Genomic DNA, 144,179 nt, shown 5'->3' on the forward strand with positions numbered 1-144,179 from the left:
TTTCTTGCCCATTGCATCATGAAACATGTGGAGGAGCCTCCACGTGGCTAGCAGTTGCCTTGGTCTGCCTCCTTATGTATGCGCTCGCTCCCTCACACGTCCTGCGCCCTTAAGTTCTTGTGCCAACAATTGGAAAAGTGAAGAACCTGGGGACATATTCTACAGTTGCTTATCAATTTGAAGTGGATTAATTCATTTTTTGTTACCACCAGGTTTTTGAAATAAACCTGATTTACTGCTTTTACTAATGAGTTTCAGGTTCTGGTGACTCATTCGAGATTTTGGGATTAAAACATATCAGTCTGAAGCAAAATATATAGAAAAACATCATTAGCACATATAGTATAGTTTAAATACTGATCCTGCAATATACAATCTATATTCTTTAATCTGTATGCTATTTTCTTTAAAAAGTTATATTATTTTTAAGGGAAGAATCATGTCAGGTATACTTATTTTACCTATGTGTTTTAGAGGATTCTCTAAAATAAAATTGATAAAGCACTTATATTTTAAAAATACTGAAGCTTCATTGCCTCTTTATAAGGGTGTTGAGAAGAAAATCTTAAATGTATCTCTGGCACTGAGGCTAATAATTGCCTTTAATATGTTCAGCAAACACTTAAGTTTGCTTTTTGTTTGATACCGGGAGAACAGTTGTAATAGTAGGGTTGATAACTTAAGAAGTAAAAACCTTAAACATGCATAAGTAAAATATAAATTAGGAGGTCGTAATGGGAACAGATTAGCACCTGCAAATTAATTACTAAAGACTAGCTTATAGTGGTTTTCGCTTCAGTAAACCAGTCTGGGTGTTACTGACCTTTCAGGGGGAAACAGAGACTTGTCCTTAGGCATTAGCAGTTGGAAGCTTTGGAAGTTTAAGGTTCTTTTAAGGAGACAAATATCCTCCTTAACATGCTTAAATCTTTCTTACTCACTTTATAACCGTTTTCTAGGTTGATATTTAAGTGAGCACTGGGTCACTGGAAAAGAGTAGACTGCATTCATCTGCACTGGGAATGATCCTCAACTTAGTAAGCTTTCAGGGTGACATTTAGATGGAACTTTGAGAAATATATCACTTCCTCCGGCAAGGGCTGCACAGTAGCACAGATTTATGGAGCTAGAAGCCTATTATGCAGAGCCGTAGATCAATACTGTCAACCAATGAGACCAGCTTTTTTTCTTCAAATATTCACCAAATGTCCTTTGTCTTGTCTTTTCTTGTTGAAATAACAATTCAATTTGATTTTCTGCCTGCAAATTCTGATTGTTCTTCATTATAAATCACTTCTCTTGGTTTTTGTTCCCAATCTCATACCTTAAACAAATGATTTTGTTTAGCTGTATTTGTCTGGAATGATAGATTTAACAGCAAAGCATAAATGTAGACAGGTAGTTAAAAATCCAGTATAATAAATCATTGCATTTACCATGTGTTTGTGAAAGGATGTGATTAAAAAGGAAACATGTGTGAGGTAGAAAAATAAATCTCATAAGGTTATTTTATGAGGGCAGTATTAAAAAGTGCAGAATTGTATGGGACAGTTTTTTAAAAAGAAAAACAGACCCTGTAGTTATTGTTACTCAACACATTTAAAGTTTCTAATAGTTTATACTATAAATGTAACTGCTTTTTTGCATAAAGCACCTAGTGATAATTATAAAATTTGTTACAACCTACTTGTTGAAATTTTCACTTGTTGGAGAGCATTATTATAAAATATCACAGATGAAAAAGCAGCAACACTTTACTATTATATTACATATAATTAAACCATTACCATAGTAAAGTACTTTGGTGTGTTTTCCAAAAGGATAAGCTAAAAAACATACTTTTTTTCTTGCAAGACCCTGTAATTTGAATAGTTTAATGTTATCACTTACTGTGACTGTGAATCTTCTCTATGATCTTACATTCTGAAACAATCTTTGGGATGGTTATGAGTAATCATATCCATGCTGGATATTGATTTGAATGTAAATAAAATAGCTTTTGTTTTTTATGGAGTCAAATACATTTTTGTGTCCATGATAAACAGAGAAAAAAGCAATATGGATAGTATGTTAACATAAACACCCAGTGAAGGAACAAATAAGCATATTTATAGTCATAGTATTAACCGATACCTTACTTTTCAGTATATGATAAAACTTTTCTTCTATTGCAGCTCTCTAAGTTTTATAAAATTACACAAGAGTGAGTTATTTTGATTAGCACTGGGCATTTTGGCCTGATTCTTTTGTTTTCTGGAAAAAATTGGCTTTGCAGGAGGCGATCATTTTGAGGGCTGGCTTCTATTTCTGGCTGCTGACTGCTACTACGGATTTTCATCCCTGTTAACGAGAAGTGTAAATAGAATTTGACTTCTACTGGATAATTTGGGTTTCCTTACTGCTTTAAAAAACAACTCCAAGAATTTTGCTTAAAATGTCACACTTACGGTATGACTAGTTCAAATTTTTTCAAGTCAGGAATGGACATCTCTCTCTTACGGTTGTTATATGAAAAATAATGAAAAGATGTGCCCTGTGATTCCTAGCTTAGAAAACTGATGTGTTATGAACAGAGAATAAGAATTCTTGCACTTGGCCGTCTCATGAGCATTCTTGTCCCCACCACGGGGTTTGATTTAATGTGTTCCCGTCTTGGCCGTAATCTAATGTTTTAATACCAGAAGTTCTAGAAGCATGCTGTTTCTACAGTTTTACTCCAAGGACAAGATTATTGCAAAGCTTCATTATTTTCAAGGATTTTATTTTCCCTAGTATGATTTGCAGCCACCTAGAAAGGGCCATGGTTATGTGAGAATGTTATTCTCTTTTACAAAGGTATAAAACCTTAACATGAAGGTGAATACACATGCACAAATCCTCATCAACAAGTTATATTTAATGTCAAACTTTAAAAATTTTCCCCTTACTTATTGCTGCTAAGACTAGTTTTATGAACTTGAGTTGTTTTACTGAATAAATTCAGATAAACTGTACATTTCCTTTTAACACCTGCATCCTGCCTCTTAAGGTCATCAGCCAAGTTAATAACTAAGGAATATATTACATTTCAATCTGCATTTTTTGTATTTCTTTAAGTGTAGTCTCATTGTTCACATTCAGACTTTTTTGTAAAGCTTATTACTTACCTTTAAAGATATCTGTCATCATTTTGCCAGTATGACTAATTATGAATGCAGAAATGAAATAAGTTATTGCTTACCTGTATTTTTTTATATTTAACTATGAATTGTTGTTTTATAGAATCATTTAATACTAAAGGTGTGTTCTGGTAAAATTTGTAAAAACTCATATTAATTTAAATCCTCCGTAAACCCCCAAATTTTCAGTATACACTCTGAAGTACCATAAACTTTTTCCCTAGACAAAATAAAATCACACTGAAGAACTGCATTAGTTCACTGTAGCTGATGTAACAAATTATCACTAGTGGCTTGGTGACTAAAAAAAAAAAAAAATCCTAAAGATTAATGATCTTATAGTTCTATAGGTTAGAAGTCCAATACGGGTCTTATTGGGCTAGAATAAAGGTATCAGCAGGGCTGCATTTCGTTTATTTTTTCGTTATTAGATACCACCCACATTCTTTGGTCCATGGCCGTCTGTCATCTTCAAAGCCAGCAATATTGCATCTCTATGTGCCTTTCATCTATGGTCACCTCTCTCTTTGACTCTCTTATTCAGCTTCCCTTCCATTTTTAAGTACCCTTGTGATTACATTGGAGCCACTAGGATAATCTGACATAATTTTCCCATTTTGAGATCAACCAGTTAGCAACAGTATTTCTCCTTTGCTATGCAACCGAACATAGTCACAGGTTTTGGGATCAAGTTTAGGATTAAGGACATGATGGGAGCATGGAGAGGGGGATAATTATGGTCTTAGTCTGACTATGACAGGAATGGAACCAACTCTTAAAATAAAATTTAAAAGTCTTGTTTATTGATGTAATAATAAAATGAAAATATTAATAAAATAATCAAATCCAACTGTGGCTTTGGCCATATGCCTCATCTGGTTAGAGCATCATCCTGATATGCCAGGTTACAGGGGTTCAATCCCTGGCAGAGCCCATACAAGAATCAGGCAATGAATGAATAAATGGATGGAACCACAAATCTTTCTTTCACTCTTTCTCTCTCTTTTTCCATCTGTCTCTCTCTCCCTCCTTTCCTCTCTCTCTAAGTATCAATAAATTTAAAAACACAGCTCTTAAATAATTTGTAAAATAAAATTTAACTTAATAACAAATATTTAAGTTGACACAGAACCTTCCATCAGAAACTCTTAACAGAATTTATTGTGTTGCACTACTCCGCTAATGTTAACACAAAAGAATGATGGGTATAAGACTGTCTTTATGGTTAAGAGTAACCGTAAAGTTTCAGAACATTAGTGAAATGTGGTTACAGGCTTTGTCAATTATTAAATGATCATCTTTAAGCCCAAACTTCCATCTTTTTCTACCAGGGAAGTGGTGTTCACGTGAAGGAGGTTTCAGGGATCACTGTTACACAATGCCCAACATTAGCAGGCATCCTCTCTTGAAACTGTGGTTAGAAGCATCTGCTTACACTGCTGTCTTTGGCACCTGAAGTTACATAGAATTTTGAACCTGGAATGTACCTTAGGTAATTTTTAAGTCATGCTTTATGTTCTAGACTTGAACAAAATGAAATAGAGGCGAGGAGACTTACCCAGGCTCATATTGGTACTATACTGGGACTAGAGTTCATTTTTAAGTTCTTTAACTCTTCCCCACCTATCAGTTCACACACAGATTTGGCCACAAAGAGTGTTTTGCTGTTTGCTATGTTGAGCATCTTTTTAGTTTAACTGATTGGATCATCTCTTTGGGTCCTATATTATTTGGAGTTGTCAGCTACCCTACGTAAATTCAGTTAGTTAACTCTAGCTAGGATAGTAAAAAAAAAATAGTTAAAAGATATTAAGTCCCACAAAATATATTGCTTGGCTAAAAAGTTCACTTGATTTTTTCCATAAGCTGGCTCTAGTAGCACTTAGCTGTCTTTAATATTATTTGAAACAATTTTGTTAGACTGTATTGTGACAGTTGTCATATCAACGTGCATTAAAAAAAACTTAACAAAATTGGTGAATTTTTCTGTAGCCATTTTAATACTGAAGATGGAAGAAAACATTTGCAGCATAGTATGCTTTATTATTTCAAGAAAAATAAAAATGCAACTGAAACGCAAATAAGATTTGTGCAGTGAACAGGGAAGGTGCCATGACTGATTGAATGTGTCAAAAGTGGTTTGTGAAGTTTTATGCTGAAGATTACTCCCTGGACAATATTCCATGGTTGGAGAGACCTGTTGCAGTTGATATCGATCAAATTGAGACATTAATTGAGAACAATCGATGTTATACCACGCAGGAGATAGCAGACACACTCAAAATATCCAAATCAATAAAGTTATTGATAAAAATGAAAAATGTGTCTTTTATTTTATGAAAAAAATAAAGAGTTTTTTTTGCCAATCCAATATTTTGGTACAAATAAGCAAGTATGGAGATTGTGCACCTAGAAACAATGTCAAACCTCAGCACCAGACTGTTCTAGCAGAGAAGTTTGTTAAAAACAAAATTTAACTGAGTAAATTGGAAGATCGAGTTGGCTTTATTAAACAACTTATAAATCTGGCAACATCTCATCTGGCAAGCAGACAGAAACTCCAAGGTATTATATGAGATGGAAGGCTTTAAGTGAAAGGAGGGAGGGAAAAGAAAGTCATCAGAAAGAAAAAATGTAGGTTCATTGGGGGGAAGTAATTGTTCAAGTGAGGGTTTTTCATGGGTTGAGCTGTAGTATTTCCATTGGCTGGGCTTGTTGCTAAGCAAGAAGAAAATTTTCCCTCCTCCTGCTGAAGCATTGATAGTAAATTAGTTGCACTTTCTGTTAGGGAGTACGACGTAGTCTTTTCCTGTTCGCATCTGTGATTGAATTAACTGCCACTCTAAGTGACATCTTCCTGTAGTGGGGTAATTGAAGAGTTGTAGAGCAGGAGAGCTCCCTCTACAGGTTTCCTGACTCTAAAATTCCTAAGGCGAAATTTTTGCAAAGTGTCCAAGAAGTGCAGTTCAAAAAGCATGAACCATGTTAGCTATAAGGCTGTCAGATATTTATTATTTTTGACCTTGCAAATTAAAATTTTGTTCTTTTCCCTGGAAAATAGCTTCTAGTACACAAGTTAATGTAAGAGCAGGGAGAGCAATAGTGGAGGAAGCAAAATTATGGTAGAATTTGGTATAAGGTGATGCCACACACTAATGCTGATTTGTATCTGTGACCTTTCTAAAAAATAATAATCACAGTTCAATTAAGCACTATCAAATTAGGAATCAGATGCTGTCATTTTTTGGTTAGCATTTGATTCGATCATTCTAGATGCCTAGCTATGTTTTTGTCACATATCGACTCATTTACACGCGGAGAATCTAATACCTAACTAGGTTTATACAAGGTAATTTTAACTGTATTCTTCAAAAAGGAAATTAGTGATCTAATTTGGTAACTGTAAAACTTTTCAACTGTCAGTCATGAGCATGAAGTAATCCTGCAGGGGACATTGGGCCTTTGAATCACCTGGCCAAAAGTCTAAAAATAGCTTCCATTCACAGAGCCTTTAGCATAGGTATTGTTCTAAGAGCTCTATGTATGCTAAATTTTCTTCCTACTAAACTTTTCAGATAGGCACCATGATTATCCAGATGAGGAAACTGAGATATAACTGGACAAAAATCACTTGGCATACTTGTGGCAGAGTGATAAAGAATTTTACACAATCTTTACCCCGGTGTCCACGTTCCATGTAATAGCCTACCCTTGGGTGGGGTGGGGTATGTGGGAATATGATTAAGTCCAGTTATAAGGCAAGAGTAATGGCACAGTCACTCCTATGATAACTGTATATTATAGAAGACTCTTTTCTGCTGCTGGCTTCAGAGAAGGAAGCTGCCGTATTTTGAGGGGACCGTGGAGCTAGGACCCAAAGAAGATCTGTAAGAATTGAGGGCAGCCTCTGCTGACAGGTCACAAAAAAATGGAGATTTGCATTCCTCCAGCTTCAAGGAGCTGAATCCTGCCATGAACCTGAAGGAGCCTGGAAAAGGACCTCACACCCCAGCAGAGAATTGCAGCTTGGCTGACACCTTGATTTCAGGTTTGAAAGCCCCTGGAACAGGGGACCCAGTGTTGCAGTGCCTACCTTCCTGGCCCATGGAAACTGACATACTACACTTGGTTTGTTTGAAACCTCCGAGATGTGGACTCTGTTACATAGAATGAGGAAAGTAATGCACATGATGAAAGTCACATAGCTGACAAGTGGCCGAGGAAATAATTTACTAATGAAATCTGACAGCAAAGCCTCTGATCCTTTTGAATTTGAATCATTGCTCCTAAGTTAGAGGAGCCAGTAATAAACAAGCCCAAGGGAACTGCCACAGGACCCTCCCACACTGACTGGGTAGGGCTCTTGGGTGATAACACTATAGTTAGGGATTGTAGTTTAGTCCTCTGATGACCAAATTTAAAGGTAAATTACTGATAATTAAAAATTTTAAATAAATACTGAGATATGACTAGATCTCTAACCTTTTACAAAACAGTAGGAAAAAATTAACCATTACTTCTAACCATTACCATTTGCAAATAGAGGCACATCTGAATTAGGTCCTTTAATTTTAAGCAGATTTTCTTTTTATATAATGAATAATTTTCTGGCCTGAAAAACCAAAGTAGAGCTATGATACTTTACAGGAAAATGTATATCTTAATACCTGTTTTTTTTACATATTAAATATATTATGCCATTTTCAGGTAAATAGGCGCTTTTTGTTTGTGCTTGTATCATGTCCTTATCACAAGTGTATTAACTATATAAATGCATATGTATGTATATACATATATACAAACACCTATATGTTATACTCATTAATAAATTTTAATTCCAAATTCAGTTACTAATCAAAATTACATAGATAAATTAAAACAACTTTGAGAAAGAAATAAATGGAAAAGGTGGTTATTAAAATTAATATCATGGTAAATTTATAAAGGAAACCAAAAAATATATATGACACAAAGAGGATTTTACTATTATGCTGACAGCCATGTATCTCTCCACTGTCAAAGTTAAAATAAGTTTCCCAAAAAAGTGCTTTAAATACAGTATTGTGTTTGCTCCTCTTAGAACTATACATATATTTATTTTTGTTTAATTGTAAAATAGTGAAAGTTTATTCTGAGATATTATAAATAATTTGAAATTAATTAACAAGTAAAGAAAAGATGACGACAGATGTGGCTTTTAAAAAACTGTATCGTAATATATTTTTATTTTTAAAAGTATACATATTTTATTTAGTAAACATTTTTACTTCTTATCTGTGTAACAATCATTAGACACTAGTTTTGCCATATTCTCAGCTATAAAAAATATCTTTAGCAATTTTATGTACAAAAGCATTAGTAGCCTAATAAGCATCTATTTATGGGATGAAAGTTTTCTAAATAATAAGCTTCCTTCACAGTGATGTACTTTCAATAGTATGAAGACATGAATGGAAATTATTTAACAAATATTTTGAATTACATACAAATATGACATGATGCTACTTTTCATATATATACTATTTTTTTATTTAAATGTTTGTCTACATATATGATACATATTTGAGATTTTACTTAGACATATTGATTCATTTAAGGAGTTACTCCAATGTTGTTTATAAATAGTCTGACTAAGTCTTCAAGAAATGGTGTTTATAATGAAAAACTCTTCATGATGTGAGAGCTCAGATATGAACATTCTGTATTTATGTATTACTTAGTCTGTGCTCTCAACAAGTGTTCCTAATCAGTGCTATTAATTGAACTCTACATTAGATTTGATTGTTTTTCTTGCTTTGTGCTCCTTCAGAGCCTAAGATTGTAACAGCCTTTATGAAAGACACAATTTATCATCTAGCTTTTATACAGATGTGACAGGATCTTATTATATTTCTGCCACTGGATTTTATCACCTTAATAATCCATTGCAATATTTATAGAATGGCATGATGAATCATATTATATTTATCATATCATATAACAAATAGCATGACATACCAACAAATCACTTCATTTTAGAGTGTTGAAATTTTTCTTTTTCAACTTGAATCAAAATGATGACTCAGCCTATCATCTCTTAATCAAGTCTATAGTCTTGCACAAATTTATACCTTAGAATGATTAATGCAGGTGGAAACTTAAAATTATTTAATTATGTTATAATATTTTATCAAAGTAAATATATTTAATTGTAAAAAATATTAAATTTCAAAATCAAATAATTATTTCTTATAAATAACTATTGTATTAAGAATAGTTACACAATTAATGCTAGACTAGTAAAACTTTGTGCAAACTGAAATATCTGGTGAACATTTTCCCTGTTATCAAGAATGTATTGAAAGAAAAATCTATTTTAATAATTAGCATCCACAAAACATACAGAAATATGGTTTAACTATTTTTATATAGACAAGAAATTATATAAACAAGAAAACTGGTTCACATATGTTAAGCAGTGTAATAAGACTGACTAAGAAGTGATATCACATATTGGATTTTCAGGCACGTATTTCAGAATTACTTTATAATAAATTCTTTTTTGCTAATTTAATATATTATGTAAATATCAAAAGATAATTAGGCTGATACATATGATCAATCAAGTTAGCCTAGTTGTTAGCAGGATCTTTTGGCGTCCTACTCCTATTATTTTGGCTATATATTTGAGGGTAACAATTTCTTTTCAACTCTCTTTTTGTTTTAAAATATATTCTTCAAAAGCTCTCCTTAATCAGAGATACTTCCTAGATGGATTGCATGTTTTTGTCCCCCTGAAATTTATATGTTGAAATTCTATCCACCAATGAATAATATTGGGAAGTGGGGCTTTTGGAAGGTAATTAAGTCATAAGAACAGTCCTCATGACTACCGATAGTGCCCTTGTGAAAGAGGCCACTGAGGGCTCTCTCGCACTCTTTCTGCTGTGTCAATATACAACGCGAGTCAGCAACCTGTGGGCAGAAGAGGGCTCTCAGCCAGCAACTGATCACACTGGTGCCCTCAACTTCCATTCTCAAGGATTGTGAGAAACAAACTTATGTTGTTCACAAGCCACTAAGTCTACATTATTTTGTTATAGCATCCCAAACTAATACCATTTCTATGGCTAACTCCAAGTTACAATATCAGCACAACTGCAGGATAACCAAGGCGTGTGGCTGAGTCAGGAAGCCCAAAGCTGTAGGTGAGCGTAGTGGCTAAGGGCATGGATCCTATAATGGGCCTTCTTAGTTTTAATCCCAGACATGCCACAAATAAGAAATGTGATCAAACGCAAGTTATCTGTTATATAGTCTCATAATCTGTTTATTTCTATTAAAAATGAAGATAATGAATAGTGTAACATAGCTCATAAATGTGTTGTGTGATTAAATTGATGTTAGGACCAGAGGACAATGCCTTCATGATAAACATCAATTAATAGTAGTTATTATTCAAAATAATAATAATAATAATAATAGAAAGTAAGAGTGATCTGTTTTACAGAATGTTTGGAAAACATGGCAGGGTTTGACAACCAAATTTAAAGAAACAACTTAACATGCCTTAATTCTTTGCTTTTCCTAGAAATAGAGCAAACCAGAGCCTTGGAATTATTGAAAAGGACAGTGGTTTACTTTGAAGACCCATAAATACTTCAGGTTACATACAATTTACAAAACAAGAATTTTTTTTGTTTATGTTCTTTCTTATCCTGTGGTTTAATTGTACTTGGGTGTTAGTGGTTTAATTGTACTTGGGTGTTAGAACAAAAGCATCTTATAGAGGACTTGATTTCTCTCATTTACAAAGTAGGGCAAGTATCTTTCCTTTGTAGAGCTTCACAAATGTTCTGGTTACAAAGATCTCTTTTGTCCTTCTATTTTTGTCATGTGAGGAAAAAACCCCCTAAAATGTACCCAATTTTATACTATTTAGCATATAGTGTTTTAGGATTTTTATGCTTAGGTAAGTTCAGAATTTTCAAAAAAGTGAAAAGTCAGTATTTGGGGTTAAACCCTAAACTCTCATTTCCTTTAGTTATTTGACAAACTTAACAATCATCTATTATGTGACAGATACTGATTTAGTTGCTGGAGGTACAACACTGAACAATAGACAAAAATCTTTGTCTTCTTAGAACCTACATTCTAGTGTGGTAAGATGGTCACAAAGTAAATAAAGCACATAATCTGTCATATGCAGATAATGCTAAGGGACAAAATATATATGGAGGGTACAGGGATACAGATTGCAGTTTTATTTATTTTTTTAATAAACTCTCATGTTGGTTAATGTATCTTTTTTTTAAAGATTTTTATTTATTTATTTTTAGAGAGGGGAAAAAAGGGAGAAAGAGAGGGAGAGAAAGATCAATGTGTGGTTGCATTTCGTGTACTCCCTGCTGGGGACCTGGCCTACAACCCAGGCATGTGGTCTACACTAAGAATCAAACCGGCGATCCTTTGGTTCTCAGGCCAGCACGCAGTCCACTGAGCCACATCAGCTAGGGCCAGATTGCAGCTTTAAGTAATTACAGTTTTAAGTAGCATGGGCAGGGAAGCCCTCACTAACCATGATATTCAAGGAAAAACCCAAAATGAAAGGAAGGACAGGTCATGTAACATACCATAGTGTTTAAGAGCACACACTTTGCAGGTGGAAAACCTGCAGGTGTCTGGTGTGTCTGAGAAAGAGCAAGGAGTTCTGTGTAACTGGGCTGTAGTGAGCTGGCTTATAGGCCTTTGTAATGTCTCAGTCTTTTACTTTGAATGAGACAGCAGACCCCTGGAGAGTTTTTAACGAGTCATGCATCATGGCTTTTATCATAAAGGATCACTCTGACTGCTACGGGTAAGAGGCTGTGAGAGTCTAAGGTTTGTTTGTAGGAAATCCGAGCTTTCTACTTATGGGCTACATCCTTTCTTCTCTCATCTAACTAGAAGACACTATTCCACCGACTTTCCTCTTTCTTATGCATTATCAATCCTCTTCTTTACAATTAATCATTTTCTTCATATAAAATATGCTACAATCTTTCTTCTCTTAAAACAGAACACCTTTTCAAATCACACAGCCCTTTCCCAGTTTTGCCTCTTATCCCCAGAGCAAAACTGCAATAATAGTCTGTACTTGTTGTTTCCAAATCCCCTAACTGCTGCTTCTTTGGCTCCTTTGCTGATCCCTCATCTTTCTGATTTCAAAAATTGCAGCACAACAGATCTGAATTCTGGCACTATTTTCTCTATCCAGACTCGTTCCCTTGTTGATCTCATCCTTTAACTCTCAACATGCATATGAGTAAGTTCTAAGTTTTTATCTCCAGCCTTCATTGCTCTTCTGAATTCCAGAATTTTATATTCAAGTGTCTGGTTGATATTTCTACTTGATATCTAAGTAACTGAACTTTATTATTTGCAAAATTGATCTTCTGATCTTCCCCACAAACCTGGTACTTCAACATTCTTACCCTTTCATTAAATTAATTTCATTCTTCATTTATTTAAACCAAAACTCATGGAGTCATCCTTAACAGTTATTTTTATTTTGTTCCGTACTCAATCCATCAGGAAACCCTGAAGATCTTCTCTTAAACTAATTATAGAATCGAGGTGTTGTACATTGATACTACTCTGGGGCAGGCTAACATCAGCTTTCAATGGAATATTGCCATAGTCTCCTATCACTTGAATCTCTTAATCAAGAGCAGAACCTAGGTAGCAGATTTATTACTAGTTGTTGTTGTTTTTTCCTTTCTGAAATGATTCTTAGCATCTGGTGGGCCTGATATAATTAACTTATAAATTATGCCATCTCATTAAAAGTACCTGTACTATATCCTTTATGATCATTAGAAACATCCTAAAATCTTGAGCAAAATATCTTAATATGGATGAATTTCAATGGTGAGTTCTTACTTGAAAACAAAGGACAAATTCAGAGGTATTAATGCTACGGGAATGTCTAAGCTGAGTCCACAGACCACAGAGAAGAGAGTTAATGCTTTATTTGGATTTAGAATTCTTGGAGAGTCTTAATGTCACAAAATCAAGTGGATTCTGTATAAAGAAAACCTTTAACTGTTTCAGTCATCAGCTTTTATAATCGATCTAATTAAGTGTTGCATTTCCTGGGTCAAAGGTAACATAATAGTTTATAATTTCTATGCTGCTAAAATGTTTAATTGGTCATAATATTTCATTGGTTTTCATACATAATTGCATTTTAAGGACATGCAATTTACCTGAGTTGATAATAATTTAATCCATTCAAAATCTTCAGACAAATGACAACTGATCCTAATAATACAGCATTATTATTTATTTCAAGTTGTTTTATAGTAAATGCTTCCTTAGGTTCTCAAATTTGTCAAAATTTATTCTTTAGGTTCTTATAAGACATTTTTTAATTGAAATTCCCCATCATTTTTAAAACTAAATGGAAGAACTTTAAAATTAATTTGACCTCTTTGCTACTTTGGCAACCAAGTTTCCTATAAAAGCCATTATGTCATTAGTAACTATCTCATTTATAATATATTAAATATAAAATATTATGAACTAGTTAGGTTATCTGGCTTCATGCTATGTAATTGGCTAAAAAATGTTTTTTTTTTTAATTTATTTTTAGACACAGGAGAAGGGAGGGAGAAAGAGAGTGACAGAAACATCAATGTGTGGTTGCCTCTTGCATGTCCCCCACACTGGGGACCTGGCCTGCAACCCAGACATGGGGCCTGACTGGGAATAGAACCAGTGGCTTTTTTGTTCACAGGCCAGCCCTCCATCCACTGAGCCACATCACACAGGGCATAATTGCCTTTTTTAATTTATACTTCAGTTGGGTTTATGTGCTTTGTGATAATTAGGATATATTCTATTTTTAAGTTGTTTTTTTCTTTTTTTACTTTAGTCAAGTTTTGATGTTCTCCAAATACAAGTTCTTGTTTTGATTTATGTGAGTCTTGTGAGCAATTTGCTAACTTTCTAATGGAATTTAAAATCATAGATAAGTTAAGGAATTATGTTGCCATTTAAATTCACTAAGAGAGTTGGGAGACACTCACAGTTACACTACTAATGATTTACAAGACTGGGGGAAAAAAACCAAAATGCTTTAATAAAAATGGAATGCAATGCATTTTTAGTGATTATAATTTTTTATTATTAATGAAAAGCTAATTTTTAAGTGGAAATAAATATAGATTTTTAGGTTTTTAATGTCAAACTGCTACCTCATTGTAGATAGTTTACCTTTGCCCATTTTCTTCATGCAGAAAAAAAAAAACTATTTTATGGAACATACTTTAAAGTCAAAGAAAACCCATTAATAGTCATATCTACAATATATATTCTCAAATCCATGTTATACCACATTCTTTCACACTTCATAAGCCAGTGGTTTAGGAGATTAAAAAAAATGTTTCTCAAATCACTTGAGATTTGTTCATGCACATTGTGCTTTAGCTTTTAGGGCTGCTTTGATGGACATAAACATTGGTTGGCTCTGTAACACTACAATCAAAGAAAGCTTTTTCATTTTTTCTTTTTTGGCTCTTAAATCTAGTCTCTGAAGCTGGATAATAATCTTTCTTTCCAAGAAAAATCTTCCTTGGAATTTTTTCCCCCTTGAGGTATATCAATATAAAGGGAAAAAATATGTAAAACATTGTATAAAAACTTTTTCATTTTTCTTCTATTTGTAGAGAAATATTTCAAAGAATAGCTAATACTGCATTTCTCAGTTGATTTCTTTCTTTGTTAGGATTTATAGGAAACAAAACTTAGAGATAATTTACTCAGTTCAGTCAATAAAATGATTTCTTCATTAATACTTCAAGATCATTTTAATTAATAAAGACAGAAAGATAGTTAAGAAATTTGTATCAGAACATAAGCATTCTATAAATTCCTATAAAATATGTACCTATAATCTAGACTAAATGACCTTTTCTTTTTTTCCAGACGCTGGTATCAGAAAACTTCAAATTATGGTTTAAGTTGTTATTCAGAAAAAACAGTGCTATAATATATCCTATTCTTAAAATAAAAACAGTATATTTCAGCTAAATATTTATTAAGACTCTCCCTGGTAAAGATCTAAGGAAACAGAAAAGATGACTGACACATGGCAGTGGTCGCCAGGTTGGGTGACATTGACGTAGCGATGTAGGCAGGACTTGAGGCAACTAGAATTAAGAAGCAGAGAATTGACAGTTGTCTCTCTGTATTCAGACCTTAGTTTCCTCATTTCTCATGCAAAATCAGCAAAAGAATCCGTATCTCAGGGCTAGTGATATGATGTGTAGAAAACATTCTTACACTTTGATATAACAATTTCTCAGTGTTCAACAGTAAACCAAAATTTTTGTAATTCGTTTTGCTTTGTTTTCATTCTTTCCCCAGTCATTTGTTTTAACTATTGGGACCAGGGTTCAATTACACCAGAGCGTAGTCAAAGACATCTGGGACCTTAGTTGTTATAGGTGAGCCTTAAATTAATATTGAGTCCTGGTTGTTAGAAAATTAAGAGTCTCTGTATGTTATTATATTATGAAAATTAATTATATGTTTAACTAGAAAGATAAACAGTGTCCTGACAAATGTGAATATAATTTTCCTTTAGAAAACATTCTTAACTGGTATATTGCCTTGAACTGGCACTTCAGTATGGGCTTCCTACTGAAGCCTGGTGAACACATGAAGTTGAGGCTCAAGCCCATGAAGAGGACATTTCTTACTTTTCTAAGTTATTAGATAATGTGGTAGGGATATGGGGAGGGGGGAAGCCAGGCCTTGGCTCAACATCTTCACTCTAATGCGTTGAGAAAGAAGAGCTCCTTAATCCACAGTGGCAGGAATCTGGAGAGACGGGGAGCCTGTGGCTGCCCACGATTTTTAATATGCAGTGAGTCTGTCACTAGTTAACGAAGCCTACATATTGGTAATGTATTAATCAATTAGATTAGTGTGTCCTCCCTGCTTAAGGGGAAGGACAAAAGAAAGTAGAAGGCAGATGGACAGGACTCAGGAGACAGTCTTCTCCTTTATTTTATAATTAGGAAAAATAGCTGATTATGAGCAAAAATAAAATAATACAGTCAAGCTACTAATTGAAATGTATTAATGTATTAAATACTTGTTATTAAACTAGAGGAATTTATATAAAGTAAAATATGAGACTGTTCCTAGTAAAAGTCAATAAAAATAATACACAAAGGTAAAGAATCCAAGTTAGCTAGGTTTTTGGGGGTTTTTTTAATGGGGAAAGTGTTCTATTTTAGGCATGCTCTTTAAGGTGCATATAAAGAAGATATAAAAGTAAGTTGAAGATTTAAAAGAATAGTAAAAAAGCATCTGTAAGATTCCTAAAAAAATATATTCTTTTATACAAAGGTTAATGAAATGATGGAAGTTCTATATAGCTAAAAATAGTATGTGACAATAAGTGTTTTTCATATTCATTAAAAATATATTTGGGAAGAGGGATCTAAACCTAAGAGAATGAATATGAACAAAAATATAAGAGTTTCAGACACATGTGCTAATTTGTGAGTTTGGTCATATTTATCCTACTGAAGTCTTCCTGGAAAGGGCAAATCGTCCATCTACATTATGTTGTCCCCGACCTGATGGAGTCATGCTTTGCTGTGTGGAGCTGTGTCATGTATGCTTTCTGAACCAGTGCCACCTTGTGGTGGCTCATCAGATACCAAAAATGAGTAACTTCATGCCTGAGAGTAGCCAGCGTAGCCCTGTTTCCAGGATATCTGGGAAAGGCGGCAGACAGGGTTGGGCAAAAGCAGGTTCACAGTTGTGAGTATGTGAAACTGTTTATTCTTGTATTATTAGTTATTAATTATTGTATTATTTTCCGTGCAAACAACTGCACACCTATGGCTGTCCCACCCTGAATATGTACACTGGATGTGGACAAGCCCAGGGTAGAGAGTATCTGAGTATTATTTACACAACTAAGAATTTCTAAATCTGTCCCTCTGCTTCTGTGTCCATCCAGGGTTAAGGGAGGGGTGTAAAAACAGATTGTTCGAGGACAATTTCTGTTTTCTTGCTAGGGCTGCTACCTTTGATATAAGCATTGAAGAGCCTAAATGTGATACATGCAAAACAAATTGGTAATTTCTTACTAAAAGTGAATTAAATGTAACATTTTTTAATAACGTAATGACATTTTAAAATCAGATACCACTTCCCTTCTCTCAGTGATTCTCTAAATTAGCCCAATTACACTGATAAACAAAAGAGCATATAAAATCAGATCACCGCTCTACTCTCAATGGCTCTTCATGAGTTCATGAAAAGGGAATAAAATGAGAAGAAACATTAACATTTATTTCATACTTATAAAAGGCAGACTTAGTGCCAGAAACTTTGTATCATTATTATATTTAAACATGATAATAATACTATGAGGCAAATGCTGTTATCTTTATATAAAGAGCAGGATAAAAAGAGTTCAATATCTTACTCTGGATATTACATAACCAGCTGGTAGAAGAGCTGGAGATTCAAAGTCAAAGCTTTTTAATTTTAAATCCTTAAACTTTTATCATTAAGAAATTATTTTAAAGAAATACCTCATAATAAAAACCTTTCACAAAGCAAAGAGGTTATTGAATTAATGGTTACATGTATATTTTAAAATAATTAATTATCTTTTTATGTTAATACAATTTTCCTACTATGATTTTTCCAATATTGGTGTAAGAGTGGTTTTTGTGCCCTTTACACTCATTCAGCTTCCATTTGATATCATGATTACCTGGAGTATGTAGGTCAATACCTATGTATCAGATTTTTTTCTGTATTTTTTATTGTTGGCACTATTGCAGAGGCTCCCATTCCCCGCTTGACTCCTTCTCCCAGCTCCTGCTCTTCCTTCCTTCTGGCCATCACCACACTATTGTCTGTGTCTATGGGTTACACATACACGTGCTTTGGCTCATCCCTTCATCTTCTTTCGCTCAGTCTCCCCCCTCCCCTTCCCTCTGACAGGTGTCCGTCTGTTCCATGTGTCCATGCTTCTGTTTCTGTTTTGTTTGTTACTTTATTTTGTTAATTAGATTCCACATATAAGTGAGATGATATAGTATTTGTCTTTCACTGACTGACTTATTTCACCTAGCATAATAACCTCCGGGTCCATCCACACTGTCACAAAAGATAAGATTTCTTTTTTTTTAATAGCCATGTAGTATTCCACTATGTAAAAGTACCTCAACTTTTTTAATCCATCCTCTACTGATGGGCACTTGGATTATTTCCAGATCTTGGCCATTGTAAGTAGCACTGCTATGAACATAGGGGTGCGTATATTCTTTTGAATTGGTGTTTGGAATTCTTAGGACATATTTCCAGGAGTGCGATCACTGGGTCAAAAGGCAGTTCTGATTTTAATTTTTTGAATTGCTTTCCCAAAACAGCTGACCTATAGGGAACAGCTCAGCACTTTTACTAGCACTGCTGTTTTTAGTCTTGACAGGCCAGCAAGTAAATCCGTTATCCCTGTGACCATACAAGGCCATATTAGCCCGCAATTAACTATGGCTGGCATTTCAGCAAAACACAAAGTATTGAAATTCAAAAGAATTCTGTGATATTTTATAGCATATGCATTCTTTTTATGGAGGATTGAGGTGCTTCATTTATGCATTCTAAGGAACAAAATTTAGCTTGTAAATAAAAGTATTTACCCCACATAAAGTATTTTATGCAGGCTATAAAATTAATTTTATCACACTTAACAGCTGATGACCTTATATTACTGCAATAGTGTATTTTTCATTAAAATGAAACATTGTGTTTCAGAAGCAAGAGCCAAGAATCACGCCTTGAACTGGAAAGGTCCACATGTATTAGGTACAATTGCTGTCTTCCCAAAGAGCATTTAACCCGGTGTTTCTCATTTTATCACTGCATCTAGATGAACAAATTTAAACTCTAATTAATCAGATGCCATACATTGTCTTTTTACAGCTTGGGTGACTTTAACCATTGTACCGTCATACTAGCCTTGGTAAATTATCACTATTGTTTTGCTCTTTTATGTGAGCTCTGAGTTGAATTGACCATGAAGTTGTGTATTGACTGTATTTTCACTACCCAATAATTTCTCTGTTCTCATTCTGGACATACCTAAGTACTACAAGATTTTATTTTCTGGCAGTGCAGAATAAACTTGGTTTTTATTTTAGTTATTCCTGAGTAGTCAAAAGACATAATTTTTTGTAGTACGTGACAAACACAGGCTGAATGTCAGTTCAAATAATAAGTCCATAAATGGAGTGGCTGTATTTTAAGTATTTTCCATCATGATAGAAAAGCAAATAATACTGTAAGAATTAGGGTATTTTTAAATCTTATGTAAGTTTAACAAACTATTTAAAACCTTAATAAGGTTTCAAAATGAGAATCTTTTTTTAAAGCCTAAATTAATTATTTTATATGATTTGGCTAATATATTTCCAGAGTTATTATTTTAAAAATAAGAGATTTATATAAATGACTGCCTAGGAAAATCATATGGTTATAAAGCATAAAAATGTAAAGAGAGTTCTAGATGTAAGGACAAAAAAATTGGTAAATATTAAAATAACTTTAGATTTTGAACTGTAATAAATAAAAGGTAGGATAGAATAAGGAATAATTAAGAGAGTAGAATTAGCAGGAGAGAGAACAGATTTAAAAAGAGATTCTTTTTGAAATCAAAGAAAAATACTAGTTACCCATTTTCATTGATAATCATGCTCACTTCCCCCCAAAATAAGACAGATCACCATTTCTGCTTTTCTTAGAATGGAACAGCCAGAGCATGCTTACTGCTAGTAACTCCTTTTCTTAATCTGCACTCTCCTTTCCTGGAGCACTGCTTTATTTTTCAAAATTGAACTGTAAAGTATTTTTTCTCTAAGCAGAGATTAGAAAAAAATTATGATAGAGTTTAATAGAGATAGTGTTATAACAACCCTATATTTTCATTATGTGCTCTGAGTTGGGTCATTTTCTTTTGTTTATTACCCTAGTTGATATTTTAAAGTTGCTCCATTGCTTACACCATAACATTATTTCATAAAAATAGAACACTGATGTATTTGGAGGATTTGAGGTCTCTTTTGCATGGTGGAATCCTAGTGATTGAATCAGTAGTAAAATTATTGGTTTATTAAATACCTTAACTGGTATAATATAGCATTAAAGGGTTAGAAAAGCAAAGATCTTGGAACATGTAATTGGAATAAAGAAATATGTTCTGAAATAACTTGTATTTTAGAGATGAGTAAACTTTTATCTTCATATTTTATGTTAAAATTAGAGCTTTATTTATTCTATTTAAAGAATTTTATCCTATAAGTGATTTTCCCTTAAAATCATTATTTAATGATGTTCTACTATGATTAGAAATTTAGTTTTGAGAATTATGTTCCATAAAATGAAACCATGAAGAGTTTAAAGTAGAATATTAGTTGACCTAAATTCAGTTTTATAATAAGGTCTGACCAACACTGCTCAAATTATAAACAAGGAACTAACCATAAAATAAACTTTGTGCAAAAAGTCCCCCAAATTGGCTTCACCAAAAACACTGTCATCAGGAAAATGAGAGCAGGGCAATGGGACCAATATATGCCTGAATGTTGCCCTCAGATATTTAGCATCAGGAATGCAGTAGAATAAGGTCACATAACTTGATCTTCATTTAGATATGATGTTAAAGTGGTTTCTCTTTGGTACAGAAATAAGACCCAGCTTGGCTTCTCATGTTAAGGGTAAGATAAAATCTAACCAGAAGAAAGCAAGTGACTCAGCCATCAGCTCACAAGCAATTTAATAAGGCCCAGCCATTCTTCTGGGGGCTGACAGGCCGTGGCCCTTCCTAGCCATCAGCCTGATGCCCACTGAGGAGCAACCCTCAGAAAATGGGGGTCTGTGTTTGGTATTAACACTATTCCTGGTTGCTATCAAATATCCTAACAAAGCAAGACCATAAAGACTTTTATCACTCAGCCTTGATCGAAAATTTGAGTGTGGTTGTTTCTAATGCTCCCTAAAACCAGGCCTTCTGGTGAAAAGGAAAACCGGAGGCTGGAATGTATCACACACAAAAGAAGTGTCTCAGCTTTTATGGTGCAACTTACTTTCCTTAAGAATATATCATGTTCTTTTTTTTTATTTCTGCAAAAAATGCTAATTTCTGCCATTGTTGAGTATCGTATCTACCTTATCTGCTAATCAAATTACCGTAAAATTGCTCTGAGAGATTTGACCATATATATCTACTCACTGTCTGTTCAGATGTCACGTTTACAAGTAAAAGTGTTTTAAGAAGGAATGTCAGTTTGTGTTTTCATCACTTTCACCTATTTGGGAGAAGTTATCTGTTAAATTTCAGTTTTAACCATCTTGATAGATCTAAATATGCCAAGGCTATGTAGGTAAGATATACTCCTATAACTCTGTATGTAAGCAAAGCAGAGAAAACAGGTCATTTGTTTTCTTTGGAGCACTGGAGTTACATTAAAGCATCCTTAGAGGATATTTCTAATCCCTTGCTTTTGTCAATATTACATATACTCATACTATAGTTCCTCTATTAATATTCATTTTAAAAAATATTCTCTAGTGCTGGAGAGATTGGTTGATTTATGGAAAAGGAGTGATTCATTGAGATTAATAGCTTCTCTTTAAAAAGGAAATTCTTTTCAGGACTCTGTGGCAGAAGAGCAAAGTGCATTAACAGTCTCTTTCAAAACACTTAAATTGCAAATTCATAAGAATTATTAAAGTATTATTTTATACTTATCATAGAGTGAAATATATACATATTTGTCCACTCTATAATATATACAGTTATGTTCTGTCTTAAGCAGATATTACTCAGATTCTTACTCAATGGAAATTAACAATCTATGTTTCTAAAACTTAATGTAGATACTTAAATTTTATTCCAAAAAGTAAATATATAAATGTATATATGGTGATGTAACTGAACCTTTAAATTAATATATAAATGATAATGTAATTGAACCTCTTGAACCTGTTTTTTCTTTAAATGAGAAAAAACTATATGTCAATAAATAAATATTGGAAAAAGTAATATTTGATGCTATGAGCTTAGTTCTACCTCCTAAAGTGATCAATAAATTGTGGTAGTAATAATAAAAATAATAATAACTATTATTGGTAACTAATTATTATAGTATTTCACTGTGCCTAAATATTTACCAGAGAATTGAATGAAAATAAAAAATTCATCTCCATTGCAGAAGCAGAAATGAATTAAACATTTTAGGTATGCTTCTTTCTCCATTCACCCCATGCACAGAAATGTGCCATCAGGAAAACACCTAAATCTGAGACTGCCTGACCTTTAGGTTCCTCTTTTCACAGGTCTTATTCTCATATACTCCAACTTTTCTACCACAGAATAGAAAATGGTGCCCACACATACACACATAAAAATGTGTGTACATACACATGTATATACAACCCACACCCACAAACACACTGGAAAACTGAAAGAAAAAGAAAACCTCAACGACAACAACAAAAACAACAATAAAACTCAAATGGAAAGAAATACAAATGCATATAGGATGCACTTTCTTTTCCTAATAAAAATAGAATCAAGCCACTGATTTTTGTGATTGGCAAAGATAACTGAGTCCATAGCCCTTAGTTCATTTATCCCAAGCTAATTAATTTAGTCAACAGACATATCCACTGTGTTAATCTATCAAACCTTGTGCCATTGGCTTGAATAAGTTAAAGCCAGCCTCTACTCTGAAAGTAGACTGATGTAAAAGTTCTAATCCATTGTGTTACATACTATGACAAAGTAGGTGTAACAGTGTGATCATTGTTACTATTAGAAATTAGGGAAAGCTGGCCAGAGAAGGTGAGTGAGATGTTTCCCTTTATGTTAAGCAGAAGTTTAATAGGCAGAAAAGTGGAAAGCTCCATTTAGATAAAAACAAACAAACAAACAAAACAAAGCAGCTGTGGAACAATAGGAAGTTTAGATGATGAGAATATAGGATGCATAGGGGGAGCAAGGAGCAGGGACAAGAGTATAAACAGCTACAATAAAGAAGGATGTGTTCTACACTATAGGTGTCAAAGCTTCTTAAATAGAAGAGCTGCCTAATAGAATCTCATCCTTTAAAAAAATAACCCTTGTGTTAATTGTGGAAGAAGTTGTTCAGGAGGAAGTGGCAAGTTAATAGATAACAATTAGAGTGGGAAGGAGTGACCAGACTTTTGTCCTTACCTTTTTCAGCTTTTTGTTGAAATATCGCTCTTTACTAGATAGACGCTGATTACTTTATTTACATAACAGTCCCTGCTACTTTTTATTCTGACTTTTTATTTTTATTTTAAAAAATATAATTACATGAACAGTTGAATTATGATTTTCCCAATAAAATGTAGGTTTTATATTTATTGGGTTTATTAACATAGCTTCTGTGACCCGAATGTTGACTGGGACATAGTAGCTACTCAGTAGATACTTTTCTGAATAAATTAATGATTTTTCAAAATGTGAGTTTATGAGGACCTGAACTCAGGCAATCACTGTGAGCATGAAGCACGCACAAGGGACTCAAGTAGTTTTTCTAAAGTAAAAATCTACAAAACACATTCGAAGATACGGTAGATGTAATTAGAAAAAAGGGATGAAGAAGGGGGCTGCTTCATTCCAAGTGTGAGAGACAGGCTGAGTCATGGTAACCAAGACAGAATGCAACAGGAGGGACCCACTCGGGATGGGGGTAATGAGTTCAGTGTCAGACATGATGAACAACAGCTGCCTGACATGAGAGGGAGATCTGAGATTAAGGAAGAGATTTATAAATGATCAAATATGGATAGTAGTAGAAGACATAGTGGGAAAGTCATATAGAGAGCATAGAAAAATAATATAAATTCTGCAACTTTTAGAGGGTTGGGAAAATTAAGATCAGGAAAAAACTGATGATACTTTTTCAATGGTTATTAAGGATAACAAAAATTCCATCATTTCATGGCAAGATTTTTGTAGATTTGAAATTTAAGTAATCATTGAAAGTCTTTGAAATTTACCTCCATTCGTCATGGGGACTTAACCCCTTCCTCTTTTTTAAAGCAACAGCATAGGAAAAGAAAAGTCTCTTTTTTTTTTTTTTTTGCTGGCATATTTTGTGGGGTTTTTTTGTTGTTCTTCTTCTTACAATGTGGGAAATTGTTAACTTTTTACATCTCAAAAACGTGTAGGCTAACACCCGAGCTCGGTCTTCTTGGTGACCAGAATGAAATGGTGATATTTGTATAGTGTGTGTCTGTCTCTCACCAATGGCCTGGTAAAGCCAGCATCTGAAGGGGGTCCATCTAGTTTCTCAAGCCTATCCTTCCCATTGTTTGCTCTCTATATACTTATTTTCTGTTTAAAGACTGTCTTTGATTCTATATGTTACAAAATAGAAATAATTGAACCATTAATCTCTCTTTAACTCATGTTAGCATGTAGCCTTTCTCAGGTGCATAACCTCTCCTTCCCTCTCTAAATGTGCCATGAAAACTCCATTAACAGCAATCTCAATAATAATAGCAATATAATGGCTACTACTAATGAATGCTTATCAAAGGAGTATTTGGAAGCCATCTATCTATTGGTAAGCTTATTCCAACTTATACCTTGAAACTATCCTTTCCCTACTCTCAATCTGGTTGCTATAGTGATGGGAAAAAAAGTCGACAGGGAGCCAATGATAAGCAGGATTTTGTTGGAGTTTCTCAGAAAAAGACAGACACTTTTTTAAATTCTGTCTGAGAAAATATGAGAAACAGCTGCTGTCATCTCGTAATCATAAAGGTAAGAGGCTGAGTATGAAGTTAAGAAAACTATGAATCTGAGAAACAAAAAGAGATGAGTTTCTAATGCGCCCTTCACGAAGCTCCATAAAAACTTTTCAGTTATATCAACTAAAAAGCTGTCATATTATTTAAGCCAGCTTGTTTGGTCCTTCTTTTCTCTACAGACAAAAGAGTCTCAATTAATATACATATCATACACTGTTAATTGTGATACACATTTTATATATATTATAGCATTTAATCCTCACCACAATTCTATGAGGCAATTTTGTTTTATCGCTATTTTAGCAATAAGGAAGCTGAGGAACAGAGACACTAAGAAATTTATCTTAAATCAAATAATTAATTGTGATGCACAAGCAGAGTTTGAACCCCGCCTATTATAAATAATATATTTAATTACAAACAATAATATTCTGCCTATGTTCTGAATTTGGTTACACATTAGAATTTCTACTATAATTTCAGGCTTAACTATCTCAACAAGGTCCATCTTATACTAGTGCTCCACCTATGTTCCCTTTTTATGTCCACAAAATAGTTCCAAAATATGAGGTTTATTTCTCCGTGCATACCTATGTACCACAGTACATAGGATTTTCTGTGGTACATAGGTATACACAGACTGAAGGAATTTCATTTTACAGAAAGAAATCTTACTCTTAATAGTCCTTGATGCTCAAGAGGCAATTAGGATAGTCTCTATGGATTCATCTGATCCCCAGTCACATCTTATTCTGTGAAACAAATAGAAACCTAGCTTAATTAGGTTAATACAACAAAAAATGAATTACTTAAGTATTCAGAATGTGTCCAAGTTAGTATTAGCTACATTTCTTAGGTAATAATAGATAGTTTTCTGTTATGAAACCTCCTGTAATGGCCGTGTGCTTAGAAATGCTAAGAGTTGGTGTGCTTAAAACTTACCCAAATCTGCTTAAGTGGTTGTATAACATAAAGCTCTCAGTTGAGATATCTATACCTATATCTATATCTATATATATGTATGTGTATAATTTATACATATTGCCCTACAAATATAAGGCCATCTCTATATGACTTACAAATTTAAGTAGGTAAACATAGACCTACCTATACTGAGTCATTTAGAGGGTAATTTTAACTTGGCTTTGTGTGATTTGGCTGATAATCTAATGAGTTGCAACAAAAGAGGTACAAACAAATGTGAAATAAACATGCAATAGTGTCAACTATATATATGTATATAAATGTATAAGTAAATAAATATATAAACACATAAACACATATGTAAATATGTATGAAATACATATGGAAATATATATGTGTATATGTGTTTATATATTTCATTATATAATTTACATATTTTATATGCAGTTTATTCTCAGAAACATCCTGCAAAATGATATGATTCCAATCCTATATCAGTTAAGCATTACAGAAATTTTACAGAACTTTGAGTTCTTATATAGATATGATTTATAAAAACTAAAATTTTTTGTCAGCACAGAATCCCAAAATTTGTTACCAGTTTTATAAAGGTGAATAAAAGTTGACAAATATTGCATATATCCATTATATTTTTAATAGAAGTAAATTGGACAGGGAATTTTTGAAATAAAAATATACTTTAGAATTCCAATTTCTCATCTGACTTCTAATAAGCTTGTAAGTTGCCACTCCAGAAAGGTGGGCAGATATAGAGAATCACAACTTAATGAAGCGGAAACCAGCAGCAATGTCCACAGGAACAAGTGTCAAGGTAGGAAAGCCCCAACTGTTAGTGATTCGTTGCTAGAGGTTCAGTGTGGACGAGGCTGAGAGGTAAACACTCAGGGTACCCAGTCATGTGGGCGACCTTCGTGGTTTAGTTAGTCAGTATCTCTTTCAGGTCGTCAAAGAAGAAATTGGAGAAAAATCCCCTTAAACATCTACCAGAAGGAGGAAAAAGAAGCCATTTTGATAGATGACTGGAGGAAAATCTTGCTAACCTAGAATTTTGCACTCTGTAAAATTATGCTTCAAAGTAAAAGAAAAACACACATTTTTCAAATTAAAAGAGAAATAAATTTTTTACAAGACTCATCTTGTAAGAAATGTTGAAAGAAGTTATTTAGAGGAAAGGACTGTAACATAGGTCAGAAACTTGGATCTACATAAAGAGCATCTGAAAAAGAATAAGTAAAGTTAAAATTTAAAAAATATATATCTTTTCTATTCTTAATTGATGTAACATATAATAAGTTGTTCAAAACACAGGCATCAATGTATTATATATTTTTGCTTCTATATGTTTATGTATCCATGAAATGAATGTAGGCAATGATACATAAAACAAGATGAAAGGATTAGGAATATTTTTTATTATAAAGTACTCATGTGAAATACTATAGTGTTATTTGAAAGTGAACCTGGATTATTTGTAAATGTGTATGGCAAATCTTAGGGCAACCACAAGGAAGTACAAAAACGTATAATTAGTATGCTACAAAAGAGAAAATGGAATCGTATAGTTCATGTTCAAATAAAACTTCAAAGGGCAGAAAAAAGTGTGAGAGACAAAAATAGACATAAAGAAAAAGGGTGGTAGAAGATTGTGACAAATATGATAAATATTAATCCAACTATATCAATAATCACCTTAATCATGAATGATCTAAATATACCCATTAAAAGACAAAGTGTCGAAAGGAATCAAAAAACAGGACCAAAATATGTTACCTCGAAGAAACTCAGTTTTTAATTTTTTTTATTTATAGATAATAATAACTACTGGAAAAGCATAATAGGATTGCTCATTAAAATACAATCAAGTAGGCCTGGCTGGGTGGCTCAGTTCATTGGGACATTCTCCTGTATACCAAAAGGGTTGAGGGTTCAGTTTCTGGTCAGGGCACATACCTAGGTTGTGGTTTGGTCCCAGGCTGGGGCACAAATGGAAGGCAACTGATCAATGTTTCTCACATTGATGTTTTTATCTCTTTCTTTCTCTCTTTTCCTTTCTAAAGTCAACAAAAACATATTCTCGGTGAGGATTAAAAAGCATGAATGAATGAATGAATGGATAAATAAATAAATATCAATTAGCCTTTATTTTTAAGAAACATTTTTGTTGCTTTGATTTGATTCACAGAAATAATCTGGGTTTTTTAATTCAATATTTTCATTAGTTTCATGTGTGCAGCATAGTGATTAGACAGCCAAATAGTTTACAAAATTGTCCTCCCAATATTTTAAGTACCCACCCGGCACCATACAATGTTTTTACGATATTGACTGTATTCCTTATGCTATACTTGTATGCCCCTGACTGTTTTTTGATTATCAATCTGCACTTCTTAATCCCTTCTCCTTTTTCACCCATTCCCCCAAACTCCCTTCCCTCTGGCAATCGTCAGCCTGATCTCTGTATCTATGAGTCTGTTTTGTTTGTTCATTTATTTTGCTCTTTAGATTCCACATATAAGTGAAATCATATGATGTCTGTCTTTGTCTTATTTCACTTAGTATAATATCTTCTGGGTCTGTCCATGCTGTCTCATATGGTAAGAGTTCATATTTTTTATGGCTGATTAATAGGTTATTGTATATATGAACTGTAGTTTTATTTTTTAAATCCATTCATTTATTGATGGTCACCTAGGTTGTTTCCATGTATTGGCTATTGTGAAGAACACTGTGATACACATAGGGATTCATGTATTCTTTTGAACTAGTATTTTTGGTTTCAAAGAAACTAATTTTAAATATAAAGACATATATGGATTAAAGGTAAAAGGATGGAGAAATATATACCATTGTAATACTGATCAAAAGGAAACATAGTTTTATTAATTTCAAATAGAGCAGACTTCAAAACAGAGAAATTACCAGGTTGTGTTGCAGCCTGTGTAGGCCGGCTAGGTCCACTCGAGACTCAGGTAGACAGAAGAAAATGTGCAGAGCTGTAGGGATGCTAGACATGCCTTTATTCAAGGGAGCCACGCAGGCAACAAGCCTGGCTAAGTCTATGCACCCACTAAGAAGCCCCTACCTTCTTAAGCACTAGAAGGAATAAAGTTGGCCTCAGGCCAAAAAGTTAAGTAACATAGCATGAGCTGCACATGCGAGCCAACTTCATGTTACAGGAACCGTTTATGGGACCCAGACTCAAGGCTGTGAGAACACTACTTTATTAGACCCTTTCAAGATTGTGAGAAACTGCTTCCCTTAGTTACCCGGACACCTGGGTGAGGGAGCAGATCTCCTCCACTCACCCTACACAGACATAAAAAAAACAATTACATAAATGAAAGGGGTCAATACTCCAAGGAAACATAACAAATTTTAATGTGTATGTGCCTAAGAAAAAGGGTCAAAATACATGAGAAAAAAACTGATAGAAGGGCAAGGAGAACTACATGAATATACTATTGTAATTGAAGTGTTTAAAACCCCTCTTACCAGAAATGGACATGTACAATAGCCAAAAAATCAGTAAAAACATAGTTAACTCAAGAGCACCATCTTTTTTATTAATCCTTTCAAAGAACCAGTTTTGAAAAGATTAATAAAAATCTCTAGCTGGTTATCAAAAAACAAAACAAAGAGGGCACAAGTTATATTCAGAAATGAAAGAAAGAGCATAGTGATCCTATTGAGGGTAAAGTGATAATAGAAGAATATATGAAAAACTCTATGCACACAGATTTGATAAAATGGATCAATTTCTTGAAAGACCTAAGTTGCTAAAATTTACAGTAGAATAACCAATCTAAATAGGCTTATATCTATTAAAGAAATTGAATCAATAATTAGTAACCTTTGGAAATATAAAGCACCAGGCCAATATGGATTCTTAGTGAATTTTGACAAACCTTCAATTACACCAGTTATCTAACTTTCTTTAGAAAGATAGGAACAGAGGTAATAGTTTTTTCTTACACATTCTAGGGTGCCAGTATTACCCTAACACCGAAATCAGACAAAGATATTATAAGAAAACTAAAGATCAATACACTTCATGAACATGGATGCAAAAACCCTCAACAAAATTTAACAAATGAATCCAACAATGTATATACAAAAAATGGATGTCATGAACAAGTGAGATTTCTCTCAGGTTTGCAAGGTTGATTAAACATTTGAAAATCAATTAGCGTAATTCATTGTATCAACAGGCTAAAAAGGAAAAGTATGTAATTGTGTCAATAGATGCAGGAAAAGCGTTTGGTAAAATCCAAAACACATTCATGGTAAAAACTCCCAATAAACCAGGAAAAGAGGGGAACCTACCTCAACTTTATAAAGAATTTCTACAAAAACCCAGAGTTTATATTATACATAATGGTAAAAAGCTCAAAGTTTTACAAATCAGGAACAAGATAAGGATGATGCCCTTTACCACTGCTTTTCAACATTATGCTGGAAGTCCTAGTTAAGACAATAAGACAAGAAAGGAAAATAAGATGTATACAGATTGGCAGGAAGAGACAAATCTGTCTCTTTTAAAGGATAACATGACCATCTATGTAGAAAAAGTAAAAAATCAACCACAAAATTACTTCTGGAACTAGTAAATAGTTATAGCAAAGTTTCGGGATACAGGGTTCAGACACAAAAGTAAATTGCTTCTCTATATACTACAAATTAACAAGTGGAATTTGAAATTAAAAATACGTTACCATTTACATTGGTACTCCAAATAATACTCAAGTATATGTTTAAGAAAACAAAATTGGAGAACTGACTTCAAGATTTAATACAAATCTTCAGTAATCAAGAAAATGTGGTACTCACGAAAGAACAGATGAATAGATCGATGAAACAGTCAAGAGCACATAAATAGATCCCTACAAATATAGTTAACTGATATTTGTCAAAGGAGCCAAGGCAATACAATGGAGCCAAAATAGTCTTTTCAAGAAACAATGCTGGAACAACTGGATATCCACATGCAAAAATAAGAACCAAGACTCAGATTATACATCCTTCCCCAAAATTGACACATATGAATAACAGACCTGAATGTGAAATGGTAAACTACCTGAAGGAGGAGAAAACCTACGTGACTTTGGGTATGGTGATGACTTTTTAAATATACCACCAAAGCCTTGATACATGGAGGAAAAAAAACGAATTGATAAGCTGGACTTTTTTAAACTTAACAATTTATGAGAAAGAGCGCCAAGACAATGAATGAACAAGCCACAGACTGGGAGAAAATACTTGCAAAATTCAGATAAAATACTGTTGTCCAAAATATATGAAGAACCTCTAATAGTAATAAACTCAATAGTAAGTAAATGAACAACTCAGTTAGAATGGTCATAAGGCCTGAGCAGACACCCCACAAAGAAGATATACTGATGACAAATAAGTATATGAAAAGATGTCAGTTGTGATATTAGGAAATTCAGATAGCAGTGAAAAAACACTCCATATCTCTTGGAATGATCTAGAATAGTCAAAATCTATAGTGAAGAATGTGGAGGAACAAGGACTATACTTCTCTGCTGGTGGAAATGTGAAATGATATAGCCACTTTGGAAAACAGTCTGACAGTTTCTTACAAAACTGTATGAACTCATACCATACAACCTAGCAGTTGTGCTCCTTGTACTTACACAAAAGAGTTGAAAACTAATGTTCATTCAAAAGCCTTCACAAAAATGATTATAGTAGCCTTACTTCATAATTACCCAAACTTGGAAGCAACCAAGATGTCTTTCAGTAGGTGAATGCATAAACGAAGTGTTTTATATCTAGACGATATTATTCAGCATTAAAGGCAAATGATCTATCAAACCATGAAACACATAAGGGAAACCTTAATTTGACCCTTAAAATATTCAATTTAACTTTTTGATAGTTCAAATTGAACCTTGAAGAAGTTAAACTCCTTCCTGTCATTGATTTTAAACATCTCTCTAATCATTATGGAGTCTAATAAATCTCTCTCTTTAATAGCTATGTGATTTGATATTTTCGATTAAAAGTAAGGGCTAGCAGCATAGATTCTCTACCCTGATTTAAAGAATCAGAAAATCTGATTTCTACCCTTTTATTGTATCCATACTTTCTCTATTAAGTCTATCTGGGTACCCCAAGACAGTTGCCAGATACACTACCCAGAGGTATACCCTTTGAATTTGTTTCTGTTGGGACCATTTATTTTGTTCTTTGTAGATATAATCTCTTCAGCTGCCCACTTTTTACAATTTCATCCTAGTGATCATTTGTTGTTTAAAAATGGTTATCATGTCATATTTAATCTGTGAAACTATTTTCAAAAGAACTGATATTAACTGTTTTTTGCTCATTTTGAGAATGAGTTGAAAAATGCAAACATATTCAGTGACTCAGACAACCCTGACAAAAGAGCAATTTAAGGTATTTTCTTGATAGAAATCACTGAAGACTTTCATTTTTGCATTCATAAAGACTTCTGTTTCAAATCACATTTTATTTAGTATGCTGCTTATGAAGGTATTTTGCATTACAGCCCAATGTAGAAAACTAATCCCCCATTTTCTGTTGAGTAAAACATGGTTGATTATGTCTGTTTTGGGCTACTTTTGAGATGTAAATTTGATTTGAACAAAGAGAGCTGATTTGAGTTTTCTAGTCTTTATATTTGTCTCCTTGTGTAATCATCATTGTGTTTCTTTTGCCTTTATGTAAACGATACAGATTCTGTACATCTCAAAATTTAGTACATGGTAAGTCCCTGATGTCATCAGATGGCATTCTCATTTGGTCTTATTGTGATCAATATGGGATTTACATGCTCTGTGTTTATGTGCCCTTTCTTTTCTACAAATGGATGTTAAAATAATATTTTAAAATAAATTATCTTTGTCCCAAAAGAAGAAATTTTGGCTTTAATTATTCATAAGATTTTCTTTCTGTCAGACATTTATATGATGAGTATTTGTTGAACACACACAGATCAGCTTGAAAAATAATATTTGTAATGTATTATGTGCAATACATTATTGTATATCATATATTATATATTATATATTATTGGTAGATACTTTATATATTAATACACAGTGGTTATGTATGAAGGAAGTAATTATCTAGTCTTAGCTGTACAGGGTCTCAGATCATGGGTCCAATGAATATCAAAATTTATGGTATAAAAACAGAACTTCACCCGGAATATAATACATACTATCTATGATATAGTTTATGTTTTAGTATGACACATATACTATGAATGATATACAAGGAATAAAGGAGGCTTGTCTTACATACACATACATAGATGCAATCACATACACAGAGAGACAGGGTAATTAATTATCTGTTAAACTTAATAAGGAAAAACAAAAAAGCAAAATTAGGAATGAAAACTGCATAAACAAAAATGCAGAAAATAGAAAAAAGTTCCCTACACAATACTAAGACAACAATTTTGAAGATATTAATGACATTAATTAATTTATAAACAATAACTTATTAAACATTGAGCTGAGCAAATATCAAATAATAATACTGAACTGAAATTTTAAAAAATGTTAAGAATGCACTCATTTGATATATTATAAAAAATGATTTTTATCTCCAAGAAGCTAAAAAGAACTCTTGCCGACTGGCCTTCACCAGTAATTATTTGCCCATGTTTGCAATGCAATGGCTGAAATATTCACAGGCAGTCCTAAGCTTCTAAGAATCTTAGGATTTTGAGCTATCTTCCATCACAGACCTCAGGTTTACTTTGCTCACCTGATGATCAATTACATTTTAAGAAGATTCTCCTGACTCATATATTCAGGCTGGATGACTCATGAATATCTTTAGGATCATAAACTGGCCAATATAATTTGGGTGAGAATAATATCTAGCAAAAAAGCACATTAAAAATAAAACACAAGGCTAATCTTTTAAAAATCTACCCAAAAGAGATGTATTTTATGGGGAAATTAACTTATTATTCTAGAAAGAAATCATACCATCTTATTTAACTGTTACAAAAATGACTTAGTATAGAGTCATTTTAATAATTGTAAAAATAATAACATTAACACTTACTGAACATTGGCAATATGCTAGACTCTGTGCTAAATGTCTCATAAATACTGTCTCATTTAATCCTTAACAACATCCCTGCTAGATAGGTACTGTTACTATCCTCGTTTTATAAGAAAAGAAAACTGAGACATTCACTTATATAACAATTCAGCTGTATCTCAGGTTTACTGCAGAGACCAGTTAGTCAGTATTCACTATGAACAAAACAGATGGACATCTGTGCATTTGTGATACTTACAGTCTAGTGAGAAACTCATTGGAATAAAATAGTTGTGGGCAGAAAATAAAACTCTTTTTCTGCTACAAAGGAATCTTGATCTTCAGTTAACACACTAGTTCTGTTCTCCTGGGAACCTCAAAAGCATAGATTGTCATCTATGTAATTCAGCAGCTTTACTTATGATAAAAAATAACATCCAATGGACAATTGTATCTGGGCTGGTAGGATATAAATATATACATTTAACTATAAACTTATGGAGTGCCATATTTTGGACTTTCCAGAGTATAATGATGATTGTTAAAAGAAATACTGGTTTCTATGGTATAGAAGGCTATCAGTCTAGGAAGACTCTGTATGTCATTTCCTCTCACCTGAAAGGCCCCTGAACAGCTGTGTGAGCTGTTGTAGTAACTGCTGCAAGGACTCTTTTGAGAAGAGCTCCTGATGCTGTCTTGCTGGCCAGCTTTGTTTCTTCAGTATCTTTCCGCACAGATGGGTTCCTGGTGTGTCATGTGGTAGTCTGCATTTTTAGTTAAACCCAAGGAGGCTCCCTAGTGCCTATTAAACTAGGTAAGGTGTGCATGGCAGATAATGGTAAGTATTCTGATTAGAAAAGAAAGATAGGAAATATCAAAGAAGAGAGGTATAATGGTGAAAGTTAAAACAAAAAATAGTTTATTACAGTGTCACTGAGGATCTCGTGAGAAGATGACCTTTTCTGAAATACCTGAAAAGAGTAGGAGGGGAATCAAATGCAGAACACAAGGAACAGTGAATACAAAATCCATGGACTGTGAGCATTAGAGCGCTGGAACTCTGTTCTTAAATTAATAATGCAATTGCTTTGCATTAGTTTTAAGTAAAAGCCTATATTCTAGTAACCACTAATGTAATATTAAATAAAGACATTTTGCAAGCCTGTGTGTGTGTGTGTGTGTATTTAAAGATCTGTGCTGGACCCAAGCAGATGTCCTTTGAAGATGAGTAAGATCATTAGTCTTTTTAGTAAAATAGAAGTCACACAAACAATGAACAATTCCTGTTATGATTAATTCAAAATTTTACACTGATTGATATGTGTGTACAAGAAGTTATCATTTAAGACATAAAATGTATGAAACAAGGTCATACCTTTAATTTGAGAAATACTGGGTTTTAACAAAATAAACATTATGATCTAAGAGGTAATGACTACAAATGACTGTTTTAAATGCCACAGCAGCGGGTTCATTATTTTTTGTGCATTAAATAATGATTTTAATAAAAGCCTAGAGTTCGTGTTCTGAAAGCTATTACCTTTCAGCTACTGCATATACCTCTTTGTCTAGAGGGCAAAGTGAACACCAGCTCATATTTTTCTTAGGCATGATATGAAAGCATTAATTTCCTCCTGCCGCTTTGATGGAACACGATGCTCTGGGGCAAGTCAATGCAAAATGATCACATTTTCACTCGTAATCAATATAGCTGGCTGACAGTGGGCATCTATTTTTCATTCCAACATCCAGTAAAGTAAAATGATATGTGGATTTTCATCAAAAGAGGTGCTTTTCAGAAACGCAGATGAAAATAGCAATTTTAGCAAGCCACTGAGAAAGTTGGTTGTTACTGCAACTCCTTGACTGCAGAGACAGATGCGAGTGTGACCTTTTTTTTTTTTCTCCTATCTCTCTCAATGGAATAATGTGAAAATCTGTAACTTTACTTAAGGACCTGGCTATGAATCATAAATGACAGAATTAGTTTTCAAAGATAATATATTTAGTACTTGTTGTGTCTCTGTGGACTCCTTGACTTCTAAATACCCATTTTATGTTTTAAGTCAAGACCATAGACTTAACTTGATCTTAACCACAGATCTGCATTTTTTGCTGAAAAAAATGAATTACCAAATCATTGCAGTTCCATTTTTTTAAGTCACATATTTCCTATTTGTGAGATTTTAAAAAATATGAATAAGCTAAATTATAGAAAATGTCTCAAATTGCAGTTAGCTGAAAAGCAGTAGATATTTGATATTGAAGTTCAAATGTTAAAGTGCTTGGAGGAAATGACTAACAACACAAAAGTTTAACTTTTATAAACTCTGTATTATAGGATTCTGTGCATTTCATACTCATACCAAAAAGTTATATTTTACTTGTGCAAATTCTATAATATTTGATTGTTTTTCTATAAATAGATTTTTGCATTTACTCAAATGATTAGGAAAATGACTCCCCGGAAACAGAAAGGAAGGAAAACTGGAAGAAAGGAAGGAAAAGGAAGGAAGGGAGGGAGGGCGGGAGGGAGGGAGAGAGGAAAAGAAGGAGGGAGGGAAGAAAGGAAGGAGCTCATAGGGCTGGATGATTTCAAGTGTATAAATTGCTTAGCTTCTGTGGTTTTTGGTCATGTTGCCATGGATTCTCTCACTGATATATTGGTCAAATTTTCAGCAATCTTGTGTGTGTAGTTTTTATTTATAGGTGAGAGACAGGATTAAAGATGATTATTCTTATTTTGTTTTCTAAGTGTCCATATTATGTAGGCTCACGAGTAGCACTGGGAACATGGGGTCATGGGTGTCTTTCAACCACCTGAAAGAGTATTGTGAGGATGAACTGGGCCAGATCTCTGTAACTGTTTATCATTCAGTTACTTGGAACCTATGACTCCCTGGGCAATTCGTTCAGCTTGATTTGCTTCAGTGTCTGGGTTCTGACTGGTGAAATTGTATGCCTTGATTGATTTTAGAATACATTTTTGAGAGAGGAACTTCATGGTTGATCTCCAGTTTAACAGAATCACATTTTAAAGGATTATCTTTTATATTTTATAAATAATATATAACGCATTATTCTGATAAGAGTCAACAAGTAAATGTCTATATGGAATTAAATGTGAAAATGACTTGTTTATTCACTTCCTGAAACCTCCAGACACTCTGGAGTTAAATATTTTTCAATTTTTTGTTTACCTTGTCAGTTCTAATTCTGTGCACTTATAAATTTTAATTACACCAAAAATAAGATCATACTGCATGTTATATTGATATTCTATTGCTGCTTAATAAATTGCCACATACATAGTGGCTTATAATAACACATTTCTTAGCTCACAGTTACCTAGGTATGACATCTGGCATGGCTCCACTGGGCTCTGGCATTTGAGTCTCACAAAGGTGGAATCAAGGTGTTGGTGAGGTGAGGCTCTTAAATGGAGGCTTGAAGGGTGAATATGCTCTAAGCTCTCTTGTGTTGTCAGCAGAGTCCAGTTCCTTACAGCTGCAGATCTGTACTCCTAGGGACCAAGGGCTGCCCTCAACAACTGAAGGCCACCCACACCTTTTGACATGAACCCCACTAACTTCAAAGCAGCAACGATCTGCCAAGTTCTCATGTTTCAAATATCTTTGACTTCCTTTCTTCCCTCGGTCAAGGAGAAAGCTCTACTTTTAGGGGTTTATGTGATTATATTGGACCCACACAACTGGATAATATAGAATAATCATTATGTTTCACTATGTTAGGAGAACATCTTTATGGTAGTAACACCTATGGCAGACAATCATGGACGTCAAAATTGTGTCTCCACTCTCCAGTTATTGTGCAACTGCTTTTTTTTAAATTATGCCTTTGAAATCTTTCTGTAAAAGTAATATTTCTGTATTCTTTTCAGATTTTTTTCTTTTTTTATGATATTACCATACTTTTTTCATGGCATGCATATGGTATACAATATTTAGCCATTTCTCTATTGTGGAAATTTCATTTGGGAAATATTCAGCTATTATATAAAATATGAGGCAATGTAGATTAATGGTTAAAAATAGATTTCTGGCTTCTAGTTCTAGGCATTTAGGGAGCTGGGGTTTAGATGCACACATGGCCAAGTCCAAGAACCGCACCACATATAACCTGCCCAAAACCAACACAGACATGGCATCAAAAAACCCTGATCACAAAAATATGAATCATTTAAGGGAGTAGACCCCAAGTTCCTGAGGAACACACCCTTTGCCAAGAAGCACAACAAAAGGGGCCTAAAGAAGATGCAGTCCAACAACACCAAGGCCATGAATGCATGTACCAAGGCTATTAAGGCCCTCATAAAGCCCAAGGAGGCCAAGCCTAAGATCCCAAAAGGAGGCAGTCATAAGCTCAGTTGACTTACCTACATCACTCACTCCAAGATTAGGGAACAAACTGCCAGCCAAAGTCCAAGGCCAAGGTGAAAAATCAAGGCCCAAGCTGTGGTTGTAGCTCAGTCTCAGGCTCTAGCCCAGGCTAGGCTCCCAAAAGTGTCCAGGCCCCCATGAAAGCTCCAAAGTAAATGCTTCTGTTTGCTGCTGTGAGGTTGGATGGACCAGTATGACCCTGGGCTGCTGTCTGCATGGAGCTGGTTTGTACAAATAGTCTGAAGCCAGGAGCTGTCAAAAAAGATAGATTTCTGAAATCTAACAGCCTCAGTCAATTAGTGGTTTCACTACTCAGTATGTAAATTGAGGCAGCTACTTAAATCTTAAAACATTATTTTTGTTTATTTATAAATGGTGAAAGAATATGTATTTCATAAGCTAATCAGGGTGATTAAGTAAAATAATAGAGGTAAAATGATTTTCCTGGCACAAAATATGTCCTGAAACAATGTGAGTCAGTACTATTCCTAGAAGTGGAAGTTGGATTAAAGACAAATGCATTTTTAACTCAGAAAGATAAGACCTAACTGCTTTCTGAAAAATCCATACCAGTAAAGAAGACATCACTTTCTGATTTTTCTTGATCCTCTAATATCAGGTTGGGTGCTCCTCATTTAACAAGCATTTATTAAGTACCTGAGATAAACCAGGTACCTGCTAAACATTGTGAGCCAAATGTGATATGAACATGAGCCCAAACAGTTTGGTATTGACATAAGAATAGGCATATACTTGTAGAATGATAGAACAGAACAGAGAGCCCAGAAATCAACACATGTCTTTATGGTCATTTGATATTTGACAAGGGAGGCAAGAACATACAATAAAGTAAAAGCAGCCTCTTCAATAAATGGTGCTGGGAAAATTGGAAAGGCACATGCAAAAAATGACACTAGACCACAAATTTACATCCTATACAAGGATAAACTCAAAATATATAAAAGACTTAAATGTAAACCATAAAAATCCTAGAAGAAAATATAGGTAGTAAAATGTCAATCATCTCTCATAGGAATATCTTTGCTGTTACGTCTTCTAGGGTAAGGGAAATAGAGGAAAAAATGAACAAATAGGACTGCATCAAATCAAAAAACTTCTGCACAACAACATAAACCATCAACAAACTGAAAAAGACAACCCACGGAACGGGAAAACATATTTGCCAGGGATACATCTGATAAGAGGTTAATCTCCAAAATATATAAATAACTTATACAAGTCAACACCAGGAAAACAAATAATCCAATTAAAAAATGGCCAAAGGACCTGATTAGACACTTCTCCAAAGAGGGCCTATAGATCACCAATCATAGACTTATGAAAAAATGCCCAACATTACTAATCATTGGAGAGATGCAAATTAAAACCACAATGAGATATCACCTCATACCTGCCAGAATGGCTAGCAACAATAAATCAACAAGCAACAAGTGCTGATGCGGAGGAAGAGAAAAGGTAACGCTTGTTTACTGTTGGTGGGAATGCTGATTGGTGCAGCACTGTGGAAAACAGTATGACGTTTCCTCAAAAAATTAAAAATGGAACTGCTTTTCCACCCAGCAATCCAGCTTTTGGCAATATATCCAAGAATATGTATACACTAATCTGAAGGAATATATGCATCCCTACCTTCATAGCAGTATTATTTACGATAGCCAATGTCTGGAAACAGCCCAAGTGCCCATCAGTAGATGAGTGGATAAAAATACCTGTGGTAGATTTACACAGTGGAATACGATATGGCTGTAAACAAGAAGGAACTCTTATGCTTTGCAACAGCATGGATGGACCTGGACAACATTATGCTAAGCAAAATAAACCAGTCAGAGCAAGACAAGTACCGCATGATCTCCCTCATATATAGACTCTAATGAACAAAATAAACTGACAAACAAAATAAAACCAGGACCATGGAGACATGCAACAGATTGACAGATCTCAGAGGGAAGGCTGGGGAAATGGAAGAGGTTAGTTAAAGAACTCACACGCATATATGCATAGCCCATGGGCACAGACAATATGGTGAAAGTCAGTTTGGGAAGAGGGTGGGGTTTTGTGGAGGGTGAAAGGGGAGAAATAGGGACATCTGTAATAGCGTCAACAATAAAACATTTAGAAAAGTATTTACAATTTAGTAATTTGTCAGTAATTTAACACATTTTAATAATAAATTTTAATTAGTGCTATTTATATAGGAACAGAGAATCAAGAAAAATATACAGGGAACCAGTCATCATTTTGCTCTCAAGAGAAAAATTAACTTGGACTAGGGGTGGAGGAAAGATATGATAAGATTACTTCTCAAAGAAAGTAAAATTGTCAAGGTCTACTATTAAACTGGATATAGATATGAGTAAAAACATCATAATCATAGATTTGAAAGGGATTTATCAAGGCAACAACTAGATTTTCACTATGAAAAACTATATAGATAGAAAGTGACAATTATTAAGGTAAGGGAAAATGGAATAACTTAAAATTAAGAGTTGAAAGTCATGCTTTTGGACATAGGTACATTGAATTTGAGATACCTAAGGGAACATATCAAACATACAGAACTCAAAAGCGGTCTGGGCTGAAGACAGCTATTTTGGAATCTTGGTTCTGAAGTAGTAATTAAAGCCAAGACTAGAGCTGTACCAATTAATATAGGAACCATTAGCGGCATGGTGCTACTGAACATTTGAAACATGGCTAGCCCAAAGCTGAAATTATACCAGATTTATTAGTAGGAAACAAACATGCTGAAATGATAACATTTTGGATGTACTGAGTTATTAAAATTAATCTCAAATGTTTCTTTTTACATTTTTGATGAAGCTACTAAAACATTTAAAACCATACTTGTACCATTTGTAACTCACATTATACTCCTATTGGATAGTGGTGGTATAGTGAGAATAAAATAGAGTGACTATGCTTGACCTTTGAGAAAATAAAATACTTAATGTCTTGGTGGAAAATATTTAGCTGCAATTGGTATTATAAAAGAGTGATTGGAATAGTAAGAGAAAAATAATGCTTAAAACAAAAAGTATGATTTAAGACAAAGTTGTTCTCTATTAAGTGTTGTTCAGAGATTAAAAATAGAGATACAGATACAGATTTAAAGTTTTTTTAAGTATATTTTATTGATTATGTTCCTACAGTCATCACAATTTTCCCTTTTGTCCCCCTCTACCTGGTACCCCTACTCCTTCCAGCAATCTCCCCCTTAGTTCATGCTCACGGGTCATGCACCTAAGTTCTTTGACTACTTCATTACCCATACTGTTCTTAACATCCCCTTGTCTACTTTGTACTTGCCAATTTGTGCTTCTTAATTCCTGCATATTCTCTTCCCTTCCCCCTCCTAATATTCCTCCATATGATCTCCATATCCATGATTCTGTTTCTGTTCTGCTAGTTTGCTTAGTTTGTTATTTGCTTCAATTATTGATAGTTGTGAATTTATTGCCATTTTAATGGTCATTGTTTTGATCTTTTTTTCCTATATAACTTCTTTTAGTATTTCATATAATAATGGCTTGGTGATGGTGAACTCCTCCAGTTTTACTTTGGGAAGCACTTTATCTGCCCTTCAATTCTAAAAGATAGCTTGGCTGGATAGAAAAATCTAGGTTGTAGGTCGTTGCTTTTCATCACTTTGGATACTTCTTGCCAGTCCCTTCTAGCCTGCAAAGTTTCTTCTAAGAAATCAGCTGACAGTCTTATGGGATCTCTTTTGTAGGTATTGTCTGCTTTACTTTTCCTGTTTTTAAGATTCTTTCTTTATCTGTAAACGTTGGTGTTTTAATTATGATGTGCCTTGGTGTGGTCTTCTTTGGGTCCATCTTATTTAGAACTCTCTGTGCTTCCTGGACTTGTGTCTATTTCCAAATCAATTCAAAAGCGTGCATTAGGTTTAATGACTAGGGATTTTTATGAAGGCAGTGACATTTATTTTGGTGAGGGGGGTAATAAATTGAAACCCGCTTTCTGAATGTTGATGAATGAACTAAATGTAAAAATTTGGAAATATTAGAGACAGACAAATCTTAAAAGTTTAGTTATAAAGGGAACATAGAGTGAAGGGATATATTTTAATACAAAGGGACTTGAACACACTTAAAATTCAATAGAGATATTCAGGAAAGAAAGAAAAATTCAGATTCAGGAGAATATAAAAACAATGGATAATATATAGATTTTGTAGAGTAAGAAAAACCTCCTACCTAAGCGCTCATCACATTTTACATAACTGTGTGTTTGTCTATATTTATCAGACTCTAGATCCAAGAAGAATTAAACCATCTTTTCTTTCTTGTTTAATTTTCAATTCCTACTATGAAATATTCCATACCTAATATAGCTTCAACATATTTAGTACCTAAATAAAACACAAATGTTGAATATATGGAAGTTTGTTATAATAGAATATGATTGCAATGAAAAAGTTCTTTAATGTGAGATGTGTGTTAATGAGAAGGGAATTTTTGGAGTAACTACTGCACAATGGGAAGAAAGAAGAGAGAGACATTAGTACCATTATGTTTCTACACTGATTGTGTTTTTATATGTGCACACAATATTGTAGACCTTGTGGATGCCCAGAAACACTGGAAGCTGAAAAGCTTAGTGGAAATATATTAATACTAGGTCAGAAACTGTCATAGGGTTAATGGAAAAGGAATGATCAAAGCCCTAGTCACCTACCTTCTGCATTTCTTCAAGTCTAAGCAGTTGTTATTATTGGGTTTCTTGATATCCACTATAACTTTATTATAGGCCCTAAGTAGTTAATCATTTTGTAACTTTCCTTTTTAATAACATGACCCAGTCACATTGTTGTTTTTGAAACTGTGCAAATGCCAATGTTGTCTGCCTGGACCAAGCTCTCTATAAGCCTGAAGGAATATAAGGGAAGACTAATGTTTGGAAATAACTTATCGGTTGAATTTTTTCGTTTCCCCTTTCCCTCACTTAGTGCATGTTCTGTATTTTTCTGGTATCACATCTTCTCTGTTGGTCTCAGATATACATGGTAGAATCACACAAAGTTCAGGCACTGTGGTGTCTGAAGAGTGTTCTCATTCCATTATGGGTAAGTGTACTAATTGTCTCCTAGGAAATGAATTTGGAGGAAATAGGAGAAAATTTGAGAGATGACATATTATGAGTAGATAACAGTCAATGAGCTCCTCAGTTTTCCACAGACTAACGTAATCATTTTAGGGCATCCAGGCACCAATTTTGGGGGCAGATACTGTCATTCTCTCATCAGAAGCAACATCATTATCATCTTCATTTCAGGAATGAGGGAGGAAAGGCACACAGACTTTAAGAAACCGATTTGAATTCTTACACTTAATAAGTGCTGAGACTGGGATTTGAGACCAGGTATTCTGACTCTAGATTGCTAGCTTGTACATTCTAAGTTATTCTGATTTGCTAAAGCAGGATGGAATATGGAAATAAGCTGTTAGTAGTTATTCTCACATAATAACAGGAATAGGTAACTCAGTGATCTTATGAAGTAGCTCAAAGGCATTAAAATGTTCTTTTAAAGCTATATAGGAAAGGAGGGTGGATAGATAGACCATTGCCTTGAGACCTGGTCTTAAATACTCACCCTTCCTTGCACTATGCAACTGTGGTTTTTTAAACAAGCTAAACCTCCAATAGTTTTAGCGTCCTTGTCTATAAAGTTAATTGGTTGGACTAATTGTCAATATGGGCATTTAGGTACATAAAATGATGGCATTCTTGAATACTATTGGAATATTCCAATTAATAGGCTTCATATATAAAACATCATCTTACCAAGTAGGCTACCAGATAGCAAACAATGAATGGTTAAGTGTAGATGGACATTATCACACATTTTCAGTGAAATATTTATGAGAGAAATCTACGTAATTTTCCTTTTAAAAAACTTTTAGCAGGGATGATTGATGACTAATTAGATGTTAATTGTTCATGTCTACTTATTAAGAAACTTATTAGGAAAGGTTTTTAGAGCATTGATTTAATAAAAAATGACACTTGAATCTAACCTATAATTATCTTATTACATTTGGCTGCTGTTTGAATCTGTGCTATGGGAATGATTTAAACAGATTAATCTTTTTCAAGGACCCTATAAGTGCACACATATTATCCTAGAACACCTTTCAAACTTACTGAAACAATGATGGTCCTAATTCTATGTGATATATTGATATGTTTGTTAGGTTAAAGGGAAACGCAAGAGATCTAGCTTTTAGATAGATGACAAGCTCTCAATATCAGTTGTTAAAAGATTACACAGTTAACAGCCTTGTGCCTCTTTAAATGGGAAACTTTCATGGTGTTGAAAAAAGGAAAATCTATTTTTCAGTGTGTATATGTCAAAAAAAAGCTATTTTTTTGGCCAGCATTTTTTGGATATAAACCCTCCTTTAACACCAGATTGAGAGAGAACTGCCAGCAGCAGAGAAAACAGAATCAAACTCTAGTGTTCAGCTTAGATAAAGAAACTGCAGAAATGTATTTAAGAATAATTTAACAAATCATTGTGTATTTAATATCCAGCTTAAGAAATGGAACATTATAAACAGAATTAAGATTGTTATAATGCCCAAGATTAGAGTACATTATCAAGCATATCTTTATATTTCGGGTCCATAATTATGAATCTCTAAACAATATATTTGTGTTTTTTCTCACTGTTGGAAATTGATGGAGCTTAACAAATAGCAGCTTTTGGGGCTTTTGCGGGGGTTGGGCTTAAATTCAGAACCAACTGAGAAGTAGATTAAGTCAGGTAGATAGAGATTGATTGCTGTCTTAAAGAGAGATGCTTAGCTTTGTACCAACGATGAACCCCTGAATTTTGAACTCCAGAATTAAGTAACTCATTCATTAGAAGGACAGAACATTTGCAGCCTTCTTCTGTGGAGGTAAGTGGTACTGCCCACAGGAACAGACCAAAATGCACATATCTCTGTGAGTTCAACTAGCTCCCAAGAGAAAGAGTGTAAAGCAGAGTCTGAGGAAGTCAAGGGAAGAATATGGGATTCAATGGAGAATTTTTTTTTCCATGATTAAAAAAGATTATCACCACCTACTTCCAATAATGAGAAACAAAAAGTTGATTTCACAGCCCCACTGTATAATCATTTTAGTTATTGCATATGCTTATGTATAAAGCATTTCTAGTAGACATAATTTTACTTCAGGTTATAGGCTTAATTATTATTATTTTTTCACCTTCAGAAAATCTTAAATTAAAGTATTTCTTGAGGTAGTCTTCTGTTACTGGATTAGTGAACTGAGTGGACCATGTTTGACTGGTGGGGACAAGCTTCATTAATCTGGAGTTGGACAAGGCAAATGTGTAGGCTGCTTACAAAATTTTGTCCTACAAGTTTTATTTTTGTCTTACCATGCTATATATTCCAGTTGGATAACTCACAGTGATATGTGTGTATACATATATGTGTGTATATATATGCATTCCTTGCAACAAAAGCAATTCCACAACCCTAAAAACAAAATAATCTTAATCAGTTTGAAATTATATATTTATATATTAATTCAGAATAAGAATATATGTATTTATATAGATAGTGCATTAATTCAAAATTTAAAATATATACATATATAAATGTGTCCTAAAGTACATACATAGCTTTTGAATATTTGCTTAGACACAAACAAAAGTCTCTATCCTATGGTTTCTACGCCATCCATAGTTAATTAAATTGGGCTGCTGAAGGGTTTTGGGCTACAGCTTATTTACCATCATGTAGGTCAAATAAACTGATTGTTCCATTGCCTCAAATAATACCTTAAACTTGAAAAGCCATTTCAAATCATAATTTCAATGGGAAAGAACAAGATAATTGAAACAAATCTATAAGCATTTGAGAAAAACATAATAGCATTCACATTTTGGAAACAAGACACTAGGATAATAACAGAATTGTGAACTGTTTATGGTGATATCCAACTCAGTTGTGGTGGAAGGATAAAGGGGATATCAGTTATCATCTGAGGAACGTGGAAAATGCCAAAGGATGTGCTGTGTTCCAGGTATGGCAAGTCCCTTGTTTCCTGCCACAGGGAAATTTTTGATGTTCTCTGAAGGCAATTCTTGAATGTGGGACCTGAGAATTGTCCAATTAGATATTGCCTCTGTTTGGGTGCAAATATGCCTCGCTATGTATGTATCATTATAGAAAAAAAATAGGTAATGGATTTAATTAAAATCATATTGAAAGATCAATGGAAAAGGCACCATATTGTAACTGTATAGGCTTTGTACACATTCTCTCATTGGAAGTCCACAATAAAATGAGATGTTGCCTTTATTTTACAAAGGAGGAAATGACAGGGATTTTTTCAAGTTAAGGTAGTTGTTTTTATTACCCTTTTCATAGAGGTGAACCAGGTGAGGCACAGAGATTTAAGCAACTTACTCAAGGTTGCACAGCTAGAAAGTGAATCTTGAACCCAGGGGGACTGACGTTGGAGTCAGTGTGCGTAACCCCCACACTGTACAACAGAAGCAACAGGAAGGCAGTTCTTCATCCAGGTCAAAATATATTTGCCATTTTACTCAAGATATCCTCTCAAACAACTCTAAAAGCACTAGTTGTAGTGTCTTTTCTCCTAGGCTTCATTTTATTTAATTCCACTGAAATATTTGATGCTTTTGGACAAATATTTTTCTTAAAATTCCCTGTCTTTGACATCTATGTTGAGGAAAATAATCCTCAACATATTGCTTATAGTTACTTTTATATATTCTATTTTATATACTCTTTTATGTATATAGAGCTTGAGCTGAATGAATTAGGGATCTCAAAGTTAATATTTATTTTACTTATATTGAACTATCTTGTTAATTATGATTGGATTTTACTGCGTTTGAGTTTAGAGTAATTGTTGCCATATAAAATAAGAAATCTATTATGTGTTTGTAATGTTCAGGAATGCATGAATTACTACCTCAAAACCAGCATATAATATAATGCACTTAGGACTGTCATACTTGTATGGTATTAGAATGGATAGCATAATTTATTCATTAAATTCTCTATGTACATATGTAACAATGGCATTGTATAATATGTTTCTTATTTTTCCTGATAACTTTATAATAGCCTACTGCCATCTGCTGGGTTCTGCTCAGAACTACCATGCTAGTCACCAAATTAGAACCATAAAGTTATGGGTTTAGAAACTGGTAACTTGATAGTGAGACTTTAGTGACTTTTAACTGCTTTCTTCATATTATAGATCCTGAAATGATTTCATGGAAAACTGGTCTAGTTGTTCTAATTTGGTATGATTTACCATTTCATCTCACAGAAAATTTGGGATTCAGATTTCAACAATGGATTGCATTGAATATCATCATTGTGTTTCTCGTGTTCATATCAACAATTTTTTTTGCTTTATTTAGACTTTTGATTCTATTCTATAAAGTTTTTGTCAAAATGTTCTTTGCATTCTGTATTTTGAATCATATATACCATGGTTACTTCTTTTATTTAAAGTGGAAGGTAAAGTCTTAAAATAGCCCAAATTTCTAACAATTCTTCAAGGCCAATGAAGTAATGATAATAACAACTAATATTACCTTATTCATGAATAAATACAATTATAAACAGAATTTTGAATTTAGAGTATAAAAATATGTTATTCATTGGAAACAAATTGCTATGTTGATAGAATTTAACTGATTTTAAGGTTGGAATTTTGTGTTTATATTTTATGTTATTTCGTGTTTAAAATAGAAGTCTGATCAGTTACATCTATCTACCTATCCATCTAGCTATCTATAGATATGTTTCGTTGATTTTATTTATATTATATAATATAGTAAAAATTGTTACTGCTTGTATGTGTTATGATTTTCAAAGCACTTTTTAGTACTTTCTTTCATAAGTAATAACTGGCATGGAGGAAGTGTTCTCCAAAATCATTAATAATGCCGACATCAATTTTCAAAAATCTGGCAATATTGGAATTATTGCCAGAGGGTTTCTCTTACTACTCATAGTCAAACTCATAAGCATAACAGAGTCCACAGCGTAATAAAATTCAATACAGGCAAGTCCTTCCTAAATGGGTTTATAATATCTTTCCTGATGAAAATGCTTTTTTATAGCTATCTTTGAATGCTTCTCTCAAGTTTCAGAGAAAACCGTGACTGCTTGGTAGGAACAATATTAGGAATAATAATGAAATAAAAAGAAAAATAAAATTATAGAAGTATGAAGTTTGAGGATTTAGGAAGGTTAGAAAATGCAATATTTCAGGTACTAGTAATAACCCCATATGTGACCTGTGCGATAAAATATGCACAGCAAAGTGGCATCGCCCTAAAGAACCTCTCTTGCAGAGGCCTTTGCGTCATCACTCGTGCCACCATTTCGTCACTCACCAAGGATGTGTTGACTGTGTCCTGCTTTCCATGCTTCCCATTTCTCCTTGCTATTGACTCTTTATCTGACTCTTCTCATGTCGCTATTGATATTGCAACAGAGTTTTAATTGCTCTTTAGTTGGCTAACTTTCTACTTTTTTTCCTGATCATTTTCCTCATCACCCAAAGCTGAACTTGAAAAAAAAAGTAAGGGGGAAGGAGTTCGTATTGAAAGCTTGTAATTTGCCAAATACTGCTGTGAGCTCCTTATCCAATGTTTTCAGTCCTCGTGAGACTAGTCCTCATTTGCAGGCCATGAAATCGAGTACGGCTTGTAGAATGTTCATAGCCAGTCTAAGTTCACATAGATAGTGTCAGAAACAGGGTCATTACCAGGTCCCCATCCCATCTACCCTAAACGAAGTAGATGAGGATGCTTCCTAAGAGTCATATTTCAGTGTCAGTTTGTATATTGATCATTTTAACCTTACACAACACTTTTATCTTGCCAAACATTCTTTTTAATGTTTTAATTTTAGCCCATTTAATTTATAAAGATAACTCTACCAGTTAGGCATTATTATTATCACATTTTTACTGATGAGAAAATGAGGCTTAGAAAGTTAAATAGTATGAACAGTATTACAAAGCAAGTATGCAGTAGAGCAAGAATTTGAATCCATGCATTCTGGCTTCAGATCGTGTTCTTGTAACCATCGTGCAAGGCTTGGTTTCCGCTTAGCACATATTTGTTTTTAAGTTTGAATAGTGTAATGACTGTGTTTGATGTAATAGATTTTATAAGTTAAACGTGAAGTAAAAATAAAAATAATATTGATACTTAGAATTAGAGGACAAACAGGAAAATAAATTTTACCATTTAAAGATTTATGGACTATGGAAATTTAAGAGAATGAAGCCACTTTTTAAACCTGCCTACAGTGTGGAATTAGTATAAAGAGATATTTTGAAAATACAGAGAGAAAAGGAAGTTATGGAACTAATTTAGATACTCAAAGGTAAGATTTGTTTTATTCATATTGAACCATTGCTAAATTTGTTAATTATGACTGGATTTTACTGAAACTGAGTTTATTGATATTGAGTTGTTAATTTATTTAGGCTTATTAAATATATTAAATACTATGGGAAACATTTCTAAATAAAAAGTAATGTTTAATTTTCTTAGACCGTATTTGTATGTGATGTATATCATTGCAATAAGCAATTCTGAAATTATATGAAATTCTTAAATATTTGCTATGTTCTGGTTTAATGTTTTCAGTCATAAATATAGCTGTTAACTTACAATATTGTGTATCACAGTATAACCAATTTTACTTGAAAAATGTGTCATGATTTAGAAAACTGAAAAAATTATGAAATATAAATTAATGAAAGTATATGAACTGATCATTTTTCTTTGTTTGACAATAGTGTTAATCATAAAAGTATTATGTTTCAACCTTGCCCGCTTTGTTAAATGTTAAAAATATCACATTGTTTTTTGGCTTTTCAACCTTCACTGAAGAAAAATATTACTTTTAATCTAGTCTGCTATGGATTGAATGTTTGTCGCCCCAAATTCTTATGTTGAAACCTTAATTCTCATTGTGATGGTATTTGGCATGGGGGGCCCTTGGAGGTGATTATGCCATGAATGTAGAGACTTCACAATGCCCTTAGAAAGAGAGACACAAGAGAGCTGCTTCCTTTCTTTCTCTCTCGCACATGAGACATACCAGGAACACTACTCGGCCATAAAATATTGAAATTTTGCCATTTATGACAACATGGATTGACTAGAGGGTATTATGTGAAGGGAAATGTCAGACTGAAAAAAACAAATACTGTATGATTTTACTTGTATGTGAAATATAAAAAAAAACCCACCGGTGAATAAACAAAGCAAAACAAAAACATACTCATCTAGACAGGCAACAGATTGAGATGAGCAAAAGCGGGGATGGAGGGAGGGTAAAATAAGTAAAGGGGATAATTGTGTGGTGACACTAGACTTCTGGTGGTGCACAGGGTTAGTATACACAGAAGTAAAATTATAATATTGTCCACCTGCCAGTTACATAATGTTGTAAACCACAGCTACCTCAACAATTTTTTAAAATTTAATAAAAATAAAAAAATAAATTTCCACTGGACTACAATTGATTGGCTTAGGAAATTTCCTGTGTAATAAATACACATAGAGCATGATTCTGTCAGTACAATTAACTTGTGTATAACCTAGTAGAATAATGTTCACAAACAATAATAATGTCATCTGCTTGCTGAGTTGTTATATTCATAGGCTTAAAAATGAATGAGAGATAAAAAGATGAGAAATAAATTTATTTACTCTTGATGAAAAAACAGCATTAGTTATTAAGGATTTATAAAATTATTCTTCATTACAGCTAATAAATGGATACAAGGGAACGCTTTTTTAATTTTATTTTTCAATGGCAGCTTATATTCAATATTATTTTGTATTAGTTTCAGGTGTACAGCATATAGGTTAGACGATGATATACTTTACAGCGTTCCCCCCAATATTTCCAGTGCCCACCTGATACCATATGTAGAATCCCATTTGAAAGAAAAGATTTCTCAGCAGTAGCAGTAAACAAGATCTTTAATAGAAGTTCTTATTGTTAGAAACCTCAACTTTGAATAAATCACTACTGGATATAAAGAATAAGAACACTACTTTAGAATTAAGTTGTTTTCCAGAAATGTCATTAGTGGGTCAGTTATGATCTGTTTTACTCCAAGCCTCTCCCATTGGCATTTTTATGCTAAGGAGTCCCCTTCTCTTGAACAATTAGAGATACCAATCGTAAGGAAAAAATAAAAGTGTGACAAGAAAAGATGAGAACAATTCAAATCCACTTTGTGCAATGCAACAATTAGTCCTGCTTTTTTATTTCTTATGTTTTAATTGTGTGAAAAATTTTCAACCATATCATCCTGAGAAGAGTCTCAGACATTTTGTCTTCAAATCCAGGCTCTAATGTTTATTAGCTTTGTGAGTTGGAAAATACATATTTTTATCCCCAGCTGTTTGGTAGTATGTAAAAGTGGTATAAAAATAGATCCGTTAATATGACTGTTATGAGATATAAATGTATTCACATGATAAAGTGTTTCACAAAGTAAATATGCTTATTAGTATCATTAATATTAGTATATCTAGCATTGCTTGTTTCCCTAATGGCTCTTTGTAACATTAGCCATGCGAAGGAGCTCTGATCCAATGCCACACTTCCGTTCTTGTCTTTTAATTCAGCCACATGCACAACAGCTCAGTATCAGCAGCTATAGATGGTGATAGCCAGCCTCTCTCTGAGGCGCCCTCAGAGACCACAACATTGGACTTCAAGTATGCTATGCCACATAGATTTCAAATTATGCCATCCCAATGACTCCAAATTTGTTGGAAAGTCAGATGCAAGTTTAATGTAGACTTTTAAAAGATCATCTATGTCTATCCCGCTTAACTAAAAATACTGTTAACAGCTTTTAACCAAATTCACAAATAAAGAATGTCAGAACCAGTCAAGATTTTAGAGAAGTGGAATAGCATGGGCTCTGGGGCTGGCAGCTTTTGCTCCAATCTGGCCCTGCCTCTCACTTACGATGTGACCTCGGGCGAGTTACTTAACTTCTCTGTGCCTATATTCCCTCATAATAATTACTCAAAAAACTGTCACTAGGACTACATGAGATTTTACACTGAACCCTAAAACAAGAGTGCCAGGTAAAAATGCAAGCATTTTGCGTGTGTTTACTGTCACCGTATTTCTGATCGTCAGTTAGGTGTTCCTCCTAGTTTTTGTTGTTGTTGTCATCGTCATTGTTTTCTTATAGATGGTCTTAATGGCATCCTCAAACACTCAGAGGGATAGAATGAATGAACACGTATACCTCTGTGCAGTCACTCTGCCACACCCTTTCTACATATTATTCCACACAATAGAAGCAAACCACTTCAGAGATCTTCATGTCTACATTTTTCTGATGTGGACTCAGAGGGTTAGAGCTAGGAGGTAAACCTAGATTTTTTTTTTCAGTTCCTAAGTTCATTCTATTTCCATGACTTTATCTAAAGCTTGCCACGCAGAAGATTTTGGAGACCACTGTTTTTTAGGACTGTTTCAGTTTCTCAGATCTTAATCTGTCTCTTACCAGATTTGAGCACTTACAAATAATATGCTAGCATTGATTTGACCTTCAGTTTCTTTGATGCTACAGACATTTGAGCAACATCTGTGAACTCTTTAAAATAGTTTGCAAATGTCATGCTGTTCCCAGCCAGAAGTTTCTTCTAAGTTTGTGTGTGTGTGTGAGCACAGCCACTTTTCTCATCCTTAATTTGGCTTCCACTTTGTTTTACTTTGATTTTAGTATCATGTGAGTTTAGTGAAAATTTAAAGAGCAACATTTTTCTTCTGTAGATACCAAAATTTTTCCCTCACAGAATCATCCTAACTAATAGCTTCCTTCTCCAAGCCTCTAAGGCTTATGCCAGTACTCAAAAATTTTAAAGAAGTATGTTATGAAATATTATAAGCTAATGAACTATTCAGTTCTGTTTTTAGATGCTACTTATCTGCAATGCTTAATAATAATTGGCAGTAAATGAAAACTTTAAAAATCTTGCATAGAATGGAAATAGAAGTAGATGTTTGACACTGAGATGAATTTCTAAAGTGAATGGTGATCTAATGTCACAGCACATTTTGTATGTAGTGAAATTTATTCTGGAAAACATCTGTTTATTAATAGTTTTATTTGTCATGAGGATAATGCCATACAATTTTCTAGTCCATAACGGAGTTGAAGGATCTGCCTAAATGAACTGACCTCTTTCAAGTCTGAACTTATTTGAGAATATATAAAATATAACTTGACTAAGTTAAAACCTATGCTGTGATTATAGATTGCTTACAGTTATTGATTCTAAGCAGAAATTAGGGGACATCAAGTTTTATAAGAATATTTCAATGGGTGTGACACTGAAAATCAATCAGTAAGCATTTTGTACCAATAATATGACTAATCTCATTTCATATGGAAAATTTTGTGTTCTATAGTTAAGGTATTTTGTTTCCCCCTTCTAGTAGATTGAAAATAGTCATCATTTAGCAAATACCAGTTGTACTGGGTTTTGCAGTTCAATGCAGTAGTAAGCAAATTCTTTGTCCCTTGCTGCCCATGATGTTACATTGTCACAAAGAAGATGGATGTCAACAGGTAAGGGCTCTGATAAATTTTAAATGAAAACTATGACATAAGTACTTTATACATTTCTTGAATATATGATAAACATATTTTATTCTAAAAGAATTTACATGGTCTCAGTAACCAGGGAAAGTTTACCTGAGACCTAGAAGAAGAGCAATGAAGAAGCAATTTTTTTTTATTTTCATAAAAAAAATAAATAGTAGAGCAGATGACATTATTCTTCACATTCTACTGACTATGACTATGCTATGATAGAGGGCCAGGGAAAGGAAGGAAGGGAAGATGGGGGCGGGGCAGGGGTGGTGGGGAGAAAGAGAGAAAGAGATTTCAACTACAGGTACAATGGAATTCTGCTTGCTGCAGAGTATTGCAGGAAACTTTGTCAGTTATTTGGAGAAATGGTTCCCAAGTGTTTATCTGTTATACCTCCTAAGATAATGATGGAAAGGGGGGTTTTAAGAAAATGTGTATCAAAATTCTGGTTTATTTGTTAGTGTTAGGGGCAAATTCTGTAGCTTGAAAGAACCCCTTCAAGTATTTACTGTGAAAAGATTATGTATGGTTTCCCTAGATGAGAAAGATCGATTAAAATCTAATGGAAATGAGTTTTTTAAGGTTTTCTCAATAAAAAAAGTTTTAGATGAGGAAGTGTGGTATAACTTGAAAGCACCAAGTATTGTGGCAGAACCTCTCTCATTATTGGATCACATATGGCACCAGGAGTTGTGGGGTGTACAGTAAGATTGTAGCAAAGAAGGAAACATTCCATGTATTCATCTTTAGCAGTTTATCAGCCTATTTCTTTTAACTTCCCCCACATATAAACTATATGTGTTTCTGAAAAATATAACTAGTCTACAGCCATACCACCCTGAACATGCCTGATTTCGTCTGAAAAATATAACTATATTCTAATCATTGCTAAAAGAACTTATGATTAATGTAAAGAAATGTAAGTACAAATACTCCTGCTGCTCTTATCATGAATACTTCTAGTACCACTATCAGTAAAAAAAAAAAAAGCTGTGTTGTAAATACTGATTAAGTACTGTTCATATAGCTGAATAGTATGTGCCAGTTTCTGTATGGTATATAGAATGCCTGGGTTCGTTGATCTTTCAAAATATAGGGCAAAAGCTATTTGTGTTAACATCTTTTTTTGCTTGGAAAATCATCTGGCTAGAGGGAAAATGAAGAAGAATATCCTTAAGACTTTTTTTTAAGCAACTGCTTTTGGGAAATGAATGCAATATGAGAATATAGCATCTAGAGAGAGAAATATAATGTATATAAATTGTTTCTCACCATGTACACCTTAACAAAATGAACTGTATTAAATTGCTTATGTAAAGTAGAAGTGTTTTCATTCATGAATAAATAGCGTTTATAACATTGCTTTTCTAAAGTAATAAATTCACTGTTAGTTCATGCACCAAATCAATTTTCGATGGATCAAATTAACTAAGTATTGCCCTATTATAATGGCTTGGCACTCTTCAATTCAAACAGAAGCAATAGATAAAACATTATTTTGCTCTATGAATAATTTTCATAAAATAATTTTACTATAGTTTACTAAGTTAATGTATTTTTTAATCTTTAGGGCCAGAATACCAATAATATTATAAATATTTCAAAATTTTTTACCAGCTCATCCAAATTACTAGAAATTAAGATTATATTGTCAGAATTATAGGTTAACATATATAACTGTTTTGCAACCCAATAGAATATTTAAAATTTTATATAATTATTGAGTCAAGGTCATTTATAGGAATTCAGAGGCAAACTTAGGGTTAACTTTCTAACAAGTGGTTGTACTTTTAACATTTAGAAAATGTCATATTATCATGGGAAGAAAATGACATTCAAAATAAGAGCCAATTTTATTTTATACTAGTATACACTGAGAATGTTGAGTAGATATTATCAGCCACAGTCTCAGAACAGAAGGGGATTTTTAAAGACTATTTATGTCCCACCTTTTTTTTTCTTTCTTTCTTTTGTTCCTTTAATGTTTATGTTTACTGTCTTTAACATATTGACATAGGTTTACCTTTTCTAGTTTAATTTTTTTCAGGAAGGAGGAAAACAATTGTTTAACTGTAAATAGTAAAGCAAATGTGCAATTCACTTTCAAATTCCTCATAATCAGGGAAATAATTACAATACTCTTCTAAAAATGGTACAAGAATAATTATTAAGCAGATGCACGGTTATTTGTTATTGAGGTTAGACAATTTCATTTATAATCTAATGGGTTTATGTAACAGCTCTGGATCAAACCTACACCATCTGCACTGGTTTAAAAAAAAAGCCTATTTGGGACACATGCTTGCCTACAATACTGAAATAATTTCTTTGTTTGGAGAACAATTGAGAATGTTTCTCTGTGTGATCCGATCCTGGCATCTTACTCTTTATTTACCTTGCAAAAAAAACCTCATCTGAATAGTTATCCTTGTTATCCCCATGTAATTCACTGAGAACTGTACCATGTTCTGGGATAAATTATTTAAAGCTTCATGTCATCAATACTAAAGTGTGAGTCTTACAGAACTCTAGAAATAGAAGGTATCTTAGAGGGAGACTACCTCTAAAATGTCGCCAAGTCTGCACCAACAGCACTCTCTAGTTCAGGTACTGACTTACTACTTAGTAGCTATGTAAGTTGGAGAAGTTATTTATTTCTTTGTGCCTCTACATATTGACCTTTATATGAGGGTAGGGGGAGTAGGTTTATAGTTGTAGGTACACAAAATACAGAGTTTATTCCTGTATTATTTATTATTATATTATTTTCCATATGAACAACTGTAGACCTACTTTTTTTCACTTTGTATTAGGCATAGTGATCTTTAACTCATAGAATTGACAGAAGAATTAAACACTACTGCATGGCCCAGGCCAGTGGCTCAGTTGGTTAGAGCATTGCCCTGTACACAGATTCAGTCATGGATCCAATTCCTGATCAGGGCACATACCCAGGTTGCAAGTTCGATCTTCATTTGGGGAGCTTACAAGAGGCAACCAATGGATATCTCTCTGTCTGTCTGTCTGTCTCCTTCTCCCTGCACCCCTTCCTCTCTTTCTATAAGCAATGAAAATATGTCCTGGATGAGGATTTTAAAAAATAACATTAATGCATGGATAATACCTATAACATTGTAAGCTCTATTGTAAACAATACATATCTAACTATTGTTTCGTAATTCAACTCTTTGATATTCAGATGAAAGAAGAAAGACTGGTGCTTCAAAAGTCATTGATGACTAATATAAAAGAACACATTTGGAATCATGAAGAGTTTAAATTTTAGCTGTGTGGCTATACAGACTTTATACCTCAAGTGTTCAAATGTTATCAAATGTAAAATAAAGGAAACAATGCCATGTTCTAGGATATAACTTATGGATTATGTCTGAGAATATATTTTGTATTTTTTTAGCTATTTTTCAGTCTTACATGGGATATAAGCTATGGCACAAGAAGAGAAATTTCTGTTTTTTTATTTTCACATGGTTTTGTTACTGTTGTGATTCTTCTTACTATAGTTACTTGCAGAATGATGGAAGTTCACCCTGTCTTTTTCTACTGTTTGAAATTTATTAAATATGTTTTGCAGCTTAAAATATTTTCACTCCTTGAACATAATCAATGGGTACTTAAAAGCTGATTGTGTGCTCTTTTATTCTTTTCTTTCTTTTTCTTATTGTTCAAATGCTTTTTCCACCACTTTCCCCTGACCCACCCCCCCCCATCTCCCACCCTCAATCCTTCCCCACTTTGGCTTTGCCCAAGGGTCCTTTATACATGTTCCTTGATTTGACCCTTTATCTTCTTTTCCCCATTACCCCTGCCTTCCCTCTCATTACTGTCAGCTTGTTTTTTTTTCTTTCAATGCTGCTGGTTATATTTTTCTTGCTTGTTTGTTCTGTTGATTAGGATCCACTTATAGGTGAGATCATATGGTATTTGTCTTTCACTGCTGAGCTTATTTCACTTAGTATAATGTTCTCCGGTTCCATCCATGCTGTCTTGGTATATATTATTGGCTGTTTATTAGTTATGTAATTTAGATACTTACATATTTTTGATTCTTTAATGTTCATGCATGGAAAGACAAGACTAATGCATTTATCTTCTTTTCCCTGTATGTTCTCTCTAGTTTGCTTTATGCCTATTGATGCTGTAACATTACGGACATAGATAGTCACTGAATTGCAACTTATAACAATAAAAAAAGTACTCCTCTAATTTGTCTAATATTTTGTGGCCTGACTTAATGTTTTCCTGATAAAATATTTCAATCCTAGGTTTTTTTGTATGAATTTTTTGTATAATTTGACATCTTGGTTTTCAATTTTCTAAGTTACATTGTCTATGGTGTATTTCTGGTGGAATCTTACTTTGGGAAGAAAAGTAAGGTTTGGATTTATTGTGTGACCATTATGTATGATCTTAGTTCCAACACATTATTATATGTTTTATAGTATTTTTATCTAGGTATTTGTTTTTCTACTTATAGTTATAATTTTGTTCTAATGTTTATCATTATAATTTTATAGAAATATATGTAAATTGTTAATTTTCTATTTTTTAGATAATGTCTCTTCTTACCTGAGCATTGATAAATATTAGTGTATCCTTTCTTTTCCCCTTTTCTCCCTTTCTATACCTTATTTTAGTCAATTTTATTAGCTGTCTTAGTGTGCACATATGTAATATTAACTATCCTTCTCTGTCTATTACTGGCTTTTGACTTTTTATGGTGTATTTTTACTTCAGCTACTAAGGATTAGGGGACAGTGAACATACTTTTCTTTTGCCTTGCTTCCTGATCCTCTCTCATTTTTTGTTTTGCCATTTTAATGCCAGCAGATAAAACATCTATAGTCTGTTTTGAAACCCTAGATTTAATGTACTCTGAAGTTTGGGTTGTCAACTTTAGAAAATAAAAATAGAAGATATGCACTTAAATCTGAAATTTCAAATAAATATGGAATTTTCTTTTACTATAACAATTTTCCATAAAATATAGGACTATTACACACCTTGCATTTTATGTGTTAACTCTAAGCACAGTTCTTTGGTCTAAAATTTCTAGTTATTCCTGAATTGTCTGAAGTTTGGCCTTACTATATCCATAAAGAATGATTCATAACAATAGTGTACATATTCAAACTGTATACCTGGTAACTTTGCATTTGGAATGCAGATCAACTTTGTAAAAACACTTTGTGTTTCTGAGCTGTTATGTGATCCAGCAATCCCACTCATAGGCATATACATCCAAAAGAATTAAAATCAATATCTAGAAGAGATATCTGTGCACCCATGTACACTGCAGCATTATTTATAATAACCAAGATATGGAAACAACTTAGTGTCATTCAACATATGAATAGATTTTTTAAAAAGTGTGAGAAAGAAGTATGAAAAAAAGCCATGAAAAAAGGAAATCCTGCCATTTATGACAACTATGATAAAGCTTGTGGTCACTATGCTAAGTGAAATAAGTCAGAAAGAAAGTAGTGTATGATATCACTTATATGTGGAAACTTAAAAAGCTGAACTTACAAAGACAGAGAAGAATGGTGGTTCCCAAGGCCTAGAGGATGGGGAAATTGGGGAGATGTTGTTTAAGCATACAAATCTACAAATAGATAATAAGTTCTGAAGCCCTAAAGCACAACATACTGATTATAATCAACAAGGCTATATTATAAACTTTAATTCATTGAGAAACTAGATCTTAATTTTCTCAAAACAAAAAAAAAATGATAATATGTATGTGATGAAGCGTTAGGTAATGCTTCTTTAGTTTTAATTTTTAAATATATAAATGTATCAAACCAACATATTGTACTCTTCAAACTATGTCAATTATATCTCAATAAAAATAATAAACATGTAAAGATAGGAGAAAAGAATTTTGAAGATGTTTTCCCATATTCTCCTGACATCTGAAGGATGCCAGATAACCAGAGGCTAATCCAATCTTCTTAGTAGATTTGCCTCTCTACACAAGGATCTTTCATGTGAATATATCCACCTCTGTCAGGATATGTCTCAGATTTCTGTGTCAATTGTACCAAGAAAAAAAAAACACACTCTTATACTTTTAGAAATTATATCTTCTTTTGTTTCTGAAGTTTTCTTGCATTGTATTTTTGTATTTTTCTTCTATTTCATTATTTTGGTTTCTTTCTTTACAGAGGTCAGCTGAGCTTATCATAGATTCCATTTGATTATTTTCAATGCCATTTTTATTGATTTTTCCCTCCTGCTTTAAAAAACTATTCATTGTAATTATATCTATTCATCTGTTATTTTTCAATTCTTGTATTCTTTGTCCTTTAATGTTAATTTAGCCATTATATTTTTTCCTGTACTTCATTTGGTTTACCTTATTTCTATAAGGTTTTAATATTTTCTTCTTTTTTTTTTACTGAATTCCCATGAATGTTTTTAAATCTCTCCCAATTGCTTTGTCATTTATTTCCTGTACTCTTGGCCTTTTGCCTGTGTTTTTGATTCTTTGAAGCAATTATATTTTTTATGTCATGGGGAACACATATGATCCAGTTTTTATCTATGCCCTAGTAACATTTTCTTCTGTTGGAAATTTTAATTTTTTTCATGTTCTTTTTCTTCTTTTTAAAAACTATCTCTGTATTCTCTTATTCAAGGTATATATATTATATATATAATATGTATATATATTATTAATCACCATTGAGGGAAGAATATTTTCATGGATCAGTTATTGTTCAGGAAGGGGTCAAAGTTCGGTTCAAGACTTCGGATTTTCATTGGATTTTTAAACTATAACACTGACTTTCTTCTGTGTAAGTTCAACTTTTCTTCTCCAAAACCAAAGAGTTAGGCAACTTTATGGGAATTTTTCGTGCTATTTTTGTTTATCTCATTGCTTCTTTATTTTTGTTTTTTAATGGTAAGGTTTCTCTTTCTTCTGCAATCACTATGACAAAAGGGTTAACTGATTTCTGCAAAGATGACTTATCTATTAATTTCTTATTTATCCTTACTTCTTGTGTTTCTCAGACCTAAACTAAATTCAGTCCTATCCTGCTACCAGCCAGTATAGTACTGTTTCCACTGTTAAAAAGGAGAATGCCGAATTTGATCTTCCTGGAGTGGCCCAGATCCGGAAGTTTGTTTTTGCTTCCTCTTTCTGAGATGTTCATGCCTACTTTATACTCCCTGATACAGTAGCTTCTTTCTACACTTTTTCTAGTTGTTCTCTCTAGCTTTGGTAACATTTCTACTTATGAGGGGTGATTGTTATATATTTATATTATAGTTTTTTTCAAAATATTAAATGACCTTTTTTATTTGCTTATTGGAAGGCTTCCTAAGAACTCTTATTTTATAGTGAAATGTTTAACTTTATTGTACCTGTTAGCAAAAACGTGTTCGGTGAATAAAAGTAATACTAAATTTGTCTTAAAGATAATATTTTCCCTTGTTTAAAAAACAGCCTGGATTAATGTCAAGAAAATCAGCATTTTTAAAGCTGAATTAGCTTTCTTTAGTTAAAAAAATAATCACCTAACTCAAAAATGTGGAAACTCTCCATGGAAACCAAGTTGCACTGTTCACATGCAAATTATACCTGAATTTTGATCGACTATTGGATATTCATTATTATTAAGCATTATTACTTGCCTTCTATTTATAGATATAATATAAAAAACATTCAAGCTTAACGCCTGAAATGGTTGAAGCATATTAATCTCTATCTATCTAACTTCGTTAATTTGGGAAAACAGAAGATTTGTTTGTGACTAAGCATCTATTTAATATATTGTGAAATGGCCAACTACATGCCCTTTCTGTACGTGCCTCCAGACAATGATTGACACATGATTAAGAGTGAATGGAAGAGGGACTCTGTGGTGGTCAAGTTCTATCATCAAAGATTCTGAGTCATAATGAGGAAGCATAGGCACTCAGGGCTTTTTAAAGCAAAGTTTTTCCTTAAATAGAATCTGTTACTATGAATTTATATTTACCTCTGGGAGAGGCCACTAACTTTTGGGACAATTTGGATTGACCCACTTACATCAACCATGATACCAGATACAACTCTGCTGCGGTAACTCTGTAGTCACTTCTAGAACGTGGAAAGTTTGCTTGCTGATCTTTTTACAAAGTTATGTCTTATTTCATTCCTGGAGAGACATAAAAATCAATAATCAGGGCTCATTTTCTAGGAAAACTGTTTCTTGATTTATATTTTTGTTTTTAATTTAACAGTACCTTGATTTTTATGACAATGAAAAGATCTGGGTAAATTTTCCTCAAATTGTATCACTCAAAAATATAGACTCAAAAAATAGACTCTAAAGTAGGACATAAGCTATATAATTTTATAAAATATAAATATTTGAACAATTTGACTTATCTGGTGCAGTTGGACAAGTTCTTATGGAAAACAAATGAATATCTCTTACCCTACACTAAATAGCTATAGGCTTTCTTGGATATGATTTGAGGCAAAAACAACAAAACATACAAAAAATAATACCAAGAAAGTCAAATGAAGAAAACTAATCAGTCAACATGGCTGTTAAGAAAAGAATGAATTCTCCACAGTTTATAGGATTATGAGTCCATAGGGCACAAAACTTTTTCCTTTTTCTCTTCTAGGTTCTTTGACTAGTCTAAAAATTAAATTGACAAAAGACAGATTAACAAGAGCAAAACAAATCTTATACACTGTGGGAGTCCCGAAGGCATGATCATCAAAGACAGTCAATTGAGGCCTAATTACCATCTGGAGTTAAAGAGAAGGGGGTAGGGGACTGGGGCTTCACAGAGGATGAGAAGAACAAATGTTATTGACATAAACATTTGTTAAGCCACGCAGATAAGTCTTTCTAATGAAAAGTTATCTTTGGCATTACCTCTCTCCTGGTACAAGTCTTCTAAGCTCTTTTAGGCAGTTAAGAGGAGGTTAAGTACCTTTCCCTGAGTCTGTTGGGCGTTGATTGCCTTGAGGTTGAAATAAACCACATGCCAAAGTGGCAAATTTTGGGGTCATATATCCTTATTTTCCTCAACTTTAACTTCTAATAGATTATAATGCACATTGTCATGTTACATTAATAGAAAATTCATAAAACAAAATATCTGTATAATTTCAAAAGCGCAACCATAAAATGATTATTTAAATAACTTCATGTTCTTGAAGTATTCTTATACTAGAGAAACAATAAAGTGGCAATACTGAAGTGAATGCCATTGATACACAGCTATGAACATGCAGTTGATTGGCTGTGCTTAATAGAAACAGAGACCTTCATAGCAAAGAGCTCTTGAGATTTCTTTTTATAAAAAAAGGAGATATGAAGTGCATGATCTTGAACAAAGAGCTGCTTAGTTTCTAGCTTTTAGAGGGTAACACATAAATCTTTCTTCTCAGACCAATGGCATTATATTAATTTATACTAACTTTTCTGATTAAAAAACGTACTCTAGGGAAACTCGTAGAAAAATATCTAGCCTAGCTGAAGAGAAGAGATCTTTAGTAACTGGTCGTTATATCTAAAGGAAGTTGATTTACACGCTTGTTCTTTCCCTGAAAGGAAGGCTATCCCCAAGGATGTGTGTGTGTGTGTGTGTGTGTGTGTGTGCGCGCGCGTGTGTGAATGTGAATGTGTTAATATGGATTCCTTGGAAGAGGGTTGAGATTTCCAACTCATGTTGGAAATTTACATAGTCCTTTTGGTGGGTTGATCCCAGCTAAAATTTCCTCACTCTCTCACATTTAATCAAGAAATGTATATTACTCCTTTTTTTTAATAGTTACTATTGCATTGTACTTTAAAAAAATAAAAGAACGTAAAAATGCTCATTCAGTGCTTCAAATGTAGGTGTGTGTTGCTCTTTGGAAATCATTTGCATTCTTTTCTCCACAATAAAGAGGGGTGACAATTGCAATTGTGATTTAAGAGTTTGTGAGTATAGCAATAACTGGTAAACAGGCATAGTGTGAAGCTGCTGTTCTTTTCAAATTCAGGGAATTCAGAGATACCAACAAATTCATTGTGGTGAGGTTGTACTCTATGACAAGAAAGAAGAGAAGAAATCAAAAGACCTGTCATTTCAAAAGGAATAATCTGAAGATCTGGGGACTTTTTTCTCTCTGAAATCTGAAAGTGGATTCCCATGGCTGCGTTTTCTGTGCCTTTGGCAAGAATGATAGAGTTCATACTTCCATCTATTGATGACCAAAGACTTTGTTTAAATGTGAAAAATATTTTCTGACATTTATAACATCAAAATAGAAATACAAACAATTTGCTACTTCACACTAGGGAATGAGAGTACATACACTTTACAGAATTTAAAATTTCATTTCACAAGGGGGAATTCCAGAACTGATTTTTCTTCAGTATTCATATTTGTAAAGTAATGTGTTCACTTGTGGTCAGATGTGGCTTTGTAATTGGAGGCCAATAAAAACACTGCTATGTTTCCTACAATTTAACCCCCTGAACATTAGGTCATAAGGATAATGCACATTAGAATACACATGGTGCTTTCACATTTATAACTTTATATTTAGAACTGATCAAAGCTTAGGAAAGAGAGCTCTTGTTATGCGCATTTGATAAGTGATTAAAGATGCTTAGTGGGGCACTGTGACTGCTAATCCCAGTAGCTGAAGAAGTCTATGTATAAAAAAACATGGTTCTTTCATGAAAATGGAAAACAGCCTAAAATATTAGTTGTGCCTCTAGAGACAGTAGTCTTGAAGACTGACATCACTTCTCAAATGCTTGTAAATTTTTCTAGAATGTCAGTTTAATTCTGCTTGATATCAGTTAACAGACAATTATTTCTTGACCCAGGTCCTAACATGAGAATATTTTCACATTTTGTCTCTATACCTCTAGATCATTTTTATATATTTTAATTACAAGGTTCACTTACGCTAAACAACCTGATGCATCTGAAGTGTAAAAATAACTTAAACTAAAATAAACAAACAAACACATGAAAATGTTTTCAGCTGCTAGTCATTGGGGAACATATAAAAGTGACAGAAAAGTATCTTCATTCTCTAGATTGAAAATAAAGTCTGATGGTATAAAATTTGGAAAAAATGTGGAGAAATAAGCACATTCAAATATGTTTGGTGAAAGTGGAGAGTAGGAGTATAAATTGTCAGTGGCTAGGAAAAAAAAAATGAACACATACTTAGGTTGTACCCAGAAATCCCACACTAGAAACTCTTGTCCCTAAGAATGACTTGGATATTATTGCCTTGCTGTTTGTAATAGTAAAACCATTGAAAGGATGTTTATATTTATATTGCTATCATATTATTTAATGTCATTTTTCTCTATTGAAAGGAAGGAAAAATATCTACATAAAAATTGAGAGATCTCAAAATGTTTATGAATGAAAAATGGAAGATGTAATATGTTGCACAGAATATATATATAATTTATATATATTTAAAGAACTTATTATATATCAATATACATATATGTATATATGCATGCATACAGGTATATATGTTCACACATGTATGTGTGTGTACACGTATATCTCTATATAAATATATGAACACATATACATAAAGTATATGTACACACATATACATATACACAAACACACATAAATATGTTCCAATATCATATCTGCATTCAGGGAAGGAAGACCGGCAAAGAGACCACTAGTTCTCCAGCTGAAATCGTCTTATATCTTATTGGCCACAATTTGCAGATCACATGGCCATCACTATTTAGGAGAGAGTCTGGAAAATCAACTGTCTTCAAAAGAGGAAAAGGACTGTTGTCCCTGGGTGGGACTAATCACAATTCACTTATGTTCCAAGCAAAATGAGAATTCTGTAGCCAAAAAAAAAAAAAAGAAAAGAAAAGAAAAGATTTAAGCAACTAACAGTATGTGGCAGTTAGTAAATCAAATTCTTGAATATAACTTGATTTTTTTCAATATTTAGTGATAATTAAACCACTTCTTGATTTCAAGGTCTTTGTGCAGAGATCACATATTTAATGTTTTTCCATGTTCCCAGAGCATTCAGTGATGGCATATGGAAAGCACTCAAAAAATACTTGTTGATTAAATAACCCCAAAAAGAGGAGACTCACAGTTTTGCAAAAGAAAAATTTAACTTACTATTTAACTGAAATTTTCTGGGCCACAACTGTCACATTTAAAAAAAATCATAGAATTTATTTATACATTATGTTACATCATTTATACTAAAAATTAAAAATTAATTTTTACTATTCCTTTTGCATAACTGCTTAAAGTTGAAAAATGTTCCTATGATATGCTATTAGATTACATTATAATATCCTTTTACTGCAGTGAATTTATGAAAAAATGAGGACACAAGATGAAGTGCCTGCTTATCAATTCTTAAATTGGGACTTTTATAACATGAAAGACACCTTAAAGACCTAGACAGACTATTTACTGTAGGAATTTAACAGAGACTTCTATATCATTGTTTTTTAGATTCGATTTCCTGGAAAAGGAATCTGCAATAGATACTTGTTTTCAGCAAGTTATTGGGGAATGAAGTGAGAACAAAATCCATATGGAAGTGAGGGAAGCGGGATTAGGAGAGGAAGAAGTTGAACCACCAGCCGTGGTAAGGGAGTGTCATCTTTGGCAAGGGCAGTTCCAGGGGAGAGGCTCAACTGAGACCAGCCAGGAACTGACATTTCTACGAGCTCGTTCCTAAAAAGAATTTAGGCAGAACACCACAGCACTTTCTACAGATCTATTGTCCCTGGGCATTGTTACTAAATACACAACATGAATAGCAGATGGATGCTGATAGTCTTTCTCTGATTTTATAACTGTTTTGATATAAAATGAGTCAGCGCCCAACATTCTTCTAAGCATGATTGGAACAAGGTCATAGTATTCACAATTTAAGGATTATAGGCACAAAGTCCTGTAAATTATAATGATTATTAATTGCTTATTTCACAATCATTTATCAGATGAAATGTCCTTATTGATTAGAGAATGAAGCGACTCAAATAAGGAAAATTAAACCAAAGTGACCCATAACTGTATAAGTCAAGCACACTTGAAAAATAACTAAAATGATAGCAATTATAACAATTATGAACCTTGTTCAAACTCTGGTAACCTGCTGTGTAGAGTCCCCAAGACCACCCCTTGGTTCAGTAATTCACTAGATGGTATCACAGAACTCAATAAATAGGAATACAGCAGCTAAGATTTATATAGCAAAAGGATACAAAGCAAAGTCAGCCAAGGAAAAAGGCACATGGGGCAAAGTCCACAGTACACCATACTCAACTTTTCATGAATTTTCTCCCATTGAGTTAACAAGATGTGCCTAATTCCTACAAATCAAATTAATACAACATGTGTGAAGGGTTTGCTACCAGGGACCATCATTAGAGATTCAGTGTCCACAGTTTTTTCTTTTGTTTTTTTAAATGTGTTTCTGAATGAATTTACTCCTTAAGAGTATTTCTTAAAAAAAATTAGACTTTATGTTTTTAGAGAAGCTTAGGTTCACAGCAAAATTTAAGAAAAGGTACAAAGATTTCTCATATACCTCCGTACTCTGCACATGAATAGTCTCTCACATTATCAACACCCACAAGTGCAGTACATTTCTGACAATTGATAAATTTACATTGACACATCATACATAACACCACAAAATCCATGTTTCCATTATAGTTCACTCTTAGTATTGTACATTCTATGTGTTAGGACAAATATATCCTGACACATTTATCATTACAGCATCATACAGATCATTTTTACTGCCCTAAATATCCTCTGTGCTCAATTCCTTTATTTCTCCCACAGCTCAACCCTTGGCAATTACTGATCTTTTTACTGTCTCTATAGAATTGCCTTTTCCAGAATGCACATAGTTGGAATCATGCAGTATGTAGTTTTTTCAGATTGACTTCTTTCACCTAATAATATGCACCAGAGTTTCCTTCGTGTATTTTCATGGTTTCATAGCACGTTTCTTTCTAGTGCCGAGTAACATTCCATTGTCTGGATGTATCACAGTTTATTTATCCATCACCTAATGAAGGAAACTTGGTTGCCTCCAAGTTTTGGCAATTATAATTAAAACTATAAATATCCATGCACAAATTTTTGTGTAGACACAAGTTTTTCATTCATCTGAGCAAACAGCAAGGAGTATGATTGCTAGATCATATGGTAAGGTATGTTTAGCTTTCTAAGAAATCACCAAATTGTCTTCCTAAGTGACAGTATAATTTTTCATTGCCATCAGCAATGAATGAAAGTTCCTGTTGGTCCACATGTTAGGCATCATTTGGTGTTGTCAGTGTTCCAGATTTTGGTCATTCTAAGAGATGTACAATGGTATCTTATTGTTGTTTTAATACACATTTTTATGTTGACATATAATGTGGAGAATCTTTTCATATGTTTATTTGCCATTTTTATATCTCCTTTGGTGAGGTGACTTTTAAGGTCTTAAGCCCACTTTTAAAAATCCAGTTGTCTATTTTCTTATTGTTGAGTTTTAAGAGTTCTTTGTATAATTTAGATTAATAGTTCTTTATCAGATGTGTCTTTTGAAAGTATTTTTCTCCCAGTCTGAGACTTGTTGTCTCGTTCTCTTGACATTGTCTATTGCATAGCAAACATTTTTAATTTTAATGAAATTCAGCTTGAGGACTCACTTAGCTCACAAGATGGAGACATAGGTAAACACAGCTTGCCTCTTTGCACATCCACAGCAAAATTTACAGCTGAACTCCAAAACAACTATCGCCCAGAATTGTCAGAAAAGCAAGCTGTATGGAAGTCCAACAACCAAGGAATTAAACAAGTCACATTCATCCAGATGAGTAGGAGGGACAGAGACATGGAGATACAAAGATGCAAAGATTCAAAATAGGCAGTCCCATACCCACATATGGTGCATAAAACAAGGGAGGATACCTTGGAAGAAAGGGACCTGAGCCCCACACTAAACGACTCAGCCCAGGGTTCCAGTACCAGGAAGATAAGTCACCATAACTTCTGGCTATAAAAACTAGTAGGGGTTAGGGTGGGGGAAGAAACTGTGGGATTCTCAGGAGTATCTTCTTAAAGGGCCCACAAAGCCTTAGGACTCACACAGACCGACCCCCTCTGGGCTCCAGCACCGGGGCAGCAGATGGAAGAGCAGCAGTGGCATATGGAGAGAAACTGAAGTGTTTGGCACCAGGGCGAGTGCTGGGGGCACTTTGTCCACCTTCCGATCAGCACCGCCCCACATCCCCCTCGCCGCCCCCCCACACACAGAGCACAGAACAGCAACACCATACATGAGACTCCATCAAACTGGTTCACACAGGTTACCCAGCCCTGGTGATTACCTAAGGTCCCTGCCATCCAACTTACCACTTACCAGGGCACTTTTCTACAGTAGACAACACTAATAAGTCAGGGAGTCAAAGCAGATCTACCTAATACATAGAAACAAACACAGGGAGGCTGACAAAATGAGGAGACAAGGAAATAGGGCCCAAATGAAGGAACAGATGAAAACTCCAGAAAAAAACTAAACAACATGGAGATAAGCAATCTATCAGATGCAGAGATCTAACCACTGGTTATTAAGATGCTCAGGGAACTCCTTAGGTACTTCAACAGATAAAAAAAGACCCAGGCAGGAAAGAAGGTTACACTAAGTGAAATAAAGAAAAATTTACAGGGACTCAATAGTGGAGTGGATGAAGCTGAGAATCAGATCAATAATTTGGAACATAATGAAGAAAAAAAATTCAATTGGAACAGCAAGAAGAAAAGAGAATCCAAAATAATAAGAATAGGCTGAAGGAGCCTCTGGGACAACTTCAAACATAGCAACTTTTGAATCATACGAGTGCTGGAAGGAGAAGACAAAGAGCAAGAAATTGAAAACTTACTTGAAAAAATAATGAAAGAAAACTTCCCTAATTGGGTGAAGGAAATAGTGAGACAAGTCCCGGAAGCACAGAGTCCCAAACAAGATGGACATGAAGAGTACCACACCAAGACACACCATAATTAAAACACCAGTGTTTACAGGTAAAGAGAGAATCTTAAAAGCAGCAAGAGAAAAGCAAAGAGTTACCTACAAAGGAGTTCCCATACAACTGTCATCTGATTTCTCAAAAGAAACTTTGCAGGCTAGAAGGGACTGGCAAGAAGTATTCAAAGTGATAAAAAGTAAAGACCTACTACCTAGATTTCTCTATCCAGCAAAGCTATCATTTGGAATTGAAGGGCAGGTAAAGTGCTTCCCAGACAAGGTAAAGCTAAGGAATTCATCATCACCAAGCCATTTTTACATGAAATGTTAAAAGGGCATATTCAAGAAAAATAATATATTAAAACTATAAACATTAAAATGGCAATGCATTCACAACTATGAATAATTGAATCTAAAAGGCAAATTAAACAAACTAGCAGAAAGAGAAACAATCATAGATATAGAAGTCATTTGGAGGGTTATCAGTGGGGAGGGGGATGAAAAGGAGGGAGAAAAGGTGCAGGGATTAAGAATTGCAAATTGGTAGGTACAGAACAGACAAGGATTGCTAAGAACAATATAGAAAGTGGAGTAGCCAAAGAACTTTTCTTCATGACCGATGTACAAGGACTAAAGCGGAGGTGGATTGCCAGAGTAAAAGGAGGGTACCAGGTGGAAGGGAGCAAATTGGGAAAACCGGGACAACTATAATAGCATAATCCATAAATTTATTTTAAAAAAGTAATTTAGTTTATTATTTCTTTCACATATCATGGTTTTGATGTTAAATCTAAAAACTCATTGCTATACAGAAAGTCATCTAGGTTTTCTTCTGTGCTTCTCCTAGGAGTTTTATAGTTTTGCATTTTATATTTAGGTCTGTGACCCATTTTGATTTGATTTTTGTGAAGGATGTAAGATCTGGGGCTAGATTTATTTATTTATTTACTTGCATGTGGATGTCCAGTTGTTCCAGCACCATTTGTCGAGAAGACTATCTTTGCTCCATTTTACTGCTTTTGCTCTTTTTTCAAAAATCAATTATTTATATTTATGTGGGCCTATTTCTGGTATTTCTGTTTATTCCATTGATTTATCTATGTATTCTTTCCCAATACTATACTATCTTGATTGCTGGAGTTTTAAAGTATGTCTTGAAGTCAAGTAGTGTCTGTTCTCCAAGTTTCTCTAGGCCTTTTACCTCTCAAAAACTTTAAAATAAGTTTATTGATATTTACAGAATAACTTACTGGAATTTTGATTTGCATTTCTTTGAATCTATAGATCAATATGGGAAGAACTGATATCTTGACAATATAGAATCCTTATGTCCATGAACATGAAAAATTACTTAGTTCTGTTTGGTTTTGTTCATCAGGGTTCTGGAATTTTTCTCATATAAATATTGAACATATTTTGTTATATATATTTATATATAAATACCTAAGTATTTCATAGTTTGCATGCTAATATAAATGATAGTGTTTTTAATTTCAAATTTTATTTGTTCATTGTTAGTGTATAGGAAAGTGACTGATTTTTGTATATTAACCTTGTATTCTGTATCCTTGTTATAGTCACATGATACATCCAGGAGATTATTTTGTCAGTTCACATTTTCTACACAGGCAATCAGATCATCTATGACCAAAGATAATTTTATTTCTTCCTTCCGAGTCTGTATACCTTTTATTTTATTTTCTTGTCTCATTGGGCAAACTAGAACTTCCAGTACAGTGTTGAAAAAGAGTGATAAGAAGGGATATCCTTACCTTTTCTCTAATCTTAGAGGGAAAGCTTCTAGCTTCTTACCATTAAGTATTATATTGGCTGTAGATTTTTGGTAGATACTGTTTACTGAGTTGAGAAAGTTCCTAGTTTCAGATTATTTTTATAATGAAGGGGTGTTGGATTTTGTCAAATAATTTTTCTGCATATATATACATATATATAATTTTCTTTTTAGCCAGTTGATGTGATAGATTACATTGATTGATTTTCAAATGTTGAACTAGCACTTCATAACTTAGATATGCCTCACTTGATCATTATGTATAATTCATTTTATACAATGCTGGATTTGATTTGCAAATATTTTGTTTAGGATATTTACATGTATGTTCATAGGAGATACTGCTTTGCAGTTTTCTTTTCTTTTAATGTCTTTTTCTGATTTTGGTGTTATATTAATATTAGTTGCATAGAATGAGTTAAGAAGTATTGCTCCTGCTTCTATCCCCTAAAGGAAATTGTAGAGAATTGTTATAACATCTTCTTTACATGTTTAAGAAAGTTGACTAATAAACTGATCTTTATCTGGTTCTTTCTGTTTTTGAAGATTATTAATTGCCGATTCAATTTCTTTAATACATATAGACCTATTAAGATTATCTGTATTTTCTTTGTGTGGGTTTGGCCACTTGTGTCTTTTAAGAAATTAGTCCATTTCATGTACTTTACTGAATTTGTGGGCATAGAGTTTTCATGTTTTTTTTTATTATCCTTTTTATATTCATGTGTTATGTAGTGATGTCCCATTTCTCATTTCTGATATTAGGCATTTGTATCCTCTCTCCCATTTTCTTAGTAGTCTGGCTGGGGTCTTATCAATTTTTGGATCTTTTCAAAAAACAGCTTTGGTTTTGTTGATTTTCTTTATTGATTTACTGTTTTCCATTTCATCAATTTCTTATCTAGTTATTATTAATTTCCTTACACTTACTTTGGATTGATTTGGCTTTTTTGAAAGTTTCTGTGGGGAAATATAGAATATTGATCTTTAGATCATTTTCATTTTTTAACATATGCATTCAGTGCTATAACTTTCCCTCTAAGCATTGCTTTCACTGCATCCCACAAATTTTGCAAGTTGTACTTTTATTTTCATTTATTTAAAATATTCTAAAATTTCTCTTGAGATTTGTTTTTTGACCCATGTGTTATTTAGACATATTTTTTTAAATTCCCAAGTGTTTGGGGATTTTTCAGTTATCCTTTTATTATGGATTTCTAGTGTAATTCCATTATGATCTCAAAGCTGACATTGTATGATTTTTCTTCGTTTAAATACATTAAGGGGTACTTTATGACTCAGAATATGGTCTGTCTTGGTGACTGTTCCATGTGAGCTTGAGAAGAATGTGTATTCTGCTGCTGTTTGGTGAAGTTTATAGATGTTAATCATATCTGATGAATTAATGGTGTTTTTGAATTCAACTATATTTTTACTGATTGTCTGCCTCTTGGACCTGTCCATTTCTGATAGAGTGGTGTTGAAGTCTCCAACCATGACAGTGTCTTCATCTTTTTTTTTTTTTTTTGCAATTCTATTATCTTTTGCCTCACATAGTTTGACACTCTATTTCTAGGCAATATACATATTAAGGATCATTATGTGTTCTTAGAGAATTGATCCCTTTATTATTAAAAATGAAGTTCTTTATCCCTCAAAGGAAGTTTCAAAGTAACTTCCTTACTTTGAAATCTGCTGTGTGAAATTAATATAGCAATGCATGCTTTCTTTTGATTTGTGTTAGCATAGTATATTTTTCTCCATTCATATACTTTTAATATATATATGTGTATTTATATTTAATGTGGTGTTCTTCTAGACAACACAGGATTAGACCTTGTTTTGTTTTTTTTTTTCCATCTACTTTAACATCCTTTGTCTTCTAATTGCTGCCTTTTGATCACTGATTTTCAAAGTAATTATTGATATGCTTGGCTTAGTATCTTCCATTTTGATTATTGTTTCCTATTTGTTGCTCTTGTTGTTTCTACTTTTTGTATTTCACTCTTTTTCTGTGTCCAAGGTTTTTATTGGATTTGTTCACATAGGCACTCTCTGTTTGGCATGTACCAAAATTTCAAACTCCCAGAGAAAAAGCAGATGTTCAACATAAATGGCATTATTTGTACAGTTTCAGAACAATGAACAATGTTTATCAGTTAGAGAATGACAGAAAATCTTATGAAATCCAAGTTCCCATATGTCAGCCAAGGGCTAGGTTTGCCAACAGGTCTAACAGGTAGGGGTAGCAGTAAATCCTGTTGCATTAACTCTTTTCTGCACACCTTTGATGCTTTATTATTATGCAGTCATTTTACTGTTGTGCTATGAGTTGCTGGATTCCTGATTTCCGCCATCTTCTTAAATATTGTCAATGTAAGAAACGTCCTAACCTGTCGGGAATTTTTATAAGTGTTTATTTGAACCAAACTGACAACACATGCTGGGGAAAAAGATCTCAAATGCTCCAGAGAATAACAGTTTGCAGTTTCTTTTATGTATTTGAGATTAAGGAGGGAATATAAGGAATACATGAAGGTGGGAGAAAGCAAGGTGGGGGTGGGTTTACAGGCTAGTGAAGATTATGTGCTCTCATGCTTTAGAAGGAGCTGTCTGAAAGGGTGGTCAGGTTAGAAAGAGGTAAAAAGGGATATTTCAAAGGTGTATAGAGCTAGATGTATAGAAACAATGAACAGGGCTTGCTTAAGGCAAAGATAAGCATTTTACTAAAGAGATTATATGCCTCATTATATAACTACCCACCACAACCTGCCCAGTTAAGAATTTATGATCAGGTCACCCTTTGAAATTCCACCCTTTCCACAGAACCTCTCCCCAGCCACAATATGTAAGATATTTACGTTATTCAATACTGAGTTGAATTAATGTCATCACCTTTCTTATGCCAAAAGTGAAGCCACAGAAGAAATATTTCCTGAAAATTATAGGAAACATAACTTTGTGCTTTATCCCTCTGTGCTGATGAGAAGAATAAAGTTAAAATAAGGAGCATCTGTCATGGAAGCAAGTGAGCCATGAGAAGAGAAACATCACTGTGCACAGGTTAAAAGCAGGCACCTGGGAGATAGTCTGATTGTGACACTTAGCTTGTCTGGGCCTCCATTTTCTCATCTGTAGGATGGGACTATGAAAAGTATCTGCTTCATATAATTCTTTCAGGAAATAATTTATTTTTCTAATATAGTTAAATAATGGATGCAGCATAGTAAAAACCACACTCTTCGCTGTTTATAAAATCAAGTCAAATGATATGAAATAACTAAAAGGGCCTCTTTAAAACAGTAGTGCAAAATACGACCAGTTCATCATTTTAGTCTAAACCATAATTTTGATGTTGACAAATACAGTAATTTAAAAACATATGAAACTGTGAAAAAAATTGTTGCAACCACATTTTTCTTAAGGCTTCAGTTTTTTCTCTATTATCTTCTTCCCAAAAGAAAATTAGACGCTATCTAAAAGAATAGTCAAGTATACCTTGGGCTTTCCCATTCAAAAATATACATTTTTCTCTAGGAAAATGGTGGGTTATGGGGCGGAGGGCAGGGCTAGTTGCCAAATGAACTATGGAACTCCTTAGGCCAGGAGTTTATCAGTTCTTTTCAATGAATCTTTGTAAATGCAAATCGCAAAGTACAAATGAAACAAATTACCTAATGAAATCTAGCACATTTACCTTGCAGTACTTTGCACTTGCTACTTTGTTACTTTGTGGTATTTATGTAGGTTTTTCTAGTTTACTTAAAGTAGTTCTAATCTCTCTTTCCCTTACCTGCTACATAAATTGCTACAGATTTGTTGTTACAAATTTTTAGACTTAACTGTTTCAGAGTTGGTTTCACAGCCCAGACTTTCTGATATAAGCCACAAAATGCACTGAGAGACACAGGCAGCTTCTCATGGCCTGCTGTCTTCTCTTTATCTCTAATTTTCAAGGGAGGACACTTTCTCTTTCCTTTGATCACCATGTCATGATAGAAAACTGTTTTAGAGACACTCAAGGTTGATCCCCAAAAAATATCCTCTTGAGAGTGGGTAGAACCTATGTGTGCTTCTAGCCAACAGAATATGGCTTCCTCCGCTCCCCCACCTCCACCATTTGCTATATAGAGACCGTGGGAAATAAAATGTTCTGAGTCCTAGAGTTCTTATGTATAAATTGAAACTAATACTTGATAGCATTATGGGAAGGTATTATTGAGATTATACTTGCTGGTGGTTTACAAAGAGTTCAAATATTAGCTACCCAATCTCTAAAATGAGCAATGCTCAAAGGAAACTCAGCCACTGTCCGCCTCTTTGGAAGCCTGGTAATTCAAAAGAAAACACACTTCTGTGTTTTAAAATCATGCCTCATTCTAAACAATTTTATTCATAAAAAATAGCTTAAAATAAAAATTATCTAGAGACTGATGGCAACAAAGAAAATTAAGGGAAAAAAACTTGATAGTGATTGGGAAATGAATAAACTAATTTCTCTTTTGTGAGTTTTATTGCTTAGGAGGCAAGTTTGGAAGACTGGGCAAGAAAAGGAAAGGTTTAAAAAGATGCCAGTAAGAGTGAAGAAGGAAAATGCAAATCTGTATGCATGTACTAGACATATATGTATTTCCATCATAGTGTGTATTTGTGTTTTTATTAATATCCCATGAAGGTTTCATGCCAATTTAAAATAGTAAAATATAGGAGAGTAAAATTAGTGATTTAGAAAAAAAATAAGATGAGGGGAAAAGGTGATAGGCAACACAAAATAAATTTAAGAATAAACAAATGTAGAAGAGAAATACAGCCCTGGCTGGTGTGGCTCAGTGGTTTGAGTGATGGCCTGCAAACCAAAAGGCTGCTGGTTCGATTCCCAGTTAGGGCACATAACCTGGGTTGCAGGACAGGCCCCCAGTTGGGGGCACATGATAGGCAATCACACATTGATATTTCTCTCCATCTTTTTCTCTCTCTCTTCCCCTCTCTCTAAGCATAAATAAATAAAATCTTAAAACAAACAAACAAACAAGAAATACGGAAAAGTTTTACAATGGGTATCCCTGCAATAAAGGGGAAAAAACAATTCTATAGGAAAACTTGCTAAGTGTGTTCTCATAGAAAAGCTTTGTTTATCTTTTACAATTTAAGGAAGAATGAAAATTCCTCAGACTTTGTGTGTTTTCTGTTGCTGCTAGAACAAGTACCACGGATTCAATGGCTCAATTATGCAAATTTATTATTAATATACAGGTTTTGAGGTCTGAAGTCTAAGAGGGGTGTTTCCAATTTAAGATGAAAAGCTGGCAAGGCTGCACGTCTTTCTTGAGGCTCTAGAAGAGAACAGGTGTCCTGCCTTTCCTGGTTCCTAAAAGCTGCCTGCACCCCTGGGCTTATGGTTGCTTCCCCCATTTTCAAGGCCAAAGGCTGCTATCAGGTCCTTTCCACATCGCATCTCTCTGATCCGTCTCTCTTCACATCTGTCTTTGACCAAAGCCAGAATAGGTTCTTCACTTTCAAATATTTTTGTGATTAGATTAGGTCCATTTATGTAATCTGGGATAATCTTTTCATCTCAAGATTAGTGTCCTTAATCAAATCTGCAAGATCACTTTGCCACATAAGGTAACATACTCACAGGTCAGGTGATTAGGGCATGAACATTATTGCGCCTATTACAAAAGTATAATTATGGCCTTATCATCATACCAATGACTGGAAAATGATTGACAAAAGGATAGAAAAATTTTTAGTCTTTTATAGAGAACTATAATAAGCGGAAAATGCTAAAAAACTCATCAAGATATGTGATGCCCAAATGTGAGTTTTATAAAATGTAAGAATGTTTCAATTTAAATTATATATACTTTCACTCATCATAAATGCAAGGAAAACACCTCATAAGGTAATATAAAGTGCCAGAAACTGGAAAGATATTATTATTTTAAAGATATTGTGATGTTTAGGATGAAATGGCAGGTTAGAATTTTCAGTAAGATTATCTGAAAGTTGAGATTCAGATACCTCTTCTGTGATGTTCCAGGGACTTTACTTCAGGCATTTTGAACTCTTTCAATCAAAGGGGAAAAATTAGCACAAAGGACGGTGAGAGGTAGGATTTTCATTTTGTTTTGGTATGCTATCTAATATTTACTACTTGGCCTCATAATCGAATTATTTGTAGCATTATAGTAAAATTATGTAAGAACTCTGAGTGCCAATCCTGATTTTCTTTTAATTCTTTGCTATGTTCTCATGCCACTTTTATTTTATTACAAATTATGGCCTATAATTGTGGCTATTAGCACTTCTTAGACACATCTATTCTTTAGAATTTTCAAATAAAGTTTTCAAAGTTCAGTAAAGCAAAGAATTACCTGAAACAAAAATCCCTCAGTTGATCAATGGTTCACCTGGGTAAACAGATTTACTTATGTGGAATTTGCTCCAAGAATGAGCCACGAGAGAATGTTTTGGCAAGAAATGAGGCTTGTCTCTGATTTCCAATAAAGATTTGAGTTGAAACAGTGTGCGTTCACTTAATCTTGTTAAATGTAGCACAAAACACTAAGTGTATTAGAGCATGTATTTAAATGATAACAAACCCTGCTGTTAAAGCTAATAGGAAACAGTTCTTTTCTCATTGAATTTTCACATCCAAGCACACCTTTAGATATCATCACTTACTATGACTTCTTATGGTTAACTACAATATGTTTTTGAGATGAATTTTTAAACCTTTGTCTTTCTTTATGGCTAAGCAACAGTTTCTTGTTACAGCGATAAAGTTTGGGGACAACACTGCTCAAAAGAATACCTACTTGCCATGGCTGGGTAGCTCATGAGGTTGAGTGGAGCGTCTTCCTGATTTGCAAAGGTTTTGGGTTTGATCCCCAGCCAAGGGCACATACAGGAAGGAACCAATAAGTGCATCGATGGGTGGAACAGCAAATCGATGTTTCTCTTTCTCTCTCTCTCTCTCACAAAATGCACACATATTTAAACCTAATTAAATAATAATGATTGAAAACTAAAACTGAATTTAGTGATGATAACAATAGGCATTACAATATCAAGACTAACTTTTTCTATTGAGGATTATGTTCTGCATTTAAACTAATTGTTGCACCTGAAACCGGCCAAGCCTCAATTATGAAAAGAAAAAGAAAAAAAGAAGAAAGCCAAAAAACAAAGAACTTTGCTCCTGTGTGAATACCTTATTGAGATGGGCTTGGTTCTGTGGTTAAGAGGTCGAAAAGGACAGTCCTGGCAGGGTAGTGGATTCTTAGAGTCTTCATTTGTTTCCCTCCTCCAGGAGGCTTTAGGTTCGTTCTGCCTTAAGGCAGGGCAGTGACCTCTCAGGATCCCTTCCCGCCTTGAGCACCTGTGAAGTGGAAAGCATTTATAAAAACTTTGGAACACTGCTTGAAATGTATAGTTATAAAGGATAAAGAGTCCCTAAGGCACTTTCTGCACCTAAAACCAATATTGTTTATTACCATTCTGTTAAATTTAACAAGAAAAATGTCAGGTAAAACATTGAGAAGTTTGTTCCTAAACTTTCATTAGAACTAATGGAAATGGCTATATTCTCCCAAGCATTAGTTAGATATGTATCCATGTTTTAAGAGCTTATTATAAAACTACCATCATTGATTGTTTTTTATGGTTATTAAAGAGTAAAATACCATGTCTGTCTTGTTAAATGTTGTTCTAATTAATTTGTCAGTAAGAGTTGGCTATTTTTTGCCAATTTACTACATCATTTTGGTGTTTTCTCCCTGCTAATAATATGAGCTATATTTTACTGTGCCCTGATCAGGAAGCTTTTGACTATATCACCTGACATTAATTAATCAAATAAAAGTAAGCTTCAAAAAGAATCTCAATGTGGGGGACAAAAATGAAAGCTGAAGTACATTTATGTAGACCAATTATGATGTGCTTGAATATAAAATAGTGGAAATAAACTAATTCTATTTTTACATTACTGTATTAGAATATAGGAGCTGAATAAATAATATAATCTAAGATCAACCACATAGCATTCAGTTTTGTAGGAAAAAATGGAAATAAATAATAAATTGAAAAGTAAAGTGTAAGGATAACAACAATAACAAGGTTACTATGTTTCAGGCACTATTTCATTTGCTTTATTTTTATGAACTCATTTAATCCTCAAACCATCAAATTTTTATTTTATTGATTGGAAGTAAAGGGCAAAGTAGTAAAATTGCTGAGGGTGTTACGGAAAGCCAGACTCAAGACATCGAGATGACAGGAACAGATAAGCAATGATTAACAGTTAACCTGGGAGGGGTCTCTGGCTAGGCTGCTCCTCCCAAGTCATCTTGCCCTTATCATTCCCCCCTTTGATGCTAGACGAGATTGGCCTGAGTCTTAGCATCATCACACAAGCCACGGTGGTCACTCTGTTGGGGTGGGATCAGGTCTCTGGTTCCTCGGGTAGACGGCCCACTGTCCTTCAGTTCTCTTCAGCCGGACTGTGGGGGCTCCCTTCGAGGTGGAGTTTCGGTGGCTCCGAAGTCCTGGCTCGTCTGGATCTGCTGCTGCCTTGGCCCGAGTGTAGTGGATCCAGGGGGTTATTCCTGTAACTTTAAGGGCAGTAGGGGTGGTTAATAGTACTAGATATGGGCCCGTCCAAATGGGTTGGAGTGGTTCCTTTTTCCAATCCTTTACCCATACATACTGGCCTGGACGGAAGGGGTGTGCTGGCCTCCCTCGGGGTTTGGGTTCCTGGCCCAATTGGGCCCCGTAGATCCTGTCTAGGGTCTTACCCAACTGTTGTAAGTACTGGGTCTGCTGTAACTCCCCCTTCTGTCGAAGGTCATTGGGACTTCCTATTCTAGTTATAGGTGGGGGTCTTCCAAAAACTAACTCATAGGGAGTATACCCCGAGGGGTTCGGGGCATTCCTAACCTGTAGCAGGGCTAGTGGTAACAGGTCTGTCCATGGCAGGCCGGTTTCTTGATGGAACTTAGCTAGGGTTTCCTTGAGAGTTCGGTTCATTCGTTCCACTTTACCAGAGCTTTGGGGCCGATAGGCCGTGTGTAGCTTCCAGTCGATGCGCAGGAGCCGGGCGACCTCCTGAACCACCTGGGCGATGAACGCCGGGCCATTGTCACTACCAATGGTGAGTGGGAGCCCATATCTGGGTATAATTTCCCTGAGTAGGATTCGGGTTACTTCCCGAGCTTTCTCAGTTTTGGTGGGGAAGGCTTCTACCCAACCCGAAAAGGTGCAGATCAGGACCAGGAGATACTTAAATCCTCGGCTGGTCTTGACTTCTGTAAAGTCAATCTGGAGGTCCTCGAAGGGCTGGGACCCCTTGTGTTGGACTCCCAGTGGGGCCCCTTGATGCGGGGCTGCATTGTTCCTCGCGCAGGTAACGCATTGAGCCGAGGCTGTTGAGCACAGGGTTGACAGGTTGGGGAAATAGAAATACCTTTTGAGCAAGTTTTCCAGGGAGGTCTTACCCAGGTGGGTCAGATGGTGGCAGTTTCTGACTAAATTGCTGGCCTGGCTCTGGGGCACATATACGCGCCCATCAGGTAACCTCCAAGTTCCCTCAGGGGTTTCTTGTCCTCCGGCCTGTTGGGCCCATTTCATTTCTGCTGGCTCATAGTCCCGACGGTTAATGGGGTTCCCCAGCAGGGGTCTGAGAAGGGAGGGCTGTACTTCTGCCATCTCACCACATACTGCGGCAGCCTTTGCTGTCGAGTCCGCCTTCTGGTTCCCGCGGGCCGGTATGGTGTCTTGTTTGGAATGGCCTTTGCAGTGGATGACGGACACCGCAGTTGGGGCCCACACTGCTTCGAGGAGACGCAGGATTTCTGTCTTGTTTTTAATTTCCTTTCCTTCTGCTGTCAGCAGCCCGCGTTCTCGGTAGATGGCCCCGTGGAAGTGCAGGGTGGCGTAGGCGTACTTGGAGTCAGTGTAGATATTGACTTTCCGGTCCCGGGCCAACTCCAGTGCTCTTATTAAGGCCCAGAGTTCCGCTCTCTGGGCCGACCATCCAGAGGGCAAGGCTTTGGCTTCTACCACCTGGTCAAGAGTGGTTACTGCGTACCCTGCCACTCGGACCCCTTCTCTCATATAACTGCTGCCATCTGTGAAATAGGTCACGTCAGCATTGGGCAGAGGCTGGTCCCGCAGGTCCGGTCGGCTGGCATAGACCTCCTCAGTAACCTCTAGGCAGCAGTGGTCTGGGTCCCCTAGTTCGGTCGGCAGGAAGGTTGCAGGGTTTAATCTTTTTACAGTCTTTACCTGGACCCGAGGATTCTCTTGGAGTATGCCCTGCTCTAGCCTCAGGTCTGGGGCCATGGTCACCAGATTCCCCATTCAACTGTCCCCGTGTCGTGAGGCCAGGCCCAAAGCAGAAGGGCCTCCCCTGACTGCTGGAAGGTGATTCGAGCTCCCAGCTTTGATAAGAGGTCTCGCCCTAACAGTGGGACAGGGCATTCAGGTAGGTATAAGAACTCATGTCTAATCCGGTGGCCTCCCAGATCAACAATTCGGGCCTGGCAGAAGCGTTTTGGGCTACTTGGCTGACCAGTGGCCCCTACGATGGTGACTTCTCGTCCAGATGGGGGAGCTACAGGGGTGGTGACGACCGAGTGCTCTGCCCCGGTATCTACCAAGAAAGAGAGAGTCTGACCCCCAACAATCGCTTCGACCATGGGCTCATGGGGGCCTAGATTCAGGGAGCCCGGTCTTCCTCATTCTGAGTCTAGGCCCGCCAGACTAAGGATGGTCGGCGCCGGCTCAGAGGGTGCCAGACCAGCCTTCTTTTCCGGTGCGGGCATTCTCTTTTCCAATGTCCTCTTTCCTTACAATAGGCACATTGGTCTCTCTCTACCTTGGCGTGCCCTTTCTGGTCTTTCGGTCCCCCTTTGCCTTTTGCTGCCGGCTGACTGAGGCGGCTGCTAGCAGTGCGGCCTTTTTCTCTAATCTTTTCTGGGCTGCCTTCTCAGCGGCCTCCTCCCGGTTATTGTAGACTTTATTTGCTACCTCAACCAGCTGACTGATGTTCATGCCTGCAAAGCCCTCTAGCTTCTGGAGCTTTTTGCGGATATCAGGGGCCGATTGGGAGACAAAAGCAGTGTTTACCATTAGCTGTGTATCTGGGCTTTCTGGGTTGAAGGGGGTGTATATCCGGTAGGCCTCTAGGAGCCTTTCTAAGAAGTCCCCGGGACATTCATCTGGCCGTTGGACAACACTGGCCACCTTTGACATATTGGTCGGTTTTCTGGCCCCAGCTCTGACCCCCTGGAGGATGGCTTCCCTGTACCGGTCCAGGGCTGCTCTTCCCTGTTCGGTGTTGTGATCCCAGTCAGGTTGGGTCTCTGGGGCTGCCACCCGAGCGTACTGAGCTGGGTCTATTGTGCCCACTGGAGCGTTGGCTTCTAGATATCTCTGGGCCTCCTGGAAGACTCTGCGCCTCTCTTCCGTATTAAAAAGGGTTAGGAGCAATTGGCGGCAATCGTGCCACGTTGGCCGGTGAGTTTGCATAATGGACTCCATTAGGTCTATGAGTGCCTGGGGCTTCTCCGAATATGAGGGTGTGTGGTGTTTCCAGTTCAAGAGGTCAGTCGTGGTAAAGGGCTGATAGTAAAACACGACCGGTCCCGGGTATAAGGTCCCATCAGGCCCCGTTCGTGGCGGGCCCTGGGTCTCCCGCAGTGGCATCTGGAGGGACTGGTGGTGTCTTAAGCGGGAGGCGATAGGAGATTCTGGGGGCGCTGTTGCCTCGGGCTGCGGGGGGCGAGACTGAACGGGGCGGTGTTTCAGGCGCCTCTGCCTGACCTCCCAAGTTCCTAGCTGGGTAAGGGGGAGGCTGCACCGGGGGGTCTTCCTCTGGCGGGCCTTGATAGATAGGGGGTCTCGCCACTGATTTGGCAACTAGGATGCGGGTTACATCCCTTTCCTTTGATCGGGAGCAACAGTTCCGGGCTCCCCTGGCTTGCCATCCCGTAGCGCGCCTAGGTGACGAGGTTTGACCCCCGCACACTTCTGGAGCCAGTCGGGCATCTCTTGCGCTAGCTCCTGCCACTTTTCTATGTAGAGGAGTTGGTTCGGGTGTCCTGGGCTTCCTGTGACTATGAGATGGACAGCCCTAATTATGTCTAGGTCAAGGGTTCCCTCAGGAGGCCAGCCTACCCCGAACCTGGGCCACTCAGCGGAACAGAAATTTCTAATTGCCCCGGATCCATATCGGGCTGCTGGCCCCGGAACCGGTCGAAATTCCTTAACATGCAATCTAAGACGGTAGACTGTCTGCCCTCATGATCCCTCCCGAAACGGAGCAGACAAACGGGGGCAACAGGGATACTTTCACTTTCGCCCGCCTGGCCTCTCCTCTCGCGAGGGACTTGGGTCTGTCTTAGCTAAGGCTGCCCGAGTAGAGTCCGGGTTAGCTTCCCAGCCGTTATGCCGTATGACAGACCGAGGACCCGCAGGTTAGGGCTCACTCAGACTCCGTAGGCTCGGGGGAACACCGCTGGCCTGTGGAGCCACACAGTCAGTCACTCACTCAATCACACAGAGGTTAACACTTTCCCTCCCGACAGGGAAACCATGCCAGAGGCCGGTAGGCCTGAGAGGTGATCAGCCTCCCCTTCCACCACTTATAGGTGGGTCTGATTCGGGTCTGGTCCCCGGGGCACTTACCAGTCTGGCGCCTTCAGGTAGGCTTGGGTCCGCTCCCCGAGTGCCCGGGTTATGGAACGGCCCGAGGTCGGGGCCAAGGGGAGCCCAGCCCCTCGGGACCCGAAATCACCGGGGCACGTGCTTCCCTCTGGAGTCCGGGCTCGCCCAGCCGACCCCAGCCGTCTTCACCGGAGGCAAACGGCCTGCTCGTGTGAGTCGTTTCCCGGTCAGGGAACCAAATGTTACGGAAAGCCAGACTCAAGACACGATTCAGGGAACGGAGTAAGCCTTTATTCACACGCGCGGGCTCAGAGGAGGCAGTCTCCAAATTCTGAGCCCCGAATCGGGGTTAGATAGGGGTTTATAAGCCCTAGCATTCCGGCAGGAAACGGATGGGCTTCCCAGGTGGGGGAAGGGATTAGCATTCAGGTGGGAGATTGATGAGATTGATGTGCTACCCAGGTGGGGGAAGGGATGTGAAAACGGGCTACAGGAACAGATAAGCAATGATTAACAGTTAACCTGGGAGGGGTCTCTGGCTAGGCTGCTCCTCCCAAGTCATCTTGCCCTTATCAAGGGGACACCAAGAGTAAATGGTAAAAATCAAACTCAAATTCTGCCACGTTATAGACCATCCCCTAAACTTTCGCCATTTTATACACCTTGTAAAAATCACCTGTGCCTTTCCTCAGACTCTTCCCTATTAACAGGATGTCCTCTCCCTAATTCTTAGTCTGTCCAAAATTATAGAGCTAATTAGATATGATCCTAAGGAGAACACTACATAATTTTTACTTCACAATTTCATTGTTTTTCCTATTATTTTTCAATGTATCTAGATGCCCATTCTACTTTGGGGGCGGGAGAAGGAGAAGAGGAAGGTCATTGAAATGATATTTTGATTAAAATGCCACACCCTCAATATTTGTCTTTGGGCAAGGAATATATAAGGTATAATGTAAGGGGAACAATAATGATTAAGAACAACTGTATTCTAATGAGAGGAATAAGACTGTTCAAATATTAGATTGTCAAATTTAACTTAGAAAATTGATGAGACCCAAATATATATTCCAGACATTTTAAAAAAATATTTCTGGCTTTACTGACCACCAAGTAATTTATAAAAAAAGTGATAACCAATTTGGACCTTAAAAATGTGTATAATTTTGACAGTAGCATTGGGAAGAAAGGAAACTCATATCAAAGTGAACCACGAGAAGAGCTTGGGGAAGAGCAAGTACTATGGTTTAGTAAGAACCCAAGTAGGGGAAGAGAATTAGTAGGACATAATTTACAAAGCAAGTTTATTTACATGCAGTTATGTCTAACTTTAAAACTTAACACAAATTGTTTAGGCTTCATGTGCTAAGCAGGAGGATGCTCTAGCTTCTTCAGTGTTCAGTGGTGTTTGAGTGATGCCAGTGAGACCGGCTATGGTTAAATGAAGCATCTCAAGGCTGGTTTGGGGTGGGGTAGGAGGAGAGTAGCTTTGTCCAATACAGGTTTTTCCTAAAAGATGTTATATGCAGAAACTAAATAAAATAAGTAAATGTGAATTATATGTAAGAATGTAAGGTGTGCTATAACATAAACATTCTGAGGACAGGGCCATTATTAATTCTGCCAACTGTTATTTCTTCATCCCCTACGCCCATATCAGGCACTAATGTTCATTGGTTAAATGAATGACTGAGAAGGTCAAGAGTCCAAAGCATAGAGTAAATAAATAACTCAACAAGATGGGTATTTACATTTTAGTGGTTTAAGGGATCAAGACATAAGATAAAAAAGAGGACAAAACAAATGGATTCAGCAAAAGGTCCAGAAATGAGGCAATAAAAAGAGAAGTTATAATAAATGCCCTATCCTTATTGGATGGTGGTCAAACAGCTTGTGATGAGGGTTCCTAACACTTAGGACACATAATAGACAATAAATATTGTCTATATTAAAGAGTAATATGAAACCTAGTACAAAAAAGCAACAATCACATTGTTAACTGTGGCTTAAGATTAATACAGTTAAAGTAGAAGATAGATTGGATGTAGCAGAAGATACCACAGGAAATGAGAGTATTTAGGGGTCTATTGAGGATCTCAGGAGAGTTTGGGAGAGCAGAACCCATAGGATTTGACAATGAATTGGATGTAATGATGAGAGCATGGTAAAGATCAAAGGCTCAATTGCACTGTGTTGATGCCATGAACTAAATAGGGAGGAGCAGACTTTCTGTGAAAGAGTTGAATTCTGTTTTTAATATGCTGAGCTGAGGCTGTTGTGTGACATCTGTAGAAAAATTACAGATAAGAAATGCAAGATTTAAATTCAGGAGTGATAATTCAGTTCTTGTGATATAGATTTGGAGGTCATTAGTACAAGGCTTATATAAAATCCACACAAATGAGATCATTAAAGAATAATGATGATGAATGTAGAATGAAAAAAAGGACTGAAAGACCAATTCTGGGAAATTTGAACATGTAAGGAACAGTAGAATGAAGAGGAGACAAAAAAGAATGTCTAGAGAAACATCATTGGAATAACTTGTGTAAACAAACTCATGACATTTAAAAAAATGATCTGTCATCTCACATTTTTATCAATTTCTATGTGTATTGTTTCACTTAATCTTCAAGAGAATATATTATTATCTCAGGCTGATAATGAAAAAGTTGAGATTAAAATTTTGGTTTTTTATGACACTAGATTTCAAATTTACAGAGGTATATGATTCTAAAGCTTAACAAAATGGAGACGGAGAATAGATGTTTGTATTTTGCAATCATGGTATCACTGGTATCCTTTGAGAAAACATGTTCTATAGAGGAGTGGAAATGGAATTGGAGTGTAAGTAGTTCGAGCCATTGCGTGGTGGGAAAGTAGAGACAATTATTAACACTAACATATGCACAATTATTATAGACTTCAAATCACATTTCCAATTACCTATAAATAGAAAAATAGAGGGAGGAATGTGTTAAAGACCTCAGGAGAAAAATGAGAGGCCTCAATATTTGAAGTACTTAAGCTATTTATGAATTTCACGAACCTTCACTTGTGAATATATTATAGCAAGAGAGAAGAATTTATCAGATTAAAAAAAAGGAGCTTGTCTTTGGAAGAGTACAAAAAATAGGTTGTACTTATCACTAAGCTCTTGGGCTAATTTCAGTCAGATATATAAAAAGAAACTAAGGTAAAGTCATTTTACTCAGACTCATTTATATAGCCCTACATGAATTAATTATAGGTTTTAGACAATTGAACTTTTAACATTCATGTGCATGTTGGAAATCTTTAGATTATGGAAAAGAAAATAATCAGTTCCTCGGGTGGTCTTATATATGCCATCCTTATAGCTCATTTACTCCACGGTTCAGCCACCCCAAACTGAAAAGCAGTCATGTTCTCTTGTTCAAGGTTTCTTAACCTGCAGAATATGGAAAGACTTCCACTGTGCCCTGGGACACTCCTGAAATTGAACACAAAATCTCGATCATGTGTACATTTTTATAGGGAAAAGTCCCCTGGCTTCCATCAGGATCTCGCTCACTGCCCATCAGTGTCCTTGTCGGGATGAGCATTATACGCTCTTATAAGCTGGCTTACAAAAGTAGTAATTTTCATGTGCACCTTTGACTTGGAGAAAATAGCTTTGTCACATAGATGTGGCTGAAAGTTCAAAAATTTATTTTCACTCTTCACAGCACACTTTTGTTTCAAAATCTCTTTATTTACTTGTAAAATCAAAGCGGTCATGCAATTCTTGTGGTAGATAATCTGAGGTACTTTGATTTGGTGACTTGTAAGGAAGAGAAAAAACTGGCTTCGAAATCACAAGGTTTTTATTTGGAAAGCTGGTGGAAAAATGATTTTGTTCTTATATAACAGGCTAAAAGGACCTTTTAACCTTAAAATCTGATTTTCTTTCACATGATAGAAATGGCAGTCTCTGGTAAGCCTTTGTGACATCAGTTTTCATGAATGTTTAATTTAGAAATGTAGGCATAAGAAAAAGCATAGGCCCACCAAAATACAGAGTGTGGCAAAAGTAGGTTTACTGTTATATGTATGGAAAATAATGCAATGATAAATAATAATATAAGAACAAATTCTATGTTTTGCATACTCACAACTGTAAAACTACTTTTGCCCCATCTTGTTTGTCACCCATGGCTCTGAACTGCAATGTTCTCATTAGATAAAATTATGTTAAAAGAAGAGCCACTTAGATATGATATAGATCAAGTGGAAACTATGAAGGACACCAGTCTGAATAGTAATTCATGGCTCCAATGAATTGATTATTCTGCATTTTTGTCTTGATGTTTGTAAATAACTATCTGTCGCACTGCAGGGCCGCTCCTAGGGGCCCGCCGCTGGGGGAGCGCCGCCGAGAGCCCGGTGCTCCCTGAAACCTGAGAGAAACCGGCTGGGGCCCCCTGAGGTGGGAGCAGGGCTCTGCAACCCGCAGAGCCCCGTCCCAGGGTTGTCACGGGTGAGGGGGATAAAACACAAAACGTCGCAAACACTTCTCTGTTTGCCGGGAGAGCAGATGAGGCACTTCCCTCCTACTGGAGAAGGCCGTGGCACATCCCCCTCGTCGGGAAGGCCCTGTCGCCCTTTGTTCCAAGGCTTTTACTGAGAAACTTATCAGTGGGCTAGGCAACAGGAATGCATACATAAACTCGTTAAGTTTCACAGAGAATAGATACCTTTAAGAAAACAAGTGACAGGAATTCACTGATTTACGTGGGTCCTAGAGGAGACCAGTCTAAACAAAAGAGAATGAAGAGAGAGGGGCAAGCACCCTAATGATAAAGGGTAAGGGGTATAAATAACGTGAAGGTCCTTCGCAGCATGAGCTGGCCAGAGATCTGAGGGAGGAACAGAGCACACTCTAAAAAATTTACTTTTAGGCCTGATTACCCCGGGACCTGCCAGGTCTGATTTAGGGCTGTTTTTCCTGCACTGTTTCAAGCCTGAGCCAGGCGGGGGGAGGGAGCCCCCGAGGGATAAGGAGACGGCTTCTCGGCTGCACTGAGGACTCCAGCCATGTCCAAGCCAAGCCGAGAGGCGTGGAGGCCCTTCTCCGTGTCCCCCAATTTTTTATCTGCTGCCCATATTGACCAATGCCTGTCTTTGGTTGCCCCTCCCCCAAGGCGTCTCACCCGTCCTTGGCAGTGACCATCACAAGGCAAAGCAGAGAGGCCGGGTTGGGGGGGGATCCGGGGGGACAGGTCAAGTCGCCTCAGGAGCCTGCTTCTCCAAGGCCTCCTGATTATTTCCAGCCTTGAGGCCCTCCTGCCTGTTGGCGGGGTTACAGTTCCTAAAACCAGGCCGGGCATTTCCCAACAGTTATTTTTTTTACAATACATTATTAATAAGTTTATGTGGAGGAGAAATTGTACTTTATGACATCATTGAATTTTATATATTAATGCAACTACAGATAAAAATATATAAATATAGGTACTTACCTGTATGTAATTCATTAGAGATAGGGCTCAAGAAATTCTTATTTCTTTTTATTTCTCTGAGTAGGAATTCATATTTCTTCTGAGTGAACTAATAATATGTTGTATTTAAACAAGTTATTTTTTCAAATGAATTAGACATTTCTACATGGTTGGTGCTTACCAGGATAGACAATTCCCAAATATGAGTATTCTTTATTAAAAAATTTCACTTGTCTATATTTTACTTCCACATACTGAATTTCACATTATTGCATTTCTGGAACTTGTAAATAATAACTCAAAGAAATTGGACAGGGGGAAAAAAACGAAATATATCTATTCAGCTTTTACTCATTTAAAAAAATTTTACTGTATTTTTTTCATTACCATTTAATCCCCTTACATCCCCTTCCCCCCACAATCACCACTCTGTTGTCCGTGTCCATGAGTTTTTTTCTGTTTTGCTCAATTCCTCCACCCCACCTCCCCCCTACCTTTAGTGGTCTTCTTGCTCTCTATCCAAACTGAGTGACATCTAGGTACAGTGGACTTGGGGAAAAGAGCAAAGACTTCGGAGTTGAAAACCTGCATGTTTAGAGTGTGTACTAGCTGTACGGCTTTTAGCATTACATTCATTGTTTTTTTTTTTGCCCTGTTTCCTCATTTTTCAAACATGGATACGTACTTTACTTTCCATGCTGAATTGCAGCAATATTAACTGTGATTAGATGAAAATGGATTATAAGCCCCCTCCGAAACATACCATAATGCTCTTGTGGGTGTTTGTAACCATTTTTGCAAAAATAAAAACTATAAATACAATAAAAAATAAGCTATCTCACCTCTTCTATTTCCCTTCTTATTTTCTTTCCTCTCATTTTCCTGTAACTTACACACTATGCCACAATGATGGCAATGACCTGCAACATAATTTTAAAATATTTATTCTTCCTCAGTTATTTTTTAGTATTAAAAGGAAATAATATCTTTTATTTGTATATGGAAGAATTGATAGATGCCTTGATCATGCCAAGGAAGTCAGTGGAAATAGGATTATTGATAGTGGTACAAATGGTTGAATAAATCGTGGTTTACAGGTCTTCCGTGAGCAAACTAGAGGTGGACTCAGGCAAATGATGGCAGAAAAGGAGAAGCAGGAAGAGCAGCATCAGAACCAGGAGGATGAGGAGCTGTCAAAGATGACCAGGTCCTAGCAGATAAAGCCCTCTATGGATATGGGAAATGTTCAAATACTACAACAATATTTTTTTTTTGTACAATTGAAGGCTCTAGTAGTTTTTATTTACTTCACAGAAATTGATCAAGAGGAAAACATTGCTCAGAGCAAACATCTTTTTAGAGGCATGGAATACCAATACTGTCTTAGTCTTTCATAAAGTCAAATAATGCAGTTATTTAATCTTAAGTGTTCATAATGGATTGGAGTCAACTTGTGTTTTTTGCATAGTATGTTTGTATATTGAGGCATTTTTCCAAGGGAAGAGAAGGCACTTTTCTAAGGATGGCAGGTTTAGATTTAGTTTTGGTTTCACCACTATGTTCACCACTATGGACTTGGAATGTTTTTAATGATTTAATTATTGTATAACTTTGACTGTATGCCCCTCACACGTCCCCAACCAGGGACCTGGCCTGCAACCCAGGCATGTGTCCTGACTTGGAATCAAACCTGTGACCCTTTGGTTTGCAGGCCAGTACTCAGTCCACTGAGCCACACCAGCCAGGGCTATTGTATGACTTTGAAATTGTGTTGTCCATGAGGCAATGGATGTAGTTGTTGGGAGACAGACTCTGGAACAAGACCCTTTGTTTTATATCCCACTTCTACTCTGGGTGAACTGGTGATAATAAAAATACCAACTTAATAAGACTGATATGAAACTCAAGCAAGCTCATAAATATAACATACTAATGGTACATGTGAGTACTATAAATAATGAAGTATTAACTATGATTATTATAATTCGCAACTAACTTACTTCTCATAGTATTTTAAATATTTATAGATTAAAATTGTACCTTTATGTGTGTGTGTATGTGTTTATAAATATATATGTATATCCACTTTTGATACTGAGATTTGGGTTAAGTGCATATATTTAAAGAGCTATAAACTTACTGATGGAAGATAGTATTGTAATTGGTGGCTGCCTATATCCAGTTCCATGGAGGATGCATAAATGTTTTGTAGAGTGTAGATGTTCCCTGTATGGTGTAGCCTCTTTGTGAGATGATACCTATTTTTAGGCCATTTCTTTTCAACAAGGAATTGGCAATCAAAATGAAAAGAGTATGGCTCAACTTCTAACAAACAATTCAATAAAACATTTGGTTTTCTTGACTCTCAATCACCAGGCTTGCTTTGTGACTAAAAAGTACAAATCATAATGTTTGAATACCTCATGTGTTGAGTATTATTAAGTATTTCTCTTTGCCTTCCTGTCCTTGTCATTGGTAAATAGAAAAAATGAAAAAGATTATAGCCAAAATATCAACTTTTCATCACTTATTTTATTATGGAGTAGAAAAACTTAATCTGAATTTACACACACACACACACATGCACACACAAACACACACACACAAATTCAACAGAGGATGCTCCAAATAGGAAACTGAAGCTTAAGTTTACTTAGGAAACTTGTTCTGTGTTGAAGAATTCTAAAAGAAATGAAGGATAGATTTGGAATTTCATTAGCAGAAAATAAAAATTTAAAAATATAGTCATGGGATAGAGGATCAGAAAAAATATATCTTCATAAATGTAATTTTTAATGTGGTAAGAACATATTAGAACTACCTTACAAACTTTATAAAATGTACATAAAAAGAATTTAGAATTACCTATTATCAATAATTTGTGGTTACAAATGCCAAATTAAAAACTAAGAGTTAAACCCACTAAGAGAAGAAGCTCAACTTCTCACTCTAATCCTGCTGTAGACAGAAATCAAACTATCATTTAACTTAAAGCTTTCATGTTTTTCCTAAGCCAAAACTACGGGAGACCGTTTTTCTTCAGAAACATAGAAAATAGTTTTTTTCCTCCAATATCTTGATCTTTTTCTCTGATGTCATTTTCAGAGCTGGAAATTACTTATTTCAATTTGAAGATACTCTGGATATTACTTATATATTTTTCAGTTTGAACCTCAACAGGAAATTCTTTGGTTGATTCCTTGAATAAAGAGAAATCATATATTAGGAATTGTTTTGTCTAATTTTACAACTCAAACATAAGTTCATATATATAAATATAAATATATATAAAACATAAGTTTATATATTAATTATAGGTTAATCTATATATTATATAACATAGATATATGTGTGTATATATATTTATATTTCAGAGATAAGCTGCTGGTATTGGTTTAGCAATATAATAAAGACAGGGCTGACATTGCAGAATTTTCTGATATTAGACAATATTTGCTAGTGAACTCAGGATGCAGAATGGCTGCTACAACACCACAGGAAAAATGGGTAAGCAAAAAACAAGTTCCAGAAACATTTGTCCCCTTTTGTGAAAAAAGCAAAAGCTTTCTTAGGTCTCTTTAGCATACTTCTCCTTGCTTCTCCTGAGCTAGAATGGGTTAAATGTGTATTAGTCTGCTCAGGCTGCCATAACAAAAGATCACAGGCTGGGTGGCTTAAACAACAGAAATTAATTTTCTCACAGTCTGGAAGCTAGAAATCCAAATCAGCATGCTATCAGGGTTGGTGATAGCTCTCTTTCTGGCTTGCAGATGGCTGCCTTTTTGCTGCTTTGTCTTCACCTTTTCTTGGTGTGCACATGCAGAGAGAGATTTGGGTTAGTGTCCCAACCTATGACCTCATTTAATCTTAATGACCTCTTTAATGGCCCTATTTTCAAATACAGTAACATTGGGGGTTAGGGTTTCAATATATAAATTTTGAAGGGAAACAGTTCAGTTCACAACATGTGGTAACCTACAGCTACAAAGAAGATGAGGATTGTCATGTGTGGCTCACACCAGAGTTTCTCTTTTGGAGTTGAATAATTATTTACTGTGGGGGATGCCCTGTGCATTTTATGATGCTTAAAATGATCCATGGCCTCTTCCTAGGAGATGGAAGATCCTTTCCTTGCCTATCGACTCCTCAACTTGTCACAGGCCAAAATGTCTCTAGTCACTGCCAAATGTACTGGGAAAAGGAGTGCCAAAGTCATCTCGATCCCCTCAGTTGAGAATCACTAGCCGTACTTTGGTGTTGAGTTTGTTGTCATCTTACCAAAAGAAATAAGGGTTGTGTTAATTAGCACATTAACATAGTATGAGGGAATACATTATAAGGGAAAGTTGGGGAATTGACAGTTAATAGCCTGCCACAGGACTTCCTGTATCTTTATCAAGTTTTCAGAGAATGAGACTATGCCATATCTGTACTCTACTTGTCCTGTTATATAAAATACCGTATTTTTTCTAAAAATTTATTTAATAGTTTTTAAATTGGAGACAAGGAGGGAAATCAAAGGTCTAATTTAATGCATCCAAACATGTAAGGTTATAATTAAACAATAACTAAGGCTTCAGCATCCAGTGTATCCAGACTGGACTTACAAAGAGAAGACCATGACATGGGTGAATGTTTTCAAATCAGATCCATAATAGAAGTTGTTGTGCCCCAAAGACAGTATAATAAAAATACCATCTGATTACTGCACAATAACCATACCAGAGATAATTGGCCAGAGATAACAAAGGACAAAAATTGTTAGCAATTCCATTTCCCAGTAAGTGAACAATAAACTAAGATGATACCATCCCATCTTCCTTTTCTCCCTCACTCTCTCCCTTCTCCACCATTTTAGTGTAGCTTCTGGAATTTTGTGATCAGCACGTTCTTCTAGAGTCTCAACCTGTTATTTGAATGCTGGCTTGAACTCCCAGCATCAAAATCAACCCTGCAGCCTTCCCAGCGGGAAGCCGTTATTACCCTTCCAGCTTTTCTTACCTTGAGGCTGGAGATAACATGGTTGTCTGCATTGCTACACTCTCACTTAAGGACTTCTACTGGAAAAAATAGAATCAGAGACATTGAAATAAAGAACAAACTGACAGTAACCAGAGGGGACAGGGGAGGGTGATAATGGGGGAAAGAAGGGGAACGGTCATCAAGGAACATGTATAAAGGACTCATGGACAAAGCCAAAGAGGGGTAGGATCAAGGGTGGGAGGTGAGGACCAGGGCAGGGGGAGTGGTGGGTGCAAAATGGAGACAAATGTACTTAAACAACAATAAAAGAAGAAAAAATAAAGAAATTCAAGAAAATGCAAATTTAGATTGTAATGAAGTATCTTTGCACAGGAACTAGAATTGTTAAATTAAAAGACTAATAACACCAAAGGAGAAAACAGAAAAGACAAAAATAAAAAATTGAAACTCTAATTCAATTGATCCCGCTGTTTCTTTCTCTTTACCCCTCAGCTGTAATCTTGGTTTATACCATACACAGTTTAGATTTCATACTTACTAAAATCAATCCCCTATAATTACTCCTATTTGCTTGCTTCTTTCTTCACCATCTTACTTGCTGGCAAAATTCCAACTCCAGATTCACTCAGTCTCTTACTTTTCCATAATTGTATCCTAACAATAACAACTTTTCAAAAAAAAACAATTACTCAACATGACTGGGTGCTTTTACTTTAAATTCACCATCATAGACCCCAAATATTGTTTTATGTTGTTTTCTCACATTATGTCTACCCTGGGTAACTATTTCATTTTCTTCCCTCAATTTAATCTTTTTTCCTTTCCAATTTTCTAATCTCCAGAATGTCTCTGCTACTTCAGACATCTCTGACCACTTTTTGTAGAACTCGCCTGATTAGACCAGTCCTACCTTGGTAATGCTCTTAAGATTTATTAGAGACTACACATCTACAAAATCCCTTTACTTTTGCCTGGCAGGTTAACCCCATAAAAGTAAGGTTCTATCGTATTCGTAGCTCTCATTCCTATTTAAGAGGAGGGGATCACATAGAGAATATGGGTGTGTATACATAGGGAGAAGGAGGACTAAAAATCTTGGTACTAACTAAAGATTCTATCCTAATCATAGGCACCACTAGCCAAGATAAAGTTAGAAAATTTGAGTAAAAATGTAACAATTACAATTAAAATAAATTGAGTTTGCATCATAAATTCATAATTCATAGTAAAATTTAAAAATTGCAGGGTACTTACAGATATCATGGTGTAAAAATGAACGAATATATTGAACATGTTCAACTTTTTATTTTAATAAGGGTATGTGTGTGTATATATGCATATATAGGTTTTTTTAAAATTTATTTGAGTCTTTATAAAGCATAGATATGTACTTATTTATGTCCATGTAATTAGGAAAAAGAGTTTCAAAGATGGCTGTTTCTCATCTTCTGTCTTCCAAGCGTCCAAAATTCCCCCAAAAGTACTTGTATTTCACTGAAAAATAGAAGTAATCCATAGGAAATATACTCCTTCTTCCAAAACAAACATACAGACAGGCAGACAAACCATAACTCCCTGCCTTTTTATGGATGTGCTACCGCCGCTCCTTCTGAGGGCAACTCTTGCCTATGTACCCTTTGTTTCATCTCCTGACATCTCCTGGAAGACTTTGGCCCCTTTAATTACTTCAGAACTCTCCTAAATCATACCTTTTCCCTCTGTTTAGGATAAATGTATTAACCTTCCAGCATGGTGCAATGTCTCCCAACATAAACAAACAACAACAAAAACAAAAGCAACCTTTTCATTCCATTACACTTTACTATTTAATGACATATATAACAACATTCCTCAAAAGAATTCCAAATACAATTCTGTTTAATTTGCTGGTCTCATTATTTAGAATAGAGATTTTCAAACTTTTTCATCTCATGGCATATATAAACTAATTATGCAAATGCTGAGGCACACCAAAAATATATACTTTTGGCCAATCTGACAAAAAAGAAAAGGTATAATTTTGATTCATTCACACCAGGAGGTTGTGAAGGCTATTGTTGTGTTGGCTGTTGTCTTTTTTCTTTTCTTTTCTTTCCTTTTTTTTGACAATCTAAGAGAAAAGAGGTCAGTGCCCCTAATAAAATAGTCCGGTATTTCATGATTTGAAAATTTCTAAAGTAAACAGTTTGAATCACTGGCCTAGGCCAATCATACTTTTATCCCCATCAACTTTTTAAAATCGTCCTCTTTAGTCACTGCAAACCCCCATCTTGCCAAATGTGACTGTTGCATCTTCAGCCCCATTTTACTGGAATTTGCTGCCTTATTTTAATAAGAAAGTAAGAATTTAATTTGTTGCTTCTAAGAAATACATCCTTTACTTGAATCTGAAAACACCTCATTCTCTCATTTCCTTCTATTTTCATGGCTTTCACAATTCCCTTTGCTGGAAACTTCATTTTGTTTTTGATTTTTAACAATTGCATTCCCCGAGGGTTCAGTGCTTGGCTTTCTTTGCACTTCTCAATCTGTACTCACTGTGTAAATTATCTCAGTTACATACTTTTGTTTTATACGTACCATTGAAATGCTGATGACATCCATATTTATCTCTCACTCTGAGCTCCAATTTTAATACATCCAGAGCAGAACTCTGATTTTCTGCCTCCTTAAATACATTTTTCTTGTCTCTTTAGGTGGCATCAAGCAAGCTTCACTCAATTTCTTGCAATAAAAACCTTCACTTTTTTCTTCTGCCATATACCCAACATATCAAAAGTTTGTCCAACTCTCTTTTAAAATAGACACTGGATATGATAAACATTATCTCCATAAAATCCCCTAGAGCCTGAAGCCCCAGTCTCTTTTTGCTGAGGATGTAAAGGGTGACAGTTTTAAAATGTTGGGTCAGAATATCATTCCTCCCTGCTTAAAACCCCAAACTTAAACACAAGACCAATAGCCTGACTGCCTCAGTGGCTTCAGTTCCTATTTCTCTTTTCCTTGACCACTTAGATTTGACACATATAACCTGTTCCTAACTCTGGGCCTTGAAGCACTTGCTGTTACCTCTGTCTGAAACACAAATCTGCTATGTTACCATATAGCTAATTACTACTTTTCCCAAGTATCTGCTCAGATATCACCTCATCAGAAAATCCTTTTCCCAACCTGATGTAAAATAACACTTTCCATTCAGTCACACTCTAGCCCTTTACCAATTTTAATTTTCTCTCCATGGCATTTTTTTTCTTTTCTTTTCTTTTTTTTTTACCACTTGCAAGTTTATTGTAGATTAATCAGTTTACTTGTTTGTGGTGTGTCTTCATAATTCGAAATGCAATCTATGAGGGTGTCTTGGTTTTCACTGAATTTCCATACCATAGAAAACTGCCTCCTTAATGGTAGGTAACCAATAAATATCTCTGAATAAATAATAGAGTTCAACACAGCATAGAATAGGAAACTACTTTGAATTGAAAGTCATAGAGCGTTGCTCCTGAAAATTCAAGGCCGTGTTCCTCCAAGCTTCCGGACCTCACTTGCTCCTGGCACTCTCCTTCCCTCTCTGGCATCTTCCCTCATCTCTATTTTTCTTTCCTCTATCCTCTATAAAGTATAATAATGAGAGGGAAAAAAAAAACATTAAAATTCCTGCAACCTTATTAGAAAATTATTTACCACACCAGCCTAGTTACTGAAGCCCTCATTTATATAACTAAAACACCCATTGAAAAACCTTCACAAACAAAAACCCTCATCCCTGGCAGGCATTATGCTGGTCTCCTCTAATGCCTGTGTGAAAACCTTAGTCTTTCTTTCTCTCCCGCTCTCTTGTCTTTCCTTTTCAGTGTAAAATGGGTTAGTATCAACTAGAGATATGCCAAGGCTGGCTGCTCAGCGAAGCACCAGAACCACCGGGGCGTGCTACCTTCTAAGGCAGCCTATTTCAATTTCCAACAGCTCTAGTTTTAAAAATGCTCTCTTTACATGATGAACTAATATTTGCCTGGCTGCAACTTTGATCCATTGGTCCTATTTCTGCTAGCTGGGGCTCCTGAGCATAACTGTTTCCTGTGCAGAAATAGAACAGCTGCTTAACACCTCCCATATGCTATTGCTTTATATAGTTACAAATTGTAAATCCCCCAGCCTCCAGCACCTCCACCATACACTTTGTCAGCCTTCTGTTCTCTGTTGTAAATAAATTCAGCTCCGTAGCCTTTCCTCAAATGACCCATTTCCCAAACACTCGATCACTTGTTAACTCAAGAGAGAGGACAAAGCCCTTTCTGGGCAAATTAGCCATTTCTGGGATTTTTAATTCAGGGAGGGAAATAGAGTATAATGTAAGTCAGTTGAGAATTCTGATTTTAGTAACTTAACTATTTAACTTCAGTTTATTTAAAGTAGCACATGTAAACATTACCAACAGTCTGAAGGCTAAAGCACTATACCAAGATTAAAATACGCGAAAGACCACCACAGGTCTTGAAAAGTTTGGTTCAAATTGTACAATTGCTAAATTTCCTTATGAGCTTTAAAATGTCATTTAAGTTATTTGGTACCCAATGACCTTATTAAAAGATGCATGGGGGTTTAGTAGCATCCTTAATGCACCTCAGGGTTACAGGGCTGAACTGAAGGAAGCTAGGCCACTAGGCTATCTCCCAGGTAATGGGCTCTGCATTTTGTCTCCCTCTGGGTAAATGGTAGCTACATTCATTTCATTAGCTTGTGGGTTATAAGTTAATTTAAGGGGAATATGCTATTACAGATTTGGATGAGTTCCTTAAACTCCATTAAAACTTTGACTGTAAGATGCATTAATAGAGCTTCAAAGTCAGTCAATCCAAAGATTGATGGAGTATATAGAATTGAACATTAAGTGGAATATTTGATATGAACTATTAAATCTTTCAGAAGAATTCTCTGGAGGTTTTGTGCATACCCATTTATTTATTTATTTTTTTCAATTTTACATAGGGATTTTGGTATTGTTTTAATGTATGCATTTGTGTTAATGTTGGTGAGTGAAAATAGTGTAAAATAGTAGGGTTCCCTGTGATGATTCTATGGTGATGAATTAGTTTATCAGTTGAAACACCCAGTGAATTTTTTCAAACTAACCTAGCCTAACAGTGTTAAATAAAGAAGGTCTTTGAAATTCATTAATGCCTATAAAATTTTAGGAAGGGGACTAACCCTTGTTTTGTCCCAGGAAGTTGTCATGTGGTTCTAATCACATTTTATTTACTCAATATAATTTTTTAGGTAACTATTACTTTTTTAGTATCTCCATTTTTTTCATTTGTGAAAACCAGGACTCCCAAATTTATGCCAATGGCCCATATAATTTAACAAGACCAGTATTTAAATTTAGATCTGCCTTACTCTAAACCCTGGAAATAGAACAGCTGCTATTAATTTAATATTCCAGGGTGTCTGCTGGAGAGTAATGATTATAATATGATAATCCAATCTCAGTTTTTAGAATATTTTGTTAGTTAACTGTAAGTAGATACTATGAATAGTGAATAAACCAACCTCTTGTGGATTGTAGTCCCATGAGTATCCAAATAAAGACTAACTAAGACAAATAAGGAAATTATATCTGTTATTACAGTCTTGATAAGGCTCATAATATTGAAAGAAAAAATATTTTATTTCCAATGCAGAGGAGTGAAGCTATGTCCCAAAAAGTTTTAAATAACATGTGTACAGCTACACAACTGGAAAAATGCAGAGCTGAAATTCAAACATGTTCTCCCTGCCTCTTATATACTTGCTCTTTTTATACGAAATAATGACTTATGTTTGGCTTCAATTACACCTGAAATCAAATGAATAGAGAGACAAATATGAATTAGGGAAGTTGGAAATTTATATCTTTGTTTTGTTTAATTTTTTTTATTTTGGAAATGTGATACATACATAACCCAGAAAAGTATCCTAAAGCAAAACTTCTCCTCTTGGAATTTCTTCTTAGAATACAAATTGCACATCTTAAACCATTTTCTTTGTTTTAGTTGCAGTAAGCAAAGCTGGGTGTTGTGAAAAGATGAATCCCAACACAAAGTTTGGCTTTCCCTCACGTGGAGTCCAATGTGGATCAGGCCTTTTCCCTCAAAACAGTGACTAAGATCCCATCTTTTGGCTATGTTATTTGGAGTCCAGGCTTTCAAAGTCCCCAGAGAAGGATTGAAGGTCTTGGGATTCATGTAGTATGATTTCAAACACTAGTTGTGAGCATGTTTTATATCACTTTATTCACATCCCATTGGCAAGAACCTGATCAAATAGCTCCAGCCTAACTGCAGAGGAAGCTGGTACCTGTACAGCAGCATATGGGTATTTGGATAGCACTTTGAGTCTGTGCCAGGCCTCAACAAGAATTTGTATAACAGATCTCTTCTTCTCGCCAGGCACCAAATACACATTCTTAAGCGAACTGGACATATACCTGAACCATTGTAATGCAATCAGAACTGAGTAGAACTGCATAATAGGTAGGTGGCTATTGGCCTGGCAGTCAAAAAAACATATGCCAATATTGCATTCTAAGTTGAAAAAAGAAAATATAAAATAGTTTAGGGGGGAGGTTTGACAGATGTAAACACTTATTTCCAATCAGAACATTGCCTTTGTGACGTTGCTCAGAAGTGTCAGCAAACTCCTCAGAGAAAGAACTTGATGTAAGTTTGGTTTGCCTTCTCTTGTGTTGTTTAGATTTGTTACCTTTGGAGAAAGCTAAGATGAATAAAAGTTATATTTTTTGAAATCATCAGGCTAAATCTAATATGTATGTATAGCCATGTAGGCAACTAGAGGGATGGGTCAGTCAAAATTTCAGTGATTTTTAGAAGGATTGCACTACTTTGAAAGATTAGATAGAAAAGTTCAAAGAGCACAATAACTACAACCAATTTAATACCGAAAGGACTTCAGATTGATCTTCAAATTGATATTAAGATAGATAAAATAAACAGAGGTTTAAGAGAAGATTCTCATTGCCAATGAGAAGACAGCTATTTAAAAATTATTTTGACAGCTGAGCCATTTCCAGATTGAATTATTATTAAAGAGTAGTGGAGGAGTTGAGATTAGAGTAGATTTGATTTCATTTTTTCAAAGTACTCTCTATGCTTTCTATTATATATAAAAAGTGAACCAGCCTGTTAGGTCACCAAGGATAAGTAAGTGAATTATGTCACTAAATTGCAACTAGTCTTGAAACAATCTGAAAACACTTTAACATTTAACCATCTCTTCTACTTTAAAACAAATAAACATTTATTTTTCCAGGCAGATAAGTATTTGTTTTAGGGGTAATGACTCAAACATATTGATTTTATTTTCATCAACTGTTGACATTTTGGTTGATTTTATGCAATATGCTCTCTGTACAAATATATGTTGTAGTTATTTCAGTATCATGATTGATAACTTGAATAAAGTCATGCTTAATTGAGGAAACAGAAAAAAATCTGAATTGAATGATTGCAAAATGCCATCTTAAAGAGAGCTGAAAAACTGGTAGATAAAGGGAAATATTTATCCTGCCTTTCTTATGTGAACTGCACCATTAACCAAATAGTACCTGAGAAATGTCTCTTTATAAAAATATTACAGGTAGATACATTAAAAAGAAGTGTAAAAATAGAATATCATCATTTTGTAAGCTCCAATGAATTAATAGAGATAGGCCCAATGATTGACGGCTTTAACATCATAAAAGGACAGACAACTAGATATTCTATGCCTCCTGATGAAAGAATACAACACCACCTACAGTCCACAAAGTAAAGAGAACCTGAGTCTGACCTAGCTTCCAATTTAAAAGATATGCAGAGAACAGAGGAAAAATATTGAATTGCACCGTGATATTGCAACTAGCAAAATCCAGTCTGTGAAAAATATGCCTGAAAAAAAAATGGAGGAAACTATAGATTAAAAAAGACTTAAAAGATGTAATAAACTTCCAAAATGGGCAAAATTACACCATATTGTCTATGTAACTATATCTAGGTAATAATCTATTTAAAAATAAAAACAAGGAGGAATTACAATAAAAGTCAGAACAGTGGTTTCTTCTGGAACGAGGGGGACACCATGAGGGGCCTTGGTGTTTGGCCCATGGAAGTGGCTTCTAGGATGAGGGCAGAGTTCTATCTTCATGTGAACTGTGCTTATAAGTTTGTTCACATTTTGAAGAAATTTGCTAAGCTCTACCTCTCCTTTTTGGGTGGTTTACCTTATCAATTTTAAATGAAATAATTTTAACACATTTAACAAATATTTATTCTACACAATATTTGAAAACCTCTGAAACATTAAACCAAGATGCATGTGAGTAGATTTAACTGGTACTTGAATCTATTGCAAGGCAAACCTAATGGTAAAACTCCTTGGTGTGTTATTTAACCACTTTCACTGCAGACAATTTTTATTTCTACATTTTCTTGTCAAAGAAACCAGTGGCTTGCATTTTCTTTTTCATCCGAAAGACATATTGATTTTACTAGGAGGCTAAATGGTACCATTTTGCTTCCCGAAGCCTATTTCTTCTTTAAGCTTCTAAATTTCAGATCTGTCATTTTGACAGTATTTTTTGTCTGCCTTATCATTTTTGCCTTTTAGTTTCAATGTCTTTTAGGATTACTTTTTTGAATCAGAACTTCATAAGTGTTATATTAAATATTACAGAAAGAGATCAGGTTTGAAGACAGCAGCAATGGTCTCAAAAGGGAGCCTTATTCTGGATGTAAGAAGAACTAAAAGAGTAAGGGGAAGATTTCTCTCATATGCTTAAAACAACAGAAAAATGGAATTGCAAAGCTTATTTGGCTAGCCCACAAAGTAAATGAACAAAATAGAACACAAATTATCTATTTATAGCAATGTTTTTGTAGACATGGTATAGACTCTTCATTACACAAGCTCATTTTGAATTGGACTCCAGAATGGAAATTTATGAGTATAAAACAGTTTCTGACTCAGATAACCAGGGCATATAAAAATGAGCCCAAACCCCATCTCTGCTAAAGATAACATCAAGGGTGAGTGAAAGGGACAGATGTACTTGTTAATGCAACAATCTTATTGCTTGTCAGTCCTTGGGCTCAGTGACAACCTTAAGCAGGCAATGTTTTGTAACTATAGAATCAATGAATTCTTAAAAATACAGATGTAATTAAACTGTGCCTGCCTGTGTGTGTGATGATATTTAAAACCCTTGTTTGTGAGCAGAGAGATCAGACCCTCAGACCCTGAACACTGATCATTTTTCTTGGTTCAGGTGTCTAGTTCCACCCGCTCTGTAGTGTCTCTAATGTCTTATTAACTTATCAATAAGGTCCTATGTCCACTCTGTCTTTTAAAATAACATTTGTTAATAATTATTTGCTGATTTATATGAACCATCCAGCTTTTTTCGTTCAATCTTTTCTGAGACAATACTGCCTGCAGAGAGCTTTTCTAGGGTTACCTAAAAGATTGTCGTCTGCTCATCCAAGCCACAGTCAGGCTAAATAAAGGGTTGTGTGCCAACAATTTCATTAATGTAAAACAATGGAAGTACTTCTTACAGCATTGTAACCTACAATACATGTACTCTGTAGCTATATAATCAAGACTTGATTGCAACCTTATTTTCAAATGAAATATATTTCTAAATATTTGTAGAATCTGTACCTAATGGGGCAGAAGTGCGTTCAGGGGTCAGTTAGGCCTATTTCCTCCTCCAGGCTCATTTTGGTATCTGTCTTGTGTGAGAACAACACAGTTAAATTTCCAGGAGCCGACGATGTTATCAAAAAAAATCAGTGACCTGGCACTGCCTAATTTTTTATATTTTTTCTTTAAAGTATTGCCTATGGTCTTTGGGTGAAGCAAACCTCGTTTCTACTCCCACAGGTTTAACTACCACTTGTAAGTTACAGATTCCTCTGGAAGGAAGGCAGTTCATTGTGCACTGGAATATTTTGTCTCTTCTCTCCTTCCAGAACCCAAACCCTTGGATCTACCATGTCTGACATGAAATTCAGTATTTTTTTCTTTCATCAAATAAGGAAACGCCTTTAATTTTAATTTTTCATATATTTATAATTTCTCAAAGAATCTTTTCCAACCAAAATATATTAACTATCTAAAGACCATGGGAACTAAAAATTAACAGGTAAGAGTTTTGCTTTATATTGAGAATGGTTTTGTCTGTTATTAGGCATTATACTCCTAGTCTAAGAGTATGAGAGAATTGTCCCCAGAATTGCATACATTAGAAAGCTGGGAGCCACCTAGTTCACCTCACTGACCCCATTACTTTTTGTCAATCCTGGTCTGTTCTGTCTTATTAACCATCTTTTCGCCGTCTCTGTTCTTGCCTTAGCTGAGGCCCTGTAACTCCTCTCTCTGCCTTCAGGCTTGTCTTATTCTCATCCAGTCTCCAGACCTACTGGCAAGCTCTAAATTGTGGTACAGGATACTTGGAAAGACCAAAATGCACATATTTATCTATGGGACCATACATAAAACCTTCATATATTCTCATAGTTCCATTTAAACTATCTCTACCCGGTCTTCTTAGAAACTGTTTGATAAGTGATCAATACACAGAGCAAGTTTTGATAATTCCTTTGAATGGAGGTACATGGAGTATAGTATTCTAAGGTACAGTGGCAAATGAGTGACAGGAACATTTATGTATTGAAACAGCTTGGACATGTAGCCCTACGTTCTTTCTCTTCCTCTCTGGAAGTTGGCAGTTTGGTGAGAAAGATGTAACACACAAACTGCCCTTGACTGGAGACTAGAATACTTTTTTTGTGACAAGGATAATTTCCTAAATCAATGCATTCTGGGGGCATTTTATGATAAAATTAGATTACAGGGCCAGAATACTTATTTTCTATTCTGTAAAATACAGTATGCCCTACATTGTTTTATGTGTAAAATTCTGTATAGTAGTTCTTATGCAAAATGAAATTTAAGAACTGCTAAAATAGGCTAAAAGAAGGAATGAAAAAACACCTGCTTGGCTCCCGTTGAAATGTATTTGACTTTGTCAAGGTTGCTGTAACAAAAATACTATAAACTGGGTGGCTTAAAAAACAAATAGCTGAGGGAGGGAAGGTGGGAGGGGGCAAGGGAAAGAGGTGGGGGGAAGGCAGAGACAAATGTATTTAAAAAGTAAATAAATTAAAAAAAAACAAAAAACAAATATTTCTCACAGTTCTAAATGCCGGGGTAGGTTTGGTGACTGGTGAGGATCTGGCTTCTGGTTAATTGAAGGCAATCTTCACTCTATGTCCTCACATGGCAAGGAGAGAGTTCTGTGCTCTACATCCATTAATAAGGGTACCAGTCCTATCTTGATACTTCCACCTCCAATACCACATCAAAATCACCTGAATACCTCCCTTAGTCCCCACCTCCAAATACCCTGACATAGAGATTAGGCCCCAACATATAAATCTGAGAGGATAGGGGTGGGACTCAAACACTTAAATCCAGAAAGCAAGACTGGAGTCCCAACTCAATCTTAATTAAGTTGCTTTATGACTCCACTTTCTCTTTTATCTATCTTCAGCCCTTATTAAGGAAATTGGTTGTCAATGGTCAAATTAAATGGAATTAATCATGCAGGCAAAGAGGGACACTGTAAAACTCATTTCATATCTTAGGTTCTCCTCCAGAAATATAATAGTTAAGTTGAAGAAATAATGATTTAAGTATCCATAAGCGCTTTGCATGTAGAATTTTACCCTGAACATGAACAAAATACATGCTTTGAGAAAAGAAGAATACAATTTTACACATTTTTAGGAAATTATTTTAGACAGACACTCTCAGCATCCTTCACTTTAGAACATTAAGTCTTACCAGAAGGTCTGTGTCAGACATTGGGCCTCAGTTGGGGAAGTTTCCCCAAACACGCGGTCACCAAGGTGAAGGCCATAGTAAAAACTTGCACAGCTGAGCTGTTTGCCGTCGTCTTACATAAACATTTCAGTTTCATTGTGAATCTCTTCTTGTAAAGAATCGGACCTATGAAACTATTTTCAACATAATTTATATGAGACTACCTTATAACTAATAGCTTTGAAGTATTTAATAGAGAAACATGTTTACCTTTTTTTTTCTGAATGACAGCATTTACTCCCAGGTATATCTTTTCATAAAACAGAGTTAGATTCCTTTTGTGTAGGGTGTGTGTGTGTGTGTGTGTGTGTGTGTACTATTAAAGTTACTTTTTATTTTTAACCAGGACCAGTTAATATATTTTTAAAAAGAGTAATTTTGATGTCAGAAAAGGGTGACAAAGTAAATAGTGAATTTAGTTGACTATATTAAAGTTTCTAATAAAATCTGATCCCTGAGAATAAAGACAAACTTTTATAAAAAGTTTTTTTTGTTTGTTTGTTTCTTCTTAAGCTATTTTTGTGTGTTCTGGTATGTAGGTTTTTGTTTTTGTTTTTGGGTGCTATTGTTGAACATCTGTGCGTTAAGTTACTGAAATTTCTAAAATGCACCATTTCCACTGTAAAGTGAAACACCATATCTGAATGGGATCTAAAATGTTGAAAGCTCAGGTTAATATCACAACATGTTGCCAAGCCAGCGAGTCGCATGAAGGAATCCTGCTATGTGGCCCAGGTATAAAGGTAATTGGAGAACCGCAGTGCACTTGTCTCTCTGATGCAGACTTTCTCTTCTTGTTTTTCTTTACTCCAGTAACAACTACTTTATAAACATTTTCTGACTTCTCCCCAGACATATTAGTGCATTTCCCCCTTTTATCCTAATTGAAGCTCACATGATGCTTTCCCAGTGCTTTTATGTGCCCTTGGTTTTAGTTTGTTGTAGGATTAATCATGTGTCACTGAGTTTATTTGCCTCCATCTCACCTATTGGACAATGAAATGCTCAAGAGCATGATCCCATACATGTCTGTCTCAGCATCTGTCATTCCTCAAACTTCATGTGCATTTGAGCACATTACATGAAAGAGTGACCTTCACAGTCTCATTAAAGTCTCGTACTAAATTTTCATCTAATTTTATTTCATATAAATAAAAATATTCATGGTTAAAGTAACTAGTGTAGATTGATAGTATTATATACAATCTTTAGTTTGGTGGGCTTGAGTTCCTGCTACTCTGAGACATTACTTCAAAAAGTCAAGTTTTAGCTAATTTGGACAGAAAACATGTGGGGATATTGAGGTGGAATTGTTATCTTTTTTGACAGATCAAATGTGCAATAAAGGTTTATAAGACAGATGCTGTATGCCAGGCAGTGTGTTAGATATGGGGATAGAAAATGATTGATGTGGCACACCGTCAATCTAGCAGAGCAGTTAAGAGCAAGATCTTGAGGGTGAAACATCTTTGATTTAACCTACCTCTTTGGCATGACCAAATTACTTCATTTTGTTTTATTTTTTCCTTGTTATAGAAAATTTGGAAATTATAGAACTCACTTATGATCTTATATCCCCAATAAAACTTAACAAGCCACATTTTGCAATGTTTATTTTTAACTTTTTTCCTCTTCTATTACATAGCAGTTCCAAAATTGGGGCTGCAACATGTATGTACTTTTGTATATTGATAGTTTTCTTACTTAGCATCTCTATATTATTCCTTCAAGTTATTACATTGATTTTCAAAAATATATTGATATATTTCTTTCTCCTATTAATGAATGTCTAAATTATTATTTTACTTAGTAATGCTATAAAAACATGCTTACTTATAATATTTGATCACACTCATGATTAATCCTTTAAAATGGATTACTAGATGGCATATTTATGACAAGGGACTTGATTGTAAGAACAAAATTCATTAAGGTTAATGAAATCTATTTGTTTAAACAGTTACGAGTTTTTCTTTATGGGTTATCATATTGCTTGAAAACAATGATAATTATTTTATATGTAAATGTTTTTGCATTTATTATTTTGCTTAGAAATACACATTTTTGAAGCTGTTAAAGAAGTAGTGAGCTTTTTTAGCTTTTTAGTTCCAAGTTGTAATGATGAATACTCTAATTTTTACCTATAAACATAATGTTGGCTATTCATTCAAGAATGTTATATTTATTAGGTTAGAGAATTTTGACATTGATGTGATGGAGAATTTCTAATGCTGAAAATAGCTAAATTCTTATTAACAATACTTAATAATGATGGACTATAATTATAATTCAATATTAATTTATAGAAAGATTTTTATTATTTTACTTGGATATTCATAAGTATAATTGATATATATTATACACTTCATATACTATGTATTATATAACATGTATTTTTTTATTTGGCTTTGATATCACTCCTTATTTGTAATATGAATTGTAAATTTTTCCAAGTGTCCCTGTACATAGGACAAGGATTATTCTCTTACAATTTGAAAGGCCTTCTAAAATCTTAAACATTAATATATCCATTTCAATCACTACATTCATTCCACACAATATTCTCATTTTCTTATTCTCAGAGCAGTTCTCTTATCTTCATCCTCATCATCTCATCTTTTAATTCTTTGAATCGACCACTGTATTCCAATTTTGCAGCCTTTTAAAATTTTCTTACTCAACCCTATTTAGCTAGATACCTTAACCCCTGACTAATCCAAATTTAGTCCAACACTCAGTTACCTAATTCCGAAACTTAGGCCATTGAAAACAAATTACGGCTCTTTTCAAGGAATTCCCCATCAAACTTAAAATAACTGTTGAAGTTTACTATAAACAAACAGACAAATAATTCCAGCGTAATACACTGGAACATACTACAGTATAAACTCAAGGACATGACTTTTTGACTCTTGTTGACCCCGGTATCCCTGCATGTAGAAAAGTAGTTCCCCATTGTATGTAGGTTGAATGAATGAATGAATGAATGAACGAACATATTTCTTCAATCCCTACTGTTTTAGCTGATTTCCATCCATAGTATTTACCTGTAACTCCTCATAGTATTTACCTAAGATTCATCTATTGTACAATATGTACCTGCTTTCATACTTCACATGGCCTGGCATCTGCTCTGCTTAGCTCTAGTCTCAGTGGTCACTGAAGATTATCGAATTAATTTAATTTATTGCAGTTCTCTGAATCCATCCTATGATCTCGCAACTCTGTGCTATGCTCAGTTGTTTGCTTTGCCTGGAAAATCTTAGGGTCCCTTGGCCTGTTTAGCTCCTTTCCCTCCTCCAAACTCAGTTTAAGAACTAGATGTTGGGTGAAGTCTTCCCTGACCACTTCCCTTGGGTTATATTTATCTTCTTTTGTTGTCCCATCATATGCTGTGCATACTCACTCTGCAGTATTGAAACTAGCATGTCATGCCTTTCATGCATGCTTACTTATTTCTCTTCATCTTCTAATTTGTGAGTACCTCAAAGATAGAAATTGTCTTTAATTTCTGGGTCCCCAGCACTTCACACAGTGGATACCATGTTCATTATCAATGAATCAATGACAATTTCGATTATAAAACTACTCATCTCCTTTGCTTTAGAGCATTGTTCTCATTTTATGATATTATTTGGAGTTTCTTTTACATGAAAATAATGGAATTTCTAAAAATGTGTACTTTGTATAGATATTTTATTTGAAAAGCAAAAATTACAATACTGCTTAATAAATACAGGTTTGTGTTCTAAAGGAAACTGGAACCCCAAGATAGGTTGACAATTATACTCTGTGAAGGCTTTAGTTTCACTTTTTCTTTTCTTTTTTTTTTTCTGTTTATGCAGCACCACTGCTCTCTGCACCATGTGTGAGCAGAGGATTCCGGGGTTGGGAGTCGGTAACAAGAGGCTCTGCCTGTGATGGAAGAAGCACTGGGGGCGGCTGTGGGCGCTGCTGGTTCAGTGTTTATAGCGTTAGGCAAAGCAGATGATCCAGTCAACCTTGGACTAACTCACGCTGTTTTCTATTTCTTTTGTCTTTTTTCCTATTGCTGACCTACTCATTAACTGCTGAAAAGAAAGGAACCTAGGGAGAAAGAAATGCAACTTAAAGCATAGTTTGGGTCACTGTCTATTGAAGAACAATTCCAAAGTCATTTTATAGTAAACTTGTGTCATCTCAATGCCTAACTCTGAAATCAACATGTCACCGTTTTCTGCCCTTATTTTCTTATTTCATATAAAATTAAGTAATCTCTTCTAGCCACCACATATTTAACTTAATGGAAAATATTCCTACAGGAGTCAGTAGCCGTGAAAGAATTACTTTTTATGTCCTGTATTTTGATTTATTTTTCTTCTCTCTGATTCATTTTTGCCAATAATACTTGATATTTTTGCCATGAGTCCTTTCTATATTAATCTTTATTTGCATTGTATTTTCAATGTCACTTCAAGTAGTAGCATTTTCTTTTTATAATCTAAAGTGTGGAAAAGAGAGTTTCTGGCTACAATTTACTTCATTGCACTTAGGTCTCATTATCCTTATAAATCCATATATCCTTTTAAAATGACCTATATATTTTTATTAGTAGTACTTTTGAAGGTTAATCATAATAAAAAAACACTGTTCAAAATTACCATGGGCACCTTAACTAAAAATGTAGACTATAAGAAATATTATTAAAGCATTTTTATATTACATTTTAATGTTTTATAAATAGAAGTAAGAGGAATAGAATATATCTGCAAGGCAATGTAAAAACTGGGTACTTCTTCAGTAGTCAAAAGAGAATATTCTACCATGATGTAAATTGTGAATATTGATTGTCTATCTGCTATGCTAGGACATTGCTAATCACTAAGAGAAAAAATACAATTTCATGTCTTTGTTTTCAAGGGGTTATATAGCAGATTATTTTAATTGATTTTCTGAGTTTTTAAAAATACAATGTCATTTTTAAACAAGGGTTCTCTATAGTACCATTTAAAATTGTAGATCATACTCATTCCTTATAAAATCTAAAAAGATCCTAAAAGTTTGCATGTCATCTACTCTGTATGTGCTGCTAGAGGAAATTTGTAAAAACATAAATTTTATATTTAGAAGAGGCCTTAGACACCACCTCTTTCAAAATTCTGCCATCCCTTTCTCTTCTACTTTTCCCACATTATACATAAGAAAACTGACACTGGTAGGGGCTAAACAGGCTGTCAAGGATCAGACTTGGACAAACAGGTTTCTTAAGTCTGCCTGGAGTCCTCTTTAAAATACAGCCTATGAAAACTGGCAGATTAATATCCAGCCCCCACAAACAGCAGTAACAGAAGCATGAGCCTCATCTGGTAACAACTGACAGTTTCCGAATTACAGTGATATACAGATACCATGCACGGGGCTTTAAGCAAAAGGAGGAACTTCAGTGTGTTTGCAATGTGAGAATTTGTTAAGAATGAGCTTAATTTCTTGCCTAGTGAGAAACCTTAATGTACTTCAATAGGAGAAAATAAACTCCCCTCACAAAGTATGAAAACTTTTCATCCAGGTACAGGGGAGTACGTAAGTATCTGCCACTAGATCTGACTGTGTGGCTTCAAAAAGAGAAAGATCTGCCAAGCTCCAGGCCAGCTCCTGAGAGGGGTCATATTGTTAAGAATAAATAATTTATTGATGTATAGTGGATTTGTTAGACTAAAACTCATAACCTCTTAATGGTTTCTGGCACTTTCACAGATTAGATATTATTGTTGAGTTGTTTGATGTTTCAGCCACTGCCACATATATACCCTATTTTTTGGCCTCTTTTAATAGAAATTGTTACTTCTCATGGGAATGCTGGACCTACTTCTTTGGCATCTTCACATCCATGTATTTGATAGAATGGTAGGTTCCAGAAAAATTGAAAATTGCCTTATTATTTATTTTTCAATTCTCTATTAAAATCCACTTGTTATATAGTCCCGTTTGTTAAAAATACTTACCTTTTTTCTGACTTTCATTGAAATAGTTAAATTAGATATAAAATATTAATTTATAGTAACTGCATATTTAGCTAAAATTGAGAACACAATACAAAATACATTTCTTTTATCTGGGAGCATAACGCATACTTTATATACAGAGGTTGGCAAAAATAGGTTTACAGTCATTTGTATGGAAAATAATACAATAATTAATAAATAATAATACAGGAATAAATTCTGCATTTCACATACTCACAACTGTAAACCTTGTATTATTGACAAGGCCCTATATTTCAGTTCAAGAAGTTTCCTTAAGAGGCAATAAAAACTAGCTAGTAATACTATATCAGGTCATTTAAACATCAATTATGGTAAAACTAATGTAAGCAAAAGATGTAATGGTATCTCTTTAGGCTCTGAAGACAGAAAGCCAGGTTTTCTAATCACTGGGTTGACCTTGGGCAAGTTATCCCTAAGAATGTTTGCATTTAAATTTCTTTACACCTGCAAAATGAGGATGTTCTTCGTACTTAGACTTGCAGAATTGTTGTGGAGTATTAAATAATAAAAATACTTAAAGAAGTTACTATGGCGTACTAGTGTAGCTATATATACCACAGAGTAGATTATGGCCATATAGTGCTAGTAGAAAATTAAGGTTGGCGTTTTTCAGATATTGCCTTTGAAGTTTGTATATCTTGGTGAGCACATTAAGATATGGTTTTCCTAAAATTAAATTTTCTATAATAATTTCGATAATTTTATTATTATCAAGTTGACTAGGCCATAGGGTACCCAAATATTTGGCTAAACATTATTTCTGGGTGTGTCTGTTGGGGTGTATCTGAATCAGATTAGGACTTGAATCAATGGACTGAGTAATGCAGATTGTCCTCACCAATTGGGTGGACAATTAGGTAGCCATATCCAATTGTTGAGGTCCCGAACAGAACAAAAAGCAAAATAATAGAGAATGTGTTCTTTCTGTCTAATGGCTTAAACTGGGACATTGGTCTCCTACACTTGGACTGTGATTTACACCTTTGGCTTCCCTGTCTGTCTATCTATCTATTCTGCTGGTCCTGCTTCTTTAGAGAGGCTTAATATAATAATTAATGCAATAATGTAGTTATAATTATTAAGCATTTGACTTACATCAGATATTTCTATTAAGTGCTACATGTACATTCAAACTGTCAGTCACTTATGACTCACTAAAACCATATGGGGTAGGGTTCATTATCCCATTGTACGGATGAGATAACGTCCCTGAGAAATGTTTGGTAAAGACCCAAACTGGAATCCATACAACTGTCCATTTGATATAAGCTCACAGTGTCTTCCCAGAGCCCTAATAATTTATTATATGTACTTGCCCATAAATGTTACCAAATCCAACTAGTAGGGGGCACTGCCTACCAGACAAATCTCCAAAGATGGATTTCAGTGGAAATATAAAGGACCCATGGACAAGGACAATGTGGTGGGGGAGATTGAGTATGGGAGGAATGTTGGGCAGCGCAGGGGAGAACAATGGGGGAAAAATGGAGGCAAATGTAATTAAAGAAACAATAAAAATTTTTCAAAAAATGAAAAAGAACCAAAAAAGGAATCTTTTTTTTAAGCAGTTATATAATTTGAAATAATAGCAAGTCTCTGCCTAAAATATCTGGCTAACAAAGATAAAGAGAAAGGAAAAGTCAGCGTATGATATAAAAAGTAGCTATGTAGATGTTTATCATTACAACTACTACATAGGTTCAAGGACTGAAAATAACACAAGATCAAAACTCTGCTCGCAGTGCTGACTATTATTACCAAGGTCTTTGGAAATAATGGCAAGTTTCTACCTGAAAGCTTATTTCCTCTAACACCCAAAGAAAAATCACCCTGTCACCCTCTTCCAGTTCAGTTCAAGTCTGTACCAGGAACCTCTTTTCCAACCCAAAAGTATCATAAACGTAGGTGGCTTAGCTGGTTTCCAGTCATTGCCCAGCTTCAGGCATCTTTCATAGTCTTTGCCTCCAGGCTTCCCACAGGCCTGCTGGTAACCATTGACACACCCCTCCCTGGGGAAGGGGAAAATCCAACTGACTTTTTGCTTTCCCACATGCTCCCTTTCAAAAGTCCTCTCCCAAATCCCATGCATCTCAAAAGTCAGTGGGAGTGTCCAGCCTTCCAACCGATGAGGGCCAGTGCTGGCCATGCTTGCCTTTGCCCCTCTTCCAGCCTCCATGTTTAATAGGGGGCAAAGTCTCCAGTCACACATACTCTATACAAGCTCCCTTCTCTGGTGGCCCCTCTCTTCATAGGGAGGGCAAGCCACTGCTAACCTTACATTTTGCCTTGGGTTTTTCTCTCTGCCGCCTTCCTTCTTCTGGCGATTTGGCCTGATCTCTCTGTTACAATCCTCCCCCTCCCTCCATTTAAAACTCTCTGGGCTTTGTAATCTTACAAAGACAATGGGTGAAGGGTGAAGGTCTCAGTATTCTGGTACTACCTCCTGCTGGCCGCGGATGTAGTCCTAACTAGCCCCTAAGTCCAGAGATCTCTAACAGAAAGGGGTTCCAGAATGGAGTGAAGGGGAGTCTTTATATGAGGGAGCAGGATCTCGCAAGGTCCAGGAAAGTTGGTTGTCCCTAGAAAGCAGCATGGACGATCTCCAAAGGATTGCACTGATGGACAGGCTGGCAATCTCGGTGTATTCTGGAGGTGATAAATTTCACAAGAGGTTTAGAAGGCACAATCAAAACTACGGAAACTAAATAACCAAGGTAAGGACTGTTACATAGACTTTTCTAGGTCATAGACCCATAATTACCACGAGTTGTGGTATAAAATTTGAGGATTTAACAGATTTTCTCATTAAAACTCTTGGACAGATTTCCGGTTCTCAGAAGGATGAAGGAAGCCCATGGCAGCTCAACTATCCCACTGACTAAAATCAAACCCTCTGGACCAAACAAACAAACAAACAAACAAACAAGGAGTCTTAAAAATAACTAGAAGTACTCAGATAGAAGAGACAAGTCAACACTTGAATAACAGGAGTGGTGAGTTTCTTGGAGTTTTATTTTCTTCCCTTATCTCCTGGCCAGAGGATCAGGGGAGAAAATGGCCTGAGTTTTATATAATGGATGAAGTGGATGAAGTCCTCTTTTTTTTTTTTTTTTTTTTTCCTCTCCCAGCACCGACTGAAGACCAGGCTCAATGATACAGCTGTATTTTTCTTAGTGCAGTAGGTGCATAAGACCCAAGAGAAAACCCCTCCTTTAGATAGAAAAACAGGAAATGGGTTCCCTACTGTGCTATGTGTGGAAAAAACGATCCACTTTATTTTTCTCTCTCTCATTTCATTGCTCTGCTTCTAGTTGTCCAGATCTGTGCAAGGATGTAGATGGCTAAATCTCTCGAAGAACTCTATATTTTTGCCTGGTGAATCACAAAAGGGGTCTCTGGAAGTCAGAGGGTGAAAGTTAAATTTATAAGAAGAGAGAGTTGGAGAAGGGGATTCTTAATTTTGTGAATAAAACAATACAAAATCTAAGGTCACTCCTAAACTGTGATTGGGCAGAGTACACTCAAAGAAATATAGCAGAAACTTCAAGAAGAGAAGAAACATGTAAAGACCCATCTAAGCTCCAGGCCAACTTCTGATGTGATAAACAGGCACAAATAAGACAGTTGGAACTTTGAAAACTAAACTGATATTTAAACCAGTTATAATAGAAGGCAAAGTGAACCTTACAATCTGGACCAACCAGGCATTTGCCTGCTAAAATAAACAAACAAATAAACATTCTTCACTAAATTTTACAGGACCCAAAATCTCAAAACGTAATATGAAAGTGTCCATAATACATTTCAAAATTACTCAACCTACTAATAACCAGGGAAGAAAAGGGCACAGATTCTTAAGGGAAAATACAAAAAATGGATGTCACCTGAATGACTCATGTTGGAATCATAGATAATGACTATATAACAGTTACAGACAAGGGTAACAATGGTGGCCTTCGTTGCCATGTTTTATGAGGCAAAGGTGATTACCTTTTGAAACAACTGAAAAAATAGAAATTATCAGCCCCAAATTTAAACACTATTTTTTAAATGGGGATTTTAGCATGAAGAATACAATATCTAAAATTTTAAAAATTGACCCAGTGGATTCAGGAATAAAATGGACTTGGGCAAGGGAAAATTCAGTGAATCTTGCAAATGTAAATAAAAAGAAAACTTCATTTTTATGGCCAAGTAGAATTCCATTGTCCCTTTGTGACAGTGTGGATGGACCTGGAGAACATTATGCTAAGTGAAATAAGCCAGTCAGAGAAAAACAAATACTATGTGATTTTACTCATATGTGGAATCTAATGAACAAACTGAACTAACAAAGAAAATGGGGACAGAGAGAGCATGATGACAGCTAGTGGGAGAGGGTGGTTGGGGGTGGAGGGATTGAGCAAAAAGGAAGAGTCACAGACATGGACAACAGTGTGAGGATTGCTGGGGGGAGAGGGTGTAATAGGATGAAAGGGTAGTGGAAAAATACAATAAAGACTTTTTTTGTTTTTCAGAGAAATCTTTAGGCAAAGGTATGATGGCTGGACCTCAGTTAAATCATGCATGCCTAATATTTGTCCCTGAACCAATCATGGAGAATTCATCAAAGGCAATAGGACCACGTAATGGAAAGGTGGGGAGCATTGCAGTAGGGAATATGTGCACTTCATTTCAAGCATATCTAGCTCTGTGACTATGTACAAAGTGCAGAATTCCTTGAACTCAAATTTCTTCATGTTCACTTCAAAAGTTGTGCAGATTAAATGGAATAAAGTATACGAAAAGAATCAGATTCAGTGAAGCATATCCAATATGAATAAAGTAAATGCTAATTCTAATGTTTAGTTTCTTACTGCTAAACTATATTTTAAAGTATTTATGGCTTTAGTCTAAAGTTTGATTGAAACAATTAGCATGTAAAAGAGAATTTATTATCAAAATTATTTGACCATACAATCCTATTTCTAATGAAGCAAACAACGTATTATTGAGACCTCAGCTTGAGAAAGATGTTTGAGATTTTCTACACCGTATGTCTATAATACAGGAACTATATTCCCAAACTACATCTCTGAGGTCCCTGAAATTGCTCTTATCTGACTCAGTTCTAGTATTTTGATTTATACCTACAGTCAACAAAAGGAACAGCTTCGTGTGAAACAAGACCGTATTTATTTGGAAACGCTAACCCTGTGTGTTTTTAGCATCCAAACCCATTGTAAAAGTGCCTCTACAACTGATTTGCCTCAAAAATTAGGGCCTCAAAAACATGATTCTTTCATGAATGAGTATGCTTACTAGGCATGGAAAATTCTCCTATTCCATTTTTTTTTTCTTTTCACCTCTGTCATTGAAAACCCAGAGGTATTACATGCCTTTAAATTGGAAATTTCAGTCAGCCAGAACTTAAATATTTTTTTCTTTGTCCACGGTTCTTAGTAGCTGCCTTTGAATAACACTGATTTTATTGTAAGCTGTCAAAAGTCTCTTCTAGAAGTAATAAAATCTTTGAGTTGTCTGTGATATATGCTGCTTTTCCACAATGGTTTTAATCATAAGTATTCTTTTATCTTTTTCTTCCTCCCTAACATAGTCTCTGATTAGCAAATTCTGGAAGTCAACTGTACAGCTTCACTTTTTTTTCCTCTGTGCAAGTTCCATCTTTTTCATCTGCATCACTCTCCGCTCCCAGGTGTCTAGCAGGGAATGGATGATGACATGTTTCACATCTTGAGTAGGTAGTGTGTAAAACTTCTGAGCATTGGACAGTTTGCATTATTACACAGCAAACATATTTTTGAATGCCTGCTGTGTTCCAAACACTCAGCCTGATGCAGGAATATAAGGACAAATAATACTATCTTATTACCAGCCAGTTGTTCATATAATATTTTGTAAATAGTGACTATTTACAGTAGATACAAGTTTTTACACTAAAATATAACATGGTATTTAGAATTCTATATCATCTGGGAGAACAATAACTTATCTTTTTTAATTTCTAACCTATATATATATATACATATACATTTACATACATACATATACATGTATATACACACACACACATATATAAACACACACATATGTATTTACTTAATTGTTTGATTCCGAACAAAAGTAGTTAAATATACAATAATATTAAAATTTTAAGAAAACTGAAATTCACTATTGTTACTTTCCTTTAGTTCTCGTAACCACCCAATAATGTGTATATTACTCCCATTTTATAGAAGAATAATCAAGGGTAGAGAAGTTAAATGCCTCCTATAAAACTATAAGGCCAATAATGGGAACAGGGAGTTCCCTGGATTTGAAAAGTTTTCTTCTCAAGTCTTTGTATTGCTGTCATTGCCCATCATTTTAGTTTTTGCCATAGTCTCCAAAACATTTTTGAAAATAATAAAAAATATTTTTTCAGTGAAAGCAATTCCAGCTAACAAATTTCTGTATTATTACTAGAGTGTACTCCTGGTTGTTCTCACTGCTTGCCACCTTTTATCTCTAATGCCAGGTATACTTCTGAGATGCCTTATGTATTTGACCAAAAAATTTAAGGAAGTGATCCATTATTACATAATGGGTACTTGTTTTTTCTTTGGAAGGATATGTTGAGAAGTATACTAAATTGGGTAGGATAAACATTTAAATCTGACTGTATAGTTTATTCACCTGGAGAGAAAGAACAAACACAAGTTACATTTTTGGTATGCAACAATAACCTGTCCTTTCAAGAATGATTGGACTTAATTCTATCTGTGAAAATTTATACACACTTGGAAGAATTCAGTTCCAACTAAATGAAAGACAAGTGCTGAAGTAGTGTGGTGAGTGATATTGATGTGTCTGGGCTAAATAGCTGTTGATGACATTTCGTGAATATCTTGTTTATGAATATGTTGATTAGAAAATACAAGGCTTGATCACCCTGCTGGGTCATCCGGTGAGACTGGAGAGTAATTTATTTTGTGTTTCTTCTTAATGTTCCCTTCTATTTTTATTTTGAGCTTATCACCTTTTTCTCCTAGCAGAATAAGAAGATGTTCTGTTCTCCATACTAATTGTAAGGGCCCTCCCCACTCCAAAGTCAGCCAATTTCTTTCATATCTTCCCTGCCAGCTGCAAGAGACAGACAAGATGAAGCCTTTCTACTATCAGACACTGACAGAGCAGAGAAATATGGACAGATGGATAACAGATAGTAGGGTTCTGAGTACCCTACAATTTATTGAGGCAAATAGAGGAGAGTTGAGTGGCAAATTACCTACGCTGTTCACAAACCAGTAGGCTGCCCTGTTTGCCAGCTATCCAAATTGTTTCTGGGTAATTTGGCACATTTCTACTTTGTTGTGTTACATCTGAAGGTATGACTTTGGGTTTTGAAAATCCCCTGTTGTGAAAGATCTGCCCAAAGACAAACACTATTTAGAATGTGATATTCAGGGAAATTCACACACCTTTATTTAATCATCCCAAAAGAAAGATTTAAGGTTTGATTTTTTAAAGTATTAAAAGAAATAATTTATTTTAGTTAATATTTATAGAGTTTTTTCTCTTAAAGCATCACCATCTACAGTGTTCACACATCTCTGAAATTGGAATTTGATGGTGAGATTGATATGCAAATCACTTTTCAAACCCATATTTTTTAACCCTGAAGCCAATTTAAATAAAATCACATATAGTAATACTATAGGCCACTGAATAGCAAGTTAATATTCCACAGAAGTAGTTTCACAAGATACTCAAGAATGAAAGAGGGTGGTGAGGAAATCTGGAGTTTAAATTAGTGCAGAAAAAACAATGTTAAGCAGGTGTTTACACCATAGGGTTTTGTAGAGCCCATTACATATTATTGTCCATCATAACTCTCTATGAAGGGAACATGGAAAATCATTCCTCTCAGGAGAGCACTGATTTTAACAGACATTGTGAGGCGTAGACTACTCTTTGGAATAAGTGCCATGGCAATATTTTGGCTCAGTTGCGTTTGTAGTTTAGTCACTCTCTTTCTCTATATATAACCTTTTAAAAATACCCTGGCCCTTCAGAGCTTTTGTGTCCACACTGAAAACTTTACTCAAACCTAAAGGATATTTTACATGGGAAAAGTTGTTATCATTATGAGCAAGCTAGTTATTTGAAACCAAATATTTTCTAAAATAATTTAGAGTAGCTAACTCCATTAAGAAAGTACAGTGTTGATAGCTTTTTAGGTATCGAGTACATAATAGAAACTGGGGATGTAACAACATAAACGTGGTCATCAACATCATGGGCTACCCAGTGTGGTTCACCTATTATCACAATTTACTTACTGACCTCCAAAGCATAACACTGTAAAGTGCCCCAAACTGAAGCAATCAACTTTCCCACTCCCTCCTGCAAACCCACTCCTCCCCAGTGTTCCTCATTTCAATAAATGCATCATCTACTGAGTCACTCAAGTCAAAAGCTGAAGTGATCTTGACTTTTCCATCCTCCTCACCTCCCACTGTCAGTCAATTATAGGTCTTATTAATTTTACTTCCTAAGTAACGTTCAATTTCTGTTATTTCTTCAGTCATCACTGCCTCTGTTCTAGTATATCATCATTTTTTATTTAGACCACTTTGGTAGTCTGTAGAGTTGTGTTTCCATATTTATTTTTCTTCCTTCCCATTCAGTTTCCCAATTCCAGCCAAGGTTTTGTTCTGTTATTATTTTCTTCCTTGCATAGCTAATATGCAGTTCTTCTACAGTTTTAAGCTGAAATGTCACTTTCTCAGTGCTATGATATTCAATCTTCATTTTTCCTATATTACATTCACACACTACCTCAAATGTCTGTTTTTGTAACGATGATTACACTTTCTACAAAATGATCAGTGATGGTCTGTGTCACTAAATTATAAGCTTGAGGACAGGGACCAGGGCCACCTTTGCCCACAACTCTAAAAACAGTACATAGTTTAGTTACTGACATAGAGAAGTGTCTGGAAGCTATTTATTCATTGTATGTCATTCCTTCTCCTTCTTTTGCAGGGTGGAATGTTTGCATCCCTCTTTTCCATCTATACTTTCTTTCTAAATTAAGTGTACATTGTTCAAGATTCAGATCAAATATACTTCCTTGGTGAATTCTTCCATTATAGCAATGCTCCTGACAAGCTCAGGATTCACCACCGCTGTCTACTTTCACCCTCCAGTTAGCATCAACAATATCTATCTTCCACAAATACACAGTGCTGATTTTCTTTAAAGCAATTATTTTGCACAGTACATTGTATAAAGAGACCTTTTGGTAAGAACTTATTTAACTGAAATTAGTTGGGATAATTGTGACTTGATTCTGTTTCACAGAAGTAGATCTTTCTGTGTCCTCCAGAAACCAACAAAAAGTCTCACATTTAAAATATCTAGAATATAATTTTTTACTCACCTGAAATCTGTGCCTCCTGAATCTTTCCTCTCTCATCAAATGGTACCACCGTACGTTTTCTAAAGTAGAAACTTGCATTATGTATCTTTGGATCTTCACTTTCTCTCACCATTCCTACTCCATCTGTCAGATCAAACAGCACATCTTTTTTAGTGCTCTCTCCAATGACTTCCTTCGATTTTTCAAAAATATCCCCTGAAACCATGTTATTTAGGCCACCATATCATTTCTTCCTTGGCATCTAACAATTGTTTCCTAAATGGTTTTCCTGAGTTTGCTTTTACCCTTTACCAATCTACTCACTATATAGAACACATGCAATATTTTTAAAACGTAAGTGAGATCACACAACTCAGTTGCCTAAAAACTTTCAGTGGTTCTCCAAATCGCAGAAAATAAAGAAACAAAGCAATGCTGCAAGGCCCTGTAGTACATGATATGCTGTAGCATGATAAACTGCTCTTCAGCCTTGCCCACCGTCCTGCATTCCCTCACTGAATGCCCTCTTGCTCCTGGCACGGGTCAGCCCTTTCCAGTCTTAGCTCCTGTCACTCCTGCCTGGAATGCACCTCCCCTGAATGACCATCAACTTCACTTACTTTAGGGCTCAGTGGAAACGTCAACCTCTCTGGATTGCTCTGACAATACTACTTAAAACATGACACCTTTGTCTTCTCAATATCTAAAACTTTGTTTTCTTTACAACGATTATTACAATTTGCAGTTATCTTTATTTACCACTTACTTGTCTGTTACCTGGATGCACTCATGAAATGTAAGGTTCATAGATACAGGAGCAATAACGGTATTTTCTGCGGTGCCTATGAGAGAGTTTTATTTAACACAGCCATTCAATAAATAGTTGCTGAATGAATGAAGAGGATTTGATTGAAGTAATTAAGGTCACTTTATGTAATTTAAATACAAAGGATGTACAATAGAAAAGTAGACCTGAGTTTGAATACTGCTGTAGGAACTTAATAACCTTGTGGTCTAGGCAAGGCATATAAACATTTGGAGCCAGAGTAGTAATTTCCTTTCCTCTAAAACCAGTACATAGAGTTGTTGTAAGGACATTTGAGATAGTCTATGTAAAGCATAGGGCAAGGTTTTCCATGCATACAGCAGGAGCTCAGTAAGGAAAGCAACACATTTTATCTAATTTTCAGGGGTAAACAGTAGTTGCAGTAATAGCAGTAGTGTATGGACCTACTGATAGAAATATAACAACTGATTGGCAGGGTTATATAATTCAAGAAGAGGCATAATAGGTCAAGCTTTTAAAGAAAGGAAATCAAGTAAACTTTACACTTTAAATTTTAATTATTTTAAACTTGCTTCAGGTTATAATTGTCTAGGAATTACCTAAAAGTACATCTATTTTTAAGAACAATGAAAAGAAAAGAAATTCAGGTGAGTCAATTCAGTAGATTCTGCCATCATTTATAAAATATGGCTTTTGCTATGACGGGAAATTAGAGCTCTATAACTCTCTACTAAATTCCATGTTTTTAAAATGCAACCCAAGCACCCCTGAAATGTGATAAGTCATGTACATTTCTGCAGATGTGTTCCTTAGTTGTGTTAATCACTCTTGGGATATTCCCATGCTTCAAATAAAATATTTCAATGAAGTTTCCTTCAAATAATCACTTAGGTTCCACTGCACTATTTAGAAAAGGTTAAAAACTTTCATTCTCTTTTTAATAGTCATTTCCTCATTCTCTAGCTTGCTTTTAACCTCTGTGCCATTTTGACATAGAGATTAAAAATATCCTGCACCAATCATAAGATGTTTGACCTTTTATGTCCTAAAAGAAAAGGATATAGAAAAAGATGATATCATCTGTAGCAGGAGTATGTTCAACTCCATAAAAAAAATCTCTGTGTGTTTCATTTTTATGATGTAGCTTTGTTCCCAGACCATTTTTCCCCTGTGTATTTTTGTCATGAAGATGTTTGATTCAATTTAATGTATTTGTATGTCTCTTTGTATTTCTGACAGGCAGCATTAATAAGGAGGAAAGATTAAGAGTGGATTTTTGAGTTCGGTATATGAGAACTGGGACATGTATGGCATGCTTAGTTTAAAATAAAAAATGGTCAGGAACATTAGATGGTTAGATAATTGAGTCATAGCAGACTAAAACCCAATTGAATATATTTTAAGGGGGGGGAAAGAGCAATATTAATTACTTCCTGTGAACTTTCTGTATCTCATAACTGTTTACATTGGACTTCGCTTGTCAATTTGTTTGTGCAGTTGTTTGTTTATTTAGCCAATTACAATCTGTCTCTTATGCTTTGCAGTAACTTTCCTGAATACATATATTTTTAAGTTCATGATACAGAAACCTGAAATGTGTTTTTCTTCACATTCTTTTTTTCTAATAGCAGAAAGGAAACTATCAGTTTAATTCAGTGATTACGTTCAATTGGAGTTTTCAGGATCAGGAATGTGATCGGCTGAGATGTCATGGGACTAAGTTCAATTCAGGATTAGGTTTTGTTATCCTATTTAGTGATTATAACTTCTAGGCCCTGCTAAAATATCAATTAACCCCTGTGTCCCTCCAGTATGCCTTCCAAACACCCCGCAAGCTGACAGTTCCATATGGACTACATTGTCCTCCATAAGACTTCTCACTTCTCAGCATTGCTTATCACTCTGTGACCAACCAATGTCCTTGGAATGGCTATAGTATAGCTAAAGCCAGAGACCATAAATTAGCGATTCAAAATAAAAGTCCTTGCTTGGATTGCATACAATTCTTTTTGGAGTTAGAACACATGTCGCAAAATGATTTCAGTTTTTTAGAGGTTTGAACAAAAAGTGGTTTAAAATTTTTAATTACCATGTAAGGTTTGAGCCAGTAATTATCCCTGGAAATATTTTCCACCTGTTCCTGAATCTATTGTTATATAACAAGTTACCTGGAAATTCTGTAGCTAAACATAGCAACCATTTTATTATCTTATAATTTTGTGGTTCAGAAACTGGGATGGAGCTCAATTGCATGAGTTTTTCATTCCAGATGATGTCAATTCCTTTCCTTAGTGGTGTTCAGCTGGCAAATGGGCTATTCAAGTGTGTCTGAAAGGTGTCACTTACATATGAAAGTGTTTTTGCAGTGATACCTGAGGCCTGGGCTCTCCAGAGGCTGTCCTACGGAGTACCCACAAGTGGTACTCCCGTATAGCAGTACCAGGGCATTCAGACTTCTGATAGGGTAGCTCAGAGATCACCCAGTGTTAGCAGTGGTTTAATAGAAGTTGCAAGGCTTCTAGAGTATCACACAAGTCACTAAGGTCAGCCCAAATTCAAGAAAGGGAAATTGGGCTCCCCTTCTCAATGGGAGTAATAGTACAGAATTTATGGTTATCTTTAATCTCTCACATTGGCCAACTCTGTCAGTCATGACATGTATTGGGTCAATTCTAGCATACTTTAGAATCATTAAAGGGGCAGCATAGTAACATTGGGTCAATTAAAAATTCACCATCCTTATTATTTCTTCTTTATACGTGTATTTATTTGTTCATTCAACAAAGATTAAATAATGGCCTATCATATGTAGACATTGTGCTAGGTGGCAGGAAAACAAGGTTAAATCCCTCATAAAACTTAAATTCCACTGAGAACGAGCAGGTAATTTACAGATCTACTCTACTTCAAATAGTCTATGGACAAACTTTTGTAATCTCAGTAACATCCCCATGATGTAGATATTCATAAGTCATGCTTATAATTCAAATTAAAAAATAAGATTCATAGAAGTTAATCTTCTTCAAGTTCACACAACTCATTTTTACCAAAAAATCAGCTGTGCCTGACTCTCATTTTTGTGTTTGTATATTAAGATTAATTTTTATTAGCAATAACTTTTATTGTTTTCTTATTACAAAATTACAAGTTGTTTTTGGAATAATTTAGAAAATACAGTAAAACTGAAAATGATATTAAACATCACAAAACTGTATTTCTACCTCTCAGATAGTCCGTGTGATCACTTGGACATATCCCTATATCTGTTCACTATTGCTCTGTAACTACCTCCCTCACCAACTCTGGGGCTTAAATGGCAACCACTGGGCTTGTTAGTATATGGGTTGTTAATTTAGGCTGGACTCATTTACGCTCTTCTGGCTCTCCAGGGGGCTTCCAGAAACTTATGTGCCCAGCTTTGAGAGAACTAGCCAACTCTGCTTCGGGGTGTTAGTGGGCTGCCTGCTAGGGTGCCGCAGGTGCCACACAGGGTCGCTCCCGCTACAATAGACCCGAGGGGTGTTTGTTAACATGCCAGTGATGGAATTCAAAGAGAGACGACAGAAGCGTGCACTATCTCTTGAGGTCCAAATTGGCATATTAGCACAAAGCAAGTTACAAGACCAGCCTAGATTTAAGGGATGGGGAAATGAACTCCAACTCTTAATGGGGAGGGGGTGATGAAAAGCTGTATTTCAAAGGGTAGAGACTCAGGAAATGGCGAAGAATGGTAGCCATTTGTTCAATCAACCTGCCACAAGTCTTCCATTTTTTACCTTAGGCTTTTTTTAAGTAAACATAAATATAAACACAGAAGCATATATGTTTTTTATACATATACATTTTATATTTTACAGATATACTCTCAACAATGGCTTGAAATTATATTTGCTATTTTTAATCAAAATGACCTCTTATCATTGCTTAAACTTGCATTTGTTTAATTACATGTAAAATTAAACACACATCTACATATTTGTTGGTTACTTTTTAGCAATATTTATAATAATTTGGATGAGAGAAAGGAGTAAAGAAATTACTTGAAAACATAAGCAATAGAGTATCATTGATGGTCAGTGCCTGAAGAGAGGCGAAAACCATCATGAATACAGAGCTTATGTGGCATCCTGAATATGGAGAGAGAGGGAGCACTAAACATCAAAGACACTGTTGGCAAGACTGAAAGAATGAGGGTGCTGCTAACGGAAATTGTGAAGTGTGGAGGAGAAAGTGATTTTATGAAAAAGCTCACTAACACATTTTGACAATAAGATGCAATCAGAACATCAAAAGGAGATACTAAGCAAGCAATTGATAAGCTATGGAGGAGTGTTATTTTTAAATAAAAGTCATAGTAGAAAAATATTTTACTGCCCAAGGGGATAAATGTTATTTCTTAATCAAGAGAAACACATATGTTTGATAATATCAGGAAACATATTGCATTTAAGGGACAGAAGAGGAAAGGGAGTTGAGCAAAAGAGATGCTAAGGACTAAGTAGTATCATAGAATAATTTCTCTCATTCCCCAAAGCTATCATTTCATGTCTTCTCTTATATCAACCCACTACTGCACATGCTTTGAACTGACAACCATTTCTCACACTTGGTTGTTAAATGATTGTTAACATTGTTAAACCTGGCTGTTAAAAATAAAAGCCCTCAGAGGATCAGTAGCACAGTGAAAATACTCAGTATGATGCCTAAATGATGGACACAGGTCACAATACACTTGTCCAAACCCGTGGAATGTACAACACCAAGACTGAACCCTAACGTAAACTATAGACTTTGGGTGATAATAATGTATCAGTGTAGGTTTCTCATTTGTAATAAATATACCCCTCTGGTAGGGGATGTTGATAAAGGGGGAGGCTGTGCATGGAATTACTGGCTATATGGTAAATCTCTTACCTCACCCTGAATTTTGCTATGAATCTAAAACTTCTCTAAAAAATAAAGTCAATGAGAAAAACAAATTAAATAGATATATATAACAATTGGAAATCTGGGCACGGTTCACTGAAAAAAAATTATGACAATTTTTTTAAAAGAAAAAATACAAAACAACTTAGCTACCTTTACTTTCCACCACCAAACACCGAATGCACCCATCTTGCCTTTGTCCTACCCTTTACAATGAAAAGAGTAGACCTTTTCCTCTTAGGAGCATTGTTCAGGGGATCCCTTCCCTTCTTACCTTTTTAATGACTCAACCTTCTCCTTATCCCTCTGTTCAGTATTATTTGTCTCTCTCTTTCTAATTCAGCAGAAACTAAAAACAGACATCTTTTGCCATCATATTTCTCTGCATGTAGCAACAAAATGGATTCTGAAAATCAGAATTTTTTCACATCTGGATCTTGCATAATTAAACATCCTGCAATTTCTAATCCTTTTTACCATTTAGTGCTACCCTTTTTATCTCTGACAACAACGTGGGCCCTGAGGTTGCAAACTGGTTTCCTAGAGGGGTTGTGTAGGCTCTTGCCTCTGTCTACAATGAACGTTTCCACCCCTCTTGCTATCTGTATGGGTATGCCTTATTTTGCTCTGTAATTGTTACATCCTTAGAGGGTCTTCCATGAGTTGAACTGTGTTCCTCAAAAAGATGTGTTGAAATCCTAACTCGTAGTTCCTGTGAAAGTGATCTCATTTGGAAATAAGTTCTTTGCAGATGTAATTAAGATGAGGTCATTCAGGTGGGCCTTAATCCAGCATGACTGGTGTCTATGTAAGAAGGGGAACTTTGGACATAGAGGCAGATACGCACTGAGGAAAGATGGAAGACAATGTGGAGAGAAGACAGCCATGTGATAATGGAGGCCAAGATTACAGTGATGCATCTTGGAGCCAAAATTCTAAGAATTGCCAGCAAACACAATAATCTACAAGAGGTAAGATAAAATTATTCCATATTTCCTTTAGAGAGAGCATGGCCCTGCTGACATCTTGATTTCAGTCTTCTAGACTCCAAAAACGTGAAGAAAACACATTTCTGTTGTTTTAAGTCACCCAGCCTGTGGTACTTTGTTATAGCAGCCCTAGGAAACTAATTCAGGGCCTCAAATCTTCACCCTAACTCAACCTGTTTTACTTTGTGTTATTATTTATGGAGTATTTCTTTGCTTCAAATCCTTATTACACCAAAAATTTTTGCATGCAGTAGTCTATTTTGATGTTTCCTTTTTCTTCTGTCAAGGACCAGGTCTTCCACGTATACTTTTATATCTGCACTTCTCTACCTGATATTCAAGCATCAACCAACATATTATGTGCTATAAACATGAAATTAAGGCACAGTGTTAGGGAAGTCATGAAGACAATAGCTCTAAGTAGAGAATCATGATTAAGAATGTCAAATGCTAAAATGGAATCAGAAGCAAAAAAGGCCATTGATTTTGTAATCTTGTAGAAGCAGTTGGTGACCTTTGAGGGAGCATTTTCAGTAAAATGGGTATGGCGCAAACCATGGTATAAGAGCTAAACACAGAGTCAGAAATGAAGAATTGTAGGATGCAGGTGTGTAGCATGCCATTTCAATTATGCTGGCAGTGAAAAGAGAAAGAGTAACAAAGTAGAGACTTAAATTCCCTTTGGGTCTCTATCTACAATAGATAAAAGAATATTCAGATTTGAAGGTAGGCTTGTTGTTTATTAATGATAGTAGAAACCTCTCTGGATTCCAGGTTTGTGGAGAAAGAACTCAGTGGAATGAGAAAAGAGGCTGATATGAAGCTGGTTCTTGAAAAAGGTGAGAGACTAAGAATCAGTAATAAGGATAAAGAGTAGATAGATGCCTTTGCAAACTTTCTTACTCAGGAATAACAATAAATCACGGTAATGAGAAAATGTTACTAAGTGTCGTAGGGAGCTTCATATTGAATGACTTTTATTTTGCTTTTGTTTTGTGTTTGTTTTTTTGAACATGTCTGTATCTCCCTTACGAGGTTATAAACATTTTCAGATCCAAGATTTCCTCTATACATACAAATCAATGCAAAAAAGATATTTTAAGTGAAATCTTGTCTTCAGCCATACATAGATTGCATATTGTAGTAAAACTCTTGTTCTCAATTTTATGCCCACCTTTAAACTTGTCATGTATTTCATTCCTGGAGAGAAATGAAAAGTTATTTTTATTAAGTTATTTTCTATTAACAGAGGAGCTGATGTTAATCGAGTGATTATTCTATGCCAGACTCTGTATTAAGGTTTTTAAATACATTTTATCTTTTTTTTCTTTGAAATAACACAGTTAGATGCATTTTATTTCTTTATACAGATGGAGAAACTAAGGTTTACAGAAATTGCTTCGCTAAAACCATACAGAAGTTGCAGAAATTATGTCTGCCTATCTGTAGAGCTTCATGCTATAACCTCGTATTATTGTAAAAATAGATATTTAAAGCAATTGCCCCCACCAAAAAAACATTTAGTTGTATATTAAGCTGATTTTTTCCAGTTTTATCATCTGTTTAAAAATACTGTTTACTCCTTGGCTGATGTGGCTCAGTGGATTGAGTGCCAGCTTGTGAACCAAAGGGTCGCCAGTTCTATTCCCAGGCAGGGCACATGCCTAGGTTGCAGGCCAAGTCCCCAGTAGGGGGAGTGCAAGAGGCAGCCACATATTGATGTTTCTCATACTCTCTTTCTTCCTCCCTTCCTCTCTCTTTAAAAATAAATAAATTAAAATGTTTTTTTAAAAAATACTGTTTACTATAAGAGTAGTAATAAGCCATGTCTCTACTGTCTTTCACGCAGGCTGATGATTGGCTCTATAGTGTACTCCACAATGTCTTAGCTATACTCTTCACAATTTCTATTTCATTGGTATTTTTTAAAATAATGCACCTAAAATTTAGTATCAATAAAAAACAATGATTGAAAAATATTTTAAGCAAAAAAAATCTCCAATTTCCTTGTTTCTGATATCTCTTCCAAAATAATACTTGGTGATAGTGAATCTCTTTTAAATAAATATTGATGTGTCCATTTGGAAACTAATAAAACCTAATGCCTTTCACAGTTGGTAGCAATAAAAATAAAGTGTGTATTGTTCAAGGTGGCCTTAATAGCTGACACTGAGGCTGAGTCAGATTTTATAAGCATTTTAAATTATATTACTCAGCAATTATTTTTAGTGTGAACATTGGTATGTGCAATTATCTAATGCTTTAAATTATCTAAATCAATAGGTAGGCAGTAAAAGCTTCAACATATAACTTTAAAATGGTTCACATGAACTCACTTGACACTATGTTAATGTGCCTGTCCTGTATAGCCTATTTTTATACCTTGTAAACCAGGTTAATTTAATGTTTAAGATAGAGACTGCTGTAACATTATAAAATATATGAATGTTTCCATTATAAGGAGAAGTAATTTTATGGGCATTAAAATCTCTAAGATTATCATATGTTTCCTATTGTTGTACCAAATTTTGTTTTCACTTCTTAATCTGAATTTCAACCAAACCTTGACTGCAGAGAGAAACTGTATCTGATCAGTTATTAGATAGTTAATTCATGGGTTCCTTTCACATATTTCACTTTCATTTCTTACAGTTTTCTGCAGGCATTCAAAGACTTTTTATACTTACTATAAAACATTCCATATTTTGGTTCTAAGCAATGTTCTTTGGATGGGTTTATAGTAGCACATTAACAGTGATTACCATTGGGTTACAGTTGTATCAAGAGAGCAACAAGTGAATATCATTCTACTTAACAACTGTTAAGTGGTGCTAATGGTCAAGTTTAGACCATAGGCCAAGAAGAATCTATAAGTGTAGATATAAATTTTGTTACATGTAATTAAGTAAAATGAATTGGATAATTAAGAAATAAGTTCAAGCTTAGATATTCTGCACTGAAATCTTAATGTACATATGATACTTAAAAAGACCATTTCAGCATAGACTCATATCTTCCAGATGTGAAATGCTCATTGTGATCAACAGGAGTTACAGGTTTATTCACAATTGACAGCTGACCTGCAGAGGATAAACAGCGTTGTAAAACTTGTCTAGACTGAGAAGGACATGAGAAGTTATCTGAGTCTATCTCTCTGCTTCCAGCAAGGTCACACCTAAATCATCTGAATAAATTGGACATCCTGTTATTAAAGTTTGTCAGGAAGGATATTTCTTAGCCCTCTTTACTTAATCATATGATATTTAACAACTCTCATCGATATACTCCTCTGTTTTATTAATTCATCCATTCTCTTTAGTTCTATTTTCTATTAAAAAGTTTATTTCCTAATTTTTCTTTCTTCACAAAAAGATATCAATTCTCTACCTGTGTTATTTTTCCCTCTTACATCCTTCATCATGATTCAGAGCCTGCTGAAATTAGAATTTTATTTTGTTTTGTTTTTTAATATTTGTTTTATAGAGTTTATTGGGGAGACATTGGCTCACAAAACCATATAGGTTTCAAGTGTACAGCTCAACTAAACATCATCTGCATGCTGCCTAGTGTGCCTGTCGCTCAAACCAAAGTCTCTTTTTGTCCCCATTTATGCCCCCTTTGCCCACCTCCACCTGCCTGCCACTTTGAAAGCCAATACTCGAGAAGCTGACGTGAAAGAAAGTGGTTTTTTCAGATACCAGCCATCTGGAAGGTGGGGGTTCTTGTCTCAAACCCATCCCCTTGGGAGGATGGGAGACCTGCGTCTCAAAGCCCATCTCCACATGTCAGTGGAAGCAGAGCTTTTTATAAGGAGAGAGAACAGAACAAAGAGGTAAAAGAAAGTGGTTGACAAGCTCCCAAAGTGCAAACTAACTCAGTCTGTCCTTATAAGGCAAGTGATGGTCTGGTGTGCATCATCCTGGTTTAGTCACTCTGGGTCCAAGTCATCCTAGATTCGCAGTCGAAGGTCACCACATATACCAGAACTGGGGTATCTGAAGGTCAGAGTCTGTATCTTTTGAAGTCAGTTCCTAGGATTCTTATACAAACATGCTGTTTATTTACAAGCTACATATTGTTCAGAGTCAACATTTACAAAAACAATGTCAAAAGAATGGTGGCGTGGATTACAGTTCCCCACTGTTACAATGCCCACTGTTAAATACCTACCCCCAACCTTCTTTACTCTGGCTCTTAATCCCTTCGCCTTCTTTTATTCAACTCCCCGGCCCCCCTCCCCTTGAACTAAGTATATGTGTCATTCCTTTTGTTCCAAATATTTCTTCTCTACCCTTCTCACACCCTTCTAGAAAAAAATTTCATATCTGTCAAACCTTTCTTTATTTCTATTCCAATGAACTTAAATGCAGTGGTTCATGACTTCAAATTTTTCATGCCAATAACTTCAATTCTTTCATCTCTTTGGCTGCCCAGGCCATGCATGCGGCAAAGCTCCAACTCTGAATTTATCTCTCTTAACCTTAGTTAGGTCTTTTACTAGACTGTTGATTGAAGCTCTGGAAAAATTCTTGATTTCCAACAGCAGTATGATCCTCAATACTGCATAGAATCCTGTCATTTCCCTAGCTAGTGCTCTTCTACCTTCTAAGGTAACTATTTCAAACCTCCACTCCTGTCAAATCTCCTTTCTTAGCACCACCCTCTCTGCTATCAGTGAATGACCTTAATTTCAACTTCACAGAGAAAATAAAAACCTCAGAAATGCTCTGCATTTCATATCCATTCCCATCTCCCCCCAACCTCTACACACACACACACACACACACACACACACACACACACACATGCACTTCATAGTTTTTTTTCCTTCTGTCACCTAGAAGTTGTTCTTCCTGTCTAAGTCTGATTTCTCCATATCTAGATACCACTCCTTTTCACAAGATAAATGATCTCTGAATTGAGTGTAACTTCAATCTGTATTGATGCCACCCTGTCATCATTTACTCTACTCATGTTCAACTTTTCTCGTTTTGTCGAAACAAATAATAAAACCCTTCAACTCATCTCCTTCCCTCTCTGCCTCATTTTCTTTTTTTTTCACTTGATAATCAGGCATTTATAAGAGCTGCTTACACTTGCTCTTTTGTTTCTTCATCTTCCATTTATAGGTTAACCTGTGCTGTCTGCCTTCTTCTCTTATTAGACTACTGAACTGCTTTCTCAAATATCACTAATAATTTGCTTGTTGTAAATATAATTAATATGTTCATTTGTTGTTTTATTTGACTTCTAAACAACATTTCATGCTGTGCAGCATTTTCTCATTAAAACACTCATGCGCTGGTATCGGTAGCACCATCTACTCCTGATTTTTAACTGTTGCACTGAAATCTTTTCTGGAAGTTATTCTTCCTTAAAACATCAGTAAAATGTTGGTGTCTTTAAGATTTCTGTTCTAAATACCTTTATATGGAATTGCTCTTATTGTCTCCCTTAGCTTCAGTTAATATCCTTAAAGTTTATGCTATTCACTTTTAGCTACATTTCTGTTCTTTCAATGTATTCATACAACTTGCTACTGGACATATTTACTTCTCAAACAGCTGAAATTTGGTATGTCCACATCTGAGCTTCTTGATTTACTTGCAAGTAATTTTCTTCTCCTGCACTCATTCTCTCAGTGAATGATGCCGCCACCACCCATTCAGTTGTTCAAGTCAGACACTTGGACATGACAGAAATTCCTCTGTCATTAAATCCTATTGTTTTATTTTCCCCAGCCATTAACCCTGTTCTAGGCCACAGATACTTCTTGCTTAGATGATGGGTAATGTACTAATTCTTCCAATTGCTTCTCCATGTTAGGAGTAGATTTTTGTTCTGATCTGATCATTTATTTTCCATTCTTATAATCCATTAGTTGGTGGAACTTAGTTGATGTATAACTTCACGTAGAAAATTATTTATAAATTATATTATTAATGATTATACATATTAGCAGTTTGTCAGTGAAACATATTTTAAACTCTCAAAGACTATCTAAAATCTCTTTCTGGAAAATACTGTGTGAGTCCAGGACTGGCCTTGTCTACTGATGATCTTTATTCAGATTATTAATTGATTGTATAATTTTTTATTTTCCTTTTTGTGCATCCCGACCAGATCTTAAGCTGTTTTTTGAAGAACTATGTGCTCTACTTGTAGAATTAAGATTGTCATATATATCACCACTAATTTTTATTACAACCCTATAAAGAATGCACTATTACCTATAATTTGAAATGAGGAAACTTTATTCCAGACAAATCAGTTAAACAGTCCAAGTTCACACAGCCCATTCTTATTTTAACATACAGCACTATTTCCTAAGATACCATTATTAAAATGCTAATTGAAAAAATTAAGCTAGTAATACAAGCTAAAGTCTGCATTTATTTAATATCAATTTTATATAGTGGTGTTTCTTCTTTTAGTGAAAGACTAACATTTTTCTTTTTATTGTTATTATTCCTGTTCCGCTTAGAGAACATTTTCCGAGTTTCATTAAAACTTAGCATATATTTTAGCTTTCCAGGTGGTTTTTCTGACTCTCTGAATATATATTTATGAGTTTTCTTGCATTCATTTAGTAAGAGTACAAATTGTTCTAGTCTTCTTATTGTGTGCATGGCCACTCATAGTTTTAAATTTTCTGTGGGAAATTCTATGTATCAAACAAAACAATCAGTTAATACCTTAAGGACTGTGGATCTGACTTTGCTATAATTTTTAAGTCTACTGTTTAGTCATCAGGCTGGCTACACCGGTTTATCCACATTGAGTTCAATCTATTATTGGGGTGTGTGTGTTTTTCTCTGAAGAAGGCCCAATGTTTACAATTGCAAATATTATTCAGGTAACTTATCTTAATCTCACTGAAATACAATAATAGGATTAGTTGAAAAGAGTTAAATCCCTAATGAATAAACTTTGAAAACAAAATTTAACTTTAGTGCAGTTACCTCATTTAATGTTTGCAAACACTTATCAGTGTTGTGTTGTTTCAGTGTTCAGATAAGAGAAATAGAAGCATAGAAATGTTAGGCTGCAGATAATATTATTAGAGCAGCTGGCAAACATATATCTTAATCACTATGAAATACAGCTATAAACAGGACAGGGCAAGAGTAAGTTTACAGTTGTGAGTACGTGGAACAGTTTATTCCTGTATTATCATTTATTATTGTATTATTTTTCATACGAACAACTGTAAGCCTACTTTTCCTTCACCCTGTATTTTGAATAAGACATGATCACTGTTGATGAGAAACTCACAGGTTACATGACAAATGTTTGAAGAACAGTTCATTAGTGCAATTGCATTAGGATCAAACATGTAAGATTGCCAGTCCTTTAGGTTAAAAGAAGTAGGGTATTGACAATTTCAAAGAAATGAACATAAAAAATATGTGTAATATAAACAGAGGTAATAAGGAAACATGATTAATTGTGTCCAGGTAGACCAGCGAAGGCTTTAGAGAAGATATTTGAGCTGAGTGTTGAAAGGTAAGTCGGACAGAGTTCAGTAGGGCAATGGAAGGATGAAGGGCATGCTTAATAGCTACACATGTAAAATGCAGAGACATAAGAGGGCTGTGTTTCCAAAGAACTCCGAAAGATCTGTGATGCCTGAAACAGCGTGAGGGGGCAAAGGGACACAACATATGGATACAGATGTTCACACTGTGTATTGCACAAGGACGGGAGGTGTAAGTAGGCGCCACTCACATCACAGGCGCACACTGATTCTTACCAACGAGGCAGGCTTAGAGACTTGGCATTTGGAAGCGGAGACCTGGAGCAGCCCAAAACCCCCTGAAAATGCTTCCCTGTCTTGTTACTCTGAGTGACTTAATTCTCATCTCCTACAGGTGTCTACAGGCAAAGACTTAACATGTTTCAAACAAAAGAAATGATTAATGATGATAAAAAAGAAACACAGTAACAGTGATGATGCCAGCTCATGATGATAAGATTGTCTAAAGACAATTGAATGTTTTGTATTTCCCAGGCACTGTGCTAATAACTTTTCACCCATTATAACAATATGAGAATAGGTATTGTTATTATCCTTAACATATAGTTATCTATAATTTGGCTGTGTGTCCTTTGTAGAATATCTGTATCACCCATATCAATATCTATCTATATCTATATATATATCATCTATATCTATCTAATCTATATCTATATAGCAGTACATATATAATAATAAACATATATATGTATATATACAAATATGTGCGTATATATAGTTTTCAGTGTATTAATCCTCTTTTGGACACTTCTAAGGCTAATTGAAATTTGACTTCAGCCTGTTGTTAAGCTGATAGTTATATATTGACATGGCCAGATGAATGACAACAAAGAGCCACCTACTTAATCAATTTCTCTGCAGATTTAAATCTATAACTAGATATATTCTATTTTAACATTATTATTATTATTCCTAGTATTCTAAATTTTTTCTGAGCCATGAAGATATGTTTTTCTACATAATGCTTACAACATATGAACAAGGAGTGGTTATCTCTGTTTCGTAGATGAGGAAATGGAGGATCCATGAAGTTAAGTAAATTGACTAAGGTCATAGAGTTGGTAAATGGCAGAAGCAGAATTTAAATTCACCTCTAAGTTATTCTAAAACTGGGGTGTTTTGAAATTTGTTTGTTGCTCATACATGAACAATGAGTTTGCCAATACTTTTGCATAGAGTGAAAAAAACACCTTAAATAAATCCTTAGCAGGACAACACAAGTATCTTTGTTTTATCTTCAATTACCTAAAACACCAGGGCTTGATTAGCAGTTTCCAGCCTCTCTAATTTTTGTCCCCACTATCAACTTAGGATGAACCAGAGAAAGCCAAAGGTGCACATAAAATGATTTGTTTCCAATTAGCCTTCCTCTAAGATCCATACCAACAGCTTATAATCAGAACACACGTTTTAAGCCTCCCATTTTTTCATCTATGAAGCTCCTATAGTCACCTGCTTCCTTAGAGTCTCCACCAAACGCGTATGATAGTGGTTTATTCTCCCACTATAGCAAGCTCTGGATAAATGCTCTTAGTTTCTTTTCATGTGGATGGTCTTTTTTTATTTCCACATTTGTCATGGCAGCAACAGAAGACTAATATACCCGGAAGGAGGGGTAACTTGGACAAGCTCAGTGGTCCAGGCAGGGTAGGGCCTATTAACAAAGGCTTAACTGGGCCATGCCAAGCTGAATACCGTTGAGTATCTTTACAATGTAGACTAACCCTTTTGGCAGTGAAGAGAGGGCCAGATTTCAACCATAGGAATATGAGATGGAAAAGGCCCCACTGCACCAAACTGGGTTCAAATTTGAGTACTGTCTTTACATTGCTGATTGATCATGACTGGAGCTACTTAGAGCCTGTGAACTGTGAACAGCTTGGGACCAGCCCCAGGATTTAGATATTAGACTCCTCACAAAACTAGCATGTGGGTTCTTGAGTCATTTATTGGAAAAATAAAAAAGATTTATTGATATTTGTTCCTCAGGTTTGTGGAGCATGAAATCATGGCTACCTTCCATTTCCACTTTAAGCACTCTGTATGGTTTGAATTATTTATATCGAGCAGGCAGTACTTTTATGATCAGAAAAAGAAAACAACTCAAAGGCATGCTAATTTTGCAAAGCAAAACAAAACAAAACCCTGAGGTCTATGATGTGTTTTTGAATTAGCCTTCATGCAAGAAGAGTCCCCTCAATTATTTGTGAACATGAAGAGGACTACTTCCTAGAAATACAGTTTGCGACAAATCTCCTCTCAACATCCAATTTTCAAACTTGATTTTATATAAGTGGATCATAACAAACTTTAATTTCTCATTTAAAATATTGCCATTTCTAGTCTCAAAGGTATCTTTTTATTACCCTCAGGACCATCATATGTTGAACCATATTTAATTATATCTTAATTATTTTGCTCCTGTATGGAGAAGAGGAAGACTCACCGTAATGTGGAGTTTCCGAAATCATTAAAAAATACTCTCTGTCCAAATGATCCCTGAATAACAACAAAGCATTTCATTAATAGGCCATCATTGTTGAACTGTGTCCCAGTGGCCATTGCAAACAATTACCAGCAAAATGGCAGAAAATGTTAATTCAAAGGTTGCAGTTACCCTCTTCAGAGCTGAGGTGACAGCTCTTTCCCATCTGTTAATTTTATATTATTAGAATTTATATTTTTTGAGGAAGCAGATGGCTATAAACTTTAACAGGTGTTTCTGGTGCACTGCCTTAACTTTAAATGCGAAACAGGTACAGCCTGAAGTTTGCTGAGCTGCACAGGGAATTAATACTTTAAATGAAGTGTGGGCAGAGAATTAATTTGTTTTGAACTACCTGAAGAAAATTCAATATACTGTACAAGCTGGTCCATGCTTACTTGACATGGTGCAATACAATGAGAAATGTCAAAAAGAAAAAAAAAAGATTTAAAGAAACCCTGAACTGTGTTCTTCAAACCACCCTACCAGTTTCTCTGCTAATAAAACATGAACATGATCCAAGGCACTGCTGTGGATGAAAGTGGAACAAATAGGGAAGCATTCATGCACCAGTGGCTGCTTCAATAGATATGTGCACAGTACAGCTCATCTCTACTCCCCTGAAATAAAAATAAAATACAAATCTACACTCCTATTCTGTACATTTTCACAAACATTTTATACATAAATCACGTTGTGCTTCACTTGGCAATGTTTTATCTCACTTGAATGAAGCATTGTCAATGATTTCAGAAATTCACACAATGACACCCCTCAATAAAAAAGAGTAGAGAATAATGTAATGCCTATGCTTGTGTATATTTTCTGCAAAAATATAAATTCTTTATAAGCAAGAACCATAGCTTTCCACATATATGAAATATAGAAATATAAAACTCTGTAGAAAACACCAATCAATGACTGTAATGTGGATTTATTCAACCAACTGTTTAATGATACTTTTAGCTTAAATCGTACATTTTCCCAACATGCCTGATGTTAGTGATTGCAAAAGTGATTTGAACTTTGACTGGTAGGTCATACATAGGTGAGACTTCAACACTTAATCTCTAGCTAGTGAAACAGTGCTCATCACATGTTAACGTGTGATAAATATTTGTTAAATTTATTAAATATCTCATAGATGTAGAGATTAGAGAAGACCAAGTGCTTATACTGAATAATCTGTAACTAGTGGTGACAGTGTGGAATTATTATTGAGGCAGTTGTATAACCAAGTTTCCATGGAAAAGGTGCAGCTGATTTCTGAGGAATTACTGCTGCGCATGTATGCTCAAGGAAAGAAATAATGTGTAAATAATGACGATGGGATTAACCAGTGAAGTTTAAGGACAAGATAGTACATTTCCATTTCTTCTTTTTGTTCTGGAATTGGTTGATGCCCTGTGTTAGTTATTCTGCTTCAAGTACCAGAGGGGTTGTTCGTCTACCTTCTCTGATTCTCCTTAGATTCTTTAGACAGTCAAACTAACACTACTTTTAGCTCTCTTATTCTGTTGAAAAACGTTGGTAGTTGTGCACGGTGCATGAGCACAAATTGGATCAGTCTTTCCCTCCTAAAATATAACTTGATTATAGAATAGCCCTTAGAAATTGCAAACCCTGACTCAAATTTATGTCTTTTAATAGCAAAGGTCAGTAACTAGAAATAATTTAAATGATTGCCTTAAAGAGTGTTCCTGTGGATATCTTCCATTGACCTTTCTAGATCTACTCTACCCTTTTCCATGTTATTTTGTTCTCAGTTAGGTTGACTGATGTGGACTGCATCGATGGGCTTCCACTCAGCTTGGCCAAAGTACACTACCACCCAAAAGTCAGAGGAATGAAAGAGGAGACAAGGCACTAATTTTCCCTTCTCCTTCACTATGAGGTTGTCTCAGGCTGACTGCTTCCTTCAACAAAAGACCACAGGTCCTGATTCCAGCACTCTGACTTCTCTTCTTGCCTCATTAGTCCCGAGTGAGATGCCCTGCTGTTATGAGCCCCACAGTACTGAGCTGTTCATTATAGTCTTCCTACACAACGACCTGTTCTTTTGTAAATAGTATCTTTATTAAATTTACCCAATTTGAGTGAATCCTCTATTTACCCGACTTGAGTGTATGCCATCTGTTTTTCGCCTGGACCCTGACTGATACAGTCTCTAAGCGATAACTAAACCATTTCAAAGTATTCAAAGTTTTAAATTGCACCAGTTTGTTACTTTAAGTTTCTTAAGTGATAGAAGACTGGAAGAAACTAGGTAAGAAATTCCTCTTACCTGCTTTTTTTTTTTCTTGTGAGAAGAGAAATTCCATTTACCTGCAAATATTTTAAAGTTAAGTAAGTACTTAGAATTGAGGAAAAAATAATAAAGCTGTTCTTTTGAGAAATGGAAGCTGTCAAGGCTTTATTGCTAAGAGGAGGCACTGAAAGTAATCAAGGCTCTTTTGCAAAATGTGATGTGTACCTTTCCGTCAAACTCAATTAACTTACAAGTTTGATTTATAGTTCTATTTCACAAAATAGTGTGATGGAATCAGACATTAGAAGCTGAGAGTTCTGTTTAAAATTGCCCTTTCTTTGTACTGGAAAGAAATAGAACATTCAGAAATATATTCTCCTAATCAACTGTTACAGCTAATTCAATGGCCACCTGCATGGAATTCTGCTCTTCTCAGAATAGAACACCATGCTATTCAAGAGGGAAGGTGTTTGTGCTTCTATTTGCACAGTGTAAGTGAACTGCAAGGTGAATTCTATGTGAATCAATGGGGAAAGTGTTATCTTTATGTGTCCCATAAATTAGGTATTTTTGTTGGCTACATATCATAATTTGTGCTTACCCCTGTGATATCCAATTATGTGCCACAGGATCATATGTGGTCAGGAGCATATAAAAAGTATTGAAAGAGCCTTGGCCGGGTAGCTCAGTTGGTTAGAGCATCATCCCAATATGCTAAGATTTAAGATTCAATCCCTGGTCAGGACATATATAAGAATCAACAAATGAATGTACAAAGGAGTGGAACAACAAATTGATCTCTCTTTCTCTCCTCTCCACCCACCCCCATTCTCTCTCAAATCAATACATAGAATAAAATTTTTTTCATTTTTTTATTGTTCTGTTACAAGGTCCTGCCTTTTTCTCCATTGTTCTCCCCTGTCCCATCTCCCTCTTCTCCCACAGTCAATCCCCCATTGTCTGTGCCCGTGAGTCCTCTATTCATGTTCCTTGGCCTGACCCTTCCCCTTCTTTCCCCGTTATCCTCTTCCCCCCTCCCATCTGGTCACTGCAGTCTGTCCCTTGTTTCCATGCTTCTGGTTCTATTTTGCTCGTTTATTTGTTTTGTTGATTAGGTTCCACTTATAGATGAGATCATATGGTTTTTATATTTTACCACCTGGCTTATTTAAATTAGCATAACACTCTCCAGTCCCATCCATGCTGTCGTGAAGGGCAGGGGTTCTTTCTTTCTTTTTGCTGTGTAGTATTCCATTGTGAAAATGTACTACAGCTTTTTGATTCATTCATTTACTGATGGGCAGTTAGACTGTTTCTAGAACTTGGCTATGGTAAATAACACAGCTATGAACATTGAGGTGCATAGGTTCTTTTGCACTGGTGAGTCAGGATTCTTTGGACATTATCCCAGCAGTGGAATCATTGGATTGAAAGGCAGTTCCGTTTTTAATTTTTTGAGGAAATTCCATACTGTTTTCCACAGTGGCTATACCAGTCTGCTTTCCCACCAACAGTGCACTAGGATTCCCTTTTCTCCACAACCTCACCAGCACTGTTCTTCATTGATTTGTTAATGATGACTTTGGTTGGTGTGGCTCAGCAGATTCAGTGCTGGCCTCCAAACCAAAAAGTCACTGGTTCAATTCCCAGTCAGGGCATATGCCTGGGTTGCAGACCAGGTCCCCAGTTGGGGGAGGGTGACAAGCAACTGATTGCCTGTATCTCTCACACATAGATGTGTATCTCCCTCTCTTTCTCCCTGCTTTCCCCTCTCTCTAAAATTAATGAATATTTTTTAAAAAGTAAAACATTTTTAAAAATGCTTAAAGTTGCTATATGAAAACTGTGTGTCTTATTAGGTCTTGTTTTCTTTAAGTCTTTGAAAAAGACAGAGACATTCTGTAGATCAGTTTAGTTGGAAATATATTGGGTCAGTTAGCTGATTTTAGCAAAATGTAAAAAGAATTTTTTTAATCTTTACTGAATAATTATGCTGATATGAAGTCACCTTTAGTTTTAGGTAGCTTTGCTAAAACCTAGATAACTGGACTATGTAGTTTTTGTTGTTTGTTTGCTCATTTTTAAAACCTCTCCCCTTACCTGGAAGTGAAATGAAGATGATCCTAGTATTCTTTACCTAGGGTTGTACTGAAGATTCCTTTAGATAAAGTTGTATAAAGCTCTTATCACAGTGCCTGGCATAGAACACAGCTGTGTTGTTATTTTGTACTCCTGTCTTCAACGACAGTACTGCTTCTTTCTCTTTCAAGGGGGGGAGTAGATTTTGGTAAGAAAGAATAAGGCTTAGATAGTGGTGGGAAAAGATTGAGATAAGACTTTTGGAAAATAGAAAGTTTAAGTTCAAAAACAGAGCAGCCTAGAGTCACCTCCTAGATCAGGATGCATTCACATTTCTACTCTTGAGAAACAAGAAAGGAACCCTCGACAGACAAGAACTACATGCCTATCTTAGTTACAGCCCATCTGTATGGCCTATTAGCTCTGCTCAGATGTCATGTCTTTCACTCTCCAGCTTCTTCCCATATAATAGTTTTTATCGCCAAAAGTGTGATGGAGCTTATACAAGCTCTCCCCAGGTATTTTCCCCGCCTATTTCCTTGTACCATCTCTGGGAAGTTGATAGTTCTCTGCCCACACATCTGAGGGTACCCCCTTCATTAAGTTCTCTTTAACCACCTCCACCTGAACATGCCATCTCTTTTTTGACTTCTTAATAACTGATCCAAGAAGCATTACAAGAACAGGCACGACAACATCAGGCCAAACCAGCATTGCAACTAATAACCTGCTAGCCATGCCTGGGAGTAACACTTGCCCTGTTCAACTCTTTAATGGGACATA

The sequence above is a fragment of the Pteronotus mesoamericanus genome, unplaced genomic scaffold (genome assembly GCF_021234165.1).
Source record: "Pteronotus mesoamericanus isolate MK-2021 breed Mesoamerican mustached bat unplaced genomic scaffold, CSHL_Meso_final contig_82, whole genome shotgun sequence".
NCBI lineage: Eukaryota > Metazoa > Chordata > Mammalia > Chiroptera > Mormoopidae > Pteronotus > Pteronotus mesoamericanus.